This window comes from Syzygium oleosum, unplaced genomic scaffold (genome assembly GCF_021117445.2).
Source record: "Syzygium oleosum isolate NSW1041296 unplaced genomic scaffold, Sole_v2.1 Sole_v2.18, whole genome shotgun sequence".
In the NCBI taxonomy this organism is placed as follows: domain Eukaryota; kingdom Viridiplantae; phylum Streptophyta; class Magnoliopsida; order Myrtales; family Myrtaceae; genus Syzygium; species Syzygium oleosum.
The window spans coordinates 8,030,005-8,174,183 of record NW_026607502.1 but is presented as its reverse complement, the minus strand read 5'-3'; the positions used below and the strand labels follow the sequence as shown (position 1 = coordinate 8,174,183).

The 144,179-nt window shown below is 41.2% G+C and overlaps 1 protein-coding gene across 1 annotated transcript; it reads right to left on the bottom strand.

The window, feature by feature from the left end:
* Window positions 1-96,817: 96,817 nt before the first annotated feature.
* LOC115689429 (uncharacterized) lies at window positions 96,818-99,007 on the bottom strand. Its single transcript, XM_030615454.1, has one exon. It carries the CDS (start codon window positions 99,005-99,007, stop codon window positions 96,818-96,820), a length of 2,190 nt encoding a protein of 729 aa, XP_030471314.1.
* Window positions 99,008-144,179: the final 45,172 nt, after the last annotated feature.

The following is a 144,179-nucleotide window of genomic DNA, read 5'->3' as shown; positions in this document are numbered from 1 at the left end:
GATCTAGCAATCCACCAAATATTCACTGAATATTTAAAACACCTAAACTAGGAATTTAAAATATTCTAAAAAAAACTTTGGATATCGATCATACCTAATTTGGCGGATATTTCCAAATTTGACCTTGGATCGAACTCGGGCTTGCGGATCACGGGATGGATGGATGGTGGCTCGTGGTGTGACTCGGCCAGGGAGAGTTCGATGGTGAGAGGGTCACAGGACTCGTGGCTGGCCAAGGAGCGATGTCGAGTAGGCGCCGGGGAAAATAGCTTTTCGGTCACCGGAAAACCTGCAAAATAGAGAAATTCCAAGCCACGGATTGGCTCGACGGGGAGCAGCTCGTGGTGGGACTCGGCTTGGCAGCGGGCGTCGTCTTGGTACAGGCGAGTGTCGCGGTGCAGGAAGCCTCATGTCGTGCGGGGGACACGACAATCCTCTAGGTGGGTGTCTTGAATTGGCCGCAAGTGGATGCTTGACCAAGTCAAACTGCACTCGCAAGAAAGACCACACACATCAATGTTGGATCACCATCTTTACTCTTCAAGGCCACTACCATGTTTCTCTCTCTATTATGGCCATCTATAACGATTTCTCCTCTCTTTTCTGCCGTGTGTGTCAAACTTTGTGCGTCGTCCGGACCCAAAAGAACAGCCCCCCTTCTTCGGCCATGCAATGGCCTATTTATACTGCATAGGATCCGAACTCTTCACATATTTCTTTCCTCAGTCAAATATTTATTTCCCTGGTTGACCAACTCTTGCTAAGGAAGTAAAGCCCATGTTTCCACTCATTATATATTAAACAATATATGGCTTCACAATCTTCCCCTGTACATTGCGGCAATGTAAAAAATATGGCCAAGAATAAAATAACTCACTTTCCTATTTTTCTTCCTTTATTCCTTTGCCCACACTGAACGAACCTACCCAAATGCGATCAAAAGATTTTCATGATATTATCTCAATATCTCATAATTTGATGTATCACGAGTGCAATGCACATGTCAATCTCAACCACTTCAGAGAATAATGAGTTAGCCGAATCTTTAATTCGCATGGGCTTGATCCAATTAATTCCATTGAGTTCAAAACCTCTGCACTTGAGTCCATCCGCCGCCAATCCAATGCAAATGCAACTATATGAGCCTAAAAACAAATTCAAATGCTTCTAATCTATTGTAATTTAACTAATTTTTTTGTCTAGGGACTAGGATCAATCCCTAATTTTTTATGCAACGAACGACTGATTGGATCGTCAAAATTTAGTTGTCAACAGTCCGGAAATTAGGTTGTCGTACCGCTCATATCATGTCCAAAAATTCTGAAATTAAAGTATGTAAAACTTCAAGATGTTTGGAGAAACTTTCAAGAAAGAAGTGTTTGGAAATTCGGATCACAAAAGTCTCCACAAAAATAACAAAACGAAGGGATACGAAGGATCCGAAACTGGGTTTTCCAGAACAAGAGTAAAAATTGGTTCCAATTGAAAAACGGCAAAAGTACACCACAAGTACCATAACTTGTGTACGGCGATCATTTTGGTGCCATAACTTTTTTTCGGATCACTTTGGTGCCAACTTTTTTAAAAAACGATCATTTTAGTACCAATGCTGACGTGGCTCGCCGGAAATCCGATGTGGCGCTGACACGGCTCGCCGGAGAGGTCCACGGCTTGCTGGAGAGGTCCAGTCAGCATTAAAAACCAAAAACGACGCCGTTTAGCCGCTGACGTGTACTTTTTAAAAAAAAATTATATTATATATTAAATATTAAAAAAAAAAGATGTTGCAGCAGCGGCGAGGGAGCCCTAGCCGCTGCTGCCTGGGTCGCCACCACCGCCGGGAAGGGCTGGCGGTGGTGGGCGAGGGTCGCCGGCCCCTGGCCGGGCCCGGCGACCCTCGCCGTCGCGACCCGTGCGACGGTGAGGTCGGCCTCGCCCGGGTCACGACGGCGAGGTCGGCCTCGCTCGGGTCGCGACGGCGAGGTCTCGCCTCGCCCAGCGAAGGTGAGGCCGCGCCTCGGTCGCGACCCAGCGACGGCGAGGTCGGCCTCGCCTTCGCCGGGCAAGGCGGGACCTCGCCGTCGCGACCCGTGCAACGGCGAGGTCCCGCCTCGCCTCGCCGTCGCGACCCGGGCGACGGCGAGGTCCGCCTCGCCCATTGCGGGCGAGGCCAACCTCGCCGTCGCCCGGGTCGCGACAGCGAGGTCTCGCCTCGCCGGCGAGGCGAGGTCGCCGGGCCCGGCCGGGCCGACGACCCTCGCGGAGACCACTGCGCCCACCACCGCCGGCCCTTCCCGGCGGTGGTGGCGACCCGGCGCGGCGAGGAGCGAAGGCTCCTCGCCGCCGCCGCAACCTCTCTTTTTTTTTATTATTATTTAAATTATTATTATTTTTCTAAAAATTAAAAAATTCGAAAAAAAAGCCACGTAATTTCCACGTGTACAAGTGAGACCATTTTTTTAATATAAATGCCACTTCAGCTTTTTGGCTGTAATTTTGGCCGGAGTCACTAAAGTGATCTATTTTCCTCCGACTTGGCACCAAAGTGATCCGAAAAAAAGTTATGGCACCAAAGTGATCGCCGTACATAAGTTATGGCACTTGTGGTGTACTTTTGCCTTTGAAAAACTACCAAACTTAAACCATAGCCATTTCTCAAGGATTGAAATTCAGGATGTTACACCTAGTGTGGTGGCCCCTTCATCACTAACCATGTAAGCCAATTGAGGCAATGCACAGCCTTACTTTCTCAGTGGTGACAACCTTTGTTAATGTATTCGTTGGATTTTCTATACCAAGAATCTTCCTCAATGACAATATCCCATCATTTATCAACTAACAAGTATGATGATACTTCAACTCAATGTGCTTTTCCCTTGACAGAAATACAAGATTCTTTGCTAGACAAATAGCACTCTGACTGTCACTAAAAAATATATGGCATCATGCTTCTTGCCTATCTCCTTCAGAAAATTTTTCAACCAAATCATCTCCTTGCCGGCTTCAAATAAAGCAACATACTCTGCTTCAATGGTTGAGAGAGACACATAGATATGAAGTCTAGAAATCCAAATGACTGCAGTGCCACCTAAGGTAAAAATATAACCCGAGGGCCTCTTCCTATTGTCCGAGTCACCACCAATAGGGGTGAGCATCGATCCAGGGTTGACCCTGGACCGACCCTGGACCGGCCCAACCCTGCCGGTCCTGGTCCGGTTCCCAGGGGGACTGGGTCGGTCCTTGGTCCTGGGATCCCTGGACCAGCACTGTGCGGGTTGGTCCTCGGTCCAGATAATTTAGGGTCGGTCCAACCCGGACCAACCCGGACTATATATATTATATATAATATAACTGAAATATATTATATATTATTTATAATTTTTTTATGTAGAGAACCCAATTGAAATTGTGAAATGCTATGAAAAACTGACCAAAAAAGAAAAGGCGGGAAACAACAGAGTCTCTCTTTAGTCTTTTTTTCACGCTTCTCAGTTCTCACGTGTCCAAAACCCTTGGTCCTCCTCTGGTAGTGGTACTAAGTCTACTGACTACTGAGTACTGACAACATCTTCTGATCTTCTCTTTTAGTCTTCCTTGTAAAGTCTTTTAGTCTTCAGAGTTCAGAGTTCAGACTCTCCATTTTGCCAAAATCGAAGAAAACAGCTTCACACTCACCCCGTTCGACGCTCGCCTCTGGCCTCTCGACGCTCGCCGCTCGCGCCGCTCAACGCTCGCCGCTCGCGCCGCTCGACGCTCGCCGCTCACGCCGCTCGACGTTCGTCGCTCGACCCTCGCCGCTCGACGCTCGCCGCTCGACGCTCGACGCTCGCCGCTCGCCGTGCTCGCCACGCTCGCCTCGCTCGCCACTCGTCGCTCGAGCAGGTGAGTCTTGACTCAAAGGGTGAGTCTAGAGTTTATGGGTTGAAGTGCTCGCCGCTCGTCGCTCGAGCGGGTGAGTCTGGAGTTTATGGGTTGAAGCGCTCGCCGCTCGCTGTCCTTGCCGCTCGCCGCTCGTCGCTCGAGCGGGTGAGTCTTGACTCAAAGGGTGAGTCTGGAGTTTATGGGTTGAAGCGCTCGCCGCTCGCTGTCCTTGCCGCTCGCCGCTCGTCGCTCGAGCGGGTGAGTCTTGACTCAAAGGGTGAGTCTGGAGTTTATGGGTTGAAGCTGGTTATTTTTTTAGTTGATTGTTGGGGTCATCGAGAAGTCTAGCTTCAAATAGTGATCTTAAAGTTCTTACAAGTTGAAAAGGAAATGATCTCTTAAACTGGAGGATATGCTTGAGGAATCAGTTGTTTCCAGTTTATCCATCCTGCACTAAGTTTGGAATTAAAGAAAAACCGGGCAGATAACGTGAAACACAAATGCATGCTTCTGATTTTTTTTTTTTGGGCCAAGCATGCTTGATTGACTTACAAGTTATAAGTAGAGAATTTTGTATATTTGAAGTGAATGTCCCTCTCATTTTATCCCCTTCCTCTTGCAGTGGCCTTCGCAAAGAAATCAGTTCTGCTGCCACTGGGCACCCAATACAAGATGTCATATAGACAGATGCTGCAATCAATCCTAGTAATAGTGGGGGGCCGCTACTTGACAGTTCAGGAAGTCTGATTGGAACACAGCAATATTATATACTCTCCATCTGGTGCTTCCTCAAGTGTTGGATTTTCAATTCCTGTTAACACTATGAGTATTTGTTGGACTTTTTTTATATCCTTCAAGGCCTTTGCAGTATGCATTCTGTAGTTGAAGTCAATACTGGCATAATTCAATTCTCAATTGCTTTATGAGTAAGTCATTGATACAAATTTATTGATGCACCTTGTCTCCAAAATTGTATGCTTCAAAAGAGTGTTTTATTGTGCTTGTCTATTGAATTAATCTAGATTTTGGTCGGTTCTTTCCCACACACCAAGGCTGCCAACTGAGCTGCTTCACCAGCTTTGTGATTTTGTTTGATTTTCAAACTTGTATAGTTGCTGAATTGGTTGACTTAGTTGAGATTTCCGTTCCCCTTCAGGTGAACTTGATGAATTTAGATAACATGTCAATTGAAGTGGATGGATGTCACGAGATCAGTCCCATGATGGAATCGCCTGGCCATGGATGTGAAGAAGACTTAAAAGAGTCGAGCAAGGTATCCACTAATCATCCTCTTCTTTGTAAGAAGCAAAAAACAGATAAATCCAAATCCATTGCGTGGGATAATTTTTTGAAAGTCAAAGATGAGAAGACCCCGAAAGCATGTTTGGTTAAGTACATTCATTGTGGGAAGGAGTACTCGTACACTGTTAATAATGGTACTTCAACAATGTTGAAGCACTTGAAAAGGTGCAACAAGTATCCTCCCAATATAGATAAGAGGCAAAAATTGTTTGCACCACGTGATGCAAATGTGCTTGGCAAGGCAGGAGGAGATACCGGTGTTGGTATCGATAGTGGTAATGTCTTAACGACATGGAAATTTGATCAAGACCGATCTAGGTACATGCTTGCTCGGATGATCATTGTCGATGAACAACCATTTTCTACGGTTGAACGTGTTGGGTTTCGTGATTTTGTTACTGAGATACAACCTCTCTTCACACATTTGTCACGATTTACAGTGGCTAGGGATTGCGTTAAGTTGTACATGAGTGAAAGAAGTTGTTTGAAGACTTTCTTTGGTAAGCTTAGGTCAAGGATTGCACTGACGACTGATACATGGACTTCCATTCAAAATCTGAACTATTTATGTCTTACTGCACATTTTATTGATGAAGACTGGAAATTGCATAAAAGGATCATCAATTTTGTGGTGATGCATAGTCACAAGGGTAGGGAGATTGGGAAAATAGTTGAAAAATGCATCTATGAATGGGAATAGAAAAAAACGTGTCTACAATCACAGTGGATAATGCTAGTGCGAATGATGTTGCCATTGATTATTTGAAAGATAAATTTTCAAGAGATGGGTCATTGGTCTTAGCTGGTGAGGCTTTACACATGAGGTGCACTGCTCATATATTGAACTTGATTGTAAAAGATGGCTTGTTTGAGATACGTGATTCTATTGCACGTATCCGAAACATTGTTAGATATGTGAGGAGTTCTCCCATGAGAGCTAAAGCATTCCAATCTTGCATTAAGGCTGAAAGAATCACTTACAAGGGTTCGGTTTGTCTAGATGTTGCCACTAGATGGAACTCCACTTATCTCATGTTAGACACGGCCATAAAGTTCAGAAAAGCTTTTGAAATGATGGCAGAAGATAATTTGTCTTTCGAAACTGAGCTTAACAATGATTCTCCTAAAAATGAAGATTGGGAAAATGCCATTGTTCTTTCCAAATTTCTGAAACAGTTTTATGATGCTACCAATCAAATGTCAGGGAGTTTATATACTACTTCGAATGATTATTTTGAGGGGATAGCTTTTTGTACAAGTATTTGAAAGATGCAAGTAATGCTTTGGATCCTAAGCTTAGAGCTATGGGTATGAAGATGAAGCACAAGTTTGATAAATACTATGGGAGTTTGGATAAAGTAAACATGATGGTTTTGATTGCGGTGGCATTAGATCCTACAAAAAAGTTGCATTATGTGAAGTATTGTTATGAGCAAATTTATGAGGATGAAGCAAAAATTGATGAGATGTATGATAAGGTGAAGTACATGTTGGAGCGTTTGTATACATTTTATGAGCAATCTTTTCTTGGTCATGGTCATCGATCTTTGGGTGGTCAAAGTATGACCGTTGGTAGTAGCAGTGCTTCCAATACCGATGGAAATGATGGGAGTGATGAGGTTAACATCAAAGTTTGGCGAAAAATCTTTTTCCATCAAAAGAAAAGGGGGCGTGATGACAACAAATCGGAGCTTGAACGGTATCTTGAAGAGGAATCTGAAGATATTCTTGATCTTGACATTTTGATGTGGTGGAAGAGTACTGGTTCGAAATATAAAATCTTATCTTTGATAGCTCGGGATGTTTTGTCTATTCCTGTTACTATCGTTGCTTCAGAGTCAGCTTTTAGTACTTCGGGTCGTGTGCTTGATGGTTTTCAAAGTTCTTTGACTCCCAAGTAGTGGAAGCTTTAATTTGTACTCAAGACTGGTTGAGAGCTACTCGCAAGCCTATTAATGTTGAAGAGTGCATTGAAAATGCCGAAAAGTTTGAATTGGGTAAGCTTAAATTATTCATATTTCTTTTTACTTGTTAATTCTTTTGTATATCTAATGAACGAATTCCTTTTTTTAGATATGGATTGTCTTACCGAGGAGATTACCATCAATAAATAGAGCTTGCACATTGAAGTTGAATGGATATAAATGGTGAGATGTTCTATCAATAGCACTAATAGTAATTTCAATTTAAAACTTTTGTCAAGTATTAATTATGTGAGTCGTCTTTTTTTTTTCAGGTGTTCATAAGTTGAAGTGAATTAACAAGATGTGAAGTTGTATATTCATGGTTTATATTAAGTGTTTTGAATTTCTTATGGTTTAATTGTATTTCACTAGTAAGTTTCAGCTGCACTTTACTTATGAGTTTGTGTGAAATGGTAGAAGTTTTTGAAGAGTAGTATTGCAGTTGCTACGATGATTTGCTAGTCAAGTGGTGTGAAGCTCATTTTTTGGTTGATTGGATTCTCCTTGATCGAATGTAGGAAAACGTTTTTGCATATGGCGTTACTAGTATTATTTACAGATGATTACAGGAACTTCCCATCTTGTTCCATATCTCTATGAGCGGTCGTAATCATTTTTATTGTTTTTTACTTTTAGCAGGTGTGAAATTTCTATTGTTGCCTTATCTTAAATTTGTTAAATATGTAATGGTATTTATAGTTTGGTTGCACAGCGCCGCATTGTCGATGATATGTAATTTGAAATAGCAGGTTTTCATTTTCAAGGAGTACAGAAAATAAAACAAAAAAATTACCGGTTGATCCCAGGTTGACCCTGGAACCGGGCCGAACCCATTGGGTCGGTCCGGTCCTTGGTCCCAGGCTCAATAGGGTCGGTCCTCGGTCCCAAAAATTGAGGACCAACACTGTGAGGGTTGGTCCTAGGGTTAGGGGGTGGACCGGCCCAAGCCGGACCATGCTCACCCCTAACCACCAAGATCTGCATCAACAAAGCCTTGTAAAGTTACACTTGACATGTCTCGTAGCTTGTTCTTAATTTGGTCTTGGTCCTATTCTCCTAACATAACAAGCAGAATTTCATCCTTTCTCTGCACTTTCTCTATTCCTTCCTCAGCAGACTTCTTCCCCAAAGCATTCCCTTTTTCTCGTAAACAAACTCACCCTCTAGCCATTGTGCTTTGAAAGGAAAGAATCTACAATTTCTCACCCTCATTGGCTGCCTTCATTGTTAGGATTTCCTTGCTTCCAAATTGAGTCTTAACTTTCTTGTGGACTTTGCCATACTTGTTAGGAATATGAATCATTGAAGAGAAAAAAATAAAGAAGAAGACATACAAATTTTTTATGTGGAAAACCCTTTCAAAATTAGAAAAGGAAAATTTACGGTGCCGACCTAGGCAATCCATTCATTATTAGTATTAGTATCAGAATTACTAACTTTAGGGTTACAACTATAAAAAATATTACCCCAATAAATAGCAGGAGTCTAGGGCATACATAGTTATGAAGAAAATTACATATATACCATTAGCTGTAAAAGCTCTGAGCTTTAATAGCACTTTTCTCAAACTCCACAACTCCATCAATCTCCCACTTGGATGCTAGTATTCAAAACATTAATAGTCTTTCATAGTCTTCACTTATCTTTGTAACCCAAATTGTTTTAGGGCGACGGGCCACTCATCGCTAACCATGGAAGCCAACTGAAGCAATGTCTAGCCTCAGTTTCTCAGTGGTGACGAACTTTGTTAAAGTATCTATTGGATTTTCTGTACCAAGATTCTTCTTCAATGATAATGTCTTATCATTTATCAGTTGACAAATATGATGTTGCTTCAACTTAATGTGCTTTGCCATTGACTGAAATATCATATTTTTGCAAGACAAATAACACTTTGACTGTCACTGAAGAGAACCCTACTATCCTGCTTCTTGCCTATCTCCTTTAGAAAACTTTTCAACCAAATCATCTCCTTACCAACTTCAGATATATAATAAACTCCGCTTCGGTGGTGAAGAGTGACACACAATTTTGAAGTCTAGACACCCAATTGATTATAGTGCCACCTAAGGTAAAAACATAACCTGAGATGCTCTTCCTATTGTTCAAGTCACCACCAAAATCTGCATCACCAAAGCCTTGTAAAGTTACATCTAACATGTCTCGTAGCTTGCTCTTAATTTGGTCTTAGTCCTATTCTCCTAACATATCAAGCAGAATTTATCTTGTCTCCGCACTTTCACTATTCCTTCCTTAGCAGACTTCTTCATAAAAACATTCATTTCTTCTCGTAAACAAACTTAACCTTTAGCCATTGTGCTTTGAAAGGAAAGAATCTAGACTTTCTCATCCTCATTAGCTACATTCATTCTAAGGATTTCCTTGCTTCTCAATCTAGACTTTCTCATCCTCATAGCGGGAACAATGGGTTGCAGAACGGGGTTTTGCGCATTAGCCCAAGTGTGTATATTATTAAGTAGCCCGAGAGAGTGTACTCCTCCGCCCTTAGCACGACATTGTGCGTTGGATTGTTTTTCTAACGCCTCAATGAGCCAAAAGCTGCCAGGAAGAGGAGCAGGAAGGTGACTAATCTCTTATTTTTTTCAAAATTCTTACATTTTAACATGATTTTTGGAGGACTTAAATCAATCTTTTCTCCCATTTGTCTTCCTCCTTTTATCTATTCATTTACTAGAGGAAATATAATTACACTACGCGCACTATCTCTACTTTCAAACTATTAAACTAAATTATCGTATTGGTTTTCTTCGACATCATTCTATGAGATTTTGTGGGACACTGCTAACAGCTCTAAAAGCTCAAGCTTTTTGATGAATATGTGATTTAATACTTTATTACTCTAACACTTACTCTCATGTGTAAGCTGGACTTTGGCCTAAGCCCAAAACGCTGAAATAAAATTAGGGAGGTATATATAAATATTGAAAGATTTGAACTCAGGACTTCTACTCTAATACCATAAAAGAACACAGATGTTCGAATGTTGATCTCTACATACAATTTATTGAGATGATGTCTACTATATAAAAATATTACAAAGTGTTACAATTCATAAGGAAACAATACAACAATGGAAATAATAAATGAAAAGATCCTTTATAAGAGCCGTCAATCTCTTGATTTTAGTATTTTCAAGAATTTGCTTTTAATTTTGTCTTTTCTCCCTTAATTAATAAATCAATGCCTTTAAGAAGAACACGCTTTTTGCTGTGCTTTTCGATTATGATTTTACTCGGAATTTCGCATTCCGCCATCTTGATTCTTCTCCCTTGTTTTTAATGTCCGCTTCTCGATCCAAAGAACAGTGGACATTGAAGAAAATTCGAAATCCATTGAGTTCTCAATCTTGCGCAGAGAGATATGAAGTGTGACGAAGGGAAACAATGCAAGCAATCATGTACATAGAAGTCCCACATCGGGCGTAGTGCCGCGTATATAAGGACAATACACACTTTATAAGAGGCATAGTTATCGATGCCGCTCGCCTAGCTCAGTTGCGTGAGCTTGTAACGCAGGTGGGGCCATCGATGTGGTGGGACATGGGTTCAATTCTTGCAGGTCGGGCACGTTGTGGCTTCTCATCTGGCCCACCAGTTCCATGTCGAGAGTTGATCCATGCCGCGTGGGAGGGGTCTGTGTGAGGCTGACTTCATAAAGCAACGAAAACCTCCCACTCCCAGCAGTGAAAGGATAACGGATCTGTGCCATGGTCCATGGACCGAACCCTCTAGACCACTCCTTTTCCTGTCCCTCTTCTTTACCTTAGTGCGTGGGCACAACCTTTTATTTGGTGTTTGGTTTGAAAGGTCGCTAACGATTATAGGGAAAAACGATAAACTGTGGGGTTTTTGAGTCCATTGAACTATTTATGTTTTATAAGTAGGCAAAAAGAACAAGAATGAAGAATATTGTGTAATTAACGCGAGAATAATTTCTTTGTTTAGGAACGATTCGAGATTTATTCCCATAAAGATGATAAAACTTTAATGAAGAATATAGTGCAACAAACACAAGAATAATATCTCTCATTTGGGAATAATTCGAGATTTATTCCCATAGGGAATGAGTTGTACATTTATCATTTTGATTTTGCATGTTTCAAAAAGCATCTGTTCTTGCCTTTAAGTTTCATCCATGCGAATGAGGTGTTGTGCCAATAAACGTTACAACTACTTCCTAATCGGAGAGTCGACAACAGCTTCAGAAAACCACCTGGAAAAAAGGGAACAAAAAGGGATGCGGATTGCAAAGACTATGAACTGTAGCGTACCAAATAATTTTATCATACATTTCACTAAATGCGAAATTCAAAACTACACCCAATAATTAGCAAGACATTTCAGTGTTACTATTTATTTTTTTCGCTTGGTACATCCATTTTCTTCGATAATTCTAGTCTCGAAATGCTGTTTCAGCAAAGGTTTATTTCGATTAGGACGGCCAGCATTTTGATTGTTTGCGAACAAGCTGTCTCGAGTGGAAAAAGGATAAATCGATTCTCTGAGAGCACTAGCAAGCGAATCCGGTTCCTCTCAACTCGAAATGTCTCTGTAGGAGGACTTTCATTGCTCTCTCCCATGACAGTTGGTCCCGCACGGATGGAGACTACCACCTCTATTACTCGTAAAGAAGAGTGCAGATATTTTCCACCAGTCATTCACTTCGGACAAGTGTTTGCTATCCGATCAAATCACCAAATTCCACCTTCGCATAATCGACACCCCCGCACGTTGACTTTAAAGTCCATTGCTCTCTTGGCCTCTAACAATCAACCGGCAATCCACTCCAATCAGAAACAATCGCGATCGCTATCACCACCACATTCAAATGATCGCACACCACAATGCGTGCGCACGCAAACAATCACAGACTCGCAGACCGACCTTGACCCTCGACGGATCCATGGAGAGGGCCTCCGAGGTCGCGTACCATAGAAGGGGCATATAAACACAGCAAGAACCCAAGGGGCTGGGTCGTTGGACTAGCCAATTTCCTGGAAGAGAATTTGCTTGTTGGGCTTTCACGACCCAGTCCATTACTCTGTTTTGCTCTCTACTACAATGGGTAACTCTTAGATCACAAAAGCAGAGTAAAAAATCTGAAGCTTCAGAGATAAGAGCGCATCTTCCTACCTAGTGTGATTGGCGGACTTCAAATATAGAATTAAACTCAAACAGTTAGAGTTAAGCTCAAGACTTTGGAGTCTTTGAGGAGAGAGAAACTTCAGTGAGTACGCGAGTGTTAGGTTTTCCGCTCAGCTCCAAAGCCACACACTTACAAGCTGCGTTTTGAGGTATATAATTACAAGTAATAGTCCCTTGAAGCGCACCGTCATAAACCGACTTCGAAGGCACACTACGGCAAGCCATCTGTAGAGACATACCTTACAAATCTAGCGTTGCGAGGCAGACATTGTGAGCCGTCACTTAAGGCAAGCCCTCACAATCCACCTTTCAAAGGCAGGACAAAGAAAGTGATCCACGGATCCATGGATACCACAAAGGACAGCTTCTGATTCAGGAGGTGAATGGTGCTCAACCAAGCAACCAACACCTACACAATGATGCCCAGGAGGCCATATATAGAAATTGTCCTAAAAAGGGAGACACCTATGAAGGTGAAGTACCCCATAGGATGGCACAAGTCAACATAGTTGAGAATGACTCTGGAAATGACAAATAGCAAATGCTAAGCTGCAACTTAGTAACATCGAGTCATAAATAAGTTTTTCTCATTATTTCGGTTGCCTAAGTCCAAATGAAAGCACTTGGCCCATAAAATCAAGCGCTTGCAAAGCTGGTGCGCGTTAGCGCCCGTTTTATCCAGGCATTTATAGCCGCCGTAGAAGCTGTCAAATACGATGCCCTAATGTTAAGAAAGTCCCTTAACAGTCTTCTAAAAGGCATGGAATGACTAAAAAGCCCTTGGAATAGAGGACTATTGAGAAAAAGAAACGTATTGGGTCAATTTCTTAAGGGGGGAGAGGTGTTGATACTGTACGGAAATGCCCACTACAAGAAGGCCACAACGATCGCGGCAAGGTTGAGAGCCGAAGGACCCACCCGTGAGTCTCCGCCATATATGGAGGAGCATCCATGGTCGCCGTCCAGACTGCCCCATCGAGTTGTCTGACTTGACTCGAATTAACCTCACGGACCGGGGATTAGCATAAGCTACTACAAGGACCAATCCCTCTCTTGCCGACCTTTGGCAAGGCCTTGAGCTCGTCGGCCTCGCCGGATCTGGAGAGGTGGAGCCTTGCTCAAGGCTGGCTTGGCTCGCTGGAATTTGGCAAGCTCGAGCCTTGCCGACCTTGGGTGAGCTCATCCCTCGCATGTGGCCGACCGTTGGCAACGAAGAAGGAAACAGAAAAAGAAAAAAAAAGAAAAAAGAAAATAATAATGTCAAGTCCTTTTATCCTCAGCCAAATCGAAAGGAATATCTTATAGTCACGCGAATAGCGGCTAAAGATACTTCTTTACGATTTTTTAGAAATAAATTTCGGGGAAAAGAAAGGCAACCTCTACATCGCAGGCTCGCGTTCGAGGTCGTATCTTTCTTATTCTCTTTGACTCTCTGGGGCTGATATCACCCACTGGTAATAATGAGATTTGCCTCATGCTTCATTTGAAGATTGGATGATCTTCGCTCGGACTGCCCCTATCAGATGAGTTGGTCCGCTAGCATCATCAAGGTCTGGTGTGCTCTTCAGCTTGTGTCATTTTCAAATGTCCCCTTCGTAATAACAAATCAAAAAGGAGTATGCTCTGAGACACGAAGTGAGCGAGTTAGAAAAACAAACAGGGCTAAGAGCATGCACGCTTTTCCACCACCGTTCTTTTTTGCCCTTTTGAAAAATGATAAAACGTTTGTTTTATTTTCAAAAGCTTAGAAACGAGGAAGCATGAGGAAGCCCGGGCCTCAGAACACTTTCCTTTACATGGCTGGATATCATCAACGGGCCGGTTTGGAATACTTCCTCGGCCCTCAAAACAAAACATTTGTAATTCTTTTGAATAATTCAGGCGAATTACATTTGTTGGAATAGAAATTGCAATACTAAAATTCCAAGCATAATTACAAATTCAGAAAACTGGGAATTCTAGAAAACAGCTGAGACTTTAGAAAGCAAGAAAAGCTCCCAAGTATGGGAGGATTCAAACTATTAAATATGCCTCTATTCTAAGGGAGGAAAATTGAGTCTACAGTTTACTCAATGACGACATCCGCGCCTCCTGCTTGATTGGGTGGTGCATTGTGGAATGAAAGCATCTTTGCATCCAATAATTTCTGGACCTTATTTTTCAGGATGACACAGTCATTGACGGAATGTCCTATTTCGCCCAAATGATAGTCACATGCCTTGGAGGGATCGTAGTTGGGGAAACGCTCAGGATTTTTACGCTTTGGCTCTTTAGCAAGCAACCTCTTGTCCAGGAGAATAGGCAGGATCTGAGACATAGGCAAAGGGAGTGGCGTGCACTGTTTTTTGTTATTTCGCCTTTAGGGTGGAGGGATACCGGGTTTGTATTGTTCACGTTGCATGAACTTTGGGCATAGGGTGCTCAATTCCTTAGGATCAGGGGACTCGTGGACATTGTCAACTATGACATCTTTACCCTTCTGGTTGACACTGGATGGCTCCATTTGAATCATCACCCCTGGTCTTGGATTGCGAAGCGGAGTCATGGTGAGTTGGTCTAAGCGGACCGACAGATGTTCCACTTGTTTTGAGAGTCGTTGAAGAAAGGCGAAGACCTGCTTCATTTCGGTTTCCATGTTATTGAGACGGACGTTTTCTTCGGCCATTTTTGTAACTACCTGCGAAAACGCGTATATGAATGAGTATAATGCCCAATAAAGAATCATTCTATGACTTAGTCATATTATTATTGCATATTTTCTTTATTTGCAAAGAAAAAATAAGCAAAAAGGGTTTTTATTAATATTAACATTACAGGCGGCGTCCCCGGGGTTCGAACCCCGGTCGCCTCGGACCGTGACTGCTCATCCCCGGATACCACTGGGCCGAAGGCCGCGGTGGTGTCATTAAGGGGCAAAAAATTTCATTTAAAGCATAAAAAACGGCCCGAGTTATATTAACATTAGTACAACCCAAAAACATTTTTACAAGAGATAACCAAAATCCCTGAACATAATTACTAGGAAATATAAAAGACAGAGGCTTTTAACAAAAGGGTGCCCTTCCCGGATACTCATTTTATAAACGATGGGGAAATCACGGTCTCTCGGAGGCGCTTATTTTTACGGACAAGCTCTGCAATAAGTGTATCCCTGGTATATAGACTGCAATCAACGGGTGGCCTAACAGTAACAAATCAATTGAATAAGTAGGCCGTATATATAAAAAAATGAGAAGGGATAGAATATATACCTTTCCTTGAACCATGGCAATCGCAACAACATGCACATGAGGAGTGAGGTTCGATTTCTATCTAGACTGGCTTAGCAAAATGAAATTAAAAGGGTGCCTGACCGTCGCAGTCTCGCGTTGGTGTCAAGTCCTTTTAACCTCAGCCAAATCGAAAGGAATATCTTATAGTCACGCGAATAGCGGCTAAAGATACTTCTTTACGATTTTTTAGAAATAAATTTCGGGGAAAAGAAAGGCAACCTCTACATCGTGGGCTCGCGTTCGAGGTCGTATCTTTCTTAACACCATCCTAACATGCCCTATCGCGGCCCAGGTCCGGCAGCGTGGTTGTGTGTGCAACGGTGTAGTGCTAAATCATTAAAGCATGCACAACAAATTATAAATAATCAATTCGAACCTGCAAGACAAATAACACCTTAATGTCAAGATCATACCTGGAGTCCTTACTGCCAAACAAAAATTATTTTGAACAGGATAAAAATTTTTGGCTTAAGTCCACTTTGAAAAATGCAAGTCCCCAGCGGAGTCGCCAGTCTGTCGCGACCGAACTCCCGAGCCCTTTTTTATCGAACATGCAAAAAAGGGGGGGCTCGCCTGGTACGTGCTAAGTCTAGGTTCGGGACTTAACTCGGGCTCTCCCAAGCCCATACCATATCGCGACTTAGGGTTTAAGTTTTTAACATGCAAGTGGTTTATATCAAGGAGTCGCCACTAATCGATTTGGGGTAGGTCGATTAGAAACCCAAATAGGGTGATGGGAGAATCACCCTATTCCTACGAACCAGAGATTAAATGAGTTCGGGGACTTGGTTACACTAGTTGGATAACTAATGCCCTTTCGGTACCATTTTACCCTGTTCATTTTTGAAAACATTTGTCAGGCAATTTGGATTGATTTTAGGACCTTTCTCCTAACATATGAGGTGATCAAGCGAGTGCATAATCAGAAACGATTAGCAGTTAGGAACACAACCATTCATGCAGCCTAAGGTTCTAACCTTAACTAAGTCAGATGACATTCAAAACACAACTCATGCGATTGTATTAAAAACATGCATAATAATATGGCGATAATAAAAATAACATGCAGAATATTAACGCGCAATCTCAGGCTTGTCCAATTTAAATAAGACAATAATATGCATAATAATACAGCAATAAATTAAAAACTTAGATATAACATAATTTTTTTTAACAAAAAAAAATATTAAATTTTTTTTTTCTTTTCGAAAAGAAAAAGAAAAAAATAATAATACAAAAAAATTTTAATTTTTTTTTCAAAAAAAAAATATTTTTTTTATTTTTTTTAAAAAATTTTTTTAAATAAAATAAAATAAAAATATAAATATTAACCGGGTCGGGTCGGATCCGACCCGGGTCAACGGATCCGACCCGGGCGTTGACCCGGGTCGGATCGGTCAATCCGGGTCGGTCGGAACCGACCCGGGTCAACGGATCCGACCCGGGCGTTGACCCGGGCGGATCGGTCAATCCGGGTCGGTCGGAACCGACCCGGGTCAACGGATCCGACCCGGGCGTTGACCCGGGTCGGAACTGTTAATCCGGGTCGGTCGGAACCGACCCGAGTCAACGGATCCGACCCGGGCGTTGACCCGGGTCGGATCTGTTGATTCGGGTCGAATCCGACCCGAACAAACAGACCCGCGGGGAGGGGGGCGCCGGCGAGGCCAAAATTGGCCGTCCGCCGGCTGACCCAGGCCAGCGCCGCCCCCAAGTCGCTCGACTAGGACCGCCCTGGCCGTGCCACTCACCCGAGCCGCCGTCGGACCACCGTTCGCCGGCCGGCGATGAAACAAAAACCGGCGTGGTTGAGGCATTTCGTCGAACGCCTGGCGGGCGCGTGGAAAAACGGGGGATTCCGACCTCCTCCGGCGATCCGGTCGACTCCGGCGGCTTGGGTTCACCTCCGACGGCGACTAGGGATCGGGACCGACGACGGTATGGGCCGGGATTCGCGCGAAACGGCCGGCGCGAGTCCCGGCTAAACCGAGCCAAAAATCAGGGGAAAACAGGGGAGCTTCGCGGCCGAGGGGGGCTCACCGGTCGACGGCGCGTCTGGGCGGCTTCCGGCTAGTCTGGCGGCGTCGATGACCGTTGCTGGTTCTTCTTTAGCTCCGGCTGGTTCTCGGCTCCCTCTCTCTCCCTCTATTCTCTCTTTTGTCTCTCTCAGTTTCTTTCTCTCACTCTGTTTTTCTCTGAAAATCGCCGACCCACTCTCTCTCTCTCTGTGTCGCCGCCGTCGGCTCGGCGACGGGGATGGATGGCTGAGGCGCGGTGGCTGCCGGAGGCTTCCTATCTCTCCCGGCTCACGCTCTCACGCTCTCTCTGTATTTTTTCTAAAAAAATGGCCCCCCGTCTCTCTCTCTCTCTGGCTATTTATAGCCGGCGACGATGAACCTATGCCTCCCCGCGTCGGCGTGACGATGGCCTGCACCGGCCTATCTGCCCCGCGACTTTCGCGGCCATAGCAGGCCGGTGCAGAGCAGAGCCGAGGGGGGCCGAGAGGAACAGGGAGCCGAGAGGGAGGAGGGGATAAGGGAGAAGGGAAATGGGGAGGACGGGACTGGCCATTAATGCCAGTCCCGTCGGCGTGCTCTCTCGGCCTTCCTCTGGCCAGATAGCGACGCCGAGGAGCGGCGCCGCCGTGCGTCGGCGTGACGTCTCGAGCAGGGGAGAACAGGGGCGAGAGAGCGACCGGCGAAGGGGAAGAAGAAAGGAAGGGCTGGGCCGGGCCAGGCCCAGCTGCGGGGGAAAAGAAGAAAAGAAAAGGAAAACGGGCCGGGCCCGCGCGAAGGGGAAGAAAAGAAAAGGAAAAGGGCCGGGCCCGGGGGAAAAAAAGGAAAAAAAAGGAAAAAAGAAATGGGCCGGGTCGGCCCAGCTCCGACCCGGCCCGACTCGAAATTTTTTTTTTTTTTTTTTAAAATTTTTGTTTAAAATTTAAGAAAATATGCTCTAATAGGCCCTATTAATGCACATATGCCTAATGTCTACATGCAATGCATTTAAATAGAAATATTTTTTTGTTTTAGGAATTAAAAAAAATTAATTCCTAAATTTTGTGTAATTAATTTTGGGCAAATTAAAAATGGGTGTCAACAAATAAAAATCGATTTTTTTAAAATTATTTGTATAAGAATGAATGTTTCATTAACTAAGGACCCAAGCCCGAGTGCCGACCCACAATCAGCCTTTATGAGCCGAGCCTGAGTGCCAATAACCAGAGCTCGAGCATCGGGGACCGAGCACGGCATTTATGGACCCGAGCTCGGGTACAATGACATCGGGCACAGGCACTGGTGCTTTAGGGTGAGTTGGATAGAGATGTAAAGAGGATTTGCGAGTTTGATGTGGGAGGAATGTTGGAGGAAGAGGAATCGGGTTAGGACACAATGAGTGGGTTTGGAGGAAGAAGCGATGAAGGCAAAAAAGAATTGGAAGTAGGTTGGGTAGGCTGAGAGAAGGAGAGAGGTTGGTTCAAAGGTTCAGCTAGAGAAGTGGAGAGAGGCGAATGAAGAACTTGAGGGCCATAGGAGGTAGAAGGGAGAAGAAATTGATTGGAGAAAACAAAAAACAAAGGGAACTACAACATTGGGTTACGGGACTAAGAATTGAAGGATTATGTGAAAAGCAAAAATTCTCCTCACTATATCAAACATGACAATTAATAAAAACACGATCACTTGAGTGATCAAGGCATCAATACCCTTCATGATTCAACACATACCCAAGAAATACACATGGCATGGAGTGAGATGTCAGCTTATGAGAGACACGAGACAGAAGAAAAGGATAACAAGCATACCCAAATACATGAAAGAACAAGTAATCGAATCGGAACCCAAATAGACAGTGGAAAGGAGATATATCAGATAGAATAGGAGTGGGAAGCCTATCATAGAGTAAAAAACAATGAAAAGAGCATCGACCCAATATGAATGAGACATATGAGCATAGATAAATAATGTTCGATACAATTCAACTTAGTATATAATTATGCGTTCTGACAGACCATTTTGAGATGGGTGTATGGATAATAAAAGTGTTTAATAACACCATTGTCACTTAATTATGTTCAGAACGAACTGCTGGTATATTCACCTCCCCTGTTAGTTTGTAAAAAATTAATTTTGGTATTGCATAGGTTTTCAATAAAACAACAGAAGCGATGAAAGTGTGTAGGCACTTCTAATTTATTCTTCATAGGAAAAACCCAAGTGAACCAAGAGTATCATTAATAAATAACACAAAATATTTGAAACCAGAATTAGATAGAATTAGACTTGTCCAAACATCAAAATGAATTACAACTAAAGGACAAAATGCACAATGACTAACAGACTCAAAAGGCAATCAATGAGATTTGCCGATAAGGCAGGACCATAAGATACCGACTTAGAACTAGAACCGCAAACACGAATCAAAACTTGTTTATTAAGATGGCCAAGACGAACATGCTAGCTAGTGAGTGAAGCAGAGGAAGCCACAATAGGATGCAAGTGAGATGACACTAATGAGATGGAAATCGGATAAAGACCATAACAAGAATTAGCTTAGAGGAGAACTTTCCCCATTCGTTGGTCCTTCAAAGAAAGGACGAACCAATAAAATCAATAGTACACGGCAAAGTTGAGTAAATGAGAGAAAATCTCAAGCAAGATTAGGAACATGATAGATAGGAGATCACAGCAAAGCTCGAGAACCAATATGTAAAAAGGTTTTACCGACTTGTTTACTAAGCAATAAACGACCATCACCTACCGAGACTTTTGTCAAATCGTAAAAGAGTCTAGGGTTTATAATTTTAGCAGTGTCACTAGTCATGTGTGCGACGATATGTTGTTAAGATACCACATTGGATCAAAGATCTTACTAATTGAGAGAGCAGAGAAGGAGTCCGACATATCGGTGGTTGTGAAAGTATGGTTGAATTGTTGACGACATTGTAACGTGGTTTGCCTAACCCCGTTACAAATTTGACGAGAAAGATGAGGCCTGGATTCGAGAATGCATCCCTAGGTAAATGGGGAACATAGGGACTCGATCCACCACAAAGCTGGCCAGAGAAGTGATTATCATAGGGGGCCGAGAATGGTTGTGAATTGAACCGATCATAGGAGGACTGCAAAACTAGTTGATCACAAGAGAACTATCCACCTTGTCCTTGCCCAAATTTTCGTCCCCTAGGATTACGTCCACCCCGAGACCCTTGAAATGGTGGATTGGTTGAAGTGGCATGACCAATCAAAGTATTATGTATATCGGATGAAAATGAGGCATTCGATTTGTAGAGAAATCGTTCTTCTTGGATGAGGAGGTGTGATGGCAAATCGCCGAGGGAAAGAATTGTAGGGCTATTGGTGACCATTGTGCCAAAGGGATCATACTCAAATGGGAGCTCATTGCTTATCAGAGATGGAACAATTGATTGCGATGAGAGAGTTCGCAATTAACTTCAAATGCCAAAGATAGTTAGACATTGACTGATTATGGTTCTTAACAATGTTCTAAAAATCAAGTTTTAGTCCAATTTCATTGGCCGCGTAGCGATAAGTAAAGCATCCTCCTAAAGTGAGTCATATCTCCCGAGATGTCCAAAGGTCGTGAACTTCCTAGAAAATTTTGATTGTGAGAGTCGAATTTATCGCGAATGCATTGACTTGTCTTGATCCAAGTGGTATATGAAGTATTGACCATCACAATGCCATTGTGATCATCCACATAGCCCAACAGATGGTTGTAGATTTGAATAGGTTCAAACTAAGATTTTCATAGAAGATAATTATCCGCTTCAAGTTTGATGGAGACGAGACTTGTAATATTGGGAAGAACAAGAGACGACGAGGTTGATTGCATAGTTGTAATTTGAGTAGCAGCAGAAATTGGAGATGTATCGAACATTGTTTAGATAGCAATTGAAGCACAGGAAGTGTTGATTTGGGGCAAAAATATTGAAGAATTTTATTTGTTTTCCTACTCTAATACCGTGATGTTTAGAATCAAAGAGAAAATAACGACCAAGTATTTATGATGGTTCAACCTCAATTAGATTTAGATAATATGTATTTATAAGAGTGATTAATTACAAAAAGAGTATAGATAGAAAAATAATTACAAAAAAACCCATAATACATATAAATTATATTGATAGCACCCTCGGTGCTCTTTCAAATTTGAGGCTGGCGGCGGCGGCAACAAGGGGACCACTGGAAAAAGCTGCGGATCGGTTTTTGTGAGTCTCTCTCTACTCTCAAATCTTCTCAGTATTCTCTGTGTGACATATTTTCAGAAATGGTTCTGTGTGATGCGTTCAATGTCCTCCCCATGGTGTAGAGTGAAATTTTCCTGTTATATGAGAATCCAAGGTCGTTGTTGAGAGAGAAATTGGAGAGAGCCCAAACATCGTCGACTGCGTGCACCGATTTTGTTTCGCTCCTCCTTCCCTCACATGTGCCAATTCCTCGTTTGCAGGCTCTGGGCTGAGTTGAATGAACTCTTTTTAGACCAAAATGATTGATGGGCTTGGGGGCCTAATTGAGTTGGTTCTTTCTCTCTTTATTTACTTATTTTATTTAATTTACTAATATTTCATTTTCTGTTCTTTTTATTATTATTTATAATTTACTTTTATTTTTACAAAAATGAACGCTTGGCTTGTCGGTATGAATACAGGTGTCGACAGATATTCATTTTAGGATTTGGTGGGTATTTTATATGGTGTGCCAGATTGTATATGATTAATATTTCATTTAACGTACGGGGCATTTGAGGGAGACAGGTTAGGGGACGGTGAATATGTAATGTACAACCTAAGATACTTTTCTTACGCGATGTTCTTCAACTCATTTCATTGGTCGACATTGGCAAGACTGTAAACAAGACGTATGGAGCCATCTTTTTCAATAACCAAAAGCAGCAAATTAACACAGGCGGAAATTTTATCATTTTGGAAGAAAGTTTACCACGATGGCGTTGTGGACATGTTGTGTCAAAGTGTGCCTATAGATTGCAATTTACATGGAGAAATAACTTCCCGAAGAGAGCTTTTAAGAACCAAGCATTTGGACGGATCCTTACAAAAGATATAGCTGAAGAAGTAAAAAATCGTCAAGTAGGAGAGATGGGAAAATTACCAAAACTGTCCGAAACCTATTGCAATTGTGTCAATTCAGTCCTAAATTTTTTTTTTTGTCAATTAAGTCCTAAACTTTTTGTATTTGTACCAATTCTGTCCATCTGGCCAATTTTGGCCGGCCGGTGCCGACGTGGATGCTGGCCCTCCGAGCGATGCTATGTGGTAATTTTTTAATATATTTTTCTATTTTTTTGAATTTTTTTATTTTTTTCCTTTTCGTCTTCCCTTGGCCGGTCCAACAACCGGCAACCGATGACCGGCCAGGGGCAAGGACCGACGACCAGTGTCACTGCCCACTAATGAGGCTAGTCACCGGCCACTGGTGAGGCTCGCCCTTGCCGGCACTGGAGAGGGCGAGCCTCGACCTCGCCCGGATCTGGGGGAGGTCGAGCAGCCTTGCCATGGCCGCTGCTCGCCTTGCCGTCGTCCAAATCTAGGGGAAGCCGAGCGGCCTTACCATGGCCGCTGCTCACCTTACCATCGCCCAGATCTGTGGCGACGGCGAGGCCGAGCAGCCATGGTGAGGCCACTAGACCTCGCCCAGATCTAGGGGAGGCCGAGTGGCCTTGCCATGGTCGTTGCTCAACCGACCTCACCCCGCGATGGTGAGGTCAAGGCTCGCCCTCACTAGTGTCGATGAGGGCGAGCCTCACCAATGGTCGACGACCAATGTCACTAGCCCTAGCACCTGGCCGGTCGCTGATTGCTAGACCTGCCCGGGGAAGGAAAAAAGGAAAAAAATTAAATAAAATAAAAATCGAAAAAAAAATATATATTTAACAATTGCCACGTCAGTGTCTGTTGGAGGTCCAACGCTGGCCGGCATCCACGTCAACACCAGCCAGCCAAAATTGGCCGAATGGACTAAATTGTTACAAATACAAAAGGTTTAGGACTGAATTGACAAAAAAAAGTTTAGAACTGAATTAGCACAATTGCAATAGGTTTATGACTATTTTGGTAATTTTTTCCAGGAGAGATAGATAAGAAGTTTTAATCACGCTCAATGAAACATATGTAGAGACCTGTCCAATCTCAATTACATAAAGCATGGACCCTCCTATTTATAGACTTACATAGTAAGACAACTCAAAGATAACACTAGCCACTTGCTTTTTTTTTTACTTATTGTTTTTTATTACAGGGCATTCAAGCTTTTCTCTTGACTAACACCGAAGGAGACACACAAAGGGTTCCGTCCACATGCAATATCACAATCAACTGAACCAGCTTCAACTTCTCTTGAGAGTAGGTCACTCAATAGGAGGTTTTCGCTTAATGCCGGCATAAGAGACCAAAGCCCACAAGTGAGTCACAAACTCCCTACCCATCGCCAAGTGCTCCGCATGTGCTTTCTCATTGTTCAATGGAGCCACATACACCATAAGTTCCGCCCAAAAGTCGACCAATACCTTCCAAATGAACTGCCGACCTCGTTCTTCTTTTAGCAATTGTTGCCCTAACCGCATGCCTTGGCTTATTACTATCCGTCTCTCATTAATGTCCCATATCTCATCGATTTTCATCAATTTCCCAATTCTTTCTTCTTTTGTATTGCATCCTTTGAGCAATTTTCTTGATTCGGAAATGATTCGGTCGAAAATATGCTCCGCATCGCAAGGGTCATTTGGTATTAACTTCGGAAAAAATGCTACAAGTAAGCGAGATATTGAGATAAGGTGGCCACGTAGAAGTTCAAATCTAAAATCTGCGCCTCGTGCTCACAAATACTTGTCGCGATATGCCACACAACTATGACTTGAGTCTGTGTCTCGAGCCTACATGCCCACGCGTAAGGGTGAGTGGTTCCAGGTTCCACCTCGAACTTGAAACCTACCTTTGGGCCTAGGTTTTCATGTTTTTGGAACCTAGAACCTACCCGTCAGAACTTGAAACCTGAAACCCACCCTGTCACAGGTTCAGGGTAGGTTCTAGGGTTTGACAAGTTTTTTTTTTATATTTCATTTTTAGTTAAACAAAACGAAAATGAACACAATAATACTAAACAAGCTTGTTATTCACTAAAGAGAATACAAAAGACTAGTTTTCATGACATTACTATTCAAATAAATACAATTAAAATGAGAAGTCATTGCGTGAATTACTAGGTGTGAGCAGTTCCATATTCTGTACATGGAACCTAGAACCTACTTATGAGAATAGGGTCCTCATTATTTAGAACCTAAAATCTACCCTATCACAGAGGTTCCAAGGTCGGTTCTAGGGTATACTCAAGTTCTACCTGTATTATTAATTGAACAATTGCAGTGAATCATCACCTTTAATGACTACCACTTGCTGCTATGATCCATTAACCACAACTTATATTCAGGCATACAAAAAATATAAAACATTAACAAGTCATAAAATGAAAATGCAGACTAATGGTTCCAGATTATATACTCATAATCTAATGCCATGAAACACTGCAAGATCACGCGAAGACATAGATCAAGAAAAAGCACAAAAAACTTATTTAGGTTCCAGATTTCACCTACCTAGAACCTAGAATCTACCCTGCATACCTTGAAACCTGAAACCTACAGGTTCTCACCAGTCAGGTTCTACCTTGAAATCATGCTCACCCCTACCCACGCTAGCTTATCTACCACGTTGTTCAGTCTCAAAGAAGCTTTTCCATTTTCCAATACCCCGGGATTCGACATCAAAGAATGGAAAACAGCTTTTTTCACTTCCGAGGACAACTCGGCAGGTGTGCTTTGCTTTAGACCGTCCCTTGGGCGATCGATAAACACAGCTGTAAAGCGATTGAACAGCCAACTCGGAGGGGTGTAATCATATGACTTGAGAAGCGAGTATTGGCGAAGTTTCCTTTCCTAAGGCTTCTGTAATTGCGTCCGGCATATTAGGGCGTGAATGGTAACCATTTTGCTCTAGAAATCAAATTCTTGCTAGAAATTGATTTCTGAAGGAGAAATCTGTTTGATAAAACATGACTGATTCTGCTCCAGAAATTGATTTCTGGAACAGAAATCTATTTTGATTTGTTGATTTTTTTTGCACCTAAAAAAATTTAAATTTCACTCAAAGTGGGTGGCCACAGGTATTCTAAACCATTCTATAAAGTTTTAAAATTTTTTATTTTTTGATTTTTTTGGGCACCTCAAAATATTTAAATTTCACTCAAAGTGGGTGGTTAAAGGTATTCTAAGCCATTTTGTGAAGTTTTGAAATTTTGATTTTTTTGGGCACCTCAAAAAAATTAAATTTCACTCAAAATGGGTGGCCACATGTATTCTTAAGCCATTTTATGAAGTTTTGAAATTTTTGATTTTTTTTGGGCACCTCAAAAAATTTAAATTTCACTCAAAGTGGATGGCCACAAGTATTCTAAGTCATTCTGTGAAGTTTTAAATTTTTTTATTTTTTTATTTTTTTGGACACCTAAAAAATTTTAAATTCCACTCAAGGGTGGCTTCTAAGCCATTCTGTGAAGTTTCGAAATTTTTGATTTTTTAAATTTTTTGAAAAAAATTCACCAAATTTCCTATTTTCCCGAAATCTGATTTTTTTTATTTTCTGGAAATTTTTATGAATTTTTCTGGAATTTTTCAATTTTTATGCATTTTCTGAAAAAAAAAATTAGTGAGATCTCAAAATGTGTTGTAAAGGCCACAAAAAAGAGAGAAAAGATGGAGAATGCATTATGGAAGAGAGAAGCTACAAAAAGTAGTTTCTCTTTTTCTTGCCCAAAACTCATTCTGGAATAAAAAATGCATTCTGGAATCAAGAATGCATTCTGGAATCAAGTATTTTTAACAAACGCATTTTTATTCCAGAATGCAAAAATTGCTCCAGAATGCATTCCGGAAATTTTTTAACAAACGCATTTCTGTTTCGGAATGCATTTTGGAGCAAAATTTATGCTCCAGAATGGATTCCATGCGCGTCCTTAATCCTATCAGCTTCTCGATCCGTTTGTTCCCTTGCCATGAGTTTGTTTGTACGTAGTTGCATAGCAATGATACTTTCGCCCACTCCGAGATGGCCATGAAGAAAAACTGCACAAGCTCCACACATGTAAATACTATTAGAATTACTGGACCAAAAAAAAAAAATACTATAAGAATTAGTGCCGTCACGAGAACGTCGATGCTCAACCCACCTGCAACAGCTAGTTGAACTTCATCTTGGGGTCTATTCGAGTCGTTCGGAAACAAAGTCCGATCGTCACCAGAGAACCAATGACCAAAACAAAGAGCTCGATCACCTTTAGTTTCCCAACGCCCGGTTGGAAGATGAACGGGTAGATGGTGTAGAACAAATCGAAAAGAAAGGAAAGCTGTCGCTCAACGACTCTAAATGCTCGCTCATAGCCATCTTCTTCCGTAGACAAGTCCTGAATCAACTTCCATACCTTTTCGTGTGCTTGTTTGGGCAATGAATAGCCACTAAATCTTAAGCAAAGAATCTTATAGAGCGAAAACGAAAGGCAAGTATCCTTCAGCTTGTTGTCTTCATCCCCAACTCCCGATCTTAAAAGCCATCCTTGGCATTTCTAAACCTTTTAAGTTTGGCAATTCAGTCCTAAACCTTTTCACTTCTTGTTAATTGAGTCCATCCGGTCAATTTTAGCAGTCCGGCACTGACAAGGCCATCGGCCGGCGCTGGCCATCCTGCCAATGCTAATGTGGTAATTTTTTAATTTTTTTTTCAAATTTTTTCTAACTTCTTCCCTCCGGCCAGAGGTGAGGGCTGGCAAGGTCGACCTCGCCAGCCTCTGGCGAAGCTCACCCCTGCCGGCCATTGGCGAGGGCAAGCCTCGCTGGCCCCTGGCTAGGTGAGGTTGCCTGGCCCAGCAAAGGTGAGGCCGACCTCGCCGTCGCGACCCAGGTGACGGTGAGGTCTGCTTTGCCAAATCTGGGCGAGGTCGAGCCTCACCCAGCCAACACTACAAAAAAACTGGATTTTTGCCACGAAAATTTGCGACGAAAAAATTTTCGTTGCAAATTTGCGACAAATTTTCCAACGAAAAGTAAAATTCGTTCGAAATTTCCAACGAAAAATTTTTCGACGCAAATTTCGTTGGAAATTTCCAACGAAAAAATTTTCGTCGCAAAATTCGTTGGAAATTTCCAACGAAAAAAAATTCGTTGGAAATTTTCAACGAATTTTGCGACGAATTCGAAAAAACCCATTATTGTTCGGCATTTTTTATATTTGTTGGAAAATTCGTTGGAAATTTCCAACGAATTTTCCAACGAATTTCAATTTTCCGGGCAATTATTTCAGTGCGTACAATTTTCGTTGGAAAATTCGTTGGAAATTTCCAACGAATTTTTTTTTCGTTGGAAATTTCCAACGAATTTTCCAACGAATTACAAAAAAACCCATTACTGTTCGGCATTTTTGATATTCGTTGGAAAATTCGTTGGAAATTTCCAACGAATTTTCCAACGAATTTCAATTTTCCGTACAATTATTTCAGTGTATACAATTTTCCAACGAATTACAAAAAAACCCGTTACTATTCGGCATTTTTTATATTCGTTGGAAAATTCGTTGGAAATTTCCAACGAATTTTCCAACGAATTTCAATTTTCCGGACAATTATTTTAGTGTATACAATTTTCGTTGGAAAATTCGTTGGAAATTTCCAACGAATTTTTTTTCGTTGGAAATTTCCAACGAATTACAAAAAAAACCCAATAATGTTCTGCATTTTTTATATTCGTTGGAAAATTCGTTGGAAATTTCCAACGAATTTTTTTCGTTGGAGATTTCCAACGAATTTTCCAACGAATTTTAATTTTCCGGGCAATTATTTTAATGTGTACAATTTTCGTTGCAAAATTCGTGAGAAATTTCCCACGAATTTTGCAATGAAAACCCTATTTCTTCCTTATTCAATATTTTCGCGCTCGTTATTCCCGCAACTTTCAATTTCCACGTTCTCTCTCTCTCTCTCCTTCGCCTTCACCTTCTCCCTGCGTCTCCCCCTCCGCCTCCCCCTCCGCCTCCTCCCCCGCCGCCCCCCCCCCCCCTCCTCCGGCTCCGGCTCCGGCTCCGGCTCCGGCGCCATGGACACCTAGCCTACAAGCCTCCGACGCCCCCGACGGCCCCGACGCCCCCGACGCCACCAAGCCTCGTCGCCGGCGAGGCTAGGAGACGACGACGGACTTGACGGGCGGCGGCCCCGAAGCCTGCTCCCGCCCCTGCTGCTGCTGCTGCTTCTTCTTCATCTTCGGCCATGGCGAGGGCCGAGCTCGCCATGGCCGGCGAGCTCTGCCCTCGCCGGCGACGAGCTCGAGCTCGCCCGGATCCGGGCGAGCTCGGCCTCGCCGGCGACGAGCTCGAGCTCACCCAGATCCGGGCGAAGCTCGGCCTCGCCGGCGACGACGAGGAGCTTGCCCGATCCGGCAGCTCGCCGCGACGACGAGGCCGGCCTCGCCGACCATGGCGAGGGCCGAGCTCGCCATGGCCGGCGAGCTCGAGCTCGCCCGCATCCGGGCAAGCGCTCTCGGCAAGCTCGGCCAAGCTCGCCGCGGCGACGAGGTTGGCCCTCGCCGGCGGCGAGGGCTATTTTTCGATAAAAAAAAAAAATTTCGATCAAAATTTTTTTTTTTCGATGGAAAAAAAATTTCCACGATTTTTAATTTGACCAAAAAAAAATTTGTAGTTTCCAACGAAAAAAAATTCGTCGGAAAAAAAAATTCGTTTCCAATGAATTTAGCCACGAGTTTTCCAACGAATTTTCCAACGAAAAAAAATTTGTCGCAAATTTCCAACGAAAATTGAAATTTTTCATTGGAAAAATTTGCGACGACTTATTACCAACGAATTTTTTTTCGTTGGAAATTTCGTCGGAAAAAATATGTTTTTTTGTAGTGCAAGGCGAAGCCGGCCTCGTCGTCGTGACCCATCTCCCTCGCCTGGATTGCGACGATGAGGTCGACCTCACCTTGGCTGGGTGAGGCTCAACCCTGCCCAGATTTGGCGAGGCCAATCTTGCCGTCGCCTAGGTTGCGATGGCAAGGTTCGCCCTCGCCAATGATCGGTGGGGGCGAGCTTCGCCAGCCTCACCGGCCTTCGCCTCTGGCAAAGAAGGCCAAAAAAAAAAAAGGAAAAAAATTGAAACAAAAAATCGAAAAAAATATTTAAAAATTGCCATATTAGCGTTGGCTGGACGGCCGGCGTCCATGTTAGCTTTGGGCGGCCAAAATTGGCTAGATGGACTCAATTGGCAAGAAATGAAAAGGTTTAGGATTCAATTGGCAAATTTGAAAGGTTTAATACTGAATTGGTAAAAGTGAAATAGATTTAGAATGTAAGTCTTCTCGCTTCCCCTCTCACAACATACTTGTATCCCGACGACCGGTGCTCAGATCTCATGTAGTCAGCAATCAATTTAATGGTCCTCTGTCGGCCATACCCGCTTGCCAAAAGTAGAGATTGTGCTCTTTGACTGACCTTGAGCGGCACCATCACGAATAGAACAGAGAGCGCAACAATCATCGGTGACATGATCATATTTATGTACAACAGCAAGGCTACCCCGGTCAACTTGATCACATATTACCAAAAATAGTTCTTCCACTGCTCGCAGTCATTGAGGCTGTGGACGGAGTAGGAGTCTGAGCTCTCAAAGAAGATCATCAAGAAAATGGCCCACACCGGTAACAGCTCATTTCGGAACGATGCTTTGGTCATGAGAACGAGCATGTATGCAATGAGGTAGCTCAAGAAGGTGTATGCTGCCCAAACAGGATCCTAAGCTTCGAGTTGTTGTGCCGATGCCTCGACGAGCCGAAGATGGTGAGCAAGATTAGTACAAAGGCTGTGAGGCACACGAGAAGTTCGATCTTAGCCAGACTTGCCTTCGAAATGCGGAGATTCTTTATGACCGCGGTGGCCTTAGAGAGGGTTTTGTTCCCCAATCCCAACTGACTTCTTTGCAAGTCCCTCATGTTAGGGCATGGCGAAGGATTCTGTCTTTTGGGTGTGCAAATTTGTAAGAGAGAGCCAAGAAATTTAGACCCTTTCAGAGCACGTGTTGGAAACGGAGGGAGGCACTCCGCCGTTTACACTTCAAAATTTGTAAGCCTTCGTTTGGTAAATTCTGAGTCACTGGCTGAAGCGCATGTGCATCATCTTGAGAATCCAAGTGGAGAGTAATGGTAAGAACGTAAGACTTATTATATCTTGCGTCACAAATCAATCAGAATGCAATGGAATTTGAAATTAAAACTTCATTTTTTATAAACATATCAAAAACCCCATTTAACAGGAGAAAAGGACCAAAGAAATTTTCTAGGAATTCCTCTGACTCTGCCCTCATGTCGAGATCGTGCGCGTGACAGTTATTTCCGCTAATCCGCTTGATAAGATTAATGGTAGCCAAATTACTATTGAATTACATTAAGTGAGTGATAATTGTGTAATCGTGGGGACTTCAACGTTTTCATTAGATCATTATGCATCCTTTTAACTTCTAAAGTTGAATGAACTGAGTGATACTGCCAACCATGTGAATGTGGAGGTACTAAAAGAGCCAGTTATATCAGAATAATTATGTTAGAGTCGAGTCGTATAGCTTCTCATCTATTATGGCTACGTATTTTCTTTTAGTATAAACTCGACATTTCTACTGTTCCCCATAAATTGCAATATTATAATTATGATTGGCTTTTTCTTCTATTAAGATGACAAAAGGGCATTTTCCTAAAATAAGCGAGTGAATCCAAACTTTCAACAGGATATACCAATTTGATTGGGTTTCGTGAGTTGAATAGTGAAAAGTATTAGAGTGATCTTGCCTTTTACGTGTGAAAATTAAGAATATGAGAGATTATCACATACTTCTGGGGTAATTTTATTGCATCCAATTTTTTTTGTCAAAAAGGTTCATGATCACGACTGCGCAACACGTGGATTCAGAAGAGTAAACCAGAATAATCTTGGGTAACCACTAATGATTGGAAGGATAAAATATAATTCAGACTCATTTTAATAAATCAAGTCAATATCCCATAAAACGCTTATTTAGGATGCTGTAGATTCTGTAGTCGAGTCACAATATCTTTTATTCGGAGTATCATGTTAGGGGCCATGTCGTTATCCTGTGCGTGACATCTTATCAAGTGTGCATGAACGGGGTAATTTAAGTGCAATCGTAAAAAAATTGATTGAGTCAAAATGTTGGTCTACCCATATTATGAAAGAAAGTACAAAACGAAAAAGACTTGAAATATTCAGAACGAGATCACATTATTAAGTAAAAAGGCAGAGAGAGATAAGAAAGATTGAAGTACCTGCTCTAGTGCCACTGCTCCTGATCTCCATTTCAGAAAGCTTGGCTGGCTCTTCTCTCTCTCTCTCTCTCTCTCTCTGCTTTCCCTTATGGACTATTCCACAGACCAAACTGGCGTAAATATAGAATCTGAGCAAATTGATCTAGCAATTTGTTTAATCATTTCACTTAAAAATGCACCTCGTTTGGACAACTCAGATTTTGAATTATCCGCACAAATAAAAAACTTCCACAAGACGAATACCGTGACATTAGTTAAAAATGACTGATTGTAGAATCAATGTTGACATTAATCTGTTGACTCAGATCAGAGATGATATAACACACCATTGAACAGTCCGTTTGTTTAGTGGAAAAGGTCGACAAGAAATCACTTTTAAGGAATGTGCTTGATTTTCCTTTGTCTGGGAATATTTTGTAAATTGAGGATAAATAATTTTTTAGTGTTTGAATTTCGTTTTTGAAAATGTTCTCCAGAGATGATCGCAACTAATATGGAGTGTGAATTTAAAATTACTCAATATCTGTCAAGCAACGGCGGTAGTGACTCATAAATTTTTTGCATGGCAAGATAAGCTCATGAGCGGTCATGGACGTAAAAAAGGATACCAACACAGATTAAGAAAAGATGAAAATAGACCGCAAAGACAAGAAATAAAGTGCAGTACCTGGCATGTCTCTCAGCTCGCTCTTAGCTCTTCGTTGCTCCACTCCTCTCTCTGTCGCTCTCTCTCTCAACCTCAACCTCAACTGCAAAGGTACTTATATAGAATAAATAGATGGACTCATTTGCGTAACCAGAAGGGAAACAAGACCCTCCCAACGAATTATTATTATTGGTGGATGACATTATATATCTCCCTTCTTATCCATATTTACGGACTTATGGTGTGAAAGGTCTTAGGAAGATCTGCATCGAGTTGGTACTTGGAAAAGAGGACACATTAGGTCCTTCAAAATAGAAGCAAGCAATCAGGCAAGACTATTCCGGGATACAAAAGTACCAACTCTCTTCTTAGAAAAATTTCTTTCAAAAAAATTTGGGATAAATGCATTATAAATCCTAAAATTTGTCAAAAAAGTGCATTTGAGTCCTAAAACTTTCAAAAAGTGCAATTAAGTCCTAAAACTTGTCGCAAAAGTGCAATGGAGTCCTAAAACTTGTTAAATTGGTCCAATCCTTTGTTTAATAACTCATAGCTATACCTACTCTTGTATTAGAAGTATTAGAACAAGTCGGAAAAAGACCCTCCCAGCGAATAAAAGGATTCTATATTACTACAAGAAACCGAAATGTCTTTCATATTGAAAGATGATAGAGTATGAACATTGTCATAAGGCCTCGAGCACGAAGGGGACAGAGTGAAGTAATTTAGTATTTACTTCTTATCCCATTTGTCGATAGGTTATTTTTCTAAGTTCATTCTAAACATTCATTTCTCTATGCGATCCGATCTCCAAAACACGTCAAATCGCTCTTGTACTGTGATTGACTTTGTTACCCACTTATATATAACATATATTGGTCATGCCATGCAAAATTATTCCACAAATAAGAATAAGTAAGATTATCGCATAGGTTGATCGATTCGCAAAATTTTTCAAGATTTTCATTTTTCTGAAGTTTTGGAATGAAGTTTTGCGTATATAGAAAATTCAAAAAGTTACCTTTTCTAATCATTAAATATCTCACAAACTCAATAATAATGTTAATCAATTTGGTCGCACCGATTGATAATTAATTTTCAAGGCAAAAGCCTCATATTGAGTTACTAAATATTGAGTATTGTGGTAGACTTTTATAAGTTACTAAATATGGTCAACTTGTCTAAATGTCCAACCATAATTTAACATGATACCAAAATTTGCAAAATCTTCTACATTTACCCAACCTTAGTCGATGCTCTATTAGTTCCGTTTAATGTTAATTATACATATTCTCATAGAAGGGGGGGGGGGGGGGGAACAACGTGTTAGTAGTTAACGAATAGACATCATGAAATACGCAGAATTATCGATTAAATATTGACGGCATATCACCATTCGAGAGTTTGGATTTATACCAACACCGACTTTATGTTTCTCCTACCTAAAGGAAGCAAAAGAACCCGTGGGTGGCGACGCTATTAGGTCATTATCATATTTCACTTTCCCACTTCTTGATTTAATTATATGGCTTATCAAATCCACACATGTATGAATGTCATATGACTAAGAGTGACTTATTACTTCCATCGGAAGTCCTTCGAGGTCATTTTAGTAGCATCTCAAACACACAATTTGTGACTAGCATTGCTCCTCCTAATTAACGTTTCTAACATGTAACACGGAACCACACTTGGGAGTTATGTGTGACCCTGGTTATATGATTATAGAATTTTATCTTTCGACTTCATTCCATGAGTTTAATGAATGGAAAGTTTTTCCAGTCCAACAAAAGAAAAATAAACTCGCCATTGATAAATACACTTTTTTTTCATATATATTCAAGGGGTATGAGCACAGAGGCCCGCGTTCGAAGAGGCCCATGATACACCATGTGAGTCTCATTAATCGATTAAGTTCTCGAACCTTTGACCTGTGCACATGACCCTAATCAAGAGTAGTTTGCACGCTATTAGTAAGATTTGAACAAATGACTTCAATTCTTGAACCGAAAATCTTTTGACGTCTTGACAAATTGCGCCAACCATTAAAATTAAAAATAAATGAATGAACTATCTTTTTTTTAAAGTTTTTTCAATCTCTAAAATGATTTCAAGGAGACGCCTGTCATTCATCTAATACAATTAGGGTAATTTCAGTTTTGCCCGACAAGAATGGAATAATTCAAATTTTCAATCACTTTTTTTTAACTTACTCTAGTTACTCAAACACACAAAAATAGAAACAAAGAAAGAAACAGGAAAACTCAAATGCTAACATGATTAGACCTTTCTCTCTCAATTTGATCGTAGACTATGCTCATCAACCCCAACCGCAATGGTGTTTGGATAGAGTCTAACAATAAATAGATGGAATCATTTGTTTAATCGCTCATGCCTATACCTAATCTTGTTTTGGAAGCATTTGAACAAGTAGGAAAAAAAATGCCCTCCCAACGAATAAACAATCTGTAATTGAAAATCAATTCAATAAATGAAAATGTCTTTCACATTGAAAGATTATAGATGGACGGTGACCATTGTCTTGAGGCCCCAAGCACGAAAGGGACAAATTGAAATAATTTACTATTTACTTGTTATCCCATTAATCTATCGGTCATTTTGCTAAATGCATTCTAAATATTCACTTCTCCATGTGACCCGACCTTTAAAAGATGTAAATTAATTAACTCGAGTCCCTCATATACTGTGATTGACTTTATTTACCACTTACATTGGACTTAGACCGGTCGTGTAATTCAAAATTATTCCACAAACAGAACTAATTAAGATTATAGCATATGGACTTAGACCGGTCGTGTAATTCAAAATTATTCCACAAACAGAACTAATTAAGATTATAGCATATGTTGATCGATATGAGCACAAGCTTTTTTTCTTTTTTTTGTCTAATGAAGTTCCGTATATGGAGAGAATTCAGAAAGTTACCTTTCTAGAAACTAAAATTCTCGCAAAAGGTCAATAATACTGTTAAACAATATGGTTGCTCTGATGGATTTTAAGGCATTCTTCAAATCAAAAGGCATTATCTTGGAACAAAAGGTTCCCCATGGGGTAATAAAGGAGATCTTACTCTTATCCTCTTCTTTCATCCGGATTTGGTTATAACCGGAAAATCCATCCATAAAGGAAAATAACTCAAACCTCGCAGTACTGTCAACCAATATATCAATGTGAGGCAGCGGAAAGTCATCTTTTGGACTTGCTCGATTCAAATCATGATAGTCAACACAAATCCTAACTCGTCCATCTTTTTTCATGACAAGGACAACATTGGCGATCCAATCAGAGCAGTGCGATACTTCAATGAAGCCCACTTTTAGCAACTTCATGACTTCTTCCTCAATTTTCTTTGATAATTCAGGCTTCGTTCTTCTGAGCCTTTGCTTCTTAGGCGGCATATCTAGATCGGTGGGCAGAGCATGTTCTACGATTTCACGATCTAATCCTGGCATATCTGCATAAGACCATGTGATCACGTCTTAATACTCTTTCAAAAGCGCGGCCATCCTTTTCACTTCAACTTCGGAAAGACTCGCTCCGATCTTAATTTCCCTGACATTCTCCACATCACCTAGGTTTATTGTAACCGTCTATTCTGCCGTCAACGGTTTAGACTCTTCATGACGAATCCAATCTCGTTCAATATTTTTTTTATCATTGTCTTCATCGCCATCTTCGGGCTCAGAAGAATTTTCGTCAAGCAAGTCCGAACCACAAATGTGTCTATCATGATTATGCAAAATGTTATGCCAGAGATGTCATGCAAGAGGTTAGTATCCAACGGGTAAATGTTATTGCAACTGACGATATGTTTTTATTTTGAAATCATTTCGAAAGAGTTTTCAAAGCAAGATAACGAGGGACTCATCCTCATATCCTCGGACATCCTCGTCCCTAAAGATCTTTGAAAACTAGGAAACGTGTGGAAGTCTAGGCTTTAAAGCGTCATCATAGGACTGATTTGGGTAATTCCACACATCATTAATAAAACATGTTCATGCTTCTATTAACAGGATAAGGCCATTTATATGACTTGAGATCTTGGACCAACTGTCACACCCCGAACCCCATCGAGCACGCGACACCCTTCTCTAGTCGAATAATGCGACGTCCCAGGATATCGCCGACCCAATTCAACTTATCAGAGATTTAAAACATCAGCGAAAGCCACCAACACTCGAACAAGAATTAACTAAGGGTAAAAAGGGAGTATCGGCATCCATTACTTATCCAAACTTATACAATATCCACAAATACAACTCATAATATACAAGCACACCGAAAATCTAAACTATGCACCACCGACATCAAAAGATCAGCAGCCTGGGTATACCCTATCTCCAAAAATGGTACACTTCAAAAAGTCTACACTTAGCCCCTACACTAGCCTCTGCGCCCTCTGGATGGCGTCCACTCAGAGTCTGACTCCTCAGGACCCGAATCTGAATCGCCCTAAACTGTCTCCTCCTTTGAGGACTCCGACTCGACCTCGATCTCAATCGGGTTGTCTATATCACCCGACTCCACTGGAACCTCGACCCGCTCCTCCTCATCTGGCTCCTCATCCGACTCGTCTTCCGGCACATACTCGGGCCCGTACTCGGGTACGTCCTCTAGTCCCATCTCTGGGTCTTCTTCCGGCTCATCTTTAGGCTCTACTTCTGGGCCCTCTTCAGGTTCTTCCTCAAGATCTTCGTCTTCTGGTTCCTCCTCTGGTATTACCTCGAGATCCACGTCCATAGGGTCGTATCCTGCCTGTGACTCCTCCGGCTCCGGATCAGGCTCGGCCACGAGAGGTTCAGGTACTGCAGGTGCGGCCTGATGCCCAGACTGCACCAGACTAGTCTCCAAACTAGTCATCTCTCCGTCAGGAGGAGGTATGGCTGATGTGTGACATTCTGAAATCCGACCCACTTGGGATTTATGAAATGAATAGTTTATGGACGTGCTTGTAGTTAGATCTCGCTCGGAATTGATTACTTCGGGAATACTAACCGTTAGGGAAAGGTTAATTAGGGATTTGAATTCGCGCGACCAAAGAACTCGATCGTGAACCGACTTTCGACCATTAAAATTGTCGAGGTGACATTTTGAGCCAACGTAGGCCGATCCAAGGATGGCTAGGGATCAGTTCGCCATTGTCATACGAGTGGATCGCGGGTGATTCCGCTTGACCACGAAATGAATTGACGAATGACCCTAAACCTATACCAAACGATCGTACCCGTCGAAACTAGCGATCGATCCTCGCGATTAAGTGACAACCGAGATCGTCACGATCCATCTTTCTTCCTCACAAATAAAACTGGCGCTCCCCACGTAGACGCACTCGGACGAATAAATCCTTTGTCTAATAATTCTTGCATTTGCACCTTTAACTCCTTTAACTCCGACAACGACATTCTATAAGGTGCCTTCGAGATTGGCTCAGTTCCAGGGGCCAACTCGATTACAAACTCTACTTCTCTTTCTGGTGGCAATCCCGGCAATTCCTGAGGAAAGACATCGGGATAATCGCACACCACGGGTATGTCCTCTAGCCTCGGCTCCTCATCCGTCGAATCCACTGCAGCCGCTAAAAATCCTTGACACCCTTCAATTAACAACTTAGTCATTTCTACTGACGAAATCCATAGGATCGAGGGTCCCCCTCAATTTCCCACAAATTTGAATTCCAGATATCCAACAGGATTAAATTTGATCACCCTGCTACTACAATGCATTACGGCCCTCTGCTTAGATAGCCAATCCATACCCACTATCATATCAAAATCATACATGGCTAGAACCGCTAAATCAATCATTTCCTCCCTATTACCAATCACAATCGTACAATTCGGGCACCCCAACGAAACTAGCATCTTATCATTCAAGGGAGTTGTAACACACAACATAACATCAAGTAACTACGGTTCTATACCAGTCAACTCAACAAATTGCTCAGATATAAATGAATGTGACGCCCCGGGGTCAAATAAAGCATACGCAGCATGATCGCATAGAGAAACCGTACCTGTGACAACCCTTGGCGCGTTCTCAATCTCTCTTCTGGCCATGGCGTACACCCGTCCTTGGGCCTGTGGCCTAGTCTGATTAGCTGTCTGGGCAGCTCCAGTTTGGTTCCCGTTCCGGGGTGGCGGCAACGCAGGCGATCTAATCTGCCTGAGGTTGGGGCAAAACCTTATATGATGACCAAATCTGCCATATCCGAAACATGCTCCGCCTCTGATTGGACAAGGTCCATTTCCATGTCTTTCCCCACACACCCGACATGGACCATTCTGATTACGGGCCGGTTTCCCTATATTCCTTCTAGCAGGAGGGACAAAACGTCGATTACCCGTCATTGGCCTCTTTCCTAACTGTTGGTTGTCCCTACCCTGGGCAAATCTCGACCCAGAAGCGGCGGCCCTATCCGCCAAGTCCCGCTCAATCGCTTGAGCCCTATCATAAATCTCGTTATACTCTCTCAAATTCAATGAAATCATTTTGCTACGAAGGTCCGGTTTCAGGCCGTCTCGGAACCTCCGAGCCCTATCCAACGGGTCCTCGACCATCTTCGGGGCGAACTTAGACAACCGAGCAAATTCAGCCTCGTACTGATCTACTGTCCTCTGCCCCTGACATAGCCTCATAAACTCAAATAATTTCTGTTCCCGGGCACTCTCAGAAAAATATTTTGCATTAAAGGTTTCCACAAACATAGCCCAAGTCTGGGCGGTACTAGCCGGGAACACCCTTCCTCTGATGGCTTTCCACCAATCACTTGCATTTCCCTAGAGTTGGTACACCGCCAAAGTCACTTTCTCTTCCTCAGTGCATCCTAATACCTTAAAAGCTTTTTCCAACTCCTCTACCCAAAGGGATGCAGCCTCAAGATCGCCTCTACCATCAAACTTAGGAGGCTTTAATTTTAGAAACTGCTCGACTAATTGGTGCATTTGTCTATTCACATTCACCTGCCCCTGTCCTTGATTTCCATTATTATTCTTGGCAGCAGCGGCCTCGGCAACTTGGGTAATAGTGGCAGCTCGTTCCTGAGTCTGCCGTCCTATCGGATTACCAATTTCTTCTAGGGTCCTCATGACCGCATCCATTCTAGGATCTCCTGCAGGTCGGGCTCGTGAGCTGGACGGACCCCCAGTTCCTCTACCTCACAAACTCATCCTCACGATTTCTACCACTCGACTACTTGCTATAATTCCACTCAGGAATTAGAAACCTAGGCCAACTATACCAGTCTAGTCCTAGGCAGTGAATTAACACAATAATTCACTCAGCAGGTAATCAATCACCACAGCACAAGGCCATAATCAATAGGGTTTGTGCACTTACCTCAGATCCAGACGCATCTGCATTTCAATCGTTATAACAATCAATTCACCCAACAATCACAACAAACAACCTCGAGGCACGAGTAGCACATTCCACCCTATGACTCGCTAAGATCTCCCTAGATTACTACCCCAGGGTCTCTGCTCCTTATCACTCCAGACTTCGACCAACTTAGATCAAGCTGTCTTCGCTCTGATACCAAATCAAACTGTGATGTCACGCCCCGAACCCCATCAAGCACGCGACACCCTTCTCTGGTCGAATAATGCGACGTCCCAGGATATCGCCGACCCAATTCATCTTATTAGAGATTTAAAACATCAGCGAAAGCCACCAACACCCGGACAAGAATTAACTAGGGGTAAAAAGGGAGTATCGGCATCCATTACTTATCCAAACTTATAAAATATCCATAAATACAACTCATAATATACAAGCACACCGAAAATCTAAACTATGCACCACCGACATCAAAAGATCAGCAGCTTGGGTACCCTATCTCCAAAAATGGTACACTTCAAAAAGTCTACACTTAGCCCCTACACTAGTCTCTGCGCCCTCTGGATGGCGTCCACTCAGAGTCTGACTCCTCAAGACCCGAATCTGAATCCCCCTGAGCTGTCTGCTCCTCTGAGGACTCCGACTCGGCCTCGATCTCAATCGGGTTGTCTATATCACCCGACTCCACTGGAACCTCGACCCGCTCCTCCTCATCTGGCTCCTCATCCGACTCGTCTTCCGGCACATACTCGGGCCCGTACTCGGGTACGTCCTCTAGTCCCATCTCTGGGTCTTCTTCCGGCTCATCTTCAGGCTCTACTTCTGGGCCCTCTTCAGGTTCTTCCTCAAGATCTTCGTCTTCTGGTTCCTCCTCTGGTATTACCTTGAGATCCACGTCCATAGGGTCGTACCCTACCTGTGACTCCTCCGGCTCCGGATCAAGCTCGGCCACGGGAGGTTCAGGTACTGCAGGTGCGGCCTGATGCCCAGACTGTTCCAGACTAATCTCCAAACTAGTCATCTCTCCGTCAGGAGGTGATATGGCTGATGGATCGCAATCCCCAACTCCGTCAAAGGGTACATCGAAGTCACGGACGGGGCCAAACTCATCTACCCCGTCCCTGAACATCTAAGCTGTATATGTGTGGGCCTACCAGAGGGGTAGTCCTATATCTACCCAAACTACTGTAGTATGTTTCACCCAGGTCATGTTATCATCTATCGGGTATTCTACAACATCGTGATCGGTGTGCATAGGAATCCCAAAACGCTGCAGCGGCTGTGGTGGAAGGTTCATGGCTCAGGCCGAGGTTCTGAAATTGTTGGTTGAAACAACCATGAGAATACATCTCAATAAGTACACACCCTAAACCCCACCTAGGCTATCACGTACCTCCAGACAATTACGAACACAACCACACTCTGCCATCACATAACAGGCACACAATTTATACTTACCTGGGCCTTTCCTGCGTGCAACCTGCACATTAGCCACAGTAGCACAATTTCCAACCATACGCACATGCCAAATACATTCCACGCACTCGATCCTGCCTCATCACACTATTTTTATCCGACTCGCCAGTGACCCGCGTAATGGTACCGCCTCAGGTTCACTGCGACCATCTCATATTTTCCACTCGACTCGCCAGTGACCCGCGTAATAGTACCGCCTCAAGTTCACTGCGACTAACTCATAATAACAACATTTTGTGGCCCGCATAATGGTACCGCCTCAGGCCATGTATCTTGCCCGCGAAATGGTACCGCCTCAAGCTCAACACCCACCACCTACGACACAACCCGCGTAATGGTACCGCCTCAGGTTGGCCGTCCTCCGGTAATACCGGGCATCGTCCCGCGTAATGGTACCGCCTCAGGACGGATCAATTCCCCGCGTAATGGTACCGCCTCAGGGATTTTTGTCACCACGCATACAACACCACCACATAATTTTTCATTCGTTCACTTGTTCGACACCAACGTGCCAATGTACTGGCCAATCACACTTGGCCCGTGCACGCACCAAACCACACACATTTCTCAAGCTTAATAAACACCCAAACATGGCCAATTGACAATCAATTCAATTCAGCCCATGCGTGTATATAACGGCCCACATTTCAATCAATCAAGTCACGATCCAACGAACATACAAGGCCACTATCGGGCCCACAAACACAGCCACAATCATGGCATAAAATTCAACATTTTCAAGTCCATTTCCAGCCCTAATTACCACCACAATTCAGCCACAACACGGCTCGCCAACCCTACACCATTTAGTCCCCAAATCAAGTCATATGTTCGTCAATACGAGCCACAATTTTCAGCACTCAACTCCACATCATATCAGTCCGAAACATCACAAATTCACCCACAATTCAGCCAATTCAAGTCCCCAAATCAGTCTACCAATATAACCCCTAAACGGCCACCAATTAACCCCTAAACCGTCACTAATTAACTCGATTTAGCCCATAATCGTGTCTATCGATACCTGACATCCTAAATAGGGTTTTGGGGGGCGACTTACTTGGACTCTAGGCTAGCTCGGCTAGAGTGAAAAGGGCGGCTGATCGGCGGCTGATTGGCGGCGTGCGGCGAGCGGCTCGGCGGACGGCGACGGCGGCTGCACGGCGGGCTTGGGTGAACGCCGGCTGATCTGTCTCGGCTAGGCTGGGCCAAGTGATGGCTGGTGGTGGTTCGGTGAGGGGGAAAACAGGAGAGGGAGAGGCGGTGAGGTGAGCGGCGGTGGCTCCGGCGTGTGGTTGCTCCGGCTAGATGGGTGGACGGTGGTGGCGACCGGCCTTGGCGGACAGTCACGATCACGGTGGAGAGGAGGGTGATCGGCCGGGAGGGAGAGAGAGGGAGAGAGAGATGCCGAGAGTGAAAGAGTGAGGAGAGAGAGAAAAATTTGGATTAAATAGTCCAAAATCAATTATTGGTGTCTAGACCAAGTCCAAATGACCATCATGCCCCTCTCTCACATTCCAAATCAACGGCCGAGATTCGATCTTATCTTGAGATCAACGGCCGAGATCGAATCTTTTCCAAAATATCCAAGGGTAGTTTGGGGTTTCACAAAAACTCCAAGGGCAAAATTGTCCAAAAATTTCTATTTCTAATGCTAGGGCGAAATGACCAAAATGCCCTTCCCCAATTACACTTGGCCTTAACAAATTTCCAGGGGTAAAATGGTCATTTTTCATTTCTCACCGAAATTCAATTTTTCTGAAAGATTCGGACAATTCTAAGGTTAATCAGGCTAATGGCAACGTCGTACAAATGTTCTGTCGTGACTTTCTAAATTTCCAATGTCCAACTCGGTCTCTAATTAATGACTAAATTTAATTTACGTAACTTGAGCGTCTCTCGAACTAACGGGTGGCTTTTGGGGAGATTCGCACATTTGACCCGTGGCCGATACTGAATCATGCCACGTTCAAGTTCGCTCGGGTCGTGACGACCTCGGTTGTCATTTAATCGCGATGATCGATCGCTAGTTCCGACGGGCACGATCGTTTGGTATAGGTTTAGGGTCATTCGTCAATTCATTTCGTGGTCAAGCGGAATCACCCGCGATCCACTCATATGACAATGGCAAACTGATCCCTAGCTATCCTTGGATCGGCCTACATTGGCTCAAAATGTCACCTCGACAATTTTCATGGTCGAAAGTCGATTCACGATCGAGTTCTTTGGTCGCTCGAATTTAAATCCCTAATTAGCCGTTCCCTAACGGTTAGTATTTCTGAAGTGATCGATTCCGGGCGAGATCTAACTACAAGCATGTCCATAAACTATTCATTTCATAAATCTCAAGTGGGTCGGATTTCAGAATGTCACAACTCTTCCCCCTTTATAAAAATTTCGTCCTCGAAATTTACAAATCAAACTAACTATTCAAACAAGTGGGGGTATTGACGTTGCATTTGCTCTTCACTTTCCCACGTCGCGCCCTCTGTCCCGTGATGTTTCCAAACAACCTTGACCATCGGGATCGTCTTGTTCCTTAAAACTCGTTCTTTCCGATCTTCGATCCTTATTGGTCTCTCGATATACGACACTCTGTCGTCAACTTCTATCTCTTCAAAATTCAACACGTGAGTTGGGTCCGGTTCATATTTTCTCAACATCGATACGTGGAACACATTATGCACTTGCGACAAATTTGGCGGAAGTGCAAGGCGATAAGCTAAATCTCCAATCCTTTCTAAAACCTTAAAAGGTCCCACGTACCTCGGACTCAACTTCCCTTTCTTACCGAATCTGGACAGTCCTCTCATGGGCGATACCTTAAGGAATACGTGATCCCCTACTTGAAACTCCAAAGGTCTTCGCCTTCTGTCTGCATAACTCTTTTAACGGCTTTGAGCTATTTTGAGCCTTTCACGAATTACCTTAACAGCCTCAACTGACTGTTGAACTAATTCTGGCCCGGTTATACTCCTTTCTCCTACTTCGTCCCAACACACGGGCATCCTACAAGCCCTACCATATAGCGCTTCAAAGGGCGCCATTCCGATACTCTGCTGAAAACTATTATTATACGCAAATTCTGCTAAGGGCAATTGCTCTTCCCACTTATCCTGAATATCCAATACACATGCCCTAAGCATATCCTCTAAAGTCTGAATCGTCCTCTCAGACTGGCCATCCGTTTGTGGATGGTAAGCTGTACTAAACTGCAGCTTTGATCCTAATGCCGTCTGCAGACTTTTCCAAAAATTGACGGTAAATCTAGGATCATGATCTGAGGTAATCGTCACTGGTACCCCATGCAAACGAACTATTTATTGCACATACAACTCAGCATATCGATCTAATGCGAAGTCCTTTCGCACAGCCAAAAAGTGTGCCAACTTTGTCAATCTATCGACAATCACCCAAATAGTATCATGACCTCTTTGGCTCCTTGGTAATCCCGTCACAAAATCCATAGTTATATGTTCCCATTTCCACTCTGGGATTTTCAAAGGTCGCAATAATCCTCCGAGCTTACAATGTTGCGCCTTTACTTGCTGGCACGTCAGACACTTGGCGACATACCTAGCTATGTCCACCTTCATACCATTCCACCAATAGTACTGCCTCAAATTCTGATACATTTTCGTACTACCGGGATGGATGCTATAACTACTACGATGCGCTTCTGACAAAATTTCTTCCTTAAGTTCCGCATCGTCAGGCACGCACAATCGTCCACGGAACTTCAATATCCCGTCTTCGGATATCTGGAAGTCCGGCTTTCTCTTGGTATCATCCATCTCTAGAATCCTTTGGATTTCTTGATCCGTAGATTGTAAAGTCCTAATTTTAGCCTGGATCTCTGGTTCAATCCTTAGCGTGGCTAGCAAACTCGAAAACTTGGCTTACTTCAAATCTAAATTCCGAGTCTCGCACTTTTTCCAACAATGCCCATTCCTTGACCATCAAGTGTACGACGCTTGACTTCCGACTCAATGCATCGGCTACCCAGTTGGCCTTCCCGGGGTGATATAAAATATCACAATCGTAATCCTTCAGTAATTCCATCCACCAGCGCTGCCTCATGTTTAACTCCTTTTGAGAAAATAGATATTTAAGGCTCTGGCGATCTGTATATATCTGAAATTTCTCTCCGCATAGATAATGTCGCCAAATCTTAAGGGCGAATACTATAGCGGCTAATTCCAAATCATGCGTCGGGTAGTTCATCTCATGCGGTCTTAACTGCCTTGATGCGTAGGCCACTACCTGTCCATTTTGCATGAGTACACACCTCAATCCTTTCAACGACGCATCACTATAAATTTCGTATCCTCCGGGTCCTGATGGAATAGTCAACACCAGTGCCGTGGTCAATCTATGTTTTAATTCCTGAAAACTCCTTTCACATTTGTCGGTCCATTCAAACCTTGTTTCCTTTTTCAACAAATGTGTCAACGGTGTCGCTATTGCCGAAAACCCTTCCACGAAACGTCGGTAATATCCTGCCAAACCCAGAAAGCTTCGAACCTCTGTTACCGTCGTCGGTCTCGGCCACTTCATTACCGCCTCAATCTTCGCTAGATTCACTGAGATTCCTTCCCCAGAGATCACGTGTCCAAGAAATGCTACTCGATTGAGCCAGAACTCGCACTTGCTAAACTTAGCATACAGTGCGTTCTCTCTTAAAGTCTGCAAAACTTTACTCAAGTGAAACTCATGCTCCTCTAAGCTCTTCGAGTACACCAGTATGTCGTTTATGAAGACAATCACAAATTGATCTAAGAACTCCTTAAACACCCGATTCATTAAGTCCATAAAGGCAGCAGGGGCGTTCGTCAATCCGAACGGCATTACCGTAAATTCATAATGTCCATATCTCGTCCTAAATGCCGTCTTCGGTATATCCTCCTTCCTAATCCTCAATTGATGATATCCCGTTCTCAAATCAATTTTAGAAAACACCGAAGCCCCTTGTAATTGATCAAACAAATCATCAATCCTCAGCAGGGGATATTTATTTTTGATCGTCACCTGATTTAGCTGCCTGTAGTCAATACATAACCTCAACGATCCATCTTTCTTCCTCACAAATAAAACTGGCGCTCCCCATGGAGACGCACTCGGACGAATAAATTCTTTGTCTAATAATTCTTGCATTTGCACCTTTAACTCCTTTAGCTCTGACAATGACATTCTATAAGGTGCCTTCGAGATTGGCTCAGTTCCAGGGGCCAATTCGATTACAAACTCTACTTCTCTTTCTGGTGGCAATCCCGGCAATTCCTGAGGAAAGACATCGAGATAATCGCACACCACGGCCATGTCCTCTAGCCTCAGCTCCTCAGCCGTCGAATCCACTACAGCCGCTAGAAATCCTTGACACCCTTCGATCAACAACTTAGTCATTTCTAGCGACGAAATCCATGGGATCGAGGGTCCCCTTCGATTTCCCACAAATTTGAATTCCGGATGTCCAACAGGATTTAATTGGATCACCCTGCTACTACAATGCATTACGGCCCTCTGCTTAGACAGCCAATCCATACCCACTATCACATCAAAATCATACATGGCTAGAACCGCTAAATCAATCCTTTCCTCCCTATCACCAATCACAATCTTACAATTCAGGCACCCCAACGAAACTAGCATCTTATCATTCAAGGGAGTTGTAACACACAACATAACATCAAGTAACTGCGGTTCTATACCAGTCAACTCAATAAATTGCTCAGATATAAATGAATGTGACGCCCCGGGGTCAAATAAAGTGTACGCAGCATGATCGCACAGAGAAACCGCACCTGTGACAACCCCTGGCGCGTTCTCAATCTCTCTTCTGGCCATGGAGTACACCCGTCCTTGGGCCTGTGGCCTAGTCTGATTAGCTGTCTGGGCAGCTCCAGTTTGGTTCCCGTTCCGGGGTGGCGGCAACGCAGGCGATCTATTCTGCCTGAGGTTGGGGCAAAACCTTATATGATGACCAAATCCGCCACATTCGAAACATGCTCCGCCCCTGGTTGGACAACGTCCATTTCCATGTCTTTCCCCATACACCCGACATGGACCATTCTGATTACGGGCTGGTTTCCCTATATTCCTTCTAGCAGGAGAGACAAAACGTCGATTACCCGTCATTGGCCTCTTTCCTAACTGTCGGTTGTCCTTACCCTGGGCAAATCTCGACCCAGAAGAGGCGGTCCTATTCGCCAAGTCCCGCTCAATCGCTTGAGCCCTATCATAAATCTCTGTTGACACCTAAATTTTGGCGCATCATTTAGTCGTAATTTGTATAGAAAATTAGGGATTAAATTTTTAACCCCTAAACAAAAATATTTAGGTTGCATAACATATAGTTTAAATTCATTTTAGATTAATTGCATTTTGCATCGGACCGGCGGTGACGAACGAGCTTAAATTTCATCGAATGGGACTCGGCTCGCTTGGAATGCAAGGGCCGGGAATTACAAGTCAAACGGGCTCGGTTGTTTTAATTTGAGCTTAATTCAGCCCATTATCCTTAATTAATTCAGCCCATTTAAATTAAATTAAAATCTAAGCCCAAGCCTAAGCCCATTAGGATGAGAGAGCCCATCTAATTGACCTAGATTAGTGTTATATATACATCATTAGGTCAGGATTTTAGGGGAGGACACACAAAAAAAGTTTAACACACACGATAGAAAAGAGAGAGAGAAACATGGCAGTGGCCTTGAAGAGTAAAGATGGTGATCCAACATTGATGTGTGTGGTCTTTCTTGCGAGTGCAGTTTGACTTGGTCAAGTCCCCACTTGCGGTCAAATTCAAGACACCCACCTAGAGGATTGTCGTGTCCCTCGCACGACACGCGTGAAGAACGGACACTCCCCGCGGGCTTGCCGCTGCCATCTCGCCATTGGACCTTGCATTCACGCTACAGCTGCGTCAGTCTCGACGACGCAACTTCAACAACACCGACGCTTGCTGCCTTCATACGATTTATCATCACGAGCCCCTCGGTTTGTCCGACAAACGCCGGAGTTGCCGTCCACATCACAAGGCTTCCTGCACCGCGACACTCGCCTGTACCAAGACGACGCCCGCCGCTAAGCCGAGTCCCACCGCGAGCCGCTCCTCGTCGAGCCAATCCGTGGCTTGGAATTTCTCTATTTTGCAGGTTTTCCAAGTGACCGAAAAGCTATTTTCCCCGGTGCCCACTCGACATCGCTCCTTGGCCGGGCCACGAGTCCCGTGACCCTCTCACCATCGAACTCTCCTCGGCCGAGTCACGCAAGCCACCGAACACCCCCACCGAACTGAAAGTCCACACGATCCAGCAAGTTCGTGAACTGTACCACCGTGCCGGACGCCACCGTGAGCTGCCGTGCCGACGCCGCGTCGCCCGTCGTCCGAGTCCGATCCCGATCCACAATTCGAATTTGGAAGTTATCTGCAAATTAGGTAATTCAACATTATCCGATATTTTCAGAATATTTAATTTCCTAATATGGGTGTTTGAATATTTCGTGAATATCATGTGGATATTTAGATATCTTAGGATAATGTTCTATATATCCGCAATATTTTTAAATATTCAAAATTAGGAAAACTTCCTAATTTAGCAACGTATCTGGACGACTATCCGACCTTATACCTAAGGTTCGATACGCGGCGATACAGAAAATTATTATCCTATCCATAACCACTTGGGTACGATAATGATTTTTATCCGCTTTCCAAATTTGAATAATCGGCTTTCCATCGATATCTATAACCCTATAGATATGACCGATAGTTTGATTTTTGTGCCTAATCCGAGTTTGAAACAAATATGGCGGATCGCGTGGACGTTTTGAATGTGGTTGCTATCCTTGTTTATTTAATTGCTTTCCTTTTTCAAATAAACAGAAAATTCAAAAAAATATTAATTAGATTTGAATTAGAGTTTTTGCATGTCTAGGAATCCTAAATATATTTAGAAGATAGAGTAGTTATTTAATTTAAATTAGGACTTGAGATGATTTATTTCCTAGTTTAAATTAAGTAATATTCTAATCTTAATAGATTATTCATGTTATTTTATTATTTCGAATTTTAACAAAAATCCTAAAAAGAAATCATGCTAGGGTAGATTAAGTCATCATAGTTTGCATGTTAATTTAGGCATTTTTATTATTCCGAATTTAAATTGAGAAAATACCAAAAATAATCATTCGTCTTGTCATTAGAAATAGGTCACGTCATCGCACGACATATAGTTTGTATGCTAGGTTGCATTAATCGCATGTCATTTTCGCAAGTCATTGCATATAGGCTAGATTTCATTTAAATAAGTGAAAATCCAAAAAAGAAATTGAGTGAATTGCTTGTTAATTAGAAATCATATTAGGGTGTCAATGTGATTTTCTAGCTAACAATGCAGATGCTTACGTTGCTTCCAGGTAAGTAATTCTTCCAAACTTGCAATTTATTTAATGCTTTCTGGGTGTTAAATTGGTGGTTTGCGCACCCGCATGATCACCTCACATGTTAGTAATTAAGTTGAAATGGATCCAAACTGCCTGCCAAAACATTTTTGAAAAGAAAAGGTACCGAAAGGGCGTTAGACCAGATCTAGCGTAATCAAGTCCCCGGGCTTAGAATCTCTGGTTCGTAGGAATAAAACATATCTCCCTATGTTTTATTTAGGTTTCTAATCAACCTACCATAAATTGATTAGTGGCGACTCCGAGCATAAAAACTTTTGCATGTTAAAAACTTAAACTCTAAGTTGCGAATTGGTAGGGCTTGGGAGGGCCCGAGTTAAGATTAGTCTTAACAATCCATTAGCCTGAGAGGAATTTTAGGTCGCGACAATCTCGTTATACTCTCTCAAATTCAATGAAATCATTTGGCTGTGAAGGTCCGGTTTCAGGCCGTCTTGGAACCTCCGAGGCCTATCCAACGGGTCCTCGACCATCTTCGGGGCGACCGAGCAAATTCAGCCTCGTACAGATCTACTATCCTCTGCCCATGACGTAGCCTCATAAACTCAGATAATTTCTGTTCCTGGGCACTCTCAGAAAAATATTTACCATTAAAGGTTTCCACAAACATCGCCCAAGTCTGGGCGGTACCAGCCGGGAACACCCTTCCTCTGGTGACTTTCCACCAATCACTTGCATTTCCCTGGAGTTGGTACACCGCCAAAGTTACTTTCTCTTCCTCAGTGCATCCTAATACCTCAAAAGCTTTTTCCAACTCCTCTACCCAAAGCGATGCAACCTTAAGATCGCCTCTACCATCAAACTTAGGAGGCTTTAATTTTAGAAACTGCTCGACTAATTGGTGCATTTGTCTATTCACATTCACCTGCCCCTGTCCTTGATTTCCATTATTATTCTTGGCAGCAGCGGCCACAGCGGCCTCGGCAACTTGGGTAATAGTGGCAGCTCATTCCTGAGTCTGCCGTCCTATCGGATTACCAATTTCTTCTAGGGTCCTCATGACCGCATCCATTCTAGGATCTCCTGCAGGTCGGGCTCGTGAGCTGGACGGACCCCCAGTTCCTCTACCTCGCAAACTCATCCTCACGATTTCTACCACTCGACTACTTGCTATAATTCCACTCGGGAATTAGAAACCTAGGCCAACTATACCAGTCTAGTCCTAGACAGTGAATTAACACAATAATTCACTCAACAGGTAATCAATCACCACAGCACAAGGCCACAATCAATAGGGTCTGTGCACTTACCTCAGGTCCAGACGCACCTGCATTTCAATCGTTATAACAATCAATTCACCCAACAATCACAACAAACAACCTCGAGGCACGCGTAGCTCATTCCACCCTATGACTCGCTAAGATCTCCCTAGATTACTACCCCAGGGTCTCTGCTCCTTATCACTCCAGACTTCGACAACTTAGATCGAGCTGTCCTCGCTCTGATATCAAATCAAACCGTGATGTCACGCCCCGAACCCCATCGAGCACGCGACACCCATCTCTGGTCGAATAATGCGACATCCCAGGATATCGCCGACCCATTTCATCTTATCAGAGATTTAAAACATCAGCGAAAGCTACCAACACCCGGACAAGAATTAACTAGGGGTAAAAAGGGAGTATCGGCATCCATTACTTATCCAAACTTATACAATATCCACAAATAAAACTCATAACATACATGCACACCGAAAATCTAAACTATGCACCACCGACATGAAAAGATCAGCAGCCTGGGTATACCTTATCTCCAAAAATGGTACACTTCAAAAAGTCTACACTTAGCCCTTACACCAGCCTCTGCACCCTCTGGATGGCGTCCATTCAGAGTCTGACTCCTCAGGACCCGAATCTGAATCCCCTTGAATTGTCTGCTCCTCTGAGGATTCTGACTCGGCCTCGATCTTAATCGGGTTGTCTACATCACCTGACTCTACTGGAACCTCGACCCGCTCTTCCTCATCTGGCTTCTCATCCGACTCGTCCTCCGGCACATACTCGGGCCCGTACTCGGGTACGTCCTCTGGTCCCATCTCTGGATCTTCTTCCGGCTCATCTTCAGGCTCTACTTCTGGGCCCTCTTCAAGTTCTTCCTCAAGATCTTCGTCTTCGGGTTCCTCCTCTGGTATTACCTCGAGATCCACGTCCATAGGGTCATACTCTGCCTATGACTCCTCCGGCTCCGGATCAGGCTCGGCCACGGGAGGTTCAGGTACTACAGGTGCGGCCTGATACCCAGACTGTGCCAGACTAGTCTCTAAACTAGTCATCTCTCCGTCAGGAGGAGGTATGGCTGATGGATCCCAATCCCCAACTCCGTCAAAGGGTACATCGAAGTCACGGACGGGGCCAAACTCATCTACCTCGTCCCTGAACATCCAAGCTGTATATGTGTAGGCCTGCTAGAGGGGTAATCTTATATCTACCCAAACTACTGTAGTATGTTTCACCCAGGTCATGTTATCATCTATCTGGTATTCTACAACATCGTGATCGGTGTGCATAGGAATCCCAAAACACTGCGGCGGCGGTGGTGGAAGGTTCATGGCTCAGACCGGGGTTCTGAAATTATTGGTTGAAACAACCATGAGAATACATCTCACTAAGTACACACCCTAAACCCCACCTAGGCTATCACGTACCTCCAGATAATTACAAACACAACCACACTCAGCCATCACATAACAGGCACACCATTTATACTTACCTGGGCCTTTCCTGCGTGCAACCTGCATATTAGCCACAATAGCACAATTTCCAACCATACACACATGCCAAATACATTCCACGCACTCGATCCTGCCTCATCACACTATTTTCATCCGACTCGCCAGTGACCCGCGTAATGGTACCGCCTCAGGTTCACTGCGACCATCTCATATTTTCCACTCGACTCGCCAGTGACCCGCGTAATAGTACCGCCTCAGGTTCACTGCGACTAACTCATAATAACAACACTTCGTGGCCCGCGTAATGGTACCACCTCAGGCCGTGTATCTTGCCCGCGTAATGGTACCGCCTCGGGCTCAACACCCACCACCTACGACACAACCCGCGTAATGTTACCACCTCAGGTTGGCCGTCCTCCGGTAATACCGGGCATCGTCCCCCGTAATGGTACCGCCTCAGGACGGATCAATTCCCCGCGTAATGGTACCGCCTCAGGGATTTTTGTCACCACACATACAGCACCACCACATTATTTTTCACTCGTTCACTTGTTCGACACCAACATGCCAATGTACTGGCCAATCACACTTGGCCCATGCACGTGCCAAACCACGCACATTTCTCAAGCTTAATAAACACCCAAACACGGCCAATTGACAATCAATTCAATTGAGCTCATGCGTGCATGTAACGGCCCACATTTTAATCAATCAAGTCACGATCCAACGAACATACAAGGCCACTATCGAGCCCACAAACACAGCCACAATCATGGCATAAAATTCAACATTTTCAAGTTCATTTCCAGCCCTAATTACCACCACAATTCAGCCACAACACGGCTCGCCAACCCGACACCATTTAGTCCCCAAATCAAGTCATATGTTCGTCGATACGAGCCACAATTTTCAGCACTCAACTTCACATCAAATCAGTCCCGAAACATCACAAATTCACCCACAATTCAGCCAATTCAAGTCCCCAAATCAGTCGACCAATATAACCCCTAAACGGCCACCAATTAACCCCTAAACCGTCACTAATTAACCCGATTTAGCCCCTAATCGTGTCTATCGATACCTGACATCCTAAATAGGGTTTAGGGGGCTACTTACTTGGACTCTAGGCTAGCTCAGCTAGAGTGAAAAGGGCGGCTGATTGGCGGCCTCAAGGCGGCGTGCGGCGGCGGCGAGCGGCTCGGCGGACGGCGATGGCGGCTGCACGGCGGGCTTGGGTGAACGGCGGCTGATCTGTCTCAGTTGGGCTGGGCCGAGTGATGGCTGGTGGTGGTTCGGTGAAGGGGAAAACAGGAGAGGGAGAGGCGGTGAGGTGAGCAGCGGTGGCTTTGGCGTGTGGCTGCTGTGGCTAGACGGGTGGACGGAGGCGGAGACCGGCCTTGGTGGACGATCACGGTCATGGTAGGGAGGAGGGTGATCGGCTGGGAGGGAGAGAGAGGGAGAGAGAGATGCCGAGAGTGAGTGAGTGAGGAGAGAGAGAGAAAATTTTGGATTAAATAGTCCAAAATCAATTATTGGTGTCTAGACCAAGTCCAAATGACCATCATGCCCCTCTCTCACATTCCAAATCAACGGCCAAGATTTGATCTTATCTTGAGATCAACGGCCGAGATCGAATCTTTTCCAAAATATCCAAGGGTAATTTGGGGATCTCACAAAAACTCCAAGGGCAAAATTGTCCAAAAATTTCTATTTCTAATGCTAGGGCAAAATGACCAAAATGCCCTTTCCCAATTACACTTGGCCTTAACAAATTTCCAGGGTAAAATGGTCATTTTCCATTTCTCACCGAAATTTGATTTTTCTGAAAGATTCGGACAATTCTAAGGTTAATCAAGCTAATGGCAACGTCGTCCAAATGTTCTGTCGTGACTTTCTAAATTTTCAATGCCCAACTCGGTCTCTAATTAATGACTAAATTTAATTTACGTAACTTGAGCGTCTCTCGAACTAACGGGTGGCTTTTGGGGAGATTCGCACATTTGACCCATGGCCGATACTGAATCATGCCACGTTCAAGTTCACTCGGGTCGTGACGACCTCAGTGGTCACTTAATCGCAAGGATCGATCGCTAGTTCCGACGGGCACGATCATTTGGTATAGGTTTAGGGTTATTCGTCAATTCATTTCGTGGCCAAGCGGAATCACCCGCGATCCACTCGTATGACAATGGCGAACTGATCCCTAGCTATCCTTGGATCGGCCTACATTGGTTCAAAATGTCACCTCGACAATTTTCATGGTCGAAAGTCGGTTCACGATCGAGTTCTTTGGTCGCGCGAATTTAAATCCCTAATTAGCCTTTCCGTAACGGTTAGTATTCCCGAAGTGATCAATTCCGGGCGAGATCTAACTACAAGCACGTCCATAAACTATTCATTTCATAAATACCAAGTGGGTCAGATTTCAAAATGTCACACCGACGGCTCACAGTCTGAGTCTTTGATTACAAACCAAAGTAGTGGCTAAACCTAATGAAGACTTCCCATGCAAAGGAGACACATAGACTAAACAAAACGAAACTAGGAAAAGTAGCATCCCTACTTAAAAGGGCTGGCAGCACTTGTAGAAGACTCGGCTTCCTTGCTATCTATGATGGCGCAAGTGAACTCTCCCTTGAACAGCTCGGCTATGCCCATAACAAATGCCTTCTCTTCATGCAGCAGCTTTGGTGGCCCGGAAAAAATTTCCTTCAGTTCGGGTAGCAGTAAACCCTGACGACCTTCCTCTAATCTAAAAAGACTTCCACGATCTCCACGGCCCCCAAGATTGGCTCGGCCTCCATAGTCACTATAGCCTCCATTGCCTCCATGATAACCTAGGCTGGCCCTTCTGTGTCCTTTGAAAGCTTGAATGGGTTTTCTAATGCTTTAGTCATGCAGTCCTAGGCTAGTCCCGGGGATATGACCGTTTTCAAGCAACACCTTGCTCGACATTATCGACGGCTTAGCTAATTCTGGATTTCGCATAATAGTTCCAACGGGCACATGGACCACCGAGCCTAACTCAAAAGTCTGATAACTCGATTCTGTCTTGCTCTCAAGTTCTATGTACAGGATGGTAGTGTCATGAAAAACCTTAAAGCCGGTCTCTCCATGTACAATCACCAGATTTCTATCTACATTAAATTTGACCTTCTGATGCAAGCTCAAGGGCACAGCTCTAGCAGTGGGTATCCAGGATTGTCCCAACAAAAAATTGAAGGCACTAAGGATATCCAGAACCTGGAAGTTGACCAGAAAGAGGATTGAGCCGATCAGGAGTTCGAGCTTGATCTCGCCGATAATTTCTTTCTTCATGCCATCAAAAGCGCGAATAGTAGACTTTGAGGACTGGATCTTTTCTTCATTAATCCCCAAGCAATGAAGCGTGGCTAGAGGGCAAATATTTAGGGCAGACCCATTATCAATTAATACCCTCACTATTATCTTATCACGACATTTTATGGAGATGATCAAAGACTTGGTATGGTTGTATCCCTCAGCAGGGAAATCCTCATCAGCAAACGAGATATAATCCTTAGATAAAATGGGTCCAACAAACTCTTCTAATTGGCCCTCGTCGATGCTTTTCGGCACACGCACTTCATTAAAGACTTTGAGCAGTGCGTTTTTATGCTTCTCAGATGATTTGAAGAGATCCAAGAGCAAGATTTGGGCAGACATCTTCCTCAATTGGTTCACTACGTTAAATTCACTCGTTTTGACAATCGCCAAGAATTGCTTCGCTTCTTCGTATGAGACGGCCTTCTTCTCGACTGCTTCGGGGGGGCAATAGCAATGGCCTGAACGCATGACGGCATCAACCTTGTTCGTCTTATAACTCCAAGGGACTGCCTTGGCGTTGTAACTCGGGGCTCTTTCTACTATTAAGTCTTCTCCGTCCTCAGGTGGGAGTTTAATCACTACTGGCTTCATAACACAATCATCGATTTCTAGGTACTGAACTTTTTAGACGTAAGGTCAATGACTACATGGTCGACACCTCCCTCCCCATGTATCCATAGATCATCCTCGACAGATAAATCAATCACTACAGCGGTAATCATGCCAACCATCTCTTCCTTCGGCCTAGGTAAGTCATCCATACCCCCCATCCGTCCGGAATAACATCTTTCGGGTTTAACAAAGAAGCTCGGAGAAGGCGAGTACTTCACCATATAGTCAAACTTCCCACTAGGCTGACCCCTTATCACTTCTCTGTCTATGCAAGCTGACCTCATGAGTTCACTATCCTAGCTGACTTTCACAGTTCGAGGCTTGGAATAAATGTTTAGATGGCTTCCTTCATTGTCATTTATGGTCTAAAACACCACTTCGCCCTCATTGGCTGCTTCTATAATTTTTAAAAGCTCGACGGACATTTTTTCAACTTCCTCCTTCTCAAATTTGCTAACAAACAAACACGGCCGTTGGCATTATCATGTTGTCTGACTTCTCTTTAACAACCCAGATTACACCCATATCCACCATTCTAGAGATGCACTCAACTTTTCTGCCATCGAGATCTCATCTCCTCCCTCAAAGTGCCCAGCCAATACGAGTAACTCGTATAGTTTAGGGACGTTTTACCTTGAAAGCTTCCTTGATCATGCTCCTCTTTTCCCTAACCACATTGACACCATCAGCATGGTTTGGCAACGGATTCTGTTGAACATTAGGTGACGGTTCCTTGAACGATAAAATGCCCTTATATATGAGGTTTTGAACCTTATGTTTGAGTACCATGCAATTATCCACATCGTGACCTTTCTCCCCCATATAAAACTCATAAGATTTCGATGGATCAAACTGGGCGAACCTTTGAAAGTTATCGCGGGGGGAGGGGGGGCTTCTTGGCTATCATCCTCCTTCCTAACATAATAGGCAAAAGCTTTGACAAGGGCCTCGGCAAAAGGGTGAACTGCCTTGGCGCCCTTTTCTTGAACTCGTAGTTCTGATATGTCCCTCCTCGAAATACTGGCGAGTTTTGAGAAGATGTTGAGGGGAGTCTTGTCACCACGGGAGCTTGCACATACGCCACTTTTACCTCCTTTTCTTTCCGACTTGGGAATTTTCAACTTACTCCTTCGTTTAACCTGCCATCACGCATCATTCATTCTACTCTTTCTCCAACCTCCACTAATTGGGGGAAAGTCAGGCATCTAGAATCAACCATCTTCAAATAAAAGTCATTGGGAAAGGATTTGAGGAAGATGTCCATCAGCTCCTTCTCGTCAAGAGAAGGATGAACTTAAGTAGCCAAGGTGCGCCACCTTTGGGCGAACGATCTAAAGGACTCGCTCATTTTCTTCACAGTCCGAATTAGTACTTCATGTGTCGGAGCTATTTCAGTATTGTATTTGTATTAGAGGATAAATGCCTCAGCCAACTCCTCCCATTTTTCCATCTTCTTTGTTTCCAATAATACATACCACTACAATTCTGAGCTGGCCAGACTCTCTTGGAAAGTCTATCATGAGGAGAACATTCTGGGCATATCTTCCCATTCAGTTAAGATAATATTTCAAGTGAATTCTTGGGTCTCCTATCCCATAATACTTGCTAAAATCAAGGATTTTGAACTTCTCAGGGAAGTTCATTTGAGTATATGAAAATAGATTCTCGATCACATGTTCTTCATACCCTTGCAATGTTTAGAGCTTTTCCTCTATCTTCGCGAGCCTCTTGCTATGCTCCTCCTCTGTACAGGCCGCAATGGCATCTGAAATAAGATTGAGTTTGACCACTACGAGTGTAGTATTCAATGTCTCCTCAACAACATTCCTCCTTACTGACCCTTCTACGAGATCGGGGGCAGCTTGCAGTGTGGCTTGATTAGCATTCAGTGCTGCCAGTACGGCCCTCACCTCATTGGCAAACTGAGTGAGCTGAGCAGTTAGATGATTGATTTTGTTGTCAAGTGTGGTGAAGCGGGCATTTTGCTCCTTGATGTTCATCCTCACTACTCTTGAACGTGTGCAAATAAGCGATCGCCACGAAGCCGTAGTTTCGGGACTTGTTAACAAGAAGGCTGAAATTAGTACGCAGTAAAGTGACAGAATGAGAGTTGTATACCTTTTAATTATATATTTTCTTATGATGAAACTGAGATAAGAAACCTTTTGCACAAGCCGCATTTCATGTAAATAGTTCTTATAAAAATTTCATTATAAGAAATTATACAATTAAAAGGGAGTAACACATAGTGATTGATTAAAATGCCCATGTCATGTTCCATTTAACACACAAAAGAGGGAACTTCACTAATTACATCAAAATTTGTGAAAGGAAATCTGTATACATCCGCTAAATAATAAAAAGCACACCTAAACATTTGCTCTAAATGTCCATGTAAAGAAAAAGTCCTATACATCAATCTAAGACAATTAAAAGAAAATCCTAGAAAAAACTAATGGAACATGATTAGTTTTAGAGATAGGGCCTCTTCAAAGCATGTTGCGGACGCGCTTGTAGGCTTCATGTCAATGTTCAGCCTTGGTTAGGGCTTCATCTCTCTCCCTTACAATCCGCTCCATTTGGGTCTCCTTAGGGGTCGGAGCCACGGGGAAGTTTGGGATGGTAACTGCGAGCTCGGGCTCAACACGTCATGCAATGTATTCCTTCTATGCATAGTGCTCCTTCATGGATCCTTGCAACTCCGTGACCCACTCAACGTCCTTCAGTTGGCAACAATAAAGTATGTAGATGATTCATCTCATCTCGTTTTTCAACTCCTCAAATTGGTCCCCCTTGACGATCCCATTGTAAGAATTAAAACGAAATAAGCCCGACTTTAGAGGGGGAGGGATTTCTTGAAGCACATAAAATTGACGAGCAACTATTAAAGGATAGCAAGAAGTCGATCCCGTCAAACCTAAGAATGGAATTGGGTCGTCATACCCGCTTGTGAGACGTACATTAGGAAAATAGACTCAAAGGGCTTGCCAGAGAATTTGTTTAGGAGTAGGATTCTTGAGAAAATCTACCTATTTACAAATTGTCCAAGGGCGAAAGAATTTTTCTATCTCTCTGAATTGGGTAAGAGGGTTTATATCCTTGCTAACATGGGGGATAGCTAAATTTCCTCCGAATTGCTTCAAATGAGGCACAAACCAAACTTGGAGAATACCTAATGGGGCTCTAAAGACTGTACGCTTGTCTTTTTTGAAACAATTAAGAGAGATGAACATTTTGGCGAGGATCATGTTGGTAAAATCTTTGAGGACGAGAATCCCATCAACAATATGGACAACGGCGGGGTCCACCGTCTTTTGAGTAAATGGGATGATGACAAACCCGAAGAAAGCTAATAGGAAAACTTTAGCGGCTTGAGCTCTAGGACTTGCAAGGAAGTTACGGAATCGTTGTTCGAGGAAAGCTAGTGGGAGACCCTTGGAGTTTCTATCAAGAAGTGTCCTAATCTCGGGCGGTGTGACCTCCAAAAGTTGACTTAAACGAGGGACCGGATCTAGGCCTAAAGAAGGATCAACAACACTAAGGGAAGGTATATTGCCGATGATGATTTGAATTTCCTCTAAAGTCGGGGATAATTCATGACGATCAAACATAAGGGTCGAGGTTTCAGGGTTCCAAAAGTGAGCCAAGGCCTTGACCAATGCCGCTTGAGGCTCTATATGTAAAAGGAAAACAAGGTGACCGATCTTCTTCTTCACGTAGTCCTTCCTGCTTGCGTCAAGAGTGTCCCACATGTCCAATAATGCTCGCTTCGGGATCGGGAGGATCCGAAGCTCATCGAGACCTATGATATCTAAGCCTAGGGGCATTTAAATCAATCAACATTCATTACAAAATAAAGTTAAGTTCGCATAAAGAAAAGGGGTTGTGGTAATTGAACGTGAAGAAGATACAAACATTTACTCAAAATGGTGAATATGCCAAGCACAAAGACAAGTCGCATGCCGACTCGTGAGGCTCACTAAAGGTGGGAGTTCTAAAGACTTAAGGTCCCCATCCCAAATAGATCAAAAGAGTTTTTCCTACTCCGCACTTACGTCGGACAGTCCTCTTTATCACTATTTGAAAATGGGTGGAACTAGAAGAAGATAGCCATGGGTCCTTCCTCGCACGGTTTCCACACTTTTGGCACCTCCTATGGGTTTCATAAGGTGATTAGGGTTTTAGATTGCAAGTTGTGTGTGAAACTTGTAATGTTAAAACAGGTAAAAGCATGCACAACAGTTGACATCAAAATAACACTTCAATTTTCAGTCACATACACATACACCATTTACACCAACTTGCAAAACAAATATGTCAAGAATCACTCTGCCCCTTATAACTCCCAACCTACAAAACCATTTAACACAACGTTAGCAGACTTACCTTGGCCTTCACGATGCACTGCGATAAGACCATGTTAGTTAACAAACAATCAAGTTATATTAGGCCTAAGTCTTCAAGTCCCTAGCGGAGTCGCCAAGCTGTCGCGACCTATCCATCCCAATTGGTTAGGCCAAGAGGTATTTGTCGAAGGATGTGAACATTAATTGATTCATTTGAAGGACAAACCAAATAATTCATTAATCCAAGAACCGAGGCACTCCTGAGCCTCATATCTCGAGCAACGAGAATTGTCTAATTTACGCATTCAATTGGAGTCGCCACTAGCCATAATCAAGGGTTGGCTAGAAACCCTAATCGAGACGCGAAGTATCGTCTCGATATGCGCGAAAACTAGAGATTTTGAAGATCGGGGATTTGATTACACTAACGATCTAACTAGTGCCCTTTCTGTACCTAAACTTGAATGCTCACAAACTAACGCACCAGGCAGTCTATCGAAAAAGCTTAAGATTTCACCTAGCCATGCTAAAAAAGGAAAATAACAACTAATGTATTAAAGGTGCGCAACCAAATAATCATAAAGAAAATAAACAACCAGTTACCTAACGTCATCTCTAAAAAGAAAAGGCAATCAAAAGCTCTAAAGTAAAGCACTAATGGCTTGCTCAAATTTTTTTGAAATTTTTTTTAAAAGGTTTTCTCAATTTTTACAAGTTTTAAACTAAGTCTAGAATGAAATTAGCACTAATATCTAGTGAAATTAAGCCAAAAACTTATTTCTGAACACTTTCTAATTTTCTGGATTTTTTTGGAATTTTTCTGAATTTTTTAATTTTTTAAAATTTATTATTATTATTATTATTTTAAATTTTTTAATTTTTTTAAATTTTCTGAATTTTTTTAACGTTTTTTTAATGTTTTTCAGACTTTTTAATATTTTTTGGATTTTTAAACATTTTCGATTATTTTGAATTTTTAATATTTTTTAATATTTTTATTAATAAAATATGAATTCCGGACCGGCTCCCCAGGCCCGATCCACCCAACTACCTGACCCGGCTCTCCATTTAAATATTTCTTTTCTATTATTTTTTCTTTTCCTATTTTCCCTCTTTTCTTTTTCCTTTTGTTCATTTTTTTTCTTTTTCTTTTCTCTTTATTCTTTTTAGTCCTTCTCCCCCCTGCGTGCCTTTCTGCCTAGAATGCTTCTTCACCGAGGGCATGTTTCTTCATGCCTACTAGGGGTGAGCAAGATGGATCGCCCAAACCGGGACCGGACCGAACCGGACCGACCAGTTTGATCCGATTCTCGGGAAAATCGGTCCGGTTCCCGATTCCTAAAAGTGGAATCGGTTTCCGAGCGGTCCGGTTCCCGGTTCTAGGGTGGGAACCGGACCGGACCGAACCGATAAATATATATTTTTTAAATTTTTTCATATATATATATTTATTTACTTTTTAAATATATATTTAAATAACAAAAGAAGCATTTGATAATTCATTTTTATTCGGTTCCAATGGGACCAACCCAAAAATGCTTTCATGTATTGGTCCCGAAAATACTTCCCGGTTCCCTCTTACCTTTACCAATTGGTCCCATTGGAACCGGACCGGACTGGACCGGACCAACGGTCCGATCCGATCCACGGTCCCAAAATTAGCTAGTCCGGTCCTTGGTCCTAGAAACTGGGAACCGGTCCTCCCGGTCCGGTTCCTGGTTCTTGGGTTGGACCGGACCGAACCGGGAACCGCTCACCCCTAATGCCTACACCGAGGACACACCGAGAACGCCCATCGCCAGCCGACGACGGACACTAGCCTTACGTCATCACCGTCGACCAACGTTCCGATGACCACACTGGCGACTCGAAGAAATGGCCACACCTCCCCACCTGCTACTGAAACTCATTTTCCAACCATCCGACTTTCGTCTCTTACCACAAACATTTAACCCGAACAAAAACGAGCACAGACGAATACAAAATGTGGATAAATGGCTAATGATCGCGGCCCCAAACCGCTGGCTTCTCCTATTAGAGGAATAGGGCCCTCGGCGACGAGAAACACACGCGGTTGACTCGGACAACGTTAACATGCCCCCAAAACCACACGAAAGGCAAAAAGAACTTGGAGTCACTAATGACATTAGAACAAACCACGCACACAACAAAGCTTCAGAGATCGGTTTCGCAAGAACGGACTTGAAACTTCATTTGGGCATTTCATCGAGCATGTGGCAGGCATGATTTAATGTGAGTTTTAGGCTGAGATTCAAAGCGATATAGGGCTTAAATGTGATGTGTGAAGATCCATACAGCCATATTTTGCAACAAAAAGGTCTCGGTTTGCACAAAAATGACCCAAAAAATGCAAGATCATATTCGGAGTCCTAGGCTCAAAGAGCTTCATTAGAGCATTTCAACGAGCAGGTGGGATGCACCTAAAAATAGGGGTTTCTAAGCCGATTTCAGTGGGATTCAAAGATTTTTCTTGATAGAAATTGTTCAAGAACACTTCCTGGAGGTGAAAGAAAAAACATTTTCCTCATCTTGTGGTGCCAGGCGACCACCAAATAGAGTCAGTGTGCCCGGCACTTGAGAGGTAGGGGAGGGGGAAACGAAAATAGAGGAGCAAAGCTAACACTAACTTGGTTCATGTCTGGCCGAGACGAAGTGCAGAGGTTGGCCGGACCAGCGGTGACTTGGACACGCCACCGGCGAGCGAGTAAGAATCCTCTTCTTCTTTGAGTCTCTTCCTTTCTACTGTGAGGAGCTCGGATGGCCAAAAACGAGGGAAGACTTAACTCAGGTGTCTCCGGGCTCAAATGCACGGCGGAGAGGGGGAAGAGATTCACCGGGCCACCTCCTTGTTGATCAAGAGGCCAAAACACTCTCCTCTAAACCCCTCAATCCTCCCTTTTTCTCTCTGTTTTTCCCCCTCCTTCTCTTCTCAAACTCTCTCTCTGTTCTTCTTCGTTCAAGCACCCCCCGATCCCTATTCTCTCTCACTCTCAGCCCCTTTATCCCCTGAACGGCGCCTCCCTTCTTTGGGACCACGGCTGCACCTCTGACATCTGCCCCCCGATGCCGTGCAACCTCTCCCTATTGCTGCGCATTCCATTCTGCTCTCCCATACGAGCGTCTCCCCTCTACTTCTTTGCAGAGAAAAGGTGGAGGGGAAAGGAGGTGGACTGGGCTGGGCTGAAGGGGAGAGAGATTAGGCCAGCCCGCCTGAGAAAGGGAAAAGGGAAATAAGACCGGGCCGGGCAGATCCTGTCCACTCGAACCGGGTCGGACCGGTCCGGATTTTTTTTTAAACAAGAAAAATATATCTAATAGACCCCATTAATGCCAATGTACCTAATGTCTATATATCACGCAATTTAATGAAAATATTTTGGTTTATGGGTTAAAAATTAACTCCTAATTTTATATATAATTAACCTAAAACGGATAGGCAAAAATTAGGTATCAACAATCATGTTATGGGCAGGATCCACCCTCGGTCTCATGGACACCATCTTGAGCTTCTTCATCACATACACGCTTGGTTTCATGCACGAAACATCGTTCCAAACTGAGCTATTCCCGGTTTGGGCCACTTTCTTGATTGTCTTCTTCAAGAACTCGGACTCATTCTCCAACTACAGCCTCGAGGACAACAATTGGTGGAAGAACTACAATTGGCAACATTTTTTATTATTATTTATTTATGGATTTGAATCAAATTAATTTAATTGCAATAATCATAAAAATGATAATTTATCGTGTTTATATAAAAATATATATTTAATATACAATGTATCCCAACATGTCGGAATTCTCTATTTTTTTTCGAAAGGACGTGTTGACGTGTCGTGTCGTGTCTCATATCGTGTATCGGTGTCAGTGTTGGTGTCGATGCTACTACTTAGGAGAGAGCCAAGACATCGTCAACCGCGTGCACTGATTTTGTTTCGCTCGTCCTTCTTTCCCACATGCGCATTCCTAGTTTAATGGGCTGAGATGGGTCAATTAAAATGGGTTGGGCGAGCTTAAGCTCCAGATATCGGTCTCTGGGCTGAGTTGAATTAGCTCTATTTAGACCAGATTGATTGATAGGCTGGGCGCCGAATTGACTTGGTTCTTTCTCTCTTTATTTACTTATTTTATTTGATTTACTAATATTTCATTTTTTTGTTCTTTTTCTATAATTTATAATTTTATTTTATTTTTACAAAAATGAACGCTTGGCTTGTTGGTATAAATACAGGTGTCGAGGTATATGCATTTTAGGATTTGGTGGGTATTTTATACGGTGTGCCCGATCATATATGATTAATGTTTCATTTAATGTACGGGGCACTTGATGGAGACAAGTTTTAAGATGGTGAATATGCAATGTACAACCTAAGATACTTTTCTTACGCACTGTTCTTTGACTCATTTCATTGGTCGACATTGGCAAGATTGTAAACAAGATGTACAGAACCATCTTTTTCAGTAACCTAAAGCAGCAAATTAATACTAGTGGAAATTTTATTTTGGAAGAAGTTTGCCGCGGTGTTGCTGTGGACATGTTCTGTCAAAGCGTGCATATAGGTTGCATTTTACATAGAGAAATAACCTCCCAAAGAGATAGCTTTTAAGCACCAAGCATTCGGACAGATCCTTGCAAAAGATATAGCTGAAGAAGTAAATCATCGAACGAGCATGAGAGATAGATAAAAGGTTTTAATCGCACTCAATGAAACATATATAGCGACCCATCCAATCTCAATTACATAAAGCATGGACCCTCCTATTTATAAAACTTGTACATAGGAAACCCACTCAAATATAACACTAGCTACTTGCTTCATTTTACTTCTTTTTTTTTTATAATAGAGTATCCGAACTTTCGTCTTGACTGATCCCGAAATGGACACACTAAGGATCCCGACCACGTGCAATATCACAATCAACCGGGCCAGGTTCGGCTTCTGTTTAGAGGAGGTCGCTCAACAAGAGGTTCTCGCTCGATGCCGGCATGAGAGACCAAAGCCCACAAGTGAGTTACGAACTCCACACCCGTCGCCAAGTGCTCCGTATGTGCTTTCGCATTGTCCAATGGAGCCACATACACCATAAATTCCGCCCAAAAGTCGGCCAATACCTTCCAAATGAACTCCCAACGTCCTTCTACCTCCAGAGGTGGATCTATTTCCAGCAATTTTTGCCCCAACTGCGCACCTTGGCTTATTACTCTCCATCTCCAATTATTGTCCCTTGTCTCACCGATTTCCATCAATTTCCGAATTCTTTTTTCTTTTGTATTGCATCCGTGGAGCAATTTTCTTCATTCGAAATGATTTGGTCGAAAATATATTCCGCATCGTAAAGGTGATCAGGTAATAACTTAGGAGATAATGCTACTAAGTAAGCGAGATATTAGGATAAGTAGATAATCACGCAAAAATTCAAATCTGAAATCTGCGGATATGATATCAGCGTCTCGTGTTCATAAATACTTGTGGCAATATGCCACACCATTATGACTTGAGTGTGCGTCTCGAGACTACATGCTCGCGAGAGTTTATGCTCCACTTTGTTTAGTCTCAAAGAAGCTTTTCCATTCTCCAGTACCCGTGCATTCGACATTCGAAAACGGAAAACGGCTTGTTTCACTTCCGAGGACAACTTGGCAGGCTTGCTTTGTTTTTTACCGTCCCTTGTTTGATCGATAAACGTAGCTGTGAAACGATTGTATAGCCACCTCGGAGGGGTGTAATCATACGACTCGAGAAGCGAGTATTGGCGAAGTTTCCTTTCCCAAGGCTGCAGTAATTGCGTCTGGCATAGTAGTCCTATCAGCTTCTCCATCCATTTGTTCCGTGCCACGAGTCTGTTCGTACGTACTTGCATAGCAATGACACCTTCGCCCGATCGGAGGTGGCCATGAAGAAAAGCTGCACAAGCTCCACACATATAAATGCTATTAGAATTAGTGCCGTCGCGAGAATGTCAATGCTCAACCCGCCCGTAGTAGCTAGTTGAACTTCATCTTGTGTTTTATTCGAGTTGTACCGCAGGAAACAAAGTCCGATCGTCACCAGAGAACCAATGACCAAAAGCAAGAGCTCCATCACCCTTATTTTTTACTGGAAGACGATCGGGTAGTTGGTGTTGAACAAATCGAAAAGAACGGAGAGCTCCAGCTCAACGACCCTAAATGCTCGCTCGTAGCCATTTCCATCTGCATACAAGTGCTGAATCAACTCCCAAACCTTTTCGTGAGCTTTTTTGGGCAATGAATAGCCGCTAAATCTTAAGCAAAGAAGCTTATAGAGCAAAAACGAGAGGCAAATATCCTTGAGCTTGCTGTCTTGTCCCCACCATCCGATCTCAAAAGCCATCCTCGGCATTTCCACACCTTCTCGATGGTGACGACTCTGTCAGTGATCTTCAACGACTTCCGATAGTTCGGCGCTTCCCATTGTGCTGCAGCTTCTCTTTCTATCAACCACTGTAAGAACGGAAACCTTTTACGTTCCCCTGTCACGACATAGTTGTATCTTCTCATCTGGATAGTAGGGTGGGGATCGCTCTCTGACTACCGGTGCTCAGAGCTCATGGAGTCAGCAATCAATTTGTTGGCCTTCTGTAGGCCATAACCGCTCGCAATAATCAGAGATGCTGCTCTTTGACTGACCTTGACCGGCACCATTAAGATTAGAACACAAAGCGCCATAATCATCGGCGACATGATCCCGTACATGATCATCAGAAGTGTTACCCCTGTAGTCTTGATCACTTATTGCCAAATATAGTTCCTCCACTGCTTGCAGTCCTCGAGGCTGTGGGCAGAGAAGGAGTCCGAGCATCCGAAGAAGATCATCAAGAAAATGGCCCAAACCGGTAACAGCTCATTTCGGAACAATGCTTCAGTCATGAGACCAAGCGTGTACGCGATGAGGTAGCCCGAGAGGGTGTATGCTGCCCATAACAGGATCCTGAGCTTCGGCTTGTTGGGCCGACACCTTGACGAGCCGAAGATGGTGATCAAGATTAGTAAAAAGGCTGTGAGGCACACGAGAACTTCAATCTTAGCCAGACTTGCCTTCGGAGTGCTGAAAGTCTTCATGACCGCGGTGGCCTCGGAGAGGTTCTTGTTCCCCGCTCCCATTTGGCGTCTTTGCAAGTCCCTCATGTTCGTGTATGACGAAATATTTTGTATTTTGGGTGTGCAAAGTGTAAGAGAGAGCCAAGAAATCTAGACGTTTTCAGAAAATGGGTTGGAAACGGAGGCACTCCTCTATTTATACTTAAAATTTTTCGAGCCTTCGTTTGGTAATTACGAGTCGCTGGCTGAAGCGCATGTGCGTCATCCAGAGAATCCAAGTGGAGCGTAATGGTAAGAACGTAAGACTCATATCTTGTGTCACCAAACAATTAGAATGCAATGGAACTTGAAATTCAAAAATAGATTTCGGCCCCACATATTAATGACATTGTTGAATAATGAAGGATTAATCTCTTTATATCAATAATATAAATGATTCATAAACTACTTTCTTGAAGAGAGAAATCCTCTGGGCTTTTGATTTTCTTCTTAGTATCTTTCTGAGTTGAGGCCACCTGATTGTGGTAGTCTATGGATAAGGACGAAGACATTCTCTTAGCGATCACTAGTTCAAAGGAAAATACAAAAAGACTCATGAACCACATGTCCATGAAGACAAGCCCCTTATAAACTTTATAGAAAGAACTAATAGGGACTTACAAATCCAAAGAAGGCCTAGCCTTAATTTTTGTACTACACTTTCATGCTTTTTATGAATTTCTCTTTGAGTGATCTTTATTCATGTTGGAAAGGAGAACCCGAAAACTTCAGTTAATTGGTGGATGGAAACCACATGTCTTCATTCAATTGATGGAAGGAAACCACATGTATATAAAAAATATATGAACATTGTAGACAAGAGATGCGGAATACTTTAACAACATTTCTCATTGCAAGCCAAATTAGAAACGGCACGTGTAATATTACGAACGAGGAATGTACACGCGAAATAATTTGGGCAAATTATAGTTATGATATCATGTTAGAAAGTTTAGTCTAAATGCTTAAGCTAATATGTGAAATGAGACATGTGTATATAAAAAGCATATAACTCTCATAAAGCACATGTATATAAAAAGCATACAAGGAAGGCAAAGAGTTCAAAATTGATAGTTGGATCTTTGGGTAACCTGAGGGCTAAATAGAAGAAATGCCACGTAGTTTGTATCATAAATCCCAAATTCACTAAAAAAATCTACTTCGGTTCCATGACAAGGAACTCTCAAATGGGTTGTATCATTCTTTCCTTTTCAATTGTTTGGATTATAAAAATTTTGGTCACAAGGAAAGAATACTTGTCATTAACAACGGCGAATGCATCTAGTGGCCGAAAGCAAATTCTAGCGATCGGCAATTCAGTACCAATGGCAAAGTCTGGCTACCTACACAAAGCCCGGTGGCCTGTGGCGGAGTCCAGCAGCCTGCGACCACTGCCGGTGACCGATGGCGGAGTCAAGTTGCCAACGACCTTTGCTGGCAACCGGTGAGGGAGGCTAGAGACCGTTGGCAACAGGCGGGCACCGTGATGGCGATCAGTGGTGGAATTGAGTTTTTCATAGTGTTATGCTTATAAAAAGTGGAATGATATCCAATCCTAACTTTAGCTAGATAATATGATTTTATATTTTATGAGCAAATTTATTTCACGTAGAATCCAAATCCAAACTCAGATTTTTCTCCACAAATGAAAATTGTGGGAATCGGAATCCTATTCCTTGAAGAATCAGATTGCATTGAACTAGACGAGACTAAATGCATGGCAAGGTGATCTCACACTTAACACTCATGAACGGTCGTGGATGTAAAAAGGTCTTATAATTCTGTTCTAGCATTACAACCAAATAAAATTTAAAAAGTTTAAAGGCAAAAGACATGAATTACTAAAATGATAACATAGACTTAGGTTAAAACAAAATGAAAATAGAGCGCAAAGACAAGAAATAAAGTGAATTACCTAACATTTCTCGTAGCTTGCTCTTAGTTTGGTCTTAGTCCAATTCTCCTAGAATATCAAGCAAAATTTCATCATTTTTCTTCACTTTCACTATTCCTTCCTCAGCAAACTTCTTCATCAAAGCATTCCTTTCTTCTCATAAATAAGCTCACCCTCTAACCATTGTGCTTTGAAAGGAAAGAATCTAAACTTTCTCATCCTCATTAACTGTTTTCATTGTCAAGAATTCCTTACTTCCAAATTGAGTCTAAGCTGTTGAGACTAACTATACAACCTAAAGGGAGGTTTGAATAGGTTGCTTTGGAAGATATTATAATTTTTCGCGGAAAACAGCGTGTAACAAGAATATATCGGAAAACACCAAATGTATGAGAGATAAAGTATCACTTGTATGCAGGAGATGATAAATAGAAGTATAAACAGCTACACACAAAAATATATAGTAGTTCGGCTTTATCCTTAAGCTTACATCCACTCTCACCACTAACAGCCACAAGTTGGGCTGGATTGTACTAGTAATCTGCTGATCAAGTTACACTCAGCAAGCACTACTCCTATCAATTCGTAGATCACACTACCAGGAGGTGGATGCTGTTATTACTTGGTACACTTGAAACTTCAACACAATTATAATGCAACAAGTGTTATCGACAGAACAAGAGCACTTTGCTCAGTACACAACAAGTAAGAGATTTCAGAATTCTTGTAAGCACACACTCTTAATATAACTTGTTTGCTTCAGAGACCTTCTCTTTTATAGGCATCTTCAAACTAGTCGTTGCTAATTTCCCGGAGAGGCAAAGTAGCCATTAGAGTCGTTGGAGCTGTTGTCATCGGAATTAACTGCCCATACAGCCTATTCTTGAACTTTTGTAGGCTTTCTCGAAATGGCTTCTGTTGTATTACTATAGCTGCTATACTAATTACCTGTCAGAACGGCTTTATTCCTTTCTACTCGAGTTGCTGCTGTGCCAGTCCAGTTCCAACGGCTATAATAGTGACACAACGGTTATGTCAAGTAAACTGTTACTAAAACATCACCAAATACAATATCTCTTCAGCTTGAACAAGACATCGTCGTTTAGCTGATCTTTGAAATCGATGGTCCTGTTTCTGCGAACTTTCCAGGACACTCTTGTGATCTTCTCTTCAATGAATAACATTATGATTTATCACTCAGTCTTTTGAATTTATTTGCACTTAAACAATGTATATATTAAACCAATGATAGTTTGGGTATCATCAAAATCATTTAGGGATGTTTCTCCAACATAAGCTTTCTTGTGGACTTCTGCTCCACTTGTTTGGAACACGAATCGTTGAAGAGAAAAAACAGAGAAGAAGACACATGGATTTTTTATGTGGAAAACCCTTTCAAAATCAGAAAGGGAAAAATCACGGTACCGCACTAGACAATCCCTTAATTATTAGTATCAATATCAAAATTACTAACTTTAGGATTACAACTACAAAAGATATTGCCCTAATATATAGCAGGAGTCTAGGGCATACATAGTTATGATGAAAATTAAACGTATGCCATTAGTAGTAAAAGCTTTGAGTTGTAATATCACTTTTCTCATACTCCACAACTCCATCAATCTCCCACTTGGATGCTAACCTTCAAAACATCAATAATCTTTCATAGTATTCACTCGTCTTTATAATCCAAATTGTCCTAGTGTGGCGACACCCTAATCACCAACCATGGAAGCCAACTCTGGCAATGCACAGCCTTAGTTTCTCAATGGTGACAATCTTTGTTGACATATCTGTTGGATTTTCTATACCAAGAATCTTCTTCAATGACAATGTCCCATCATTTATCAACTAACGAATATGATGATATTTCAACTCAATGTGCTTTGCCTTTAATTGAAATACTAGATTCTTTGTAAGAGAGATGACACTCTAATTGTCACTAAAAAGAACACTACTATCATGCTTCTTGCCTATCTCCTTCAAATTATTTTTCAATCAAATCATCTCCATGCCAGCTTCAGATATAGCAATATACCCTACTTTAGTGGTTGAGAGAGATACATAGTTCTGAAGTCTAGGCAGCCAAATGATTGTAGTGCCACCTAAGGTAAAAATATAACCCGAGATGCTCTTCCTATTGTCCAAGTCGCCACTAAGATCTGCAACAATAAAGCTTTGTAAAGTTACACCTGACATATCTTGTAGCTTACTCTTAATTTGGTCTTAGTCCTATTCTCCTAGCATAACAAGCAGAATTTCATCGTTTCTCTCCAATTTCACTATTCCTTCCTCAGCAGACTTCTTCATTAATGCATTCCTTTCTTCTTGTAAACAAACTCGTAAACAAACTCACCCCCTGGCCATTGTGCTTTGAAAGGAAAAAATCTTAATTGTCTCATCCTCATTAGCTGCCTTCAATGTCAAGACTTCCTTGCTTACAAATCGAGTCTAAACTTTCATGTGCACTTCTGCCCCACTTGTTAGGAACCTGAATTGTTGAAGAGAAAAAAAATAGAAAATAAGACACAAATTTATTATGTGGAAAACCCTTTCATAATCAGAAAGTGGAAAAACCATGGTGCCGCACTAGGCAATCCTTTCACTATTAGTATCACTATCAGAATTACTAACTTCGAGGTTGCAATTATGAAAGATACTGTTGTAGAAATCAAGCGTTCGAACAATAAAATAGACAAAACAAGAAAATAAATTGGACATAGATTTACGTGGTTTGGTCGTAGTGATCTACATCCATGATGAGAGCAGCAACGAATTCCACTATAGATCAAGCGATACAACGGAGATTACAACCACACTCGAGTCACTCAAATACTCTAAGTGTTTCCCAAACCCCAATTACACCCAATAACTCACGCAGTGTTTTAGCTTCATAATTCCTCACGAAATAATCTCTCAATCTTGCGAAAGAATTATACACAAATCTTACCACAAGATTTAATCGCTACAAACACTCGGATATCTTTATAGTGTAATTCACTAGCAAAACCTCCTCTTTGATGATCTTCACAAATAACACCCCCTTCTTATTTATGGGCAAGAATTGGATCCAAATTAGGAAACATCTTTTTAGGAAACCTTCTCCAATTAGAAAACCTTTTCCAATTAAGAAACCATTCAATTAAGAAACCTATTCAAAATAGGAAACCTACTTGAATTAGGAAACTTTTCTTTTCGGGTTCAAAATCGAAACATAATTTTAACAATCTCCACCTTGGCTCAACGTTTGAGCCAAGTCACAATCGCTTTATTAGAATTTCGTTACTACTCTCCCACAGCCCTAATCGGCTCAATAGCCATAGACATCTTCCAAGTTCAAGCCTCGTTTGAACTTCGCCATAACCATAAACCTTTTTAGAACACTAACTCCACATGCACCTTTAATTGCTCCACAAGGATTTTCTAACATAACCTCCTCAGTCGCAGATAAAGCAAAACCAACATTGCATCCATATTTGTCAGGAAATTGTACACGTACCTTGTCAATATGAGCAGTTACAACAACCATTGGCTCAATAGGCTCCACCTCGCTACAAGCACCATCCATGTCAATTACTTCACTAACACCCACTACCTCAAGAGTTTCTGGTTGCAACTCCACCTCAAGCTGAACACCGTTTAGATCCGTATGAACACTGCTATTAACACTCCTACCTAGAAGTACTGGAGACTCGTCAAATATAACTTCTCTGCTGACAACAGGTGAATTAATTTCGGGTACCACAACTTATAGCCTCGCTTGCCTTGTGCATAACCTAGAAACATGCACTTTCTTGCCCTCCCATCGAGCTTACCATTACTAACTCTAACATAACATGGGCAACCAAATATTCTAATAACAGAATAATCAGCAACGTTACCTGACCACACTTCTTCAGGAGTCCGACATCCAATCGTAATCGATGAGGATCTATTCTTCAGGTAGCTCGCTGTACTAAGCGCATCCGCCAAGAATCTCCTAGCCATACTAGCACTAGAGAGTATTTTATAGGCTGTTTCTAGTAGTGTTTTGCTCATTAATTCTGCAATATGTTGTGGTTCACTGGTACTAGTGCGATGTCTCACTATGCCTTCCTTCATGCAGAATTCGTTCAACAGCTTCGAGCAAAACTCCATACTACTGTCAGTCCGCACCTGCTTGATCCTCTTACTAGTCTCATTTTCGATCAAAGCTTTTAACTACTTAATCCTGACAACTACATCAAACTTGTGCTTAAGCATATACACCAAAGTCTTCCTTGAGTAGTCATCCATAACTGTTAGCACAAATCTAGCACTCTTCCTTGAAGGAAACTGCGACAACCTGTGAATATTCAAGTGAAATAGCTCTGCAATATCCGTGATTTTCATGACAATCGTACTGAACTGCACTTTCCACCGTTGATCTAAGTCACAACACCTGCATACATTTAGTTCGTTAGCCACATAACCACATAGCAAATTTCTTTCACTTAGAACCTTCAGGCTTCTCTCGCTAATATACCCCAAACGCATATGCCACAATTTAGAATCTCAAACAGATGCATCTAACGTTTCCGTGGCAAATTTCGTCACTATCTCACCTTAAAGCTCATATAGGCTATTGTGCTTTATTCCTTTCATTATCACCAAGGCACCTCGAACAACCTTCAAAATTTCACACTCTAAAGAATACTGATACCCAGCTGAATCCAGGGCACTCAAGGAAATCAAATCTTTCTTCAACTTTGGAACATGCCTCACTCCAGTCCATGTCCACACAATACTATCATGCATTCTAATTCTAACATCACCAACACCTATAACATCACACATAGTGTTGTTCCCCAACTGTACTTTGCTACTATCCGTGCACTAATAAGTAGTAAACCAGTTCTTGTTCGATATAGCGTGAAAAGAACAACTAGAATCCATAATCCATCCGCCAAACGATGAATTATCAGTGACGGACAAGACATAATTAACACTATCCGAATTACTGTTTGCTATAGCTGCAATATCATTCGCATACTCAATTATAATTCCTTTACTCTTGTTGTTTTCAGCTTCAAGCAATCCCTTCTAAGATGCCCCCTCTTGCCACAACTCCAACAGACAGCACCACCAGTCCTAGACTGATTTCATCTGTTGATGTTTATACTACTTTTGATAACATGAGTATTAGTTCTTCCTCTATTTTCACCTACTAAAACAATAGATATATGTTTACTAGATTTTCTTCTACGGATGTCCTCACTCAGAATTAAATCTCGAACACCATCAAACGTCAAATTTGTTGACCCAGATGAATTACTAACAGCAATAACAGTAGTATTCCAACTATCAGGCAATAAGGATAATAGAATTTAAGCACGTACCTCATCTTCAAAGTCAATATCAACTGAACTTAATTGACTAACGATCACATTGAATTCATTGATATGATTAGCAACTGACGCACCTTCGCTCATCTTCAAGTTAAATAGATGTCGCATCAAGTAGATTTTATTAATCGCAGAGGGCTTCTCGTATATGTCTGACAGGACTTTCATTAAACCCGTAGTGGTCTTCTCATTCACGATGTTAAATGCGACCTTACAAGCCAACGCCAGCCGAATAATATCCAAAGCTCATCTATTCAGCAATTCCCAGTCAGCTTCCTTCATTGTCTCTGGCTTCTCTTTAGATAGGGGCAAGCGCAGTTTCATCTGATATAGATGATCCTCAATCTGCATCTTCCAGAAACCAAAGTCCTTCCCATCAAATCTGTCGATTCTCACTTTTCTTTCTTCTGTCACCATTGATTCGCTTCAACTTAAGCAAAACCTGGCTTTGATACCAATTGTTGCGGAAGCCAAGTGATCGAACAATAAAATAGACAAAAAAATAAAAATAAATCGGACATCAGATTTATGTGGTTAGGTCGGAGTGACCTATGTCCATGGAGAGAGCAGCAACAAATTCCACTATAGATCAAGTGATACAATAGATATTACAACCACGCTCGAGTCACTCAAACACTCTAAGTATTTCCCAAGCCGCAATTACACCCAATAACTCTCGCAATGTTTTAATCCCACAATTCCTCACGAAATAATCTCTCAGTCTCACGAATGAATTATACACAAATCTTACCATAAGATTTAATCGCTACAAATACTCGGATATCTTCAGAGTGTAATTCACTAGCAAAAGCTTCTCTTTGATGATCTTCACAAATAACATCTCCTTCTTATTTATGGGCAAGAATTGGATCCAAATTAGGAAACCTCTTTCTAGGAAACCTTCTCCAATTAGGAAATCTTTTCCAACTAAGAAACCATTCAATTAGGAAACCTATTCAAAATAGGAAATATACTTGAATTAGGAAACTTTCCTTTTCGGGCTCAAAATCGAGACATAATTTTAACAAATATTGTCCCAATATATAACAAGAGTCTAGGCCACACATAATTATGATGGAAATTATATGTATGCTATTAACAGTAAAAACTCTGAGTTTTAATATCACTTTCTCATACTCCACAACTCCATCAATCTCCTACTTGGATGCTAATCTTCGAAACATCAACAGTCTTTCATAGTCTTCACCCGTCTTTTTTATCCAAATTGTCTTAGTGCATCTACTCCCTCATCACTAACCATGGAAGCCAATAAAGCCAATGCACAACCTCAGTTTCTCAGTGGTGATAACCTTTGTTAACATATCTATTGAATTTTTGTGCCAAGAATCTTCTTCAATGACAATGTCCCATCATTTATCAGCTGACGAATATGATGATACTTCAACTTAATGTGCTTTGCCCTTGACTAAAATACTGGATTCTTTGAAAAAAAAAAAGTAGCACTTGGATTGTCACTGAAAAGAACACTGCTATCATGCTTCTTGCCTATCTCCTTTAGAAAATTTTTCAACCAAATCATCTCCTTGCCAGGTTCAAATATAAAAACAATCCTATTTTAGTGTCTGAGAGAGACACACAGTTCTGAAGTCCAAACACCCAAAATCTGCATCAACAAAGCCTTGTAAAGTTACACCTGACATATCTCGTAGCTTACTCTTAATTTGGTCTTAGTCCTATTCTCCTAGCATATTAAGCAAAATTTCATCCTGTCTCTACACTTTAACTATTTCTTCCTCAGCAGAGACCTTCGTCAAAGTATTCTTCTCTTCTCGTAAACAAACTCATCCTCTAGCTATTGTGCTTTGAAAGGAAAGAATCTAGACTTTCTCATTCTCATTAGCTACCTCATTGTTAGGACTTACTTCCAAATTGAGTCTAAGCTTTCTTGTGGGCCTCTGCCCAACATGTTAGGAACGCGAATCGTTGAAGAGAAAAAACATAGAAGAAGACACCCGAATTTTTTATGTGGAAAACCCTTTCAAAATCAGAAAGGGAAAAACCACGGTACCGCGCTAGGCAATCGCTTCACTATTAGTACAAGTATCAGAATTACTAACTTCAAGGTTATAACTAAAAAAGATATTACCCAAATATATAGAGGAGTCTAGGCATACATAGTTATGATGAAAATTGCATGTATGCCATTAGCAGTAAAAGCTTTGAGCTTTAATATCACTTTTCTCAGACTCCACAACTCCATCAATCTCCTACTTGGATTCTAATATTCAAAACATCAATAGTCTTTCATGGTTTTCACTTGTCTTTGTAACCCAAATTGTCTTGGTGTAGCGGACCCCTCATCACTAACCATGGAAGGTAACTAAGCCAATATGCAGCGTCAGTTTCTCAATGGCAACAACCATTGTTAACGTATTTGTTGGATTTTCTGCATCAAGAATCTTCTTCAATGACAATGTCCCATCATTTATTAACTAACAAATATGATGATTAACTCCATGTCCTTTGCCCTTGACTGAAATACTGGATTCTTTGCAAGACAAATAACACTCTGACCGTCCCTGGAAAAAACATTGTTGTCATGTTTCTTGCATATCCCCTTCAGAAAATTTTTCAACCAAATCATCTCCTTGCCAGCTTCAGATATAGCAACATACTTTGCTTCAATGTTGAGAAAGAGACACGGTTATGAAGTCTAGACATCTAAATGATTGTGGTGCCACCAAAGGAAAAAATATAACCTGAGGTGCTTTTCCTATTGTCCAAGTCACCATCAAGATCTCATCAGCAAAGCCTTGTAAAGTTACACCTGACATGTCTTGTAGCTTACTCTTAATTTGGTTTTAGTTCTATTCTCCTAGCATATCAAGCATAATTTCAGGCTTTCTCTGCACTTTCACTATTCCTTCCTCAGCAGACTTCTTCATCAAAGCATTTCTTTCTTCTCGTAAACAAAATTACCCTCTAACCAATGTGCTTTGAAAGGAAAGAATCTAGCCTTTCTCATCCTCATTTGATACCTTCATTGGTAGGACTTTATTGCTTCCAAATTGAGTCTAAGCTTTCGTATGGGTTTTTACCCCACTTGTTAGGAATGCGAATCGTTGAAGAGAAAAAACGAAGAAGAAGATACACGAATTTTTTATATGGCAATTTCAAAATGAGAAAGGGAAAAACCATGGTGTCGCACTAGGCAATCCCTTCAATTTAGAATTCTTTATGATCTATCCTGCATTATCCTCATGCCAATAATTTGATTTTTTGCTCCCAAGTCCATCTTAAATTCTTTTGACAATTGTTGCTTTAGGATATTGGTCTCCCTCGTTCTGGATCCTACAATGAACATATCATCCACATATAATAGCAAAATAATATAGTAGCCATCAAATTTCTTGAAGTAACATCATTAATCCATTTCACTTTTAGTGACTTGTTAGCACACATTAAGGTATCAAATTTCTTATACCACTATCTAGGAGCATGTTTTAAGCCATACATACTTTTCTTTAGCTTGCAGACATAATTTTCTTTTCCATGTTGACACCTGATTTTTAGCTGACGCGTCCTAAAGGTAAAATCTTGAGATTCGGGTTTTTGATCGCGACAGAACCCAATCCTTAACTACAAAGAGTCATTTAGCATTTAAATTAGCTTTAGCCATTCATTTTCTAGCTTTTTGCATTTCAATTTTAAAAAAAGTCAAAGAGTTGACTTTCGAGTTGACTTTTTGGTCAAACTATGACCAAAAGTCAACCCAAAATCAAAATTTGATTTTTTGCATAAAAAAAACCCCCAAAATAGTGTCAATTTCACTTCTGTACAATCAATTTTCAAAAATTTCAAAGTTTGACCCATTAATTGACATTTTAGTACATAAGTACTAAAATGTTGACTTTTGGTCAACACTTTGTCCAAAAAAATTCTAAAATTTCAAAACCCCTAAATCAACTTATTTTCAGTTCAATTTGACTTTAGCATTTGAAATTTTGCAAAAATCAGTTTAGAATCAATTTTTCCCCAATTTGCGGAATTTGGTTCAAATTGACCAAAAATGAAATTACTTCATTTCTAGTGATTTTTTTAGGTTAGTTTCATTCATGACATTTGATCTAGAGGTTATATTACATTCAATTTTGTAACCAATTTTGTAATTCCAAGCCAAGCGTAAAAACCCCCAATTTAGGCCCTAATCAGTGATTTTGATCAATTCTTCATGATTTGCGCAATTAAGACACGAATGAGGCTAATTTCTTATATGAAATCCAAATTCGAAATCAATTTTAGAAGATTCACATGAATTTGAGCCAATATGATCAATTTAGTGATCCAATGATTGAGAAATTTAAGAATAATTGGTCCAATTAGTGCAATTCAACTTGACCCATTCTAGACTAACATCTAATTTGATAAATTGAAGCTCAATTTGGCCAATTGGACTTCAATTAAATTCGTTAGTTTAGCTTGGCCATGCAATTTAACTCAAATTAAAGAACAATTGGGCTAAACAAGTTAAATTGGATCAATTTGTGCGTGAATTTCAAATTAGTTCAATCCAATTTAATCGAATTCAATATTTATTAGATCAATCAATCATGATAGGGATTAAATTGCACAAAATTAGAATAAATTTGGCCGAGAATTGAACAGGTTCAACCCGGTCGAACTCGGGTTAAATCGGTTCAACCCAGTTTGACCCGAATTGAACCGGTCCGATCTGACTGGCCATTTTCCGATCGAAAATCTGGCAGCCGGCGGTCCATTCCGACCAGCCAAGGTCGGCCACATCCCTTTGAGCCCAAAATGACAAAAACGCCCTTAAATGAAAATTACAAAAATGCCCCTAAGTGAAATTACTAAAATGCCCTTCCTTAATGATTAAGCAAATTACTTAGGGGGTAAGCAAATTAATCGTGGCTATTCATTTAGAATTGATCATGGCCATCCATAATGCCATGTCACCTATCCTTAGCCCTTCAGGAATATTCTTAATCACTAATGATGCATTTTAGGCCATTAGATTGATTTAAGGGCTAGGATTCAAAGTTGATGGGTATATAAGCTTTTTTCCCTCCAAAATTGGAGGGGAACACTCATTTTTATAGATCTATTTTCTCTCTCTTAGAATCTCTCTCTCGGCTGCCGATTTTTTCACCTCCCGACGACCTCTTGCCGGCTGTTTCCGGCGAGCTGTCGCCTCACCGCCGTCCTCCATGGCAAGCCAAGGCTGGTCGCAAGACCAGAAGCCCTTGTTGGTGGCCGGAGCTGCTCCATCCTGCATCTCCTTTCTTTCGTTCACAACACCAGCAACCGAGCTGGTGTCGATTCCAGCCGGTTCAACCGATTGAACAGGCTGTCCAATGGTCCCTCCGGCGATTCCAACCTCTTGGCGATTCATCCCGACAACCTCCCAAAGCTGTGGTGGCCGTGGTTCCTCTGAGCGGGCACCGGATTGTCTCACTCTTTTGATTTTTTTATTAAACGTTCATTTGTGCAAAAGCGAGTCGATTCTCACTTGAGTTTATACATTTGATTCTCAGAGGATCGTCGAGCTTTCCAAGGCTTCTCCCTGGTGTCCTAAGGTTGTATACAGAGGCCGGATCGCTCGGTTGTATGTCGGAGAGTTAAAACACCAGGTAAGTTCGAAGCTATGATTCTCGGATCCTGATGATTAGTCTACTTGTGATGACGATTTGACTTCAAGAATGTTAGAATCTCACAAAGTGATAAACTAGACAATCGTAGAATACGTCTTGAACTTCGATTTGATATGCTGCATATCTTAAACGGATGTCGTTTGCTAGGTCAAAACTCCTTCGAAAGTCGAGATCAATAGCTGGAATGAGAATGTTGAACTCTGTTCTTCTGTGATATTGAGTGACCTTGTTTGGTTTGATGATTTTTCTGATTTTTTGAGTTCTTTATTTGAGAAAACTTCCTTCACACTACAAAAAAACATGAATTTTGCGACGGAAATTTGCGACAGGGAATTTTTCGTCACTAATTTGCGACAAACTTTGCGACGGATTTGTAAATCCGTCGAAAATTTGCGACGGAAAATTGGTCGTCGCTAATTCCGTCGTAAATTAGCGACGAATAATTTTCCGTTGCAAATTTGCGACGAATTTTGCGACGGATTTATTTTCCGTCGCTAATTTGTGCAACGAAATTTACCATTTTGCGACGAAAGTAGCGACAAATTTTTTATCCGTCGCAATTTGCGACGGATTTTGCGACGAAAACGGATTCATCGCTAATTTGTGACGGAAAATTACTTTCGTCATATCCACCCCACCCGTCAATTTCTCTCTCTATACTAATTCCTCACATCCCCCGCTTTTCTCCGGCCTTCTCCCTCTTTCGTTTCTCTCAATAATCCGTGCGCGCAGAAATCAATCTCGGTAAAGCTTTTCCACCGGTAAGTATCGTAGCTAATTTCGTGACTAAACAGGCGACGAATACGGTCCTGTCCTTTCTATTCATCGCTGGATTCGATTTTTTTTTATTGACTTTTTTTTTGTAACTTTTTGGCCGGTCGCCGATGCGGCGACCGGCCACCGGCGAGACCTCGCCGGCCATGGTCCGAGGCCGCTCGGCCTCCCCCCACGGCCGGCGAGGCCGCTCAGCCTCCCCTCATGGCAATCGACCTCGCCGTCGCCCAGATCTGGGCGACGGCGAGGTCAACCGGCGGCCATGGCGAGGCCGCTTGACCTCCCCCAGATCTAGACGAGGCCGCTCGGCCTCGCCCCATGGCCGGCGAGGTCGACCGGCGGCCTCGCCCCATGGCCGGTGAGGTCGACCGGCGGCCTCGCCCAGGTGTGGCGGTTGACCTCGCCGTCGCCCAGATCTGGGCGATGGCGAGGTCAACCGGCAGCCATGGCGAGGCTGCTCGGCCTCCCCCCAATGGCCGTCGACCTCGCCGTCGCCCAGATCTGGGCGACGGCGAGGTCGACCGGCAGCTATGGCGAGGCCGCTCGGCCTCCCCCAGATCTGGGCGAGGCCAAGCGACCTCGCCCCATGGCCGGCGAGGCCATTCGGCCTCCCCCCATGGCCGTCAACCTCGCCGTCGCCCAGATCTGGGCGATGGTGAGGTCGAACGACGGCCATGGCGAGGCCGCTCAGCCTTGCCGGCGTCAGCCGGTTACCGGAGCGGCGGCCGGAGAAAAATATAAGGAGAAATAAAAAATTAAAAAAATTCGGAAAAAATAAAAAATTATTAAAAAATGAATGTTAAGTGATTTTGCTTTTATTTAGGTACGTGTCCAATTGAAGGTCTCGCAATCCAAGTGAACGTTGCAATTCTCATCAAATTGACCACTTTCTGCTACCAAGATTTCAGTCAAATATTTGGGAAAGTCTTCTTTACATGATAATTTTTTCAATTTCAAAGTAATTGTTGCGTGAAAAACAAAATTTTAATTTTCATAATTTTATGGTTTTAATTAAGAACAGCAGATATGATATTTTAAATATTTTACGAGATTTTTTATTTTAATACAGACACAATGCAAAGAGACAGGGCTTGGATGTATAATAAGAACTTACCTGGACGTCGAGGATTGACCGATGAGTTTTGTACTGGGTTGGAACTATTTTTAGACTTTGCTAGTAGTAAATATGAGTTCATGGATGGAAATAAGTTAAAGTGTCCGTGTAAAAAGTGCAGTAATGGTAAATTTAATGTGTATGATAAAGTTAGAGAACATCTTTGTAGATTTGGATTTACTCCGAATTATTATAATTGGACTTGCCATGGTGAACCATTTATATCTGATGAAGGATATCGAAGAAGTGACCAATTTTTAGTTAGGGAATAATATAGCTATTATGACCAATTGAACCCATACGGAGGATGGTGATTGATGCAGCTGGTCAGAATTTTGTTTCAGAATCGAACCATGCAAGTACTAGTTTTACTCCTACACTTGAACAAGTGGGTACTAGTCATGCATCATAATTGGAAGAGATAGGAGTAACGGGTTTTGATGAGAATGTGTGTAATGGAGCTTTTTCATCTAATCAGTTCTGGGAAGTGTTGAAAGCAGCAGATGAACCTTTATGGGCAGGTTGTGACAACCACACTAAGTTATCAGTGACAGCAAGACTATTAAATATCAAGACAGAGCATAATGTGTATGTGGATTGCTTCAACTCTTTTGTTGAAGTAATGCGGGAAACAATGCCTCGTGATAACATCATGCCAAGTGATTTTTACGATATGAAAAAGCTAGTGGATAACTTAGGTCTTCTGGTCGTAAAGATTGATGTATGTAGTAGGGGTTGTATGTTATACTGGAGAGATGATGAAAATGCAGAATCTTGCAAATTCTGTAGCCAACCTAGGTACAAGATTAACAGGAGGCAGGGTCGTAATCATAAGCGTAGACCATGCAACCAAATGTTTTATCTGCCCTTAATCCCCAGATTGCAAAGGCTTTATGCTTCTCAAGCCACTGCTGAACACATGACTTGGCATGCAAATCATGAAACAGAAGAGGGTCTAATGTGTCATCCTTCAGATGCAGAGGCATGAAAACATTTTGATAGAACATACCCCGAGTTTGCGATAAAGCCTCGAAACATCAGGTTAGGTCTCTGTGCTGATGGATTTGCCCCATTTGAGAAATCAGGAAAAAGTTATTCATGTTGGCCAGCTATCTTAACGCCGTACAATCTTCCACCTGGTATGTGCATGAAGACACCTTATATGTTTTTGACATTGATCGTGACTGGCCCGCAAAATCCGAAAAAGTTAATAGATGTTTATATGCAACCATTGATTGAAGAGTTACAACGGCTATGGGAGGAAGGTGTCCTTACATATGATGTTTCTACTGATCAAACATTTGTAATGAAGGCTGCTCTTCTTTGGACGATAAATGACTTTCCAGCTTACGGAATGTTATCTAGATGGAGTACGGCTGGGATCTTAGGATGTCCGATATATTTGGAAAGATCAAAGTCATTTAGATTAAAACATGGAAAGAAGCCCAGCTATTTTGACTGTCACAGACAATTTTTATCGATAAATCATACATTCAGAAGGAATAAAAAAGAGTTCATCAAAAATAGGACTGAAAGAACACGTCCACCATTGAGGTTGACCGACGATCAAATTGGGGAACGGGTGCAGGACTTTCCAACTGATGTTCAGAACCCTCACGGCACGACTTTTGCGTACGGAAGTACACATAAATGGACAAAACGTAGTATATTTTGGAATCTACCATATTGGAAGGCCCATTTTATTCATCATAATCTTGATGTCATGCATATAGAAAAGAATGTTTTCGACAATATCATAAATACTGTGATGGATGTCACCGGAAAAACAAAAGATAACTTGAACGCAAGAAAAGATATGAGAGATATTTGTGATCGGCCAACACTAGATGTGGATGCAAGCAGTAGGGGACCAAAACCAAAAGCAGTTTATACATTGGATAAGGAGCAGAGGCGAGTTATTTGTCAATGGTTGAAATCTGTGCGGTTTCCTGATGGATATGCTTCGAACCTCGGGAGATGTGTTGATTTGAATGAATGCAAGTTGACAGGTTTGAAGAGTCATGATTGTCACATATTGATGGAAAGACTAATTCCAATAACTTTCAAGGAAGTTCTACCGAACTTTGTATGGAGCGCCATTACAGAGTTAAGCAATTTCCTGCATGATATTTGCTCGACAGTGTTAAAAGCATCGCACATGGAGAAACTAGAGAGAGATATTCCAATTATTCTTTGCAACTTAGAAAGGATATTTCCTCCATCGTTTTTTGATTCGATGGAGCATCTCTTAGTTCACTTGCCTTATGAGGCCAAAGTTGCAGGTCCCGTCCAATTTCGATAGATGTATCCATTTGAGAGGTAAATTTTTTTTTTAAATAAAGTTTAAATTACTTTATTATATATTATGTTCCGATAAACTTCTTTCTATTGCAACTAGATTCTTATATCATTTGAAGAAAAAAGTGAAGAATAAGGCACGTGTTGAAGATTCAATTTGTAATGCATATATTGTGGAAGAAGTGACAACATTTGCATCATACTATTTTGAGCCGCACGTGCAGTGCAAGAGACGGAGAGCAAACAGAAATGATGAGAGCCCCATTGATCCCAATTGCAAAGCATTCTCTATTTTCAATTATCTGGGTCGACCAAGCGGCGCATGTCAGTTTCGTTACTTAACAGGCGAAGAATTGCATGCAGCCCATACATATATTTTACTGAACTGTCCAGAAGTCGAGCCATAGTTCCAGTAAGTGTAAATTTGCAAATATATGTATTGTGTGTCAAATATTTGCTAATATATAAATGGTATTTATTACTAGGATTTTCCAAACTTCAATGTGTGGACTACCACTAAATGAGTTTGACTGTTTGTGCGATGAACAATTTGCAGCATGGTTCAAAACATATGTAAGTTGCCTATGGACCAAAACCAAGTTATTAAAATTTTATACATCATTTATTAAAATATATATTATTGACTTTGCGTGTGTAACCTTAGGTTCACAGTAATCATGATGAACTTGGAGAGCAAGGATTGCTATATCATCTGTCATGGGGTCTACAGTTAAGAGTACGAAGTTGGCCAGCATATTTCATAAATGGATATAATTTTCACACTCAAGAATATGGAATGGGAAAAGCCACAATGAATAGTGATGTGTCTATTCGGTCATCCAATGGTAGCAGTTCAAAAGATGATTTTTATGGCTTGTTGGATGAAATCATAGAGATAGAGTACCCTGGACTATTAATGATGCGGGTTGTGTTATTTAAGTGCAAGTGGTTCGACCCCGTCAAAGGAATGAAGGTGCATACAAAGTTTAATTTGGTTGAAATAAATCACAAGAAAATATATATGAAATATGAACCATTTGTTTTGGCACAACAACCAATTCAAGTATGTTATGCATCATATCCTAGTTTGAAACGTGACAAAGCTGATTGGTGGGCCGTATGTAAAATCAAAGCACGGAGAAAAATCAAGGAACACTGGAAGGATAGAGCCTATCAACAAGAGGAAGTTTGTAACACGGTTGAAACTGAGGAATATAACATTCCAACTTTACGAGATCCATGTGGAGCAATGATAGATGTGGATCCAACTGAAATTTACGAATTAAATGTACAAAATTGTTCAGAATCTGATTTTGAGACAGATGATGAAGATGATGCTCATGAAGAAGATAAAGATCAAGATCAAGATCAAGATCAAGACAAGGACGAAGATGCAGATCAAGACGAAGACGAAGATTAAAATTTTTGTGACAAAACACTAATGATATGTAATTATTATTGCGACAAGTGTTATTTTGGTTATCATAATTATTATTATTGTTCTTGTTATTATTGTTATTGTTATTATCATTATTGTTGTTGTCGATTATTCTTATTAATTTAATTGATCGTCGGAAAATTTATCGCTAAATGACGACAAGTCAAATATTATTCGTACGATGACATTTTCGATATTCTATTTTCCATTGGATTCGGATCGTTGCTAATTTCGTCGCTCATTTTACTACAACAACTTATTTGTGGCTACTGTTCATCGAAGAATTAGCGACGGAAGTGAAATTCACGGCAATTTTCCGAATCCTTTATTTTTGGAATCCGAAATAAATCCGTTGGAAATTTGCGAAGGAAAAATAATCCTGTCGCAAATTTGCGACGGATTAATATTGTCCATCGCAAATTGGGACGGGAAAAAAATTCCCTCCCAAATTTGCGACGGAAAAATATTGTCCGTCGCAAATTTGTGACGGACAAGAATTCCGTCGCAAATTTGCGACGAAAAAACAATCCGTCCCAAATTTGCAACGGACAAAAAAATCCATCGCAAAATTTTGGACGGAAAAAAAATTACGTCCAAAATTTGCGACGGACAATATTTTTCCATCGGAAATTTGCGAAGGACCATATTTTTCCGTCGCAAATTTGCGACGGATTTTTTGTCAGTCGCAAAATTTTGGACAGAAAAAAAATTACGTCCAAAATTTGCGACGGAAAAATATTGTCCGTCGCAAATTTGCGATGGACAAAAAAATTCGTCGCGAATTTGCGACGGACAAATATTATCCGTCGCAAATTTGTGATGGACAAAAAAAATCCGTCGCAAATTTGCGACGAAAAAAAAAAACCCGTCGCAAATTTCGGACAGAAAAAAAATACGTCGCAAATTTGCGACGGACAAAAAATCCGTCGTAAATTTGCAACGGACAAATATTATCCGTCGCAAATTTGCGACGGACAAAAAAATCCATTGCAAAGTTGGGACGGAAAAAAAATACGTTGCAAATTTGCTACGGTTAAAAAATCCGTCGCAAATTTTCGACGGATTTTTTATCCGTCGCAAATTTGGGACCGGAAACAAATTCCCTCCCAAATTTGCGACGGACAAAAAAATCCGTCGCAAATTTGCGACGGACAAACTATTTGCGACGGACAAAAAAATGTCCGTCGCAAATTTGGGACGGGAAAAAAATTCCCTCCCAAATTTGCGACGGACAAAATGTCCGTCGCAAATTTGTGATGGAATTTTTATCCGTCGCAAATTTGGAACGGGAAAAAAATTCCCTCCCAAATTTGCGACGGACAAAAAAATGTCCATCGCAAATTTGGGACGGGAAAAAAAATTCCCTCCCAAGTTTGCGATGGACAAAAAAAACCGTCCCAAATTTGCGACGGACAAAAAATCCGTCGCAAATTTGGGACGGGAAAAAAATTCCCTCGCAAATTTGCGACGGACACGATCGTCATTGAACGCTTAATCGGCGACATAATTGACAAATTAACCAGGCGAAAATCGATCAAAGCCACATGCAATCCTGAAATCGGCCCCTAACTTAGCCAACCAATCCAACAGAATGGCTCAAAATACCTGTGGCCACCCATTTTGAGAGAAATTTTAATTTTTTTAGGTGCACAAAAAAATTAAAAACTAATAATAAAATAAAAAATTTCAAAACTTCACAAAATGGCTTAGAATACCCGTGGCCATCCACTTTGAGTGAAATTTAAATTTTTTTAGGTGGCCAAAAAAAATTTAAATTTTTCAGAAATTTCAAAACTTCACAGAATGGCTTATAATACCTGTGGCCACCCACTTTTAGTGAAATTTAAATTTTTTTGGGTGCCCAAAAAAATAAAAAAATAAAAAAAATAAAAAAACTTTATAGAATGGCTTAGAATACCTGTGGCCACCCACTTTTAGTGAAATTTAAATTTTTTAGGTGCCCAAAAAAATAAAAAATAAAAATAAAAAATTTCAAAACTTTACAGAATGGCTTAGAATACCTGTGGCCACCCACTTTTAGGGAAATTTAAATTATTTTATGTGCCCAAAAAATTAAAAAAATTAAAAATTTTCAAAACTTTACAGAATGTCTTAGAATACCTGTGGCCACCCACTTTTAGTGAAATTTAATTTTTTTTAGGTGCCCAAAAAAATTTTAAAAAAATAAAATTAATTTTATTACAAAACTTTACAAAATGACTTAGAATACCTGTGGCCATCCATTCTGAGTGAAATTTTAATTTTTGTAGGTGTCCAAAAAAAATTTTTTGGGCAAAAAAATTCAACAAATCAAACAGATTTCTCCTTCAGAAGTCAATTTCTAGCAAGAATGCAAACAATCAATTTCTGGCAACAATGTGATTTCTAGAGCAGAATGGTTACCATTCGCACCCTTAGTTGTTTAATGCCAATCGTATGGATAATTAGGTTAATCGTGTGGTTGCTTTGCTTAATTGTGGCTAATTGGTTAACTATGGCCCGATCGTGTGGGTTGATTGATGATTGTGTGGCCGAGAACGAAGATCATGTGGCTGAAATTGATGTTTCATGGTTGATCTTGTACTTGATGAATTATCGTGTGGTTTGAAAGTGGATCGTGTGGTTAATTATGGCTATTGTCGGCTTAGCATGGCATATCGTGCTCATATATTGATGTTTGATATCAAAATGAGTGTGATTCATAGTATATTTGTTCGTAGGAAATTGCACGTCATAAACACTCGGCATTGGCTAATTAAGAGGAAACATTTTCTGCTTCTGAAACAAAATGGTAAGCTTCGTCATGTACGTCATTATGTGTCTGTAATACGTGTTCATATTTTTTTACATATTTGTCTAACCTTTCTACTTGTCAGTATAAACGTGGAGGTCACATGCATAGAAGGCCAGCCTCTTCCTCGTCATCTTCCCCGTCCCTTTCCTCTTCCCCAGTCCTTTCATCTAACCCTCAATCACAATATGCTGATGGACAATATGGACACGTTGGCCCTTCCTCCAACACTCAAGAACATGTTAGGGGACTTGGCCACATGCGAACTGAATCTCCTCCAGTTCCATCTCCTTTAGCTCCCTCTCCTTCCGTTCCACCTTATTATTCAGTGCAACAATCGAATAATGACGGAAACACAGGTGAAGAAGATAACCGATTCATGATATGCCCATTTGGAGATTCGTAAGTACTTCATTTTTTTGTTAGTATATGTAATATTTATGGCTTTAGATATGGATGTCAACTGAATTGTCGATGTTGCACAATATCCGTATGTTTGCAGATTCACGGATGCTCCGTTTGTTGTGAGGGAACTGAATAAAATAGTCAAAAACTATTGGATGGGGCAGTATATTAATTACAGAAGTGTTCCACAAGAAGTGAAAGATTTGTGGTGGAATGAGTTCAAGGTAAGTTTTAGATATTCTATTTTCTCACCAACTAAGTTCGGTGTAGTATATTGATGGTCAAGAATGATGTAAAGGGACCAGAACAACTCTTTAGCTTTCGGTACTAAAGGGACTAGATATTTTCCCCGAGATGAACTTTACAAAATCTATCGCCGAATTGTCTGGTGCATGGTAATGGATATGTGACCATCATAATAACTTTCAGTTTTTTTTGTATTGATTGCAGCGGAAGTTCAGGTGGGATGAAGAGGAAAAGAATGAAGTGAGAAGAATTTTTCAGAAGAAAGTCGGTGATCACATACGAAATGTGATGAATAGAGCGAAGATCAAGCAAGTGAAGTCGGCTTTCATTACAGCTGACAATTGGGCGGAAATTAACAGAATTTGGGAAACTGAAAAGAGTCAGCAAATCAGTGAGCAGAATAAAAAGAATCGATCTTCTAGTTCTAGTGAAGGGTCTGCCACATATGTTGGGGGCTCTATCAATATTGGGGAGCATCGCAAACGAATGGTAAGTCTGTTAAATAAGTTATAAGTTAATTTAATTCAATTACTCATGTTTACATTTTGTAGGCACATGAATTGGGGACGGAACCGACATACATTTGAACGCACATTTCAAAAGAAAGATAAGACATGGAATGGCGATCGAGCAAAAGCTATTAAGGTATGTAAAGGTTATACTTTGGGCTTTATGGAAACTAGAATGAAAATTGTGAATGCTTTTAATATTTATGGTAGATATATATATGACGTTATTTTATTTTCATCTATATTGTTAATGTAGGAAAAATATGATGAACTTTTAATGAGCAATGCTAGTGGTAGTGATGGTTGTGCTGCGTCTGAGCCATCAGTTGACAGTATGGCATTATGGGTGGAGGCAACGGGTGGGATGAAAAAAGGAAAAATATTTGGGATGGGATCCTTGTCAAGGATGTACATGTCGAATCATGCTAGAACTTCATCATCCAATGCGACTGGTCGAAGGAGGACACAACATGACGAGCAATTGACCCAAGAAGTGAACCAACTCAAAAATATACTTGTAGAGAAGGACGAAGAAATAAATGACTTGAAACAACAAATGCAAATCGTTATGCGACACCTCAACCTCAATCGCGATGAGGTTCCTCCTGTACCTCCCACCAATCCAATAGGTGATGGGCACAATGATGAGCGACACAATGATGCTGAGATTGCTGATGATGATGATGATTTTCTCGGTCCTTTCTAGTTAAAATTCCCAAAATCGGGGGTAAGCTTACTTCACAATCTTTTATGACATAAGTGCAGTTTCACCCAATATGTTCCTGCCCTACAATTACTTTTTGTGCACAACTTTCTAACAACTAGGTTCTTTGCTTGCGAAAAACTGAAAATTTAGAGATCCCACGATGTCATGTTTGTTAAAAAAAATCATGATATTTGAACATTGTAGAAATACATGCCTTAATTGACTTTGAGTCCTCTCTTCCTGGGAATTGGTGTTGGTAATTCACCTCTCTAAGTCATTAAACTGTTGAATGCTGTTTGGACAAGGATCTAATTTTTTCTAGGTGACAGAAATACGGTTTACAAGGGTGAAAAAACTACAGTGGATGTCAAAGTTGACTCATATTCATATGTAACAACATCGATGTTCGTCCTGAAACGTTTTTTTGTTAACCCTCTTACTTGTTTTTTTATACCTAATTCCACATCCATGCATAAACACTTCTTTTATATTCTGGACTGATTGAATATCTTTATTTATGTATCCACATTTCATCAGGTGTCGACAAAAGTGACTGCTTTTGGTGTCTTGCCGAGTACCAAAGCTGCCTAATCTTGTGTCTGGTTTGTCGATTTTTTGTTTTTTAAGCAGAATCTATGGTTGTCCCGCCTCCTATGAATGTTTTGAATGCATTATAAGATTGGATATCAAATAGCATCATGTCAGACTTTGCAACTTTGCATATATCATTATTTTTTACGGACTAGCATCTTTCCTTCAGTTATATTGTTCAATTATATGGCATTGTGTCTAGTTTGTTCGTTTTCTATTTCTGAAGCGGAATCTATGGTTGTCTCGTGTCCTTTGATTATTTTGAATGTATTACATGATGTTAATTAATGCGTAGCTATTGATATGGACAAGATTTGATGGCCGAAATGGTGTAAAATTTGCGACGAATATTTAGAGACGAATTTTGCGACCATTACAGTTCGTGGCTAATTTGAGACGAATAAGTAACGACGAATCAAGTTCGTGGCTAATTTGCGACGAATACATTTTGCGACGAATTTTGCAACGAATTTTACGACGAATTTTGTGACAAATTTTGCGACGAATAAAGTTCGTGCTAAATTTGCGACGGATTTTGCGACGAATTTTACGACAAATTTTGCGACGAATAAAGTTGGTGGCTAATTTGTGACGAATTATGCGACGAATTTAGCGACGAAATTTGTGACGAATTTTGTGACGAAATGTGAGACTAAATTTGTGACGAAATTTGCGTCGAAATTTGCGACGAACTTTTCGACGAAATTTGCGACGAAATTTGCGCCGAATTTTGCGACGAAATTTCCGGCGAATTTTGCAACGAATAAAGTTCGTGGCTAATTTGCAACGAATTATTTGCGACGGATAGTGTTTGTGGCTAATTTGCGATGAATTATTTACGACGAATTTTGCGACGAATTTTGCGACGGATAGTGTTCGTGGCTAATTTGCGACGAATTTTGCGACGAATTTTTTTCCGTCACAATTTTGCGACGGAAATTGAAATTTTCCGTCGCAAAATTTGCGACGGAATTTTTTCCGTCATTAAATTCGTCGCAAATTCGATTTGCGACGGATTTTACCAAATTTTTCGTCGCAAAATTCGTCGGTAATCCCTTGTTTTTTTGTAGTGTCATAAAAGTTGTCGAGAACATTCAGATATGTTCATTGTAAAATTTTCATAAAATTCCAAGCATGTTAGGTTAGAACGATTAGCAACATCATCTAGGCATAGTTCTGGTGACAGATAAGTTTATGATTGACCTTTATGTGTTCTTCGATTTTTATAAATTCGTGTATTCAAAATCTGGAAAATGTTCTTCATGAAAGTTCACACTGAGATCGAGATCTTTCCAGTGACACAAATTTTACCAAATTCTGAGTTCATTTGTATTTTCAAAGGAATTTTTATTATTTAGTCAATATCTATGCTCTGATCTGATTTTCCTTTCTTTGAAATCTAAAATATGTTTCTCCGAATTTGATAAACTTTTAGTCCTCTTTTGCGAAAACTTAAAACTACAAAGTTGTTCATTAGGGCCTTATTATGTAGACTAAAAATTTTGAGGGCCTAATAGCGATTTTTGTGGGGTCAATTTGCTAAAATTCTCAGATAAGGTCCTTTCAGGCTTAAACTTGATTTGCAAACGAGTCCCTGGTGAAATCCGAATTTTATAAAAATTTGGAGGCCTTTAAAATAAAACTCAAAACATAACAATTATCACACATGGAGAATCCTAGCTGTCTAAAAATTTTGGCTGGATTTTGATAACAACCACTATTTTTCCCGCAATTTTTTATGAATTCAAACTCAAACCGAGTCCAGACTGTCACCGAGGGTAGAATTGTCTTTTTCCTGAAAATCGGTGGGGAATTAGAAAAAGTGGTCTTCTTGACTTTTTATTCTCATGACATAAGCTCTCTAATGACACCTGAATCACTTCATTTTGACATCATTAGGTTGATTAATCATACTCAAGCAGAATGGGTCCGAATTTAGTAATTAATGATTAATTAAGTGGTCCTCTTATGAGGCCCACTTCTCATTGCTTGATTGATTGAGAAACAAGGCCCATGGGCCTGAATGCATGCTTTACTCATTGCTATGCATGTGTTTGTTAGATGTATATTAGGCCCGGTGCATATTCGGTGGGTAGCCCATTATGGTCACTTAGAACCCAACTTTAGGGGTTAATCGATATGAGTTGTCGTTTTGTGAATGCAAATGGTAGCCCATTGTTGTTAACCATTAATCAAATAATGTTAGATGATTAAGTGAGTGGGTGAATCGAAATGCATGTAATGCAAAGGCTGATCCCGAGGCCTGTGTTTGACTAGTGAATTGCTTGCATCATTACCTTTCTTTGGTTGTTCCTTTGTGCATTGTTTGTCGTGAATGTATCTTATGGATATAAACACCGACACCCGAGAGGCGGTCCATGGAGGGGATAGTCCAAAATTGTAAAAGACCAAGGCGATAGACCGATGTCCAATCTGGTCTCAATTTGTATTCACTTGACGGTGGCGATAGACCGATGTCCAATCCGGTCTCAATTTGTATTCAATTCATTCGTTCCCAATCATGTCTCGGGTTTTCAATTTGTGTTGTAATAAAGACCCGACGAGTTGCGGGTTTTACTTTCTCGCACTTAGAATTAGCTCGTCCTTTTAATACCTTGATTGTTTACTTTGCGCAATGCTTTTCAATACAATTGTTTGTTTCTTTCCTTTCTAGACTAAGATAGGATTAGTTTAGAATCTAAAATGAAAACACAAAAACAAGATGCATGATCACCTAGTGGACTAAGATTTTGGCATGAAAAATGGTAAAAAATAAATGCATGACAATTTAGATACCAACCATGTTAAGTTTAGCGGTACCGAAAGGGCGTTAATAGAAATATTAACCTAAACTAGTCCCCGAACTCATGATTTCTGGTTTTCGTAGAAACCGAAACGAAACTCCCGCGTTTCGGTTGGGTATTCTAGCCGACCCCCGGCCTAGGCTAGTGGCGACTCCTAAAAAAGATAAAATCGATCCGCTGTCACACGAGGTATGGATTTAGGGAAAATCCACGTTCATGATCAATGGACCGTATGGATGACTAAAAGATCGACGCTTCGGTAAAGCTGTCTTTTATAATATGTCATATGGACCGTCTCATGAACACTTGCCTCTAAATCCGCTTCATCGAGTTCAACCCTCGAGAGGTAGGTCGTGACATTCCAGTAACTTGAAAACTTTCTAGTTGTACCATGTAGATATCCATTTCTAAATTACCATAGAGGAATGTAGTCTTTACATCTAACTGCTCTAGATATAAATTCTCATCAGCAACAATACTCAACACTAGCCTGATAGTAGTGAACTTCACAACTAGAAAGAAAATAACCGTGTAATTATCCTTTCTTTTGCTGAAAAGCTTTTATTACTAACCCTGCTTTGTGCTTCTTACACCCATCAGGTTCTTCTTTGACTCGGTACACCCACTTGTTCTACATTGCTTTTTTCCCATATGGTATCTGTGTTAACACCTAAGTTCTATTTTTCTCGAGTGAATCCAACTCATACCGTATTGATAACTACCACTTTATAGAATCTAACCTGCACAACTTCCGAAAAATTTTCTAGTTCGCTAGCGTCAGATAAAAGCAAACAATGCAATGACGGAGAATACCTTTGTACATGTTTAGATGTTCTACTAGATTTTCTTAAAGTGGGTTCATGTGTATGTGATTCTTGTTCTGGTTTTTTATCAGAGTTTACAGCAACAATTTTAGGATTTCTAACCAAAACACTCTTAGAAACTCCTTCCAATTCAATATCTCTAGTCTCCACCGGTCGTATTTTCACACTAGATTCTACCACAAATCTATCATTGTATAACATGTTTTCATTGAATTTAACATTAGCAGTTCATATTATTGTATAACATATGTTCAGAAATGGTTCTCTGTGATGCATTCCATGTCCTCCCCATTGGCGTAGAGTGAAAATTTCCTTTTAAATGAGAATCTGAGGTCGTTGTTGAGAGAGAAACTAGAGAGAACCCAGACATCGTCGACCGCATGCACCGATTTTGTTTCGCTCCTCCTTCCCTCTTACGCGTGCATTCCTCGTTTACAAATTCTGTAGACGAAGAGAGAGAGAAAAAGAGCCCGCTTCATGGACGGCTGAACTTGTTTAAAGCTTCACGGATCGGTCTCTGAGCCTAGTTGAATTAACTCTATTTAGACCAAAATGATTGATGGGCTGGGCGCCAAATTGAGTTGGCTCTTTCTCTCTTTATTTACTTATTTTATTTGATTTATTAATTTTTCATTTTTTGCTCCTTTTCTATTATCTATTATTTACTTTTATTTTTACAAAAATGCACGCTTGGCTTGTCGGTATATATACCAATGTCAACAGACATGCATTTTAGGATTTAGTGGGTATTTTATATGGTGTGCCCGATCATATATGATTATGTTTCGTTAAATCCTCGGGGCATTTGATGAAGATAGGTTAGGGGACGACGAATATGTAATGTACAACCTAAAATACTTTTCTTACGCACTGTTCTTCGACTCATTTCATTGGTTGACATTGGCAAGACTGTAAACAAGACGTACGGAGCCATCATTTTGAGTAACCAAAAGTAGCAAATTAACACTGGTGGAAATTTTAACATTTTGGAAGAAGTTTGTCACGATGTTCTTGTGGACATGTTCTGTTGAAGTGTGCATATAGTTTGCAATTTACATAGAGAAATAACCTCCCAAAAGATAGCTTTTAAGCACCAAGCATTCGGACAGATCCTTACAAAAGATATAGCCGAAGAAGTATAACATCGAACGAGCAAGAGAGATAGATAAAAAGTTTTAATCACACTCAATGAAACATATGTAGCGACCCATCCAATCTCAATTACATAAAACATGGACCCTCCTATTTATAGACTTGTACATAGTAAAACCACTCAATGATAGCACTAGCCACTTGCTTTTTTTTACTTATTATTATTTTTTTATAACAGAGCATCCGAACTTTTGTCTTGGCTAATTTGAAAGGAGACACACTAAGGATCCCATCCACATGCAATATCACAATCATTTGGAATTGGGCCAGCTTCAGCTTCTGTCGAGAGTCGGTCGCTCAACAAGAGGTTCTCGCTCGATGCCGGCATGAGAGACCAAAGCCCACAAGTGAGTCACGAACTCTCCACCCATTGCCAAGTGCTCCGCATGTGCTTTCGCGTCGTCTGATGGGGCCACAAACACCATAAGTTCCGCCCAAAACTCGGCCAATACCTTCCAAATAAAGTTTGCGTCATTTTCTACATTCAACAATTGCTGCCCTAACCGCGCGCCTTGGTTTATTACTCTACTTGTATCATCCCTTGTCTCACCGATATCCTTCAATTTCCGAATTCTTTCTTCTTTTGTATTGCATCCTTCAAGCAATTTTCTTGATTCGAAAACGATTTGGTAGAAAATATACTCCGCATCACAAGGGTGATCAGGTAATAACTTTGGAGAAAATACTACCAAGTAAGCGAGATATTTGGATAAGCATGTGGCCACGTGGAAGTTCGAATCTGAAATCTGCATCTCGTGTTCGCAAATACTTGTGGCGATATGCCACACAATTATGACTTGAGTTTGCGTCTCGAGCCTACACGCCCAGGAGAGCTCATCCTCCACTTGATTTAGTCTCAAAGAAGCTTTTCCATTCTCCAATACCCGTGGATTCGACTTAAAAAAATGGAAAACGGCTCGTTTCACTTCCGAGGACAACTCGGCAGTCCTGCTTTGTTTTCGACCGTCCATTCTGACATCGCTAAAGGCAGCTGTTCGCTGATTGAATGAAGGGGTGTGATTATACGACTCGAGAAGCGAGTATTGGCGAAGTTTCCTTTCCCAAGGCTTCAGTAATTGCGTCCGGCACATTAGTCCTAGCAGCTTCTCGATCCCTTTGTTCCCGTGCCACGAGTTTGTCTGTACGTACTTGCATAGCAACGACACTTTTGCCCACTCCGAGGTGGCAATGAAGAAAAGCTGCACAAGCTCCAAACATGTGAATAGCATAAGAATTAGCGAAGTCACGAGAACGTCGATGCTCAACCCGCCCGAAGTAGCCAGTTGAACTCGGTATTGGGGTCTAGTCGAGTTGTACCACACGAAACAAAGCCCGATTGTCACCAGAGAACCAATGACCAAAAGCAAGACCTCCATCATCTTTATTGGCCAACAGCCCGGCTTGAAGATGATCGGGTAAGTGGTGTAGAAAGAATCGAAAAGAAAGGAAAGCTCTAGCTCAATGACCCTAAATGCTCGCTCGTAGCCCGTTTCTTCTGCAAGCAAACCGTGCCGAATCAACTTCCACAGCTTTTCGTGAGCTTCTTTTGGCAATGAATAGCTGCAAAATTTTGAGGAGAGAACCTTATAGAGCGAAAACGATAGGCAAATGTCCTTGAGCTTGTTGTCTTCATCCCCGCCTCTCAAAAGCCATCCTTGGCATGCCCACACGTTCTCGACCGTGATGATTTGGTCCGTGATCTTCAATGACTTGCGGTACTTTGGCCCTTCCATTTGTGCTGCAGCTTCTCTCTCTTTCCGCCTCTTAAAGATTGTAAATCCAAAACCATCTATCAATCTTGTCTCTTCACCTCTCACAACATACTTGTATCCTCTCATCTCGATAGGGTCGGGATAGGACGTATCCGACAACCGGTGTTCAGAGCTCATGTAGTCTGCGATCAATTTGGTGGTTCTCAGTAGGCTATCCCCGCATGCAATAATGTTAGACCCTAATCTTTCACTGAACTTGAGTGGCACCACTAGGAATAGAAGAATTCCCGCCAAAGATATCTGTGCCATGCCGCCGTGCACGATAACCACCGTCAATACCAAGAAACTCTTGATCCCATATTGCCAATAATAGTTCTTCCACTGCTCGTTGTCCTCCAGGCTGTAGGCAGAGAAGGAGCCTGAGCACCCGAAGAAAATTAACAAGAAAGTGGCCCAAATCAGGAGCAGCTCATTTTGGAACGATGCTTCAGTCATGAGACCGAGCGTGTACGTAATGAGGGAGCCTGAGAGGGTGTTTGCTGCCCATAACACGATCTTGAGCATCCCGTTGTTGTGCCGACGCCTTGACGAGCTTAAGATGGGGAGCAAGAATAGTAACAATGCCGTGAGGCACACGAGAAATTCGATCTTAGCAAGACTTGCCTTCGGAGAGTCGAGTTTCTTCATGACCTCGGTGGCCTTGGTGAGGGGGTCGTTTACTCCCACTTGGCTTCTTTGCAAGTCCCTCATGTTTGTGTATGCCGAAAGATTGTTTTTTTGGGAAACGGAGGCACTCCGCTATTTATACTTCAAAACTTTCGAGCCTTCGTAGTCGCTGGCTGAAGCGCGTGTGCCTCGTCTTGAGAGTCCAAGTGGAGAGTAACGGTAAGTACGCAAGACATTTTGTGTCAGCAATCAATCAGAATTTTGTGGGATTTTAGATTCAAAACAGATAAGGGCCCCAAGTATAATAATAACATTGTTGAATAATGAAGGATGGGTTTCTTTATATCAATAGCATAATTGATTCACAAAGTACTTTTAAGTTTTCTTCTTAGACATTTCGGAGCGATCATGAGTTCGAAGTAAATAAAAATAGACTCATGAACCGCATGTCCATGAAGAGGAGCCTCAATTACGAGCACGATCGCAGGACTACAGTGATGATTTGTCCTGTCACGAAGGTCAATCCGAGAGCTCTCTACCAAATTAAGTATGGCACTAAACAGACATTTTATAATAACACAACAAAGTATTTAGGGTAATACCTACAGGCTTATTATGCTAATTATCTATTCCCAGACATATAACTCATCAATTAAGATACCCTCCCCAGGATCGATCTAGTTGCATGCGCATTCCAATACTTTCGGCACAGAATTCGATTGTTGCCCTGAGAAACTTAGATTTTAGTAGAGGTCATAGTGGTGGGTTACTGTGCTAATTCTCCTTTAGATAGCTAGTTAATTATGGTTGTTTTCCTAAGTTATAAAAATATTGTTATGAATTATATTAACCCTTTTAAAGGAACAAAAATTATGATATAATTTTCCATTGTGACTATACCTGTTGGGTGAATAATCACAGTGATGTTCGTAGAAAATACTATGATAAAGAAGCAGTGGATGCAGATAGTAAAAAGAGTGGTGGACGTGGTGACCACGAGAAGTGGCACAGAGTGGGGCGTTTTGGGGCTAGTTCTCCCGGCGGTTCAGGCTGTCTAGGAACGCGAAGGAGGAGGCAATCAAGACGTGCATGGAGGATGGGGTGCTCACCTTCACCGTGCCCAAGACGGAGCAGAAGAAGCCTGAGGTCAAGAGAGTTTTGATCCAGTTTGTCAAGCACTGATGAGAGAACGACTGTAGAGTTCTTTTGAGTTTGAGTGCCTGGAACACTTGTCGAGTATGTCTTTGTTCCTCTTGTGCTTTGGGAAACCTCTCTTACATGAATATCCTGGGACGTATGTTATCAATGAGTCTGTTGATCTCTCCTCTCTGCATTAATTTGTGAAGTGGTGTCTTGGAGTTTGGCTTTCTGAATTTTTTAATTATTTTTCAATAAACTGATTTATTAAATCGATACACTGACTGATGTATTTGCTTTCAGTGCCAAGTATTCTATGTAATAGATTCCAAATTAACCAATAATGTCTCGTTTTGTTCCATGATAGGGAATCCTCATTCGGATTTTCATTCCCAGGAATCTCATTCTTTCTTTTTCAATTGTTAGGATTGCAAACAATTTTGATTACAACACGAGAACACTTCTCATCGACAACACGGAATGGCCACTGACAACCGATAAGTTCGGCGTCCGACGACCAGACCGGTCCTCTCTCTCTCTAAATTTGGTCGTAGACTTTTGAGTCTGACAATAAATAGATAAAATAATTTGTTGAATCACCCATATCTATGCCTACTCTTGTATTGGAAGTATTTGAATAAGTAGGAAAAAGACCCTCCTAACGAATAAACATTCGTTAATTGAAAATTACTACGATAAATCAAAATGTTTTTCACTGTAAAAGATTATAGATTGAGTGTGAACATTGTCTTGAGGCCCCAAGCACGAAAGGGACAAAGTGAAGATTATAAAATTTCCCTACTCTTTGCGACCTGACCTTCGGAAGATGTATATTAATAAAAAAGAGCCACTCATATACTGTGATTGATTTGGTTATCACTTTATAAAACTTAGGCCGTTTATGTAATACAAAATTATTCGAGTAATTATGATTAAAGCATACTTTGATTGATACGTGAAATTCGTTGAGATTCTCTTTTTTTGTTATATTTTTTAATGAAGTTTCGTATAGATGGAAAATTCAAAGAGTTACTTTTCTAGATACTAAAAATGTCATAAAAAATCAATAATACTATGAAACAATTTGATTGCATTATGGATAATTGATTTCCAAGGTAGAAGCCTCATATTCAGTTCCTAAATATCGAATAATGTGGTAGAGTTTTATAAGTTTCTAAATATGGTCAACTTGTCTAAATTTTATAAAAGTATCAATATATATCTAGTATTAGTCAATGCTTTATTTGTTCCATGTAATGTTAATTATACAGATTCTCATAGAAGAAGGGGGAAAATAAAGTGTTGATATTTATTAATATACATTGTGAAACCGTATAATAATGACTCTTATCCAGCTGCATTTCTCATATAATTGCTGCTGAGGTCGAATGAACGTGATGATGTGCTCTTATCAACTATTAATTACATATTGAAGTAATAATGAAAAAAAAACAGCTATAAACCCTTTTTTTTTCTTTTGGCATTATATTAAAACCTCATCTTTTTATAAACATACTAAAAACCTCATTTAACAGGAGAAAAGGACCAAAGAAATTTTCTAGGAATTCCTCTGACTCTGCCCTCATGTCGAGATCATGTGCGTGAGAGTTATTTCCGCTAATCCGCTTGATAAGATTAATGGTAGCCAAATTAATATTGAATTGCATTAAGCGAGTGATAATTGTGTAATCGTGGGGACTTCAACGTTTTCATTAGATCATTATGCATCCTTTTAACTTCTAAAGTTGAATGAACTGAGTGATACTACCAACCATATGAATATGGAGGTACTAAAAGAGCCGGTTATATCAGAGTAATTATGTTAGAGTTAAGTCGTACAGCTTCTAATCTGTTATGGCTAAGTATTTTCTTTTAGTATGAACTCAACATTTCTACCGTTCCACATAAATTGCAATATTACATTTATGATTGGCCTTTTCTTCTATTAAGATAACAAAAGGGCATTTTCAAAAAATAAGTGAGTGAATCCAAACTTTCAACAGGATATACCAATTTGATTGGATTTCGTGAGTTGGTTTTTCCCTCTAATAGTGAAAAGTATTAGAGTGATCTTGCTTTTTATGTGTGAAAATTAAGAATATGAGTGATTATCGCACATTTCTAGGGTAATTTTATTGCATCCACTTTTTTTTTTGTCAAAAAGGTTTATGATCACGACAGCGCAACGCGTGGATTCAAAAGAGTAAACCAGAGTAATCTTGGGTAACCACTAATAATGATTGGAAGGATAAAATATGATTCAGACTCATTTTAGTAAATTAATTCTATATCCCATAAAACGCTTATTTAGGATGCTGTAGATTCTGTAGTCGAGTCACAATGTCTTTTATTCAAAGTATCATGTTTGGGGCCATGTCGTTATCCTGTGCATGAGATCTTATTAAGTGTGCATGAACGGGGTAATTTAAGTGCAATCGTAAAAAATTTAATTGAGTCAAAATGTTTCTCTACCCATATTATGAAAGACAGTACAAAAGGAAAAAGACAAGAAATATTCAGAACGAGAACACATTATTAAGTAAAAAGGTAAGGAGAGATAAGAAAGATTGAAGCCTGCTCTAGTGCCACTCTTCCTGAACTCCATTTGAGATCACATTTTTTGACATTTTTACTATATTTGCTGCCATTATTTTACTGTGCTAATATCTATATTTTTAAAATTTTGATATGAATTCCAATTAACATATACACTTGAAGAGCTTAAATTGGGTTAAATAAGTGGGTACGGTTTTTCATAGAATGAATCAAATATTGATGTATTTTAAAAACAACGAGTCGAGTATGGGTCACTAGTATTGCCTATAAATGGGTTGTTTTGGGTTGGATTATTTTCAACTTGACCCGATCCACCCATATGACGACCTGACTAAGAGCGAGAAGAAAACAAAGAGCCAACACAAAGCAGAGGTTCTCGTTGGAAAAAAGGAGCATGCGCAATCACGCACAATTGAAAAGTACGCACTCGCCAATCAGTATCTAGTATAGAGTATTATGAATTTCATTAATCCTTATCAAGAACAAATATCATGATATAATTTGCAATTGTGACGATACTTGTTGGGTGAACGATCACGGTGATGCTCCCATAACATGTTTTGCATGAAGAGTTTGGGATGACATGTTTGTTTCTCCTATTCTAATTAATTTAAGCTGCCTTCCATGCGACGGCGTTTAGTGGTGGAATCGATTTTTTATAGTCTTGTACTTATAAAAAAGTGAAATGAAATCTCAATCCTATCTATAGCCAGCTAATCCCATTATGCACTTTTTTGTGAAATTCTACTCCATTCGAAATCCAAATCCGTACTCTGATTTTTCTCCGAACATGAAAATAGTTGGAATTAGAATCTTAATTCTAGTGGAATCCGATAATGTATTGAACCAAACGAGACCAAGCGCATGGCAAGGTAAGCTCTTACTTAATGCTCATGAGTGGTCATGGACGTAAAAAAAGGTTTTATCTAAATCATTGTCTGTTCAGGCATTACAACATGATAAAATTCGAAAAAGTTTAAAGGCAAATGAAAATGAAAATAGACTTAGGTTAAGAGAAAATGAAAATAGACCGCAAAGACAAGAAATAAAGTGCAGTACCTGGCATGTCTCTCAACTTGCTCTTAGCTCTTCATTGCTCCACTCGCCCTCTCTCTCGCTCTCTCTCTCAATTTGGTCGTAGGCTCCGCTCAATCAAACCCCAACAGCAAAGGTGTTTATATAGAATAAATAGATGGACTCATTTACGGACTTATGGTGTGAAAAGGAAGATCTGCATCGAGTTGGTACGTGGAAGAGAGGACACATTACGTGGACAAGAGGACACATTTCTCCCTCCCCCAATAACACAAATTTTGTTTTTCTGCCTAAAGGAAGCCAAAAAACTACTGGATGGTCAGTGCAATTAGCTAGTGGCCGGCGACTCTCACCGGATTTGGCGAGCTCGGTCAAAGATTTGGAACCTCATGTTACGAAAATTTAAAGAAGGAAGCTAAAAATGATGACATAACTCTTCCATTTGTGTAAAAAAAATAAGAGGAAAAGCCACAAATGGCCAGAAGTGAAGTGCTCAAATTAATCCTATTGACAAATCCATCTTAATATACTATCGGGATTTTTAATCTGGTTAGATAGTTTAAATTTTCACAAGCACTATTCACTAGATGATCCATATATGTAAGTATAAATACATAAATGCCATGTATTCTATGTCATAGATCCCAAATTCTCTAACAAGGTCTCGTTTAGTTCTATGACAAGGAATGCTCTAATAAATTCACATTCCAAGAAATCTCATCTTTCCTTATCAATTGTTTCGATTGCAAGAAAATTTGGTCGCAATGAGAGAATACTTCTCATGCGCGAATGCGAATGGCTACAGGTGGCAGAGTCTGGCTAGCAGCGATAAAGTTTGAAATCAAAAGACATGAATCATTAAGAATAACAACACAAACTTAAGCTTTGTTTGTTTCACGTAAAACAAATTCCCGGAAAACGTTTTTTGGATTTTTCGGCATTTGGTTCACAGAAAATAAACTAGTCAAGAAAAACATTTTCCATTAATAGAAAAAACATCTTCAAAAGTGAGGAAAAAAGAGGAAATCATTTTCCCTCCTCTTTCTTTCACCCACACCAACTATGTTCTCCTCCGTGCACTCCTTTTAATTATTTTATTTTATTTTTATTTTTATTTTTATTTTTATTTTTGTCCTTTTTATTTTATTTTTGTAAAAAATTGAATTTTTAATTATTTTTATTTTTCCTTTTTCTTCGGCTGGTTGCCGGCCATGGCAATGGCTAACGATCGGCCAAAGAAGAAGAAAAAAAATAAAAAAAAATAAAAAACATAAAAAGAAAATAATTTTAAAAAATTGATTTTAAAAAAAAGAAAATAAAAATTATTAAAACGAGTGCACGGAGAAAATCAAACCAAATTTTCCATATCAAACAGCGGAATATATTTTCTAGTTCATTTTCAGGTTTCAGCCAAACACCGGAAAATATAGCGATTTTTTAGGAAAACATTTTTCAAAAATGGTCACGTTCTCTCTCTCTCTCTATATATTTGGTCATAGACTTTACTCATCAACCCAACCACAATGGTGTTTACACAGAGAGTCTGTCAATAATTGTGTGGTATCCTTTCTGTAAATGAAAATCGATTCAATAAATCAAAATTTCTTTCACATTGAAAGATTATAGATTGAGAGTGATCATTGTCTTGAGCCCCAAGCACGATAGGGATAAATTGAACTAATTTACTATTTACTTGTTATCCCATTAATCTATCGGTCATTTTGATAAACGCATTCTAAATATTCGCTTCTCCATGTGACCTGACCTTTAAAAGATGTAAATTAATTAACTCGAGTCCCTCACATACTGTGATTGACTTTATTTACCACTTACATTGGACTTAGACCGGTCATGTATTTCAAAATTATTCCACAAACAGGACTAATTAAGATTATAGCATATGTTGATCGATATGAGCACAAGCTTCTTCTTTTTTCTAATGAAGTTCCGTATATAGAGCGAATTCAGAAAGTTACCTTTCTAGAAACTAAAATTCTCGCGAAAGGTCAATAATACTGTTAAACAATATGGTTGCTCTGATGGATTTCAAGGCCAAAGCCCGATGATGAGTTACTAATATTGAGCAACGTGGTAGACTTTTATAAGTTATCAAATATGGTAAACTTGTCTAAATGTCCACCTACAATTGAATATAATACCAAGTTTTATTAAATATTCAATATATGCCTAGCTTTAGATAACGCTCTATCGGCTCCATTTTATTATAAAGATTCTCGTAGAAAGAGGGGAAAAAAACAAAGTGTTAGTAGTTTCGAATGTACATTGTGAAACCGTTGAATAAGGACTCTTATCCAGCTGCATTTCTTATTACAATTGCTTCTGGGGTCGAATGAACGTGATGATATGCTCTCATCAACTATCAATAACATAATGAAGGAGTAATATAATCAAAGACACATCTTCCTAGAGTTTGGACTTATGCGATTATTTTCTAAAGTTGGCGGACGAAGTTTTCTTTTCCTACCAAAAGGAAGCAAAAGAACACGTGGGTGGCGATGCTATTAGGGGATTATTATATTTCACTTTCCCACTTCTTAATTTAATTATCTGGCTAGTCAAATCCTCATACGTGCGAATGTCATAAACAAGACTCATGCGTGATATCCTTTGTTTAATGACTCATAGCTATACCTACTCTTGTATTGGAAGTATTTGAACAAGTCGGAAAAAGACCCTCCCAGCGAATAAAACGTTCTATATTTAAAGATTACTACAAGAAACCGAAATGTCTTTTTTTATTGAAAGATATTAAATTCGTCGAGATTTTCATTTTTCTCAAGTTTTCGGATGAAGTTTTGCGTATATAGAAAATTCAAAAAGTTACCTTTCTAATCACTGAAAATCTCACAAACTCAATAATAATGTTAAACAATTCGGTTGCACCGATTCATAATTGATTTTCAAGGCAAAAGTCTCATATTGTGTTACTAAATATTGAGTAATGTGGTAGACTTTTATAAGTTACTAAATATGGTCAACTTGTCTAAATGTCCAACTGCAATTTAATATGATACCAAATTTTGCAAAATCTTGTCACGCCCCGAATCCCATCGAGCGCGCGACACCCTTTTCTGGTCGATTAATGCGACATCCCAGGGTATCGCCGACCTCGCTTATAATTATCAGAGATTTAAAACGATCAGCGGAAACCACAAATACCCGGACAATTAAAACTGGGGTAATTCAGGAGAATAAACATACTCGTTCCTCATTCAGACTTATATAATATTCACAATTTACAAACCACCATATACATATGCACACCATACTATAAACCACCGATATTAAAAGGATCGATGACCTGGGTATTCTATTACCAAAAATGGTACCCTCCAAAAAGCCTACTCCCCAACCACTACACTAGCCCCTACGCCCTCTACTTGGCGTCCACTCCGAGTCTGATTCTTCGTCCTCTGAATCTGAATCCCCCTGGATTGTCTGTTCCTCCGAGGACTCCGGCTCTGCTTCGATCTCGATCGGGTGGTTTATATCACCCAACTCCGCTGGAGCCTCGTTCCGCTCTTCCGAGTCGGACTCCTCATCAGACCCGTACTCTGGTACAAATTCAGGGTCAATCCACTGCTCATACGGGGGAATGTACATCGGTTCTTCTTCAGGCTCAGCAGGCTCATCCTCAGGTTTCGCCTCGGGTTCCTCCTCTTCTGGTTCTTCCTCTGGGATCAGCTCGAGATCCACATCCATCGGATCGTATCCCGCTTGCGATCCTTCAGGCTCTGGTTCCTGCTCGGCCCCCGAAGACTCCGGTGCTGCTAACGCAGGATGAAGTCCTGACTGCGCTAGACTAGTCTCCAAGCTAGTCAGCTCGCCGTCGGGAGGAGGTATGGCGGACGGGTCCCAATCCCCAACTCCATCAAAGGGGACATCAAACCCTCGGACGAGACCGAACTCATCTACCATGTCCCCAAAGAACCAGGCAGTATATGTGTGGGCCTGCAAAAGGGGTAATCCTATATCTACCCAAACTACTGAGGTATGCTTTATCCAGGTCATATTTTCATCGATCGGAAACTCTACGACATTATGGTCGGATTGCACTGGTAACCCAAAACGCTCTGGTGGCAACGGCGGCGGCGGATTCATTGCTCAGGCCGGGGTTCTAAAATTTTTGGTTGAAATAACCATGAGAATACATCTCAGCAAGCACACACCCTAAACCCCACCTAGGCTATCACGTACCTCCAGACAATCACGACAAACAACCACACTCAGCTATTACATCGCAGGCACACAATCAATACTTACCTAGGCCTTTCCAGCGTGCAACCTGCACGTTAGCCATAATAACATCATTCCACTCACATGCATGTTCTAATTACGTTTCATGCATTCATTCCAATCTCATCACATCTTTTCCACACCACTCGCCAGTGACTCGCGTAATGGTACCGCCTCAAGTTCACTGCGACCAACTCATCACAACACTCCAGGGCCCGCGTAATGGTACCACCTCAGGCCGTGTATCTTGCCCGCGTAGTGGTACCGCCTCAGGCTCAACACCCACCACCTACGACACAACCCGCGTAATGGTACCGCCTCAGGTTGGCTATCCTCCGGTAATACCGGGCATCGTCCCATGTAGTCGTACCGCCTCAGGACGGATAAATATCCCCGCGTAATGGTACCGCCTCAGGGATTTCCACAATCGCACATACCACACCACACACAATTTCTCGCTCAAGCACATGCTCAACACCCACTTGCCAATAAATTGGCCAATCACACGTGGCCTGTGCACGCATCAATTCACACACATCTCTCTTGCTCAATAAGCATTCAACTCGGCCAATTGACAATTAATTCAATTCGGCCCAAGCGTGCACATAACAAAGCATATTTCAATCAATCAATCGCATACTAGTGCACCCAATTTCATCACCACAATTCAGCCACAGTTCAAACGCACAACCAACATACAAATTGGCATTTTTCCATAGCAAAACCACGGCAAATCAGTTCCGGTTCTTCACGACATTTTCCCACAATTAGTCGCCGGATCTAAATACCTAATTTACATATCGAACCGCATTTTCCAGCATTTAAACCAGCAATTTCCAGCATATACTCGACCTCTAAATTTCCACCAAATTCTCCCAAATTCATTCCTTAGGCCCGCTAATCAATTCCGCCCCTAAAACCATACTAATCCGCGTCTAATTAAACCGATTCCACCTCAATTTTGTCCATCGATACCCGAAGTCCTAAATAAAGTTTAGGGCGCGACTTACCGAACTCTAGACTGACTCGGCTAGAGTGGAAAACGGGCGGCGCGGCTCGGCGGCGGTGCGGACGGCGTGCGGCGGCGGCGACGGCCTCCTTGCCGCGGTTCACGGCCACGGGAAAGGGAGAGAGAGAAAGAGAGGGACGGCGTAGGGGTGGGGGGTACGACGCGGTGGCAGTTCGGCGGCGATCCGAACGGGCGGTGACCGACGTTCGGCGGCTCGGCGAGGGGAGGGGCGGTCGGCGGTGAGGGAGAGGAAGAGAGAGAGAGCCGAGAGTTTGAGAGAGAGAGAATTGGTCTTGGTCTTGGTCTAAATAGTCCAATTTTGACCAATTTTGGCAAATTACCATCTTGCCCCTCTCTAATCTTTTTAATCAACGGCCGAGATTCGATCTTATTTTGGAATCGACGGCCGAGATCGAATCTTTTCCAAAATATCCATGGGCAATTTGGGAATTTCTCAAAAAGTTCAAGGGCAAAATGACCAAAATGCCCTTCCCTCTTAAAGCTTGCCCTTAACAAATTCCTAGGGGTAAAACGGTCACTTTTCCATTTTCTTGCTGAAATTGAATTTTTCTGAAGGATCCGGGTAAATCCAAAGCTGTACGTTCGAACCACAACGTCGTCCTAACATCTCGTTGTGACTTTCCAATTTTCCGATGTCCAATTTGGGCTCTAATTAATAATCGAATTTTATTTAACGTAACTCGAGCGTTTCTCAAACTAATGGGCGGTTTTTAGGGAAATTCGCATATTCGACACGTGACTGATAATAAATCGAGTCACGTGCAAGTTCATTCGGTCCATGACGACTTCGGTTGTCACTTAATCGCGAGGATCGATCTCTAGATCCGAGGGGCACGATCGTTTGGTATAAGTTCAGGATCATTTGTCAATTTATTTCGTGGTCTAGCGGAATCACCCGCGATCCACTACTATGACAGTGACGAACTGACCCCTGGCTATCCTTGGATCGGCTTACAGTGGCTCAAAATGTCACATCGATGATTTTATGGTCGAAAATGAATTCACGATCGAATTTTCTTTAGTCGCACGAATTTGAATCCCTAATTAGCATTTCCCTATTGGTTAGTATCCCAGGAATGATCAGTTCCCGACGAGAACTGACTACGAGTACTTTCATAAAACCAAGCATTTCATAAATCCCAAATGGGCAAATTTCAGGATGTCACAAATCTTCTACGAATACCTAACCTTAGTCATTGCTCTATTAGTTCCATTTAATGTTAATTATAAATGTTCTCATAGAAGGAGGGGCAAAAAACAAAGTGTTAGTAGTTAACGAATAGACATCGTGAAATACGTAGAATTATCGATTAAATATTGTAGGCATATCACCATTCGAGAGTTTAGATTTATACGGACACAAACGTTATGTTTCTCCACCCACCTGCGCATGGCCGAGTTGGTGGGCGCTTTCCTTCCCTCCTCAGAGGTTCTGGGTTCGAATCCCCGCTCGGTTCCGTAATTTAAGTGGGGGGCCCTGGCGGTGGGTTGCTGGGCTAGTCTCCCCCGAGGTATAGGCGCCCCGATTACCTATGCGGGCTTGTCCCCGGGGAATGGTGGCGGATTCTCGGTTACCAAAAAAAAAACATTATGTTTCTCTTACCTTAAGGAAGCAAAAGAACCCGTGGGTGGCGACGCTATTAGGTCATTATCATATTTCACTTTCCCACTTCTGGATTTAATTATATTTGTCATAAGATTGACTTATTACTTCAATGGGAAGTCCTTCGAGATCATTTTAGTAGCATCTCAAGCACACAACTTGTGACTAACATTGCTCCTCCTAATAACTGTTTCTAACATGTCACACGGAACCACACTCGGGAATTATGTGTGACCTTGGTTATTTGATTCTAGAATTTCATCTTTTGACTTCATTCCATGAGTTTAATGAATGGAAAGTGTTTCCCGTCCAACAAAAGAAAAATAAATTATGTCGCCATAGATAAATACACTCTTTTTTCATATATATATTCAAGGGGTATGAGCAGAGAGGCCCACCTTCGAAGAGGTCATGATACACCATGTGAATCCTATTAATCGACTAAGTCCGAACTTTTGGCCCGTGCACGTGATCCTAACCAAGAGCAGTTTGCACACAATTGGCGAGATTTGAACAAGCGACTTCAATTCTTGAACCGAAAATCTTTTGACGTCTCGACCAGCTTCGCCAACCCTTGGAGGTTAAAGTAAATGAATGAACTATCTTTTTATAAGTTGTTTCATGCTCTAAAATGATTTCAAGGAGACGCCTGTCATTCATCTAATACAAATTTTCAGTCACTTTTTTTAACTTACTCTAGTTACTCAAACACACAAAAATAGAAGCAAAGAAAGAAATAGGAAAACTCACATGCTAACATTATTAGATCTCTCTCTCTCTCTCTCTCAATTTGGTCGTAGACTATGCTCATCAACCCCAACCACAATGGTGTTTGGATAGAGTCTAACAATAAATAGATGGAATCATTTATTTAATCGCCCATGTCTATACCTAATCTTGTTTTGGAAGCATTTGAACAAGTAGGAAAAAAAATACCCTCCCAACGAATAAACATTCTATAATTGAAAATCGATTCAATAAATCAAAATGTCTTTCACATTGAACGATTATAGATTGAGAGTGACCATTGTCTTGAGGCCCCAAGCACGATAGGGACAAATTGAACTAATTTACTATTTACTTGTTATCCCATTAATCTATCGGTCATTTTGCTAAACGCATTCTAAATATTCGCTTCTCCATGTGACCTGACCTTTAAAAGATGTAAATTAATTAACTCGAGTCATTCACATACTGTGATTGACTTTATTTACCACTTACATTGGACTTAGACCGGTCATGTATTTCAAAATTATTCCACAAACAAGACTAATTAAGATTATAGCATATGTTGATCGATATGAGCACAAGCTTTTTTTTTTTTCTAATGAAGTTCCGTGTATAGAGCGAATTCAGAAAGTTACCTTTCTAGAAACTAAAATTCTCGCAAAAGGTCAATAATACTGTTAAACAATATGGTTGCTCTGATGGATTTCAAGGCCAAAGCCCGATGATGAGTTACTAATATTGAGCAACGTGGTAGACTTTTATAAGTTATCAAATATGGTAAACTTGTCTAAATGTCCACCTACAATTTAATATGATACCAAATTTTATTAAATATTCAATATATGCCTAGCTTTAGTCAACGCTCTGTCGGTTCCATTTTTATTATAAAGATTCTCGTAGAAAGAGGGGAAAAAAACAAAGTGTTAGTAGTTTCGAATGTACATTGTGAAACCGTTGAATAAGGACTCTTATCCAGCTGCATTTCTTATTACAATTGCTTCTGGGGTCGAATGAACGTGATGATATGCTCTCATCAACTATCAATAACATAATGAAGGAGAAATATAATCAAAGACACATCTTCCTAGAGTTTGGACTTATGCGATTATTTTCTAAAGTTGGAGGACGAAGTTTTCTTTTCCTACCAAAAGGAAGCAAAAGAACACGTGGGTGGCGATGCTATTAGGGGATTATTATATTTCACTTACCCACTTCTTAATTTAACTATCTAGCCTATCAAATCCTCATATGTGCAAATGTCATAAACAAAACTCATGCACTTGAATGCATGTGACAATGTGAAGAATCTAAGTTATTATCACGTGGTATCTATATTGAGAAGTTTGGTTTAAAAAGAAGTCGTGTATTTAAACTTGAATGCAATTGACAATGTGATTCATGTAAGCCATATGGATCATGTTATTTTGGGCATGATCCCCATGCCATATTATGTCCATGCCCTTCCTCATTTAGCCTATCTTGAGCCCAGACCAAGTTGAAAATTAAACTTACGAGACTATTCTACATTAGGGGAAATGAGTCAAGGAAAATTGAAGTGCGAGAGGAATCTCGTGCAAACCTGTAGGAGGAAGGCGTAAGCTAATTCCATGCAGCCAAGAAAAGCAAAAGAATGAAATGGGAAGACAAAAGGGGGAGGTCCTAGCCGAGAAAGTCAAATGGAGAAGGAGCAAAGCAATAGAAGAAAGAGGGAGGGTTTTAGGGCCGTGAGAGAAGGATCTGATAGGGCATCATCGGACCGCTCACGAGGCAATGAGAGAAGGCCAATCAAAAAGGAAGGAGGAGAGGATTCTCGGACACACAGAGCGAAAGAAAAAAAATATAAAGAGAAAATGCCAAACAAAAGTTTTCGGATAGAACAAAGGAGCCTGCGCAGTCACACGAAAACAACGAGTTTGCAATCATCGGGCACTGAAATTTTGAAGAGATCTCTACAACACCTGATTTCTCATGCGAGGGTCGCAAAAGTGTCAATAAAGGTTAATGGGTTAAAAACAATTGGAGATAAAAAATAAAAAAAAACATATACGCACTAGTGTATACAAACAAAGGCAAGACTAGTACACTCACAGGTGATCATGAGAGCCCGTCAATCGATTCTTGATTAGAGAGAGAGATAGAGAGGAACACCATTCTTGTGTGAGCGTTTCCTATTTTCAGGCAGCCGTATTTTCTGGTCGTACTTCCTGTGCATGCCTTGTTCGTGATCTGGCCAATAATCGAGGACGAGCTCTAGAGAGCAACCTCTAAGGCCCGAAGACTAGACGAAAGTATTTAAATAAATCCAAAATATATGTAAAATAAGTAAATAATTATAAAAACCGAAAATTTGGAAATATTTATTTATACCCTAGAACACTAGGAAAGCCAAAGCCAAGGGACGATCTAGATTGGTGACGTGGTGTGAGGTAGTTGGATCACATGTATCGGTACTTCTCCTAGTCCTAACTATAGATTCTCACAAGCTTTTCTCTCCATACTTTGGAACTCTAGGGACCCGACATTTTGCACTTTCCCACGGACTACGCCAATCGGTAACAGTCAAATGTAAATTGGGCCGCAACTTGATCTTCCTTCACAAGTTCCTTGATCAACAAGCTTTTAGCATGGTGTACTCTGCTCATCACAAACAAGAAAGTCTCCAAAAGGAGTAGATTTTAGGGACCCTTTGTGACGCTCAAGTTAGCTCGAGCTTTAAGAGAATTAAAATTGACAGAGTAAGAACTAGGGTGCGCATGACAACGATTCTGTGCCCGGAAACTGATTCTGTTCTAAAACTGATTATGGGAATAATTTTTTGCAAATTTGTGCCCGAGCACAAAAATTTTAACAAACGAATTTCTGTTCCCAAATTGATTCTGGAAATAAAAGAATATAAATTATCACTATTTGGCAAATTGCCAAACGCCCCCCTAATGTGTCTCGAAAGTCTCATGCCTCGAATGAGACTTAGGGCTTTTGACACTCACTTTGATAGCCGAGATTTCTTCAATTTTCAGAGACGTGGCATCACGGGGATGTCTCCACAAAACGTGTGTGCATTAGTTGGTTGGAAAAATTGTTCAAAAAGTCCTAATCCAAAACCTATTGCACCTTTGCCAATTCAGTCCTAAACCTTTCAATTTTACCAATTAAGTCATAAACATTTTCACTTCTCGCCAATTGAGTCCATCTAGCCAATTTTCACCGAAAATTGCTGACGTGGATGCCATCTGTTCTACGTGGCATGGCCGGCGCTGTCGTAGATATTTTAAAATAATATTTTAATAAAATTTTGAATTTTTTATAGTTTTTTTTATTTTTTTCCTTTTTTTTTTGGGCAGAAACTTAGAAAACCCCATTGGGTCTTCAAAGTCATGGAAGCTCCTCACTGCCATCAGCGTCTACACATATTTCCACAAGACTTGAGATAACTTTCTTGTTTTAACTCTAAACTATGATGATGGAGTGTGATTTTGTTAATAGTTAAGCTAGCGGGCCTGTAACGAGTCAGGTCGACAAGGGCTGCAAGCGGTCGCTAAGGCCAGAGGGCCTGAACAAGGAGTGGCTCTTGACAGGCTTTTAGGATTGCAAAGGGGCCTAAGCGATTAATAGCTTGATCGGGTGAAATAATTAAGGAAAGTCGCAAGAACAGTGCACCCTCATTGCTTTTGCAAATCTGAGGCCGGCAGCGACAACAAGACCATTGGAAATTTCCTTTTATATGAGAATCTGAGGTCGTTGTTGAGAGAGAAACTAGAGAGAGCCCAGACATTGTGGAGCACGTGCACCAATCTTCTTTCGCTCGTCCTTCCCTCTCACACCCGCATTCCTCGTTCACAGATTCTGCAGATTAAGAAAGAGAGAAAGAGCTTAAGCTCCATGGATCGGTCTCTAAGCCGAGTTGAATTAACTCTACTTAGACCAAAATGATTGATGGGCTGGGGGACGAATAGAGTTGGTTCTTTCTCTCTTTACGTACTTATTTATTTGATTTACTAATATTTCATTTTTTCTTTCTTTTTTTATTTATTTATTATTTACGTTTATTTTTACAAAAAATGCACACTTGACTTGTCGGTATAAATAAAGGTGTCAACAGATATGCATTTTAGGATTTGGTGGGTAATTTATATGGTGTGCCCGATCATATATGATTATGTTTCATTAAATATACAGGGCTTTTGATGGAGACAAGTTAGGTGATGGTAAATATGTAATGTACAACCTAAGACACTTTTCTAACGCTCTGTTCTTCGACTCATTTCATTGGTCGACATTGGAAAGACTGTAAACAAGATGTACAGAGCCATCATTTGAGTAACCAAAGTAGCAAATTAACTCTAGTGGGAATTTTAACATTTTGGAAGAAGTTTGTCGCGATGTTGTCGTGGACATGTTCTGTCAAAGCATGCATAAAGATTGCAATTTACATAGAGAAATAACCTCCCAAAGAGATAGCTTTTAAACACCAAGTACTTCGACAAATCCTTACAAGATATAGCTGAAAAGTAAGACATCGAACGAGCGGGAGAGATAGATAAAAAGTTTTAATCACACTCAATGAAACATATTGTTGACACCAAAATAAGAATCGGCATAAACGCTGAGTCGGCTTTAGTGCCGAATTTGGTGTATAATGGAAATCAGCCATCTTCCGAAACACGTCTGGACCAAATTCGGAAACATGCTGAGAAGCAAGTGTGAATGGCATCATGTCCCGAATTCGGTAATTGATGAAAATATGTATATTTACCGAAACATGGAAAGTTATAGTTCGGGAAGTTGAAATATTTATGCCTCAGGACGGCGACCCTTTCCCAAAACTCGGGAGGTTTATACTTCGGGAATATACCGAAGAATCACAGCCCAGCCATGTAAATCACGATAGCAAGAAGTTGCGAGCAAAAGCGGGGATAGTGAGCACGAGCATATCGTGGGAAGTTACTTGCCCAGATTTGAAGTTATTTCAGCGGTTGAGGTCAAGTTTTGGCGAACAATAAAACTGGAAAAACGTGGTTAGAAAAAGCAGTTATTGGAAACGCCAAAATTCAAAGTTTGAATACATGGAAGTAACCGACGAGCAGTTACAGGATAGGAGGAGATACAAATACTCAGAGGAAGTAAAGAGGAAGGCACGACCAACAACAATGCAAAAACACTCAAGCTTATCTGCACTTTAATTTCCTATACACCTTTACTTCCTGTATTTACAGCTTCCTATAGCTTTAGTTAACTTTCAAGTCCTTTACAGCTTTCATAGGAGTATTGTAACGTAGCTTGGAACTTTGTTGATCTCAGATCCATTTCCAGTCCATTCAATTTCTATCCATTCCATATAATATTGTGTTACACTCAGTTTTTCGCCATAATTCTCCTAGAAGTCAGGCCATAGAACCTACTTTAATAAAAACCGCAAATCGAAGTTTCGGTGAAGGATATTCCTCGTCGTAAAATGAGCGAACATCTTTTTGGCACGCCCGGTGGGACCCGTGTGGTAAGATTTGGAGAAATGGTGAGAACTAGGCAATCTGAAGGAATACCGGTCGGTAACGTCAACAATCCAGTTGATGAAGCACGTTCTAAACACTCTACGGCTAATCAAGTAAAGGAGAATGCCGACATTCCTCGGCAATTAACTGAAGAACAAGCCCGTGCGTTGGCACCAGATAACACCGTGGTAGCCACGATGAAAAGGATGTTTGAGGAACAGCAGAACGACCTTACCAATCATATAGTGCGACATGTGACTGATGTGCTAAAGCCCATGGTGATCAATGCTATAAATGAGGTAATATCGCGTCCCAGTTCATCTTCTCAAGTTCCACCCTTTTATGCAAATCCTCTTGGGACAACATCGTTCCCACCAACATCGGGACCTCCTCATGTTGGATATAATGGTAATGAGGGATCAAATTCTCAACCTCCTGTTAGAATTATACCAAGGCCAGAGAATCCTACCCCTATAAACCTTGTGAATGGTGTGAGTGCTTATAATTTCCCTCAAAATGCCCCAAATGATGTTAATTTGGTTAATCTCATGGTCACAAATACACCACCAGTGATGAATGTACCTCCACCAGTAAATATGCCTAATGTTGACCATATCAGACCACCTGCGCCTCAACCGTATCCTCATATGATAGAAAATCCTCTTTATAGGCCACCACTACCCGTTAATTTCAATATGGAGCAGCAAGGGGTGAATCGACCTCAACAGTTCGATCCTAGAGGTCAAGATCCTTGGTTAGGCCAGCAAAATTTAAGGCCATGGAATCCAGATGGAGTCGCAGAATTGGTAATGCAACAATTGGGAGCAGAGAGAGAATTGCCAAGGCCAGTATATAGGAAGCCACATCCCGATTGGGTTGATAATATACCATATCCAAGGGGTTTCAAGATGCCAGATTTTGCCGTATTTACCGGAGAGGAGGATCAGTCAACTGTGGAGCATGTGGGTCGATTCTTGGCACAATGTGGAGAAGCTGGAACTAATGAGTATTTAAGGCTAAGGTTGTTCCCATTGTCTTTGTCCAAAACAGAATTCACTTGGTATACAAATTTGCCTGCGAATTCTATTCAAACATGGGCCGAGATGGAAAGGCAGTTTCATTCTCAATTTTACCGAACGGTACCAGAGGTAACGGTAGCCGATTTGGCCAGGATATATCAATATAGTACCGAGACAGTAGATTAGTTTATTGCACGTTTCAAGAAATCCAGAAATCGATGTTTAACATCACTCACTGAGAAGGAGTTCACAAATTTGGCTTTTAACGGTTTGAGGTTTAACCTTAAGGAAAGATTTGAAGGACAAGCCTTTGACGATCTCTTTCAGTTAAACGCTCGGGTTTCCAAGTATGAACACTTGTTGAAGGAGAAAGATAAGAAGCCGAATAAGGACAATCGGCAGATAGTGGCACTTTCTGAAAGTACCGAACATGGTGCTACAGCCGAAGAGGAGAATGAGATAGCCGTAGCAACCATGGTGCTTGAAAAATCGTATGTGCGTCCAGCACTTAAACCGACTAGAGTGAGAGATGTGTCCAAGTTCAAGGCTAGGGAGACAAATAACTACTCCTTTGATATCTACAAGTTAGATGAAATATTTGACCTGCTGTTGAAAGATGGAATGATCAAATTATCTTAAGGACAAGTAATCCCGTCAAAGGAGGAAATAACAGACAAGAGATATTGCAAATGGCATCACTCTACAACTCATGATATGGTGAATTGCATTGTGTTTGGGAAGACTATCCAAGAGGCAATTCGCCAAGGCAAGATTAAATTTGCCGAAGACAAAGGCAAAGCCCTAATGGAAGTAGACACAGACCCTTTCCCGAACATGATCAGCATGGTTAATATACGAGAGACGACAGACAGTGACAACAAACAACTTTGTACTCGTTGTCACCAAGAGCTGACTCGGCAAGATCGGGAGTTTCCCAGGTTCTAATACATGAGAGGAACGAGGGGGAGATATAGATCGGGATCGTTTGTCCGCAGGATAGGTAGACCACAGGTGAAATCTGAGATTGTAGCTACCGAAAACTCTTCGGTACAAGCAAGAGAGGAGGAAATTCACCCAAGACAGACAGCACAAGCGTTTGAAAGAAAAGATTTGGTGAGAGGAAGGAATACCACCCTGATTCATTTCAACTAGCCCCTCCAAGTCGGGAATTGGTTACGCAAGTTCATGAGGAAAACGAAACATTACCAAAGCCTGCAAAGAAAAAGAGTTTATGGCAGCGATATAAGGAAGGTGATCCCAAAGTCGGATTACTTGGAGAGCCTAGTGGGAAATTTGACTATGTGGTCTATTATGGAGATACGGATGATTATCCACCTCCATCATTGCCAGTTGAGCCAACTGGCTGGGGAGATGAATTTGATGATCCACCACCATCAATTTCTCAGGAAGTCCACAAAAGAAAAATAGTTAAGGTGCCGTATGACCCTCCCGAAGGAAAATGGTCAACAGTTAAAGCGCCGGGACAGGCATCTTACATAACCATCAAGAGGCGTTTCCAGCGAATGAGAAATAGACAAAGGAATTTTGAGAGTGGTCGAGCTAAAAGTACAGCAAGGCAAAATTTACCTTTCACATCTGTCAGCAGGAAAGGTAATTGGGTCTAGAAAAGAAACCCTGATGAAAAAAATCGGATTAAACCAAAACCAGGTGGTTCGGGAAATAGCTCTCACATTGAAATGAAAAAGGGAGTTTCTCAGGTTCCACAAATAATTAATTTTGGGCAGATCACCGTAGCTCTCAACTCAAAACAACAAAGAAAAGTGGAGCAAAAGAACTTGGATCCTAAATTGTCACAAGAAGATGGTAGAAATTATCGAACTGGCTACTCCAAGATATCAAAGAAATATGGTTCTCCAATACGGATAAACATGGTCCACGCTAAACTTCCAGTGAGGTATGGAACTAATTTGATAGTAGAAGAAGACATCGAACACATTTCAGAAAAGGAGACAGCCATGGCAGAATTTCAGTTCCCCGACAAAGAAGCCATCAAGTTTGATAAAGTGCCTTCTGAAAAAGCAAAACATTTAAGGTCCTTGATTGTTTCAGGCAGGGTCAATGGTAAGTCTGTCGGTAAAATCTTTGTAGATGTTGGAGCTATTTTGAACCTCATATCTTACAAATACTTTAAGAAATTAGGAAAAGGTAACAATGACATTATCCCATCCAATGTTCAATTATCTGATTTTCTTGGGGAAGTTACCGAAGTCAAGGGGGCAATAGTGCTGGATTTAACTATAGGGTTCAGGTCGTCCAAAACGACTTTCTTTGTAGTAGAAGCTGATGGTTTATATAATCTGTTGCTTGGAAGAGATTGGATACACTCTAATCAGTGTGTACCTTCAACGTTACATCAAATATTGGCATTTTGGAATGGCGAGAAAGTGGAATATGTTGAGGCAGATTCGGGATATGCTTCACTCGGGTGGACTGACATTCGGGATTGTTCACGTGAGAGTTATGCTGTCGAATCACCAAAGACAAATCTACAGTCCTTTGCTTATTGCCGCTTCGGGGATATGAAAGCTGAGTGGATCCCTAAGTCAAGCTTGGCATTAGAAGAATTACATATTCTTTATGGAAAAAGAGTTCGTATTGCAAGAAGTTTGTGAAAGGTACTTCACACATTTGGCAGAAATGGCATAGCAAAAGGTTGAAGCCTCAAATTGTATTGATGAGTTGGAAGAGTTGTTAGTCAAAGAAGAGCGAACAATGGAGGCTCAAGATCCATTATTAGAGGTTGATATAGGAGAGCCTGGTTGTTTTCGTCTAGTGTATGTAAGTACGTTTTTGCAAGGGGGCATGAAAGAAAAGTTGGTTAACCTGATCAAAGAGTACAAAGATTGCTTTGCATGGGACTATCATGAAATACCTGGTTTGTCAAGAGATATTGTAAAACATCGTCTTCCAATCAAGAAAGGGTTTCGTCCGCATAAACAATTAGCAAGAAGATTTGCTCCAGATGTGATCGATAAAGTCAAAGAGGAAATAGAAAGGCCGCTGAAGGCAAAATTTATTGAAACAGCTAGGTATGTTGAGTGGCTTTCAAATATTGTCCCTGTGAAAAAGAAGAATGGAAAGCTGAGAGTTTGTATTGATTTTCGGGACCTAAATAATGCCACCCCAAAGGATGAATACCAAATGCCCGTGGCAGATATGTTAGTAGACTCAGCGTCGGGAAATGAGATGTTATCATTGATGGATGGTCATTCGGGTTATAACTAGATTTTTATTGCTAAGGAAGACGTCCCGAAGACAGCATTTAGATGTCCTGGTGCGATCAGGACTTTTCAGTGGGTAGTTATGCCTTTCGGATTGAAGAATCAGGAGCTACATACCAGCGGGCAATGAACTTTATTTTTCATGATATGATCGGTAAATTCTTAGAAGTTTATATTGACGACGTGGTGGTTAAGTCAGCCCAAGAAGATCATCTGGATTATCTCGAACAGGCATTCATTAGGATGAGGAAGTACAAATTGAAGATGAATCCAACCAAGTGCGCCTTTGGAGTACGAGCAGGAAATTGGGATTTTTGGCCAATCAGAGGGGAATTGAAATTGACAAGAACAAAGCAAGGGCTATCATGGAGCTTTCCCATCCTACGTCAAAGAAACAATTGCAGATGGTGATTGAAAAAATAAACTTTCTTAGAAGATTCATTGCCAATTTGTTTGTTAAAATGGAGCCGATGACACAGCTTCTGCGTTTTAAAAATCAGGACAAATTTATATGGGGAGAGAAACAACAAAAGGCGTTTGATTTGATCAAAGCCTATCTAATGAATCCTCCTATATTAGTGCTGTCAAAAGCAGGCAAACCACTAAAATTGTACTTATCGGCTACCGATATAACTATCGGAAGTATGTTGGCACAAGAGAATGAAAATGGAAAAGAACAAGCGATATATTATTTGAGCAGAACACTAACTGATGTTGAAAAAAGATATACCGCAATTGAAAAATTATGTCTATCTTTATACTTTGCTTATATGAAGTTAAGACATTACTTATTGCCAACAAAAGTGCATGTGATCGACAAGACTGATATAATAAAATACATGCTATCCCGACCTGTTATAAAAGGGCGTATAGCCAAGTGGGCATTTATCTTGTCTGAGTTTGATTTGATATATGTGCCGATCAAAGCAGTAAAAGGCCAAGCCATTGTTGATTTTCTTACCGAATACCCATGTTTACAAATGGAAGAAAATGAGCAGAGCTTCAGTCAAGTGCTACCATGGACTATGTACTTTGATGGATCACGTGCTAAGAGTATGGCTGGAGCAGGATTGATAATAATTTCTCCCGATGGGGAACTTACAAGGTGCGTCTGTAAGTTAGACTTTGAATGTTCAAATAATCAAGCTGAATATGAAGCACTGATTATTGGCTTGGGAATATTGATTGAGTTGAAAGTACAGTTTATTAAAGTATTTGGTGATTCACAATTGGTGGTGAAACAGTTAAAGGGAGAATACCAATGTTCAAATGAAAATTTGATTGGTTATTACTATTTGGCTAAGAAGCAATTAGAGCAATTCAGAGAGTATGACATAATCCATGTTAAAAGAGACACAAATTTCGAGGCTAACGAGTTGGCTCAAGTAGCTTCTGGATACCGAATATCAAAAGAGTTGGCAGACATCACAACTACTATAACGCTGTCGGTACCTTCTATTGAATAAAGAAAGATACCGATAGCAGTTAGCAAAGTAGTTCGAGAAGAGGATTTGAGACAAACCATCATCGAATATTTAAAGAACCCAGATTCAAGAGATTGAAGGCTGAGGATGCAGGCCCAGAAATATGTTATGTTAGGAGAAGAATTATACCGAAAATCCTCAGATGGATTGCTCTTACATTGTCTTGATGAAGATAATGCGAAATTGGTTATGGCAGAAGCACATGAAGGTATATGTGGAGCACATCAAGCAGGAATCAAGATGAGATGACTGTTAAAAAGGTATGGATATTTTTGGCCAGCAATGATGCAGAATTGTATCAACTATGCCAAAGCATGTCTTTCGTGTCAAAAGCATGGATCGTTGCAGCATGTACCTGCTATAGAGCTCCATTCTATCATAAAGCCATGGCCATTTAGGGGATGGGCAATGGACATAATAGGTAAGATCTATCCACCTTCTTCTCATAAGCATAGTTACATTTTATTGGCTACGGATTACTTTACAAAGTGGGTGGAAGCCATTCCATATAAGAGTATTATACAGAAGACTGTGGTCAAGTTTATTGAAGAAAACATAATTCATCGGTTTGGCTTGCCTGAGTCGATTACTGCGGACCAAGGAACAGTATTCACTGGAAGAAAAGTAATAGAATTTGCACGATCAAGAGGAATCAAAATGGTCTATTCCACACCATATTATCCCCAGGCGAATGGACAAGCTGAAGCAACTAATAAGGTTGTTATTGGACTGATCAAGAAACATCTAGAAGAAAATCCAAGAAAATGGGATGTTCTACTGTCGACGGTGTTGTGGGCATACCAAACATCACGAAGATCAAGCACAGGTGTCAGCCCTTATATGCTTACATACGGACAAGAAGCAGTTTTACCGATGGAGATAACAGTACAATCTTTAAGAGTCCAATTGCAGAGCGAAATGTTGTCCGAAGATTATAGAGATTGGATGTACATAAATTTGGATGAGCTAGATGAGGTTCGTGCGGCTTCTTTGGATCATTTGATTGCACAAAAGAGAAGAATGGCCAGAGCTTTTAATAAAAGGGTAAAGGTCAAACAGTTTATTGTGGGGGATTTGGTGTGGAAAGCAATTTTGCCGTTTAATCTCCAAAACAGGGAATTCGGTAAATGGTTATCAAATTGGGAAGGCCCATATTTAGTTACCGAAGCGTTAAGTGGAAATGCATACCGATTGATGGATGTCAATGGAAAAGAACTATCACGTTCTATAAATGGGAAATTCTTGAAGAAATTTCATCCATCAATCTGGGAAACACAAGGAAATTAATCTATTCATTCGAAATGAAAGTACATTCTAATCTTGGTGACAAAGATCTGCAAGTCATTAACAAGTTTGAGGTTTTGGGCTACATAATGAGAATGCAAGGCAAGATCCTGATAGAGTTTAGATTGCTGTCCCTCGAGATACTCCAGGTGACGAGAATGAAAGCGGATGATTTCAAACTTCTCCCAAGCCTCTTGAAGCAATTGCCTGTATTTGTTTGAAGAAACTTCAACCATAGACTTAACGCGGGAAATTTCATCTCTGAGTATCCTCCGCTCCATGCGATGATGATTGGAAATGAAATTGAGAAGTTGACGTGTCATCTCTAGCTTGAGTACAGGAGTCCTGAACTTGAGCATATATCTCTTTGGAATTTCGTAATCAGGAAGATCCTTCCTCAATTTGAAGATGAAGGGCGTTAGCTTCCACAATAATAGGCTCCAAATTCCAAATTTCTCTCACATTATGTTCGAATTCATCAAAGCTAGCAGGGAATAAAGAGCATAGCTCCCAAACCAGATCCAGGAAGGCAGAATCTGTAGATAAAAACACTTTGGATATGAAGAAGTTTGTCAAATCAGTAACTTCTACCTTATGCTTGTAATTCAATAGTAAAGCATGATGTCCGTGAGACAGTAATTCGTGCAGTCGCCTGCATAAGGACCGATCACCTAGATAGTGGAATAAACAAGGTGCCCATGTTAAATAGTTGTCAAAGCCCAAATCTAGTAATGTTCAGTGGAAAATTTACCTTCATAGAAAATGCGACGTCTTTGTGATCAGGACCAAAGAAGCAATTGAGATGAAGAACCATGTGAAGACATCATGAATAGAACTGTAAGTTTCCAAGAAAGATTTGGTAGCTTGGGCAGTTATAAAGATAAAGAATATGGAGCAGATCGTGGGTAGTAATGCGCCAGAGTTCTTTTTGGGGAACTAAGATAGAGGCAGAACGTGGTTTATGCATATGGACAAATAGTTATCTTTGAAGTTAGTAATTTCAGAGAGAATAAGCAGAAAGGAAGGTTATTATTTGACCTTTAAGTTATGAGAGTTGCAATGGAACAATTTTCTTTGAGTTGGTTTAAATGTCAAAGGAGCCAAATGGAGATTAGGTTTAACCTTTGGTTAAGAGGGTTAAATTATTGATGTGAACAAAGCACAGCGTCTGGAATTTGCATCATCGCGATATTAAGTGAATGTAAAGGAGATCAAAATCCAGCAAGTGGGTCTTTCAATTTATTTCCATTTGGCCAATAGAGCTTTGGCCTCGATTACAAAATCTCTCAATTCAGTCTCAAGCCTATGGTTTTCATCTATAATCTTAGCTCTCTTCTTTTCATGGACTCTGACCATTCCAATAGAAGCATCAAATTCTTTCTCCAACTCTCGACACTGCTTCATTTTGCGCCTGAGTGTAGGACAAAAAGTCGAAACTGTGAGCTTCTGTTCTTCTAATTGAGCATTCACCATCCTCAGCTCTGCCTCAAGCTCTTCTTTCCTGGTCTCCAAGTGTTGAAGTTTGCTCTCTTCAACTTTGAAATTGTTGTAGAAAAGACGAGCATCTTCACGCTTACGGGCTAGCTCATCTTGGATTGCCAGTCCTCGGTTCCCCAAAGAGAATGCGAGGGAGTTGATCAAGGTTGACTCTTATTGTGCTCACAGCATCCACGAAGCCAACAACGAAGAGATCAATCTTGTCCTGGAAAGGCTCAGATAATACAAAGGATGGATTACCAGAGCATACTTCCTGGAAAAGAATCCTTACCCAGCGTTCCTTATCAGAGTCATTGATCAATTTCCCATAGCCAGGTTCCAATAAGTTAAGGAGCTTTTCCCATGGAGCTTTGGCTATTTCTTTGGGAATTTCGGCAGACATTGATAAAGTTGAGGACTCTGGAGAATCAGGAGCTGTGGAAGAGCTAGGATGAGTACCTGCTAATATCCTTTCCATTTTTGCCTGTTCAGCCTGAGAAAAAATTTCTATCTCGGCAGGTGGACTAGGCACAGCACGAGATGTGAAGGGAGGCAAAACAGTAACTGTATAAGTAACAGGTAGTAATGGTACACTTGATGCTCTTTCGGAAATTGAAGTCTCTCGAGGCACAGGAGTGGGCTCATCAATGACTGCAAGTGGTGGTACACTTGATGCTCCTTCAGAAATTGGAGTCTCTTGAAGCACAGGAATAGGCTCATCAGCAACTGCAAGTAATGCTCCTTCAGAAATTGGAGTCTCTTGAAGCACAGGAGTGGGCTCATCAGTAACTGCAAATGTTGGCCTATGTATATTAGACGACAACATAAAATCTTGAATCAAACAAAAGATAGTAACATTTACCGATAAAAGATGGAGGAAGATCTGTTTCAGATCCTACAACAGGAGCAGGAGTATCCTTTGGTGGTATACTCTCTTTCTGATTTAAAACAGAAGGTTGTTCTTGAATCAATTTAGCCTCTGTCAAAGTAGCAAGAATCATTGATAAAGGATTGGATGCTGGTAGGGCCAGAGCCTTGCTAGGAAGAGAAACAGGAGAAGCGGCACTGGGCTGATAGGTCTTAAGAGTTTCTGAATTAATCAGAAGATAAACAAGTAAGTGCTGTAATAACCTCCAAAAGTAAAGCATGAGAGTTACCTTTTGGAGTGCGTGGCTTTATCATAGCTCGAAGTGTGGGTTCTGGAGATTGACTCACTGCTGGAGAACTTTCTGGAGATGACTCCGAGGATCGAATAATCACTCTCCTCACACTACGTTTTGCCGGTACTTTCTTTGGAGCAGGAGCAGGTGAGTCTGAAGCTTTCCTTTTCTTACTGACTGTAAGAATAAAAAGTCAGATTGAAGGTTGAGTATCAAACAAAATACATGAATATGGAAAGACATAATCAAGTTACCTTTAGAAGTCTTTGTTGGTTTAGTTGAAGGTACATTTGCAGCTTCAATGGTTTTTGACACTGTAAGGGGAATAGCATCCCTTATCTTCAGGAGAATTTGATCTAGAGGATCTGAAAACACAGTCTTTCGATAACCATCTCACCAGAGGTCAAAATTGGCTGAAGAACGGTTGGGATATCCAATGAATTCGACAACACGAGACAATCGATGAATACCCCGAACCAGTGTGGTCAGCTCAACAAAAGGTTGATTATCTTTTAGCTTGCAGGATATTTTATCAAAGGAAGCATAAGAGAAAGTATAAAGGGCCAGAACAGGAACCCCTTGAATCAGCCCAAGCTGTTTGGCACAGTATTGGGGAGAGTAAATTTCAAAACCAGCAACGAATCTGCCTTTTGAGAAGGTAGGACTTGAATCGAGAAACAAAGAAAGGAGAGAAGGAATATGGGTTCTCTTCCACAGAATAGATTTGAGAAATAAAATACCGAAGATAAGAAGATGGCTCTTCGGGAACAGTGATTAATTTCCTACTCAAGGCCTGGCAGACTGGTTGGTCAAGAATGGAAATTGAAAGGGGTTGGATAACTTGATCCTTAGAAAACCAGGTAGGGAAATAGAAAGCCGCCCATGCTTGAAGAAGCCAAAGAGGACCACCAAAAACTCCACTAACTTCTTCTGAAGCAATGGAGGATGAAGCATGGGCTAAACCCCGATATAGCAAGGCTAACATGGTTTTGCCTAGAGCCAGTGAGGTCCCTGATGATAGAGCGGAGGCAACAACAACAAAATCATTCGAAATCCTAACTATGGGGTGGCAGAAAAGGAATTTATAAAGCCAGTACAAAAGAAAAGCAGTATGCTCCTCGTCGGTAATTATACTCTCTTTCTTGAAGTACTTTTTTATGAATGCCCCACAGGCCATTTCAGAATCAGATAATTTACCAAGCATTGAGCGAGAATCTAGAGACAGGGTAGATGGGTCTGTACCTAAAGGAGAGAGCCCAGTAAGGCAGTATACATCAAGCAAAGTTACCGACATAGGAGAGAAAGGGAAAAAGAAGCAGTTAGTGGAAGTCGACCAAAAGCAAAATAATGCTCTGATCAGTTCGCGATTCAAATAGTAATCAAAGCAACTAAGACGCAGAGCATTATGAATCGAAAGGGTATCCCAAAGAGGACCCTTAGAAGGAAGGAGTCGAAGATACCATTGGTAGAAATCTGGCTCAAAGTCGGAAAAAGCCCTAAGGCGAGGGGGACGAGAGTGCCACTGATATGCCAAGATAGATGACTCGTGGACTGGAAGCACCTCAAATTGGTGACGTGGGAAGTGGCTTGATAGGCACTTTGGAACAGAGAAATGATTGTGAACTTCTGGACCAAGGATGTAAGAATCCTCGAAGTCATTCTCCACGGAGAACAGATGAAATTCTTCGTTGAAATCTTCGGAATCTCGGAATATATGGTAGCGATCAAGAGCGTCTGATGCGGAAAAGGGAAAAAGTTTGATCCTTGGAAGCTTTGGAAACCATTGGGTTCAGACGAATATCGAGAGAGAGTGCAGAGAGTCGAAAAGTTGCAGAGAGTCGAGAAGGTGAGAATACAAAGGAATGAAGAAATGAACGATTTTTAGAAGAAGTGTTTTGAAGACGAAAGGGCAAAGCGCGCGAAGCAAGGTGACGAAGCGACAGGAAGAATACAATGTAAGTGTCTTTTCTTTTGGCATTTAAAAGAATTAAAAGTTCTTTTAATCCTTTTAAAAGGGGGCATATGTTGACACCAAAATAAGAATCGGCATAAACGCCGAGTCGGCTTTAGTGTTGACACCAAAATAAGAATCGGCATAAACGCTGAGTCGGCTTTAGTGCCGAATTTGGTGTATAATGGAAATCAGCCATCTTCCGAAACACGTCTGGACCAAATTTGGAAACATGCTGAGAAGCAAGTGTGAATGGCATCATGTCCCGAATTCGGTAATTGATGAAAATATGTATATTTACCGAAACATGGAAAGTTATAGTTCGGGAAGTTGGAATATTTATGCCTCAGGACAGCGACCCTTTCCCCAAACTCGGGAGGTTTACACTTCGGGAATATACTGAAGAATCACAACCCAGCCACGTAAATCACGATAGCAAGAAGTTGCGAGCAAAAGCGGGGATAGTGAGCACGAACATATCGTGGGAAGTTACTTGCCCAGATTTGAAGTCATTTCAGCGGTTGAGATCAAGTTTTGAAGGACAATAAAACTGGAAAAACGTGGTTAGAAAAGGCAGTTATTAGAAGCGCCAAAATTCAAAGTTTGAAAACATGGAAGTAATCGACGAGCAGTTACAGGATAGGAGGAGATACAAATACTCAGAGGAAGCAAAGAGGAAGGCACGACCAACAACAATGAAAAAACACTCAAGCTTATCTGCACTTTAGTTTCCTATGCACCTTTACTTCCTGTATTTACAGCTTCCTGTAGCTTTAGTTAACTTTCAAGTCCTTTACAGCTTTCATAGGAGTATTGTAACGTAGCTTGGAACTTTGTTGATCTCATATCCATTTCCAGTCCATTCAATTTCTATCCATTCCATATAATCCTGTGTTACACTCTGTTTTTCGCCATAATTCTCCTAGAAGTCAGGCCACAAAACCTACCTTAATAAAAACTGAAAATCGAAGTTTCGGTGAAGGATATTCCTCGTCGTAAAACGAGCGAACACATATGTAGCGACCCATCCAATCTCAATTACATAAAGCATGGAGTTTCTTATTTATAAATCTTGTACATAGTAAACCCACTCAAATATAACACTAGCCACTTGCTTCTTTTTATTTATTATTTTTTTATAACAGGGTATCCGAACCTTGCCTTAACTAATCCCAAAGAAGACAGACACTAAGAGTCCCGTCCACAATGCAATATCACAATCAACTGGGCCAGCTTTGGCTTCTATTGAGAGGAGGTCGCTCAACAGGAGGTTCTCGCTCGATGCCGGCATGAGAGACCAAAGCCCACAAGTGAGTTAGGAACTCCCCACCCGTCGCCATGTGCTTTCACATTGTCCAATGGAGCCACATACACCATAAATTCCGCCCAAAAGTCGCCCAGTACCTTCCATATGAACTGCCGACCTCTTTCTTCTTTCAGTAATTGTTTCCCTAGCCGCACGCCTTGAGTTATTACTGTCCATCTCCCATTATTGTTCCATGTCTCATCGATTTTCATCAATTTTTCCTGTTCTTTCTTCTTTTGTATTGCATCCTTTGAGCAATTTTCTTGATTCGAAAACGATTTGGTCGAAAATATACTCCGCATCGTAAGGGTGATCAGGCAATAACTTAAGAGAGAATGCTACTAAGTAAGCGAGATATTTAGATAAGCAGGTGGCCACATGTCGCGACCTAACCCTTTGGCGGTGCACCACCTAGGGGTTCGGCTAATGGATTATTAAGCCTAGGCCTAACTCGGGCTCTCCCAAGCCCTTACCAATTCGCGACTTAAGGTTTAAGTTCTTAACATGCAAATCATTTCAATCAGGAGTCGCCGCTAATCTATTTTTTGGTGGGTCGATTAGAAACCCAAGTAAAGTATCGGGAGAATTACTTTACTCCTACAAACCAGAGATTATGGACTCGGGGACTTGGTTACACTACATTACTCTAATGCCTTTTCGGTACCTTTTCTCTTTTATTTCAAAAAATATTTGCAGGCAGCTTGGATTGATTTTAAACCTATCCACTAACATGCTAGGTGATCATGCGGGTGCGCAACCAATAACAAAACATTCAATAATGCAAAGCAATAAATAAATTACAAGATAGGGACTTACCTCAAAGCAGGGAAAGCATCTGCAATGCTAGTTAGAAAATCACATTGACAATCCTAATATGATTTCTAATTAACATGCAATTTCACTCAAATCTTTTTTAGGGTTTTCTCTGATTCAATGAAAACTAAACCTTATGCAATGCATTCTACGTCTAACATGACATGCGACATACGATTTATTTAAATGTCCTAATTCTAACAACAATTAAATGCACTATCTCTAATGTGGCACGCAAATGAACCTAGACGTGAGATTTCTAATGACGAGAATCAATTTATATGCAACTACTCTAATATGACATGCACATGGTATTTTTTATATTTTTTAGTTTAAATTCGGAATAAATAATTAACCTAATTTAAACATGTAATAATAAAATCTAACAAAAGAATCTAATCTAATATAAGAAAATAATTAAAATTTATCCTAAACATGCAATATATTATCTACTCAAATTTTACCTAATCTTTTTGTATTTTTTTTATGGAAAGACAATCAATTCAATTCAAACAAAAGACGAAAAAAAAATAGCAATGAACACGACACCCAATCACAAGAAATATTATCCATATCCATTTAAATTTAGAAATAATAGATTGACAAATCATATCTCGAGCATGAGGATCGGATTGGTCAATCTTCCGCACAATCGCAAATCATATCTCGGGCGGGAGATCGGATTGACGATTTTCCGTGCGATCACGAGTCATATTTCTAGCACGAAATCGAACTATCGATCATATGCACGTTGTGAAATTAGAAAAATTTCCAAATCACGGGTTTCGAAAATATTTTTGGTTATGAAAATATTGACACGACATAATTGAGATCACAATAAACTCAGATTAGGCAACTTAATACATCGAAATTGAATCGAATTACGTATTACCTAATTCGAAATATTGCACGGACTATATTTCCAAATTTGAACGACAGATGGCTCAAGCTCAGTGAGCAGCGGCAGTGGCTCACGGCAGTGGATGCTCGTGGTGGCTTATCAGTGGTTGTCCAAGGCATAAGAGGATTGACCGTGATGCTGTATCAGCCGAGGATTCTCGGTTCGCGGCCAGCAATGGACTCAGTGGGGCTCGTGACTTGAAACGGTGAAGCTCGTGATTTGAGGATGTGGGCATCGGGGCAACATTATTATCAAATCTAGGCAAAAATAAGAGAGAAAACCAATCCACCGCTTGGACTTATGACTTTGACCGATGAACAGCCCCTTCTTCTCACTCACGGCAAAGTTGGATTTTAGAAGATAGGACATGCCAAGGAACCTGCAAAACAGAGTAATTCGCGCACGACAAGGACGACGACCGGTGATCTTTTGCTGCTGTGAGCGACTGAATTCAACAGGGGCTGAAGCCGAAGCTGCTTGGCTTGTCAGGAACCGGAAACGTTTGTGGGGAGTGTAGACCGCCACAGCAACAGCGACGGAAGGAGATTGGCCCAGTGAATAACAACAAAACTTGCAGGACTTCCAACGTTGTGGACAACGAGCAAAACCCAATGGCTGACGTACGGCAGTGATCTGGAGCCGCAGTGATGAAGCTTGGACTTGCTTGGGTCGAGCTCGCTGCTGGTGAGGAGCCAAGCTACAGACGTGGAGTTTGCACCGAGCCTTCACGGCTGAAAGCGAGACTTAAGCAAGTCACGTGTAGACGCCGTCTCTCTTGATCTCAATACGTGCAGTGCTACTCTCCTCTCTCTATCTCTGACCCTCTCTTTTCTCCATTGTGTCTCTCTATATTATGGCCAGTGTGTTATGAATTGTTCCCCGCCGCTTCCCCCCCCCCCCCCTCCTCCTCCTCCTCTCTTTGTCTGTTATGGAGCCTCTTTTATAGATGTATCAACTCAAGCACGAAATAAAAGGGGCGAGAACTTCTTTCCTTTTGCGAACGACCCAATACATGGCACTTTTGTCTCTTTCTTCTCAATATACGAATATATTTGGCTTGACTAACTTTGGATTGTGCAAGCCCAGGTCGGATATCTGCCGCAATCTGCCCTCCTCCTCAAATTCACTTCCCCAAATAGTTGAGCACGTACAAATATACTGGGAATCCACGTCGATCGCATTCTTTGTGACCAAAAATCTTGATAATATCAAGTTTTATTATTTCAAATATTCATCAGATTTTCCTCACTTGACGCACATGATTTTAGCCACCATGGGCTTAGTCCCTTTAAGCTCAAAATCATTCGCTCAAGTCCATCCGCCGCGGTCCAATACAAATGCAACTATATGAGCGTAAATACTAATTCAATGCTCCTAATCTATATGCACTTTAACTAATTTTTTTGTCTAGGGACCGGGATCGATCCCTAATTTTTTATGCAACGAACGACTAACTGGGTCGCCAAAATTTAGGTGTCAACACCACGCGAAAGTTCAAATCTGAAATCTGCGGATTTGAAATCAGCGTCTCGTGTTCATAAATACTTGTGGCAATATGACACACCATTATGACTTGAGTCTGCGTCTCGAGACTACACGCCCGCAAGAGTTTATGCTCCACTTTGTTTAGTCTCAAAGAAGCTTTTCCATTCTCCAGTACCCATGGATTCGACATTAGAGAACGGAAAATGGCTTGTTTCACTTCCGAGGACAACTCGGCAGGCTTACTTTGTTTTTGACCGTCCCCTGTTTGATCGATAAACGTAGCTGTGAAATGATTGTATAGCCACTTCGGAGGGGTGTAATCATACGATTCGAGAAGCGAGTATTGGCGAAGTTTCCTTTCCCAAGGCTGCAGTAATTGCGTCCGGCATAATAATCCTATCAGCTTCTCCATCCATTTGTTCTCGTGCCACGAGTCTGTTCATACGTACTTGCATAGCAATGACACCTTCGCCCGATCCGAGGTGGCCATGAAGAAAAGCTGCACAAGCTCCACACATACAAATGCTATTAGAATTAGTGCCGTCGCGAGAATGTCGATGCTCAACTTGCTTGTAGTAGCTAGTTGAACTCCATCTTGAGGTTTATTCGAGGTGTACCGCAGGAAACAAAGTCCGATCGTCACCAGAGAACCAATGACCAAAAGCAAGAGCTCCATCACCCTTATTTTTTACTGGAAGACGATCGGGTAGTTGGTGTCGAACAAATCGAAAAGAAAGGAGAGCTCCAGCTCAACGACCCTAAATGCTCGCTCGTAGCCATTTCCATCTGCATACAAGTGCTGAATCAACTCCCAAACCTTTTCGTGAGCTTTTTTGGGCAATGAATAGCCGCTAAATCTTAAGCAAAGAAGCTTATAGAGCGAAAACGAGAGGCAAATATCCTTGAGCTTGCTGTCTTTGTCCCCACCATTCGATCTCAAAAGCCATCCTTGGCATTTCCATTCCTTCTCGATGGTGACGACGCTGTCAGTGATCTTCAATGACTTCCGGTAGTTCGGCACTTCCCATTGTGCTGCAGCTTCTCCTTCTATCAACCACTGTAAGAACGGAAACCTTTTACCTTCCCCTGTCACGGAATAGTTGTATCCTCTCATCTGGATAGTAGGGTCGGGATCGCTCTCTGACGATCAGTGCTCAGAGCTCATGTAGTCAGCAATCAATTTGTTGGTCTTCTGTAGGCCATAACCGCTCGCAATAATGAGAGATGCTGCTCTTTGACTGACCTTGACCGGCACCATTAAGATTAGAACACAAAGCGCCATAATCATCGGCGACATGATCCCGAACATGATCACCAGAAGTGTTACCCTAGTGATCTTGATTGCATATTGCCAAATATAGTTCCTCCACTGCTCGCAGTCCTCGAGGCTGTGGGCGGCGAAGGAGTCCGAGGACCCGAAGAAGATCATCAAGAAAATGGCTCAAACCGGTAACAGCTCATTTCGGAACGACGCTTCAGTCATGAGACCGACCGTGTACGCGATGAGGTAGCTCGAGAGGGTGTATGCTGCCCATAACAGGATCCTGAGCTTCAGCTCGTTGTGCCGACGCCTTGACGAGCCGAAGATGGTGATCAAGATTAGTAAAAAGGCTGTGAGGCACACAAAAACTTCGATCTTAGCCAGACTTGCCTTCGGAGTGCTGAAATTCTTCATGACCGCGGTGGCCTCGGAGAGGGTCTTGTTCCCCGCTCCCATTTGGCGTTTTTGCAAGTCCCTCATGTTCGTGTATGACGAAAGATTTTGTATTTTGGGCGTGCAAAGTGTAAGAGAGAGCCAAGAAATCTAGACCTCTTCAGAAAATGGGTTGGAAACGGAGGGATTCCGCTATTTATCCTTAAAAGTTTTTGAGCCTTCGCTTGGTAATTACGAGTCGCCGGCTGAAACGCATGTGCGTCATCCAGAGAGTCCAAGTGGAGCATAATGGTAAGAACGTAAGACTCATATCTTGTTTCACCAAACAATTAGAATGCAATGGAACTTGAAATTCAAAAAGGTTAATACCACGAAAAACCCTAAACTGATAGACCTGTGACAATTTTACTCCAAACTATTTTTTTTACCACAAAAAACCCTAAAATGGTACAGTTGTGACAAATTTATCCCATACTAATATTTTGACCGCTAAAAACTCCAAACTGTACATTTGTGACAAATTTACCATCTGTTAGTTTTCGTTAAATTGAATTAATGTCACAAAAAATCACAAATTAGTATACATGTGACAAATGGAGAGTAAAACATAAAATTGGTACATTAGTTAACTGTTGCATGTCATTAAACAATGCAATTTGATAGTAAAATTTAACGGAAACAAATTGAGGGTAAATTTGTCATAAGTGTATCAGTTTGGGGTTTTTGGTAGTCAAAAAATTAGTTTTGGAAAAAATTACCATAGGTGTATCAGTTTGGGATTTTTTGTGGTATTAACCCAATTCAAATATAGATTTCGGTCCCACATATTAATGACATTGTTGAATAATGAGGGATTAATCTCTTTATATCAATAATATAAATGATTCATAAACTACTTTCTTGAAGAGAGAAATCCTTTGGGCTTTTGATTTTCTTCTTAGTATCTTTCTAAGTTGAGGCCACCTGATTGTGGTGGTCTATGGATAAGGGCGAAGACATTCTCTTAGGGATCACGAGTTCGAAGGAAAATAAAAAAAGACTCATGAACCACATGTCCATGAAGACAAGCCCCTCATAAGCTTTATAGAAAGAACTAATAGGGAATTACAAATCCAAAGAAGGCCTAGCCTTAATTTTTGTACTACACTTTCATGCTTTTTATGACTTTCTCTTTGAGTGATCTTTATTCATGTTGGAAAGGAGAACCCGAAAACTTCAGTTAATTGGTGGATGGAAGCCACATGTCTTCAGTTAATTGGTGGAAGGAAACCACATGTATATAAAAAATATATGAACATCGTAGACAAGCTGTGACATTCTAAAATTTCGCTCATTTGGGATTTATGAAATGAATTATTTTATTAATGTACTCGCAGTTAGTTATCACCCGAAACTGATCATTCCTGGGATACTAACTGTTAGGGAAAGGCTAGTGAGGGATCTAAATTCGTACGACTAAAGAAAATTCGATCGTGAATTGACTTTCGACCATGAAATCGCCGAGGTGATATTTTGAATCACTGTTGGCCGATCCAAGGATAGTTAGGGGTCAGTTCGTCACTGTCATAGTAATGGATCGAGGGTGATTCCGCCGGACCACGAAATGACTTGATGAATTATCCTGAACCTATACCGAACGATCGTACCCCTCGGATCTAGTAATTGATCCTCGCGATTTTAATGACAACCGAAGTCATTACGGTCTGAATAAATTGCACGTGACTCGATTTAGTATCAGTCACGGATCGTACAGGCGAATTTCCCAAAAGCCACCCGTTAGTCTGAGGAACGCTCGAGTTACGTTATATATATAATTTGAATATTGATTAGAGACCAAACCGAGCATCAGAAAATTTGGAAAGTCACGGCAGGGCTTTTGGACGACGTTGTAATTGGAACGTACGACTCTGGATTTCTTCGGATTTTTCAGAAAAGTTCGATTTCGGCGAGAAACGGAGAAAGTGACCATTTTACCCTTGGAATTTATTAAAGGGTTAGTTTTAAAGGGCAAGGGCATTTTGGTAATTTTTCCCTAAAAGTTGGAAAAGACAATTTTGCCCTTGGACTTTTTGAGAAATTACAAAAATTGTCCTTGGATATTTTTGGTAAGATTCGATCTGGGCCGTCGGATTCAAGATAAGATCGAATCTGGACCGTCGGATGAAAAGAATAGACGAGGGCATTTTGGTAATTTGCCAAATGAGCCAAAATTTCACTATTTAGGTCCAATGACCCTCTCTCTCTCTCTCTCTCTCTCTCTCTCTCTCTCTCTCTCTCTCTCTCTCTCTCTCTCTCTCTCTCTCTCTCCCGCCGATCGCCGGTCACGCTCGCCGTCCACCGCCACGCCGTCGCCGATCCGCCGTCCCCACCCTCACGCCACCTCACCGTCGTTCCTCTCTCTCCCCTCTCTCGCGGCCGTGAGCCAATCAGCCACCGCCCAAGCCGCCGCCGCTCACCGATCGCCACCGCCAAGCCGAGCCACCATTCACCGCCGTCCCCGTTGATTTGCCGCCGCTTCCGTTCTAGCCGCGTGAGTCTAGAACTAGGTAAGTCTCGCCTAAACCCGACTTAGGACTTCGGGTATCGACGGGTGATTTTTGGGTGAAATCGGGTTTAAATTAAGTGCGAAATTTCATGATTTAGGAATGGAATTATGTGGCGGGCCTTAGGATTGAATTTGGAAAATTTTGGTGGAATATTTGAGATTGACAGTGGGATGTGGATGACTGTTCAATGGGATGTGATGGGCCGATCGGGACGCAAATTGGATTTTTAGAACCGACATTTAATGGCGAGAAAGTCTCGTGAAGGACCGGAATCGATTTGACGCCATTTGGTTGGAGAAAAATGGTGAATTGTGCGTTTATGGTGTGTTTGAACTGTGACTGAATTTTTGTGATGAAATTGAGTGCATGGTTGTGTAATTGCCTGATTGAAATATGCCTGTTGGGTGCACGCGTGGGCCAGACTGATTTAATTATTAAAATTGGCCTTGTCAAATGCTGAGTGAGCATGGGTCATGTGTAATTAATGCGTGCACAGGCCACGTGTGATTGGCCAGTTAAATGTGGCAAATGCTTGTGGAGCATGTGCATGAGTAAGAAAGTAAGTGTGGTGTGATATGTGTTCGTGGAAATTGTGCCGTCCTGAGGCGTGTTCGTTTACGCGGGACGATGCCCGGTATTACCGGAAGACTGCTAGCCTGAGGCGTGTACTTCAACGCGGGCAAGAAACATGGCTTGAGGCGTGTACGTTTACGCGGGCCCGGAAGTGTTGTGAAAAGAGGTCGCAGTGTACCTGAGGCGTGTACTTTTACGCGGGTCACTGGCGAGGAATGTGGAAAAAGATATGATGAGAATGAAATGAATGTCTGAAATGAGAATTGTGCCTGCATGTGATTGCGTGTATGTGATTGTGTTTGTGTTTGTTTAATTGTCTGGAGGTACGTGATAGCCTAGGTGGGGTTTAGGGGTGTACTTACTGAGATGTGATCTCATGGTTGTCTCAACCAATATTTTCAGAACCCCGACCTGAGCCATGAATCCTCCGCCACCGCCACCAGAACGTTTTGGGGTACCAGTGCACACCGAGAATGAAGTTGCAGAATTTCCCATGGGTGATGGCATGACCTGGATTAAGCATACTTCGACCGTTTTTGTAGCGGTAGGACTACCGTTATGGGAACCCCATGTTTATACCACCTGGTTCTTCCGGGATGTAGATGGAGATGAGTTCGGGCCCATTAGGGGTTTTGATGTTCCGTTTGATCTCGTTGGGGATTGGGATCCGGCTGCCATACCCCCGATAGATGGAGAATTGACCAGTACAGAGGTTAGCTTAGCGCAATCTGGGATGCATCCCGCACCCGCCGCTCAAGGATCTTCGGAGGCTGAGCATGAACCCGAGCCCGAAGCATCGCAAGCTGAACTTGAACCAATGGACATAGATTTAGAATCGATTCCCGAGGAAGAACCAGAGGAAGCGAAGCCCGAAATAGAACCCGAGGTAGAGCCTAATGACAAGTCTGAGGAGTCGGAAGAGCCTGCAGGAGACCCGGGATATATACTCCGTTTTGAACAATATATGGATCCCAATTGCGTGCCTGCGTACAATTTCTTTGATTTTCTAGCTGAGGAGAATCAGAATGAAGTTCCAACTGAGTCGGGCGACATCAATCACCCGATTGAGATTGAGGCGGAGTCGGAGTCCTCGGAGGAGCAGACCGTTCAGGGGAGTTCGGATTCGAGTGACGAGAGTCAGATTCAGAATGGACTCCGAGTAAGGGGCGAAAAGGATAGTGTAGGGGCGCAACAGTCAGGCTTTTGGCGAGTACCATTTTTGGGGGTAGAATGCCAGGTCATCGGTCCATTTTGATTTCGATGGTTTTAATACGGTGTGCACATGTATATTAAGGTTTGTAAGATTGTGAATATTATGGTATAAGTTCGAATGAGAAAAGAATATGTATATTCTCCCTGAATGTTTCCCCAGTTTTAAATTGTCCGGGATTAATTGTAGTATCCACTGTGGATTTAAATCTCTGATGATTGTAATTGAGGTCGGCGATAACCCTAGGATGTCGCATAAATCGACCAGTGGCGGATGTCGCGAGCTCGATAGGGTTCGGGGCGTGATACAAGCGATACGGAATACTTTAACAACCCCTCTCATATGCAAGCCAAATTAGAAACGGCAAGTGTAATATCATGAACGGAGAATGTACACGCGAAATAATTTGGGCAAAATTTAGTTATGATATCATATTAGAAAGTCTAGTCTAAATGCTTAAGCTAATAGGTGAAGGGAGACATGTGTATATAAAAAGCATATAAAACTCATAAATCACATATATATAAAAAGCATACAAGGAAGGCAAAGAGTTCAAAGTTGATAGTTGGATCTTTGGGTAACCTGAGGGCTAAATAGAAGAAATGCCACGTTGTTGGTATCATAAATCGCAAATTCACTAAAAAAGTCTACTTCGGTTTCATGACAAGGAACTCTCAAATGGGTTGGATCATTCTTTCTTTTTCAATTGTTTGGATTATAAAAATTTTGGTCACAAGGAAAGAATACTTGTCATTAACAACGGCAAATGCATCTAGTGGCCGAAAGCAAATTCTAGCGATCAGCAATTCAATACCAATGGCAAAGTCTGGCTACCTACACAAAGCCTGGTGGCTCGTGGCGGAGTCCAGCAGCCTGCGACCACCACCGGTGACCAATGGCAGAGTCAAGTTGCTAACGACCTTTGCTGGCAACCGGTGAGGGAGGCTAGAGACCGTGGCGGTGGTTAGTGGTGGAATTGAGTTTTTCATAGTGTTATGCTTATAAAAAGTGGAATGATATCCAATCCTAACTTTAGCTAGATAATATGATTTTATATTTTATGAGTAGATTTATTTCACATAGAATCCAAATCCAAACTCAAATTTTTCTCCACACATGAAAATTGTGGGAATCGGAATCCTATTCCTTGAAGAATCAGATTGCATTGAACCAGATGAGACTAAATGCATGGCAATGTGAGCTCACACTTAACACTCATGAACAGTCGTGAATGTAAAAAGGTCTTATAATTCTATTCTAGCATTACAACCAAATAAAATTTAAAAAGTTTAAAAGCAAAGGACATGAATTACTAAAATGATAACACAGACTTAGGTTAAAACAAAATGAAAATAGAGCGCAAAACAAGAAATAAAGTGAATTACCTAACATTTCTCGCAGCTTGCTCTTAATTTGGTCTTAGTCCAATTCTCCAAGAATATCAAGCAGAATTTCATCCGTTTTCTTCACTTTCATTATTCCTTCCTCAGCAAACTTTTTCATCAAAGCATTCCTTTCTTCTAAGGTCACCCTCTACCTATTGTGCTTTGAAAGGAAAGAATCTATACTTTCTCATCCTCATTAACTGTCTTCATTGTCAAGAATTCCTTACTTCCAAATTGAGTCTAAGCTTTCTTGTGTACTTCTGCCCCACTTGTTAGGAACGCGAATCGTTGAAGAGAAAAAACAGAGAAGAAGACACGAATTTTTTATGTGGAAAACCCTTTCTAAATCAGAAAGGGAAAAACCACGGTACCGTACTCGGCAATCCCTTAATTATTAGTATTAGTATCAAAATTACTAACTTTAGGATTACAACTACAAAAGATATTGCCCTAATATATAGTAGGAGTCTAGGGCATACATAGTTATGACTAAAATTACACGGATGCCATTAGCAGTAAAAGCTTTGAGCTGTAATATCACTTTTCTCGGACTCCACAACTCCATCAATCTCCCACTTTCAAAATATCAATAGTCTTTCATAGTATTCACTCGTCTTTATAATCCAAATTATCCTAGTGTGGCGACCCCCTAATCACTAACATGGAAGCCAACTCTGGCAATGCACAGCCTTAGTTTCTCGATGGTGACAACCTTTCTTGACGTATCTGTTGGATTTTCTATACCAAGAATCTTCTTCAATGACAATGTCCCATCATTTATCTACTAACGAATTATCTACTAACGAATCTGATGATACTTCAACTCAATGTGCTTTGCCCTTAATTGAAATACTGGATTCTTTGCAAGAGAGAGAACACTCTAATTGTCACTGAAAAGAACACTACTACCATGCTTCTTGCCTATCTCCTTCAAATTATTTTTCAATCAAATCATCTCCATGCCAGCTTCAGATATAGCAATATACTCTGCTTTAGTAGTTGAGAGAGGCACATAGTTCTGAAGTCTAGATAGCCAAATGATTGCAATGCCACCTAAGGTAAAAACATAACCCGAGATGCTGTTCCTATTGTCCAAGTCACCACTAAGATCTGCAACAACAAAGCCTTGTAAAGTTACACCTGACATGTCTTGTAGCTTGCTCTTACTTTGGTCTTAGTCCTATTCTCCCAGCATAACAAGCAGAATTTCATCCTTTCTCTCCAATTTCACTATTCCTTCCTCAGCAAACTTCTTCATCAATGCGTTCCTTTCTTCTCGTAAACAAACTCACCCTCTGGCCATTGTGCTTTGAAAGGAAAAAATCCTCATTAGCTAACTTCAATGTCAAGACTTCCTTACTTCCAAATTGAGTCTAAACTTTCATGTGCACTTCTGCCCCACTTGTTAGGAACTCGAATTGTTGAAGAGAAAAAATAAAAAATAAGGCACAAATTTATTATGTGGAAAACCCTTTCATAATCAGAAAATGAAAAAAACCACAGTGCTGTACTAGACAATCATTTCACTATTAGTATCAATATCAGAATTACTAACTTCAAGGTTACAATTACGAAAGATATTGTCCCAATATATAGCATGAGTCTAGGCCACACATAATTATGATGGAAATTACATGTATGACATTAACGGTAAAAGCTTTGAGTTTTAATATCACTTTTCTCATACTCCACAACTCCATCAATCTCCTACTTGGATGCTAATCTTCAAAACATCAATAGTCTTTCATAGTCTTTACCCTTCTTTTTAATCCAAATTGTCCTAGTGCATCGACTCCCTCATCACTAACCATAGAAGCCAATTAAGCCAATGCACAACCTTAGTTTCTCAGTGGTGACAACCTTTGTTGACGTATCCATTGAATTTTTGTGCCAAGAATCTTCTTCAATGACAAGGTCCCATCATTTATCAGCTAACGAATATGATGATACTTCAACTCTATGTGCTTTGCCCTTGACTGAAATACTAGATTCTTTGCAAAAAAAAAGTAGCACTTGGACTGTCATTGAAAAGAACACTACTATCATGCTTCTTGCCTATTGCCTTCAGAAAATTTTTCAACCAAATCATCTATTTGCCAATTTCAGATATAAAAACAATCCTATTTCAATGGCTGAGAGAGACACACAGTTCTGAAGTCCAGACACCCAAATGATTGCCATACCACCTAAGGTAAAAACATAACCCGAGGTGCTCTTCCTCTTGTCCAGGTCACCACCAAAATCTGCATCAACAAAGCCTTGTAAAGTTACACCTAACATGTCTCGTAGCTTACTCTTAATTTGGTCTTAGTCCTATTCTCCTAGTATATTCAGCAAAATTTCATCATGTCTCTACACTTTAACTATTTCTTCCTTAGCAGACTCCTTCGTCAAAGTATTCATTTCTTCTCGTAAACAAACTCACCCTCTAGCTATTGTGCTTTGAAAGGAAAGAATCTAGACTTTCTTATTCTCATTAGCTACCTCATTGTTAGGACTTCCTTACTTCCAAATTGAGTCTAAGCTTTCTTGTGGGCCTCTGCCCTACTTGTTAGGAACGTGAATCGTTGAAGAGAAAAAACAGAGAAAAAGACACACGAATTTTTTATGTGGAAAACCCTTTCAAAATCAGAAAGGGAAAAATCACGGTACCGCACTAGACAATCCCTTCACTATTAGTATTAGTATCAAAATTACTAACTTCAAGGTTACAACTAAAAAAGTTATTGCCCAAATATATAGGAGGAGTCTAGGCATACATAGTTATGATGAAAATTGCATGTATGCCATTAGTAGTAAAAGCTTTGAGCTTTAATATCACTTTTCTCATACTCCACAACTCCATCAATCTCTCACTTGGATTCTAATATTTAAAATGTCAATAGTCTTTCATGGTTTTCACTTGTCTTAGTAACCAAAATTGTCCTAGTGTAGTGTACCCCTCATCACTAACCATGGACACTAACTGAGCCAATGCGCATCGTCAGTTTCTTAATGGCGACAACCATTGTTAATGTATTTGTTGGATTGTTTGCGCCAAGAATATTCTTCAATGACAATGTCCCAGCATTTATTAACTAATGAATATGATGATACTTTAACTCAATGTCCTTTGCTTGACTAGAATACTGGATTCTTTGCAAGACAAATAACACTCTGACTGTCACTGAAAAAAACATTGTTATCATGTTTCTTGCATATCCCCTTCAGAAAAATTTTCAACCAAATCATCTCCTTGCCAGCTTCAGATCTAGCAACATATTTTGCTTCAATGATGAGAAAGAGACACGGTTTTGAAGTCTAGACATCTAAATGATTGTGGTGCCACCTAAGGAAAAAATATAACCTGAGGTGCTCTTCCTATTGTCCAAATCACCATCAAGATCTCATCAGCAAAGCCTTGTAAAGTTACACCTGACATGTCTTGTAGCTTGCTTTTAATTTGGTTTTAGTCCTATTCTCCTAGCATATCAAGCAGAATTTCAGGCTTTCTCCGCACTTTCACTGTTCCTTCCTCAGCAGACTTCTTCATCAAAGCATTTCTTTCTTCTCGTAAACAAAATTACCCTCTAGCCAATGTGCTTTGAAAGGAAAGAATCTAGACTTTCTCATCCTCATTTGATACCTTCATTGTTAGGACTTTCTTGCTTCCAAATTGAGTCTAAGCTTTCGTATGGGTTTTTACCCCACTTGTTAGGAACGTGAATCGTTGAAGAGAAAAAACAAAGAAGAAGATACACGAATTTTTTATATGGAAAACCCTTTCAAAATGAGAAAGGGAAAAACCACGGTGCCGCACTAAGCAGTCCCTTCACTTCAAATCCCTTCGGATCTATCCCGCATTATCCTCATCCCAAGAATTTGATTTTTTGCTTCCAAGTCCTTCATCTTAAACTCTTTTGACAATTACTACTTTAGGATATTGGTCTCC

Bases quoted from the DNA above. Each gene is read 5' to 3' on its own strand.
- LOC115689429 (XM_030615454.1), bottom strand. From the start codon at position 99,007: ATGAGGGACTTGCAAAGAAGCCAAGTGGGAGTAAACGACCCCCTCACC.